Source organism: Haliotis asinina, chromosome 5 (assembly GCF_037392515.1).
Source record: "Haliotis asinina isolate JCU_RB_2024 chromosome 5, JCU_Hal_asi_v2, whole genome shotgun sequence".
Taxonomy (NCBI): Eukaryota; Metazoa; Mollusca; class Gastropoda; order Lepetellida; family Haliotidae; genus Haliotis; species Haliotis asinina.
The window spans coordinates 8,503,704-8,605,363 of NC_090284.1; the positions used below are offsets into that span (position 1 = coordinate 8,503,704).

The 101,660-nt window shown below is 40.1% G+C and overlaps 3 protein-coding genes across 4 annotated transcripts; 2 read left to right on the plus strand and 1 right to left on the minus strand.

The window, feature by feature from the left end:
• The first annotated feature begins 7,398 nt into the window (after window positions 1–7,398).
• LOC137284599 (uncharacterized) lies at window positions 7,399–38,702 on the plus strand. The gene is made up of 4 exons (XM_067816481.1): window positions 7,399–8,013; window positions 22,041–22,160; window positions 30,504–30,641; window positions 32,983–38,702. Exons 1-4 carry the CDS (start codon window positions 7,719–7,721, stop codon window positions 33,213–33,215), a joined length of 786 nt encoding a protein of 261 aa, XP_067672582.1. The 5' UTR covers window positions 7,399–7,718; the 3' UTR covers window positions 33,216–38,702.
• A 4,206-nt stretch (window positions 38,703–42,908) lies between these two features.
• On the plus strand, window positions 42,909–48,549 carry LOC137284136 (uncharacterized). The gene is made up of 4 exons (XM_067815821.1): window positions 42,909–43,462; window positions 46,308–46,421; window positions 47,171–47,308; window positions 47,731–48,549. The coding sequence occupies exons 1-4, from the start codon at window positions 42,994–42,996 to the stop codon at window positions 48,084–48,086; spliced, it is 1,077 nt and encodes a 358-aa protein (XP_067671922.1). The 5' UTR covers window positions 42,909–42,993; the 3' UTR covers window positions 48,087–48,549.
• Window positions 48,550–48,847: 298 nt separating this feature from the next.
• LOC137283666 (A disintegrin and metalloproteinase with thrombospondin motifs 3-like) lies at window positions 48,848–96,068 on the minus strand. Of its 2 annotated transcripts, XM_067815300.1 has the most exons (24): window positions 95,850–96,027; window positions 92,672–92,702; window positions 83,817–84,139; window positions 79,063–79,207; window positions 76,356–76,513; window positions 75,798–75,881; window positions 73,604–73,745; window positions 64,396–64,501; window positions 63,865–64,008; window positions 63,324–63,459; window positions 62,018–62,029; window positions 61,359–61,469; window positions 60,270–60,412; window positions 59,691–59,754; window positions 58,519–58,624; window positions 57,207–57,340; window positions 56,216–56,336; window positions 55,939–56,025; window positions 55,308–55,471; window positions 53,587–53,725; window positions 52,345–52,477; window positions 51,675–51,894; window positions 51,334–51,466; window positions 48,848–50,760 (listed from the first exon to the last, which is right to left on the minus strand). In XM_067815300.1, exons 1-24 carry the CDS (start codon window positions 95,922–95,924, stop codon window positions 50,528–50,530), a joined length of 3,144 nt encoding a protein of 1,047 aa, XP_067671401.1. In that variant the 5' UTR covers window positions 95,925–96,027; the 3' UTR covers window positions 48,848–50,527. The 2 variants fall into 2 exon arrangements, with proteins under 2 accessions (XP_067671401.1, XP_067671402.1); XM_067815301.1 differs by lacking the exon at window positions 62,018–62,029 and having other exon boundaries at window positions 61,359–61,483; window positions 63,320–63,459; window positions 95,850–96,068.
• Window positions 96,069–101,660: the final 5,592 nt, after the last annotated feature.

Below are 101,660 nucleotides of genomic sequence, written 5' to 3' on the forward strand. Positions count from 1 at the left end.
AAAACATGACAACATACCACATGACAACATTCCACTTGACAGCATCCCACATGACTACATACCACAACAATAACCTTATCATGTAATCGTCATGTAACAGTTCCTGTTATTCTGCCAATACGCGTCCTTCCCCTTCACATTTCTCATGACGAGCTGAGTCGCCGACAGCGCGCGCCGGTTTGACAGATATATGTGGTTTTCATGGGGAAACGACGATAACAACTAACTAATACCTGGTAAGCATCCGACTTGCCAACTGAATGCAATATAATCCGCTACTGGGATATAAATAGATCAAAATCAGAGATATAACCTTCCAAGAGAAGACAGGACAGTTAGGCCAATAACGTAAGCGGACGGAAAGCCGAAACACGGCTGCCTAACAAAAAAGACAGTCTGTACATGTCTACACACGAGTGTAGTGGGGTGTAACATGGCGTTCAAGAATTATTTCATGCGACATGCACGCACCTGTGTGTGGCCGCTTGGGTAGTTGTATGCCAGTTGCATAGTGTTGAGATATCACGCAGTTTAACACGGACGACCCACTAACTGTAGCTGAGATCTAATTAAAGAAGATAACAAAACTGCCCATCATGTACTTGAGAAACATTATGTGTAGGATTATGTGTTGAAAATCACCAACATTTTCCGCCTAAAAGTTACAAAACTGTGAAGTGCTAATATTCACCCCCAAAATATAAACCTTAAGTGTTCTTCTCACTAATTTGTTAGGTCATCTCTTGTTTTCCCAGAATAACCACATTTGAGTTTTATGTTTTGGAGGGACAGTTTTTACTTTCCGCTAGTAAGATCGCTTCCCAGGTTTAACTTTTCCTAACTTTATGCGAACATCAACATTCAGATGATAAATGTGTGTTTGAAATGAACTGAAAAATAGTGTTCAAGATTAAATTCACAACATAAAAAACATTATGTTCTCTCCAGCGGGATTAGAACCGCAAGTCTCAGATCCTTAGGCAGACGGTCTACCACAGGACCACCGGGTTGACGAAGGTTGTAAGGGTTTTCCCTCCGCCTCCGGTTTTACATTGTCTCCGGAAACCTCGGAGGCGTGTTTTCTCCTATACATAACAATTACTCAAAATTGTTTTTTACATCTGTAGCTGAAAACATATCTAGTTTCTACGTTCATGAAAAATGTGTGAAGCAAAGTTACATGTAAATTATCCGTGTTAACAAATAGTTCATATAGTTCACAGTCTATGTTGGCCACGCGTCTTATGTGTCTCGAGCGAATGAGCGGATCTAGTTTAACGCCGCTCTGAGCATTGTCCTATCTATACAAAAACAGAAATATGATCCGATTCCTTGACTTGACGAGGTACACTCCAACCGCCAGATAATTCCTGCGGAACTTAATACAGCTGTTTCAAGATATATATATTACCCGTGCATTTGTCATTTCCGAAAACTCCACTTTAGTATATTTGAAACCAGTTCAACGTGTACCAGTACCAGGCCTGACTATCTTCAGAAACAGATTGCATTTAGGGTGGAAAAATAACAGTGATATATGAATTGATCACTGCAAATCAGTGATGAAACCAGGTGTTCGCCAAAGGCTAAGCAACACTTACCCCTACCTGACTGAAATCTACAATCCGATTTCCAGTCTCCACTGTGACAGGACACCATGAGCTACTTACAGTCCACTATAAAATATACACTATATATATACGCCAGGTTCGTTGTCGGTGGAATCCTTGGGTCTCTTGACCAGATTCACTGATGACAGGCAGACACACGGTTTTATTCCATATAAGGGCCACTGGTCCAAAATACATATATTTGTCACTGAATAATTAAAGAGCGCATAAAATATGTAATCGGTTAGTATAGGTTTTCTTGATTCCTACTGTGAGCACGTGTACTGTGACCAGGTCAGCTAGGACAGCTGTGACCAAATCAAAGCTATAATACGTATAGGTTATTTACCACAACAAAAACCCGACTAACACAATTTACCACAATGTGTATCTGTGAATATTGTGCCAACTTGATGAAGAGCATTTTCAACATGGTGTTAACCCCAACATGGCGTTACCCCCAACATGGTGTTACCCCCAACATGGTGTTACCTCCAACATTGTGTTAGCCCCAACATGGTGTTGGGACAATGTTAACCTTTACATCCGCTCTGTGGCAATTGCTGCGTGCCAGGATGCGGATACAGGCTGTATCTGAAACTTTACACTCCCCTATGACTACCTCCCGTTTCAAAACTGATGAAACATCCTGGCGTCTTGATAGTACTGACGACCTCTAATGTATTGTGTTGCGGAACAGTACTTGACCCACTGCAATGCAGAGGTGATAGGCCTAGAGAAGAGATGGACTTAAAGAGAGTTCCAATTCCACATTCGACTTAAGTCCTCGAGTCCTCCTGGTATGTTCCCTGCTGTAAAGGTACACGTGATGGTGTAATATACCGATTGGGTGAAGCCTAAGGCCATTGCCACAAATGGCATGACTGCATGTAGAGAATCATTGCGCGAAAACCCCCATCAAACATTGTCACCTGTATGAGAATTCCGTAACTGTGACTGTGTCTAAATGCATATTTTCAGAGCGCTTCTCCTGCAAGTTGATGTCCTTTATAATTTGCCTCGTGCTGAATCGATTTCCCTGGCTGCTACTTGTACACGTAACTTGTCAAGGTTCTCCCACACAGCCCTGGGCATCGTTACATAATGGAAACGATATTGACAAATGGGAAAACGGCATGTTTGTGAAGAAGCACCGACAAAACCATGTACATCCTCCTCAGTATTCCAATACTCAGATTGTTCTGCGAAATGCGAAGGTAGATCCACAAGATATTCACTTAAGCGTTATAACCAAAGGCTAAACCATCATAGTCAGACTCATATTCCGATCATTGCCATTATCAGATTGTTGAATTTAGGTGCACATCTAGATTTTTAATGCACATATGTTCATTTTACAAACTGGATGATACTATATGAAAATACAATGGAAGCTGTCTAAACCTGCGCTCACTGGGACTGAAGAAATTATCGACTTTGGACATGTGTCGGATTATAGAGCTGATGATCTATGTACAAACCATGGATGGGACTGAGATTATATGCCAGTGTTGGCAACTTGCCGGATTGGACAGATGCCGGTTTTGATAGCTTCCACTGTAGTAGAATTTATTTAGTTAATCGTTTGTTAACTACTTGTCAATGACCTCAGAAATGTGTGCTGCTTGATCATTTAATATTATGTATGAACACACCTGTTAAAGTGTGATATGTTTTTATTGGGAGATGACAAATATTTTATGTCATTTTGTGTCCTTAGATTATAAATTTATGTCCCTTAAAGCATCAGATATATATTTCTATTAAACCATAAACAACTGACAGGTATCACGATATAATAATCATGCAACTTCATGGACAATATTTTTTTGTTTATTGCACAGGGCGAAGTTCTATTGATTTTAGCCTGAAACCAGTGTAGGAACCTACACAGAAAGTGTTCTGAGCAATAAACAGGAAGTTGTTAACAATAAAGTTGTATGTTTTATTATTGACTCCCCAACTTCTAGAATGTCGATCAAACATTTATCTTATTGTAGTTTCTATACAAGAGAAACAAGCAACAGAGCAGTCGTAAAGCGTCTGCCTACCAAGCGGGAGGATCAGGTTCGATCCCCGGTGGGGGCACCTAGGCTCTGTTTCCGAGGTGGTCACATTGGCGTAGTCCCTTGGACAAGACACTTCGAGCCACATTGTCTCAATGGACAAAGCTGAGGATATGCTGACGTTGATTAATTAAAGTGTTTCGTTAATTGTGCCTAACAGGCAGCATGGTTGTATGTTCCCCAGGGAGTTGAAAAGTATCGGAATGTACGGTGGTGTCCTATGAACGGAGGTACATACCTGAGCAGGAAATGGGCCTGGATATGGGCTCAATACAGCGGACTATTACTAATACTATTAAAGGAAAATAGTTAAAAAGATATGGGTAAAATGGTGACGAATCATAATATAATGCATCATCAGACAATGAAAACATTCACTCCTCTCACACAGCTTGTCATCGATGTCAAGAGACAGTAAGCGCAGTAACAGCGGTACAACTGTGGTGATGTGTATGACGATGACGCGGTACAGCGATGGTACATCCCACTGTTTCAGCATTGACTGTCGCTACCTGCCGTGGCCATAGACACTGGAAAACACGCTTACATAACCATCTGATGACCTTGTACATTTACCGTTATATATGCTACACATCACGACTGTTTATTGACGTAATCGAAGATACTTTCAAGTTGGTACGACCTGTATGATAAATTGGTTCGCGTGCTTGGCAAGATGTATCCGCACACCGAGGCCGGGAACCTTAGGGAGATAGTAAATGTTAATTAACTGCTGTCCAAGGATTATGACATGCACATAAATATTTTTAGTGTATGTTTTATATAGTGTCCAAGCTGCCAACTCAGTAGTGAGGCTGTCTAATTCATGGATAAATTTAGAACCAGCAGTTTAGATGCCTTGCCCCTGCATGTGTTTTGAGAACGTGTGGCACCATCACTATTCGATAATGAATCACAGATACATGCTGACGTCAGAATGTAAGCAGAGACGTCTTATGTTTAGTTGATTCGGCTTTTACTTGTTTAACGCTGCATGGCTGCACTCGGAAATATTCCAGATATATGGCATCGGTCTGTAAATGATCCAATCTCAGTCAGACAGTCCAGTGATCAACAGTATGAACATCGAAATACGTAAATGAGATCTATGACATATGTCAACCAGATCAGAGAGCCTGTTACTCGTTTCGGCTCTCACGACCAGCATGGGTCACAGAAGATCAGATCCGGCCGGATCTCGCACAGGTCAGTTTCTTACGAATAATCTTAAAATTCTTCCACCATTAATCAATTGTTCAATTCATGCAATAACAACTATTGTATAATAAACTCAGCAAAAATAAAAAAAACTTGACAGTCATTATTTTTCAAATAGTGTTTTGAAACGTTTCTTAAAAGAGCTCTTGTTGTGATTATGGTTAAATGCATTGTCAAGGGCATTACGTCACATATTCATTCTACTGGTCGGGCCTACGTAGCAAGGGGAGAGCATTGCACGCTAAAATCACGTTTCCACGAGGAACAAGGCATGTGACCTATTGATACACGTGCAGTTGATCTCACGATAGGGGAGTAGAGTGTCATCTCAGAAAAACACGGTTTTATGGTTAATTATTCGTGACTGCCCAAACCATTCGTAGTGCGCTCTGTTCGTCTTCATGCACGGCGACCATATCGTGAATCAATTCTAACCCGTTCCCATCGACGCCAACGTCTTCTCTGGGCACGACGGCACCTGAGATGGACCAAACGAGATTGGAATAGGGTTGTGTTTAGTGATGAATCAACGTTCACATTAACCTTTGCTGATGGAAGGGTTAGAGTTTGGAGAAGACGAGGAGAACCAGTGTTGCGTACAGAAAGTGGATCGATTTGGAGGCGTAGCGTTATGGTTTGGGGTGCTATCAACGGTCATGCTCGATCCCGACTCATTGTCATCCAGGGAAACCTTAATGTGGCAGCATACAGGGATCAGGTGCTCGTGTCAGAGCTTTTGCCATTCATGCCAGCTCATGGCCCAGGTCTGACCTTCCAACAGGATAACGCCAGACCTCATACGGCCAATTTAAGAATGAATTTCCTCAGGAACGCTGGCATCAATATCATGGAGTGGCCTTCAAGATCTCCCGACCTCAAGAGCATTTGTGGGGTTGTGTTAGGCAGGCGGTTCCGTCACGTAGGGAACCCTCCACAGAACTTGCAGGAGCTTGGTGCCATGTTGGTACAAATATGGCGGCGCATTCCCCAAGTTGTGTTCAGACGCATCATCCAATCCGTGAGGAGACATGGATTGTGTATCGCATTTGTGAACGCCTATGGAGGACACACCCGATATTGACATGATTTCATTAAGTTTCATTCAGTTTTTGACCATGGCCATTGTAGTCGCATTTCCGGTGGAAGCGATTCCATGACAAACATGATCTGTGTGCTATAGCATCTTTAATGACAATAGTATTGAATACAACCGTTATTGCAAACCCATTTTCCAAAATGTTCAAATTATTGACTTTGAAACGAGTGTAAAATTTTTATTTTTGTTGAGTTTATATCGGCTTACATTTTCCTCTCACTAGAGATAGAGCGCTAATAATACATGGATCGTGGTTCTATTAACTGAAACTGATCGCTCGATTTCAAAACAACATCCCTACTTAATTACTTGATATCCTTGAAGTCGTTCAAACGCGTGCCATGAAAACCGGATATCCTGTGTTACAGTTTGTTGGTGGGTCACGTGATCATCTTCTGCGTCATCACTTAATTATTTGAAAGTTATATAGTTGGGGATTGAGCTCATTGGACCTCAATATTGTTTATACACTAGTTATAAACTACAATGGAAGTCATATCAACATTGTTGTATTCAAGATAATAATTCACCGCAATCAATGCATCGTGCCTGAAGTTAATCAGTGACTGTCCTTCATCAAAGACAAAGGTGACCTTGCCATGACAGCAAAGTAATGGATGCAGTTCCTAATGGTAGATAGATGTGAATAAGATCCGCTGATAACCATATAAACAGATTAAAGAGTCAAAGGTCAAGGACTTCTAACTATATTTGTTTGTCCCTTTCGTCGGAGAGGGACCAGCCTATTAGATATTCACCTCCATTTCATAACGAAGAGGTTGGTATCCTTAAACGATGTACTAACGCAGACTTCTCATTAAAAACATCATTTTCCAGTTTCAAATACTGTAGGGATATTGTTTTCTGTATTCGTGTTTAGGAAGGTGCCATAAAAACCACAGGTCTGAGAAGTTCTGCCGAACCAAGCATTGAAGTCGAATCTGCAATTCGAACCGACGCTTGTAAGACTTTGGATCTCCTAAGGGTGGCCCAAAAACTCCTTCCGCGACTGGGTGCTTTATCCCCAGCTGGTGACATAAAAATCATTCAGATGATTCAAACGCCATTTAATAAATGGCAACATCATATTTAGCACCAGTAAATTTAGTCAGAGGGTCCTGTTCATCAACTATCTCTCCTACCCACAGGGACCGACCAACACTCAGACTGTTTCACACACACGGAAGACTGCTGTCCTTGCAGTTCCCGGCAGCCAACGCACGTCGTGCCAAATTAAAGACAAAATGCCACAACGCAGCCAGGTAGAAACAATCGATGCCTGTTTGATGAAAGGTATGCTTTGCCGGCTCTTGCTGCCATAGAAACATGCCCGATATAACGCGGCGACAAGCCACTTCGCAATAGTGTTATACGCCCGGGATCGTTGTTGTGAACAGATTGTCTCCAACAGGACGGGACGAGTCGTGGAGGTTGTTGGACGTTGTCGGTGTTTGAGACACCTATAGATGTGGGAATCACCAGACTGGAAACAGTACGAGAGGGGACTTTCATTCTCTCTCCCGGGTGCTCTCTCCAGCATGACGTGGAACTACTGGATAAATATTTAACCATTCATAACCGACTTGAACTCTCTCACGTAAAGGGTCGCTCGTGACACGAATAATAAGTGTTGTAGGCACGGCCTAGGGACTATCGGGAAGACGGGAAGCTAGTATCACGATACTCTTGGACACCGCTACAGTCTGGTGACTCGTACGATGCTATACGATGATGGCTTCGCCGTTGATAATTCTCATGGCGAATGCCCTCTTCTTTGGAGCCCTGTCCGCCATGATGATTATGATAGCGGTGTCCGTGGACGCCTGGCAGAGCTACAAGTTTGACCAAACCGTCTTGAAGTCTCTGAACGCTAGTCTGGATACTTACACTATCCTCCAGTTGACCAACACAACGCCAATATACAAGGTTTTAGTTCAGAAGGATCCTCAGTCTAATGCCACAAAAGACTATTACCTCCATGGCTCTTACACGGGCCTGTGGCGACTTTGTGACGACATGACAGGTAGGTCGTTCGCCATTCGTAAACGGGACAATGTTCCTAAAATCGCTCACAATTGTAGCATTCATGTTTCAAGACCCCATATGTCTAGAAGACATTAAGGAATCTAGTATCCATATACCAAACCGTTCAACGTTTCGAAGAACATCCTTACTCCATTCACCTGGGGTAAGGAGTAAGGATATACCCCTAAACGTTGTGTTCTTCAAAACAAAGAAACTGACATCCATAAATCTATTTTCTGTTTGTGTATGACTTCCATGTGCCAAGGGGCTAACCAATTCCCCATAGCATTTTCAAACTTGGTGGATATTTGTTGTTGAATATTCAAGTTACATTGTGTACCAGTGCAAAGTTAAATGTCACGCGCATAGACACACACACACACACACACACACACACACACACACACACACACACACAAACACAAACAAACACAAACACAGAGTGAGAGGGACACAGATTGACACACACACGCACTTAAATAGTATATACCAAGTGGCTGCTTGACAAATCGTTATTACTATTTGTTTTTCCAAGTCTATTCTATTAGGACAACGCTTAGATCGCTACACATTTTAAACCTGTTGTAGGAATAATTGCCTGTACACGACTTAGGAAACATTACATAACAGTACGACACCTGACAGATGGAATCCCCAGAGGTATTATCTAACGTAACGTCATTTGACGTCAGGGCGGCACACGAATTGTCAACTCATTTGTTCTATCATTTCCGAAGGCCTTGCCTAAAGCATACATCACGTCCCGTCAATTCCCCATCGGTTAATTACGTTGCTGCTATTGATGCTGCTGAAGCTAGCTTTGCATTTACATTCCTGTGACGTAGTAATGGAGATTTGAAGTAAAATGTCACCGTACCTTGTTCACTTATTCACGCCTTATTTTAGTGTTAAAAAGGGAATATTTCAGTTTACCACGTATCTGTAAATATATTGTCAACACAGACATCATGCATAGTTGCCTTGAACATATTTTATACAATGATCCTAGTTTGGATTCAATCTTAAGTTAAATTCCTCCCACCCTCAAAATACTGAAATGTATACTTTAACAAAAAGAGGAAAGATGACGTTTCTGATTGTAACACGATGTGTTCGGTTTGTACTGGCAGTACTGTACATGTGTACGATCCTTATAGAAACTATAGATTCACCTTTTGAACAGGATTTACTTCTAGTTACTTCTATATTGTGAAAGTGATTACAACCCTGGAAAAAATATGAAGTTAAGGATTCACTTGAAGGATGTCAGGTAACTGTCAGAATACACACTATAATTAATCTTTGACACGATGCTGTCCGTAACTGTGTTCTATCCTGGGAATTCGAAGCATTTATTGATTCTCTGAATATTAATAATAATATTATTATAAATTAGTTTGATTCCACTTATTTTGATTTTGTGAACATCTGGTATTAGACGGTGATTCATAAACCAAATGCATTCGATATTTTCGGAATAGCACAGCTGCCTCTGCTTTGAGTACAGATTTATTGTGACTGTGGAAAAGGATTTTGTTGCTTAAACTAGTATTTTTACAAACACTGTCGATATTTTGTCACCATAGCATTTGTGACTCTTTTAGTTATGTATAGTGCTGTTATTTTATTAGATGTAAAATAGTTTTCATGACTTGATTTGATGGAATATTCCATTACCTGAAAGTATTGTTTCATGTTTCGATTCGATACCAATTGTATGAATAAGGTCGGCGTTGTAGCTAGCTGAATCTGGAGCTGAAAGGTATGTAAAATATTATTGATATCTCTACATGTTTGGCCATAAGATATCGTCTTGTCTGTCAACAAAAGCAGTGACTACACTATTGTAGCAGTGGATTGTCTGATCAACAGGGGGTTGCTATACAGTCAAACGAAAACCTTTGTGTTCATTGTGAATGATGATGAATGATGTTACCAGAAAGACCTTTTTCTTACACCTTTTGCAAACATATCTGAACTGACCACATAGTATTGATTGGTCAAGTTACGCTGTGCTAGAAACACCATCATATGAAAATCTATCTGTTTAGAAAAGGACAGTTAGTACAAGGGACTGACCTTATGGTGTGGATTCTTTTCTTTGTGGAATCAAACTATGTAGCCTTTTAACCAACTTTACAGTGAGCACATGGAGGGCAATTCAGTGACACAAATGATGCCTCATGCATATTTGTAAGATTGACTTGAACCGTATAATCCTGTTTCTTGCAAGTAAGTCACTGCCATGCCTTTGTGACGCATGCCACGAGGACCGGATACGTACGTCACCTTTTCGCGAACACCTGGTGTTATGTATTTATAGTTCTTACTCAAATGCCCATGATACAGTCAAAATCACACAATGCTTTCATAAGAGATGCTGGATGGTTAAGGAAATATTTTTGCTGCTTTCATTTCTAGACTTATATACCATATAGCCATACTGTTGCGTTATATAGCCCTAACAGATATAACCTTCGCTATAAAAATAGTTATGATTTATGGTTTGACGTATTTTTCTCTTTCGCTTAAATGCTTAATTAAACGGGATTAAATAAGATTTTACCAAAATAACAATTGTTGTCTAAAAGGTATTAGATAGTAAAAAAGCGAAACATTCCAACCCTCGATACAAAACGTCATCGTCAAAACCTACTTGTTTGTTAGCCAGTATCAGACATGGCTGTAGTCTCTTTCGCTTGATAATGTAAGTGACATTTGCAATTAGTAGTGAAATATGCAATACCATGTTCGAATGAGTGAATGGCTATGGTTCTACGCCGCTTTCAAGCAACACCCCAAGAATGTCTCGGCGGGATAAACCAAAAATGGGCATCACATATTGTAGCCAGTATCTGACTTGATAATGATAATACGTTTGCCAGCACCATACCTCGCTCGTGCGTCTTATCAAAGTGGAAAACATCTAAGAAATACAATACTCCGGGACACTCTCCCACTTTATACTGACATGCCTTCATAACCGCACTTGAAGGTCCTGGTTAGAATAGCGATCATTTACAGATATATAGTTGCAATATTGCTGAGTGCGGCGTAACATAAGCCCACTCACCCGTAAACGTGCGTGAAATAAACCAATTCTCTCACGGATACTCTCAAGGTCCAGCCACGGAAAGTTAGGATCGTGTGTTCAAAATGAGAGTCGACTAATACCACTATCGATAACGATTCGTGAAACCGTCTCTATCAGCACCTCTTGTCATATCATATCCAGTGGTGTTAACGGTAAATTCTTGCATCTGCCAGATTGGTTTCCACTGTTTTGCCAAACAAATGTTGTGATGCACATTTGCATAAGTTCGTTGCCATCCAGAGATGAAACATCACTCCCACGTCATGACTGTTGTTCACGTTGCGAACGCGAGTATGTTGGACTTTTTCAATTATTTTGAAAGTATTGCGGTGTAGCTGAAAAATATGAAAAATGTATAGTATATCCAGTTTGAGACCCGCGAACATCAGGGTTAGAATTGATCTTCAGTAACCCATGCTAGTCTTGAAAAGCGACTAAATGGATCGGGTGGTCAGGCTTGATGGCTTGGTTGACACTTGTCATCGTTTCCCAATTGCGTAGATCGATGTTCATGTTGATTACTGATTTTCTGGTCTAGACTCGATTATTTACAGTTCGCCACCATATAGCTGGAATATCGCTGAGTGTGACGCTGAACAGCAAACTATGAAGGACAATAATGGATTTGGACCGGCAACACAGTCGACTGCCGTTTCTGCATGCATCAGAGTGACCATGTACTGCGTTGACGAAAGTGGACAAACCCAACCATGTTCAGTGATCAAGTAATCTCAACTCAAAGGGCTAACCCCATGTGAACCTAGAGCCGTCTAGTAGAGAACGATGACTCCATTTCGTTTCGTTGATTCAGACTCTGCAGGACAAGGAGCACAACAATGATTCAATTATCGCTGAAAGCAATATTAACATCTGGCTGTGGCCATCTGACTGGAGAAGAAAAGAACGTGTCTCGTCAGTCTGATAGGTTATGCCTTTTGACTTTCACATTAAGTGACAAAACCCTTCCGACATCAAGTTTTGACTACAAGAAGAACATGGGTTCTTTAATCACTGTACATGACCATGACACCTGTCAATCCTAGACGTTGATAACCATTGGGATGGTAAGACCGTTAGAGACAATTATTTCGTTATAACCTAACAGATTATTTCCCTCGCAGGATAATATGCCTGTTCAAAATGGATGCAGCGTTCTGAACGAACTGTCTAGCAAACATTATGAAAATCATAATGGTCTCTTTTGTTTCCTGTAAATGATACTGTAATCCGCGAGGATTAAACATCTTTACTAGAGGGTTCCAGATAATCCGGAATGTTCTGCAGAAAATGTGTGGATTTCGGAGTGAATTATGCATGCGATATCAGGCAACAAATACAGTTATTGTCAGCCATTGTCATTCTGTTTCATGTCCCTCGTGGACGGTATATATTATACTCAGTACGCGATTTAAAAGTTTCTATGCTTTTATGCCGGATCTCCAGTAACAGAATATATGCATGTCACGTTCTGTGTACTGCATTCATTACTGAACTGCCAAAACATCAGTGCCGTCATTGCCTTTGATCAGTGGCATGATTGATAGTACGTGTGTACTGACATGTAAGAAAACATGATATGTAGAACATGTGTCACAATGTGTTGCAGCAATTAATGCAAAATTAAATTGGAACTGAATTTGAGCATGAAAAGTGGAATGGTTCGTTCATCGACAGGCTGTTGCATTCAGTAAACGTCAATTGTAACAACAACTAGTAGTCCGATGGGGTTTAATATAGTGAGTCTGGACAACAATACGTTTCATAATAATTGTACAAAAAATCCGTTATCCGTCTACATGTATAGATGTTTATACATCAACACAGATCTGTATATATCTCAATATTTTGCGATATAATAATAATTTTACTGACCAGAAAAAGAAAGTATCGAAAAAATGAAATTTCATAAAAGTAAGCTTTCACGTTTATGTCCTCTGTTTAAAACCTTGACAAAAAGCCAGAGTTGCGGTTCTTTTGCTGTTCAGCATATATTGCGCACGACAAGTCTTTAAATGTGTCTGTTCTATAGTGATAAACAATGTTTGATCTTAACTTACAAATTCTGCAGAGGTGTCTTGTCTGCAAGCTCTCCAGTATATCGACATATTGACTGTTCGTGTCAAAGAATAATTCACATTCACAGAGATGTCTTTAGTGTAAGCTGATGTCCACGCTTCAAATAAGATAAAGTTATTCCCTTGTTGCTGGTGGTACCACCTTGATACAATACCACGTGATATTTCTAAGGTTCTTGGTGCTGTAAATTGGACAAACTAAATCGTACGACTATTTACTGTGTAGAACTAATTAGGGTTAGAGCTGATCTTCTGTAACCCATTCTTCAGACTTTTTTGGATCACTGGATCACTGGATCACCGGATTGACTGGTCCATACTCGATTACTAGTATTAACTGACCGCCGCCATATAGCTGGATTATTGCAGAGTGCGACGTTAAACAACAAACAGGCTGATATACTAAACATAATATGTCTTCTTAAATTCCGACGAGAGCGTTGTCAGATTCACTAGCAAGTAATGATGATAGCATGCGTTCTCCAAACGCTAGGCGTACCTGTCCCAATGGTGTCTCACGCAGGGGCAAATCAACAACCGTTCTGCAGTTTAGACATGAATGATATAGTATGACTACTGAGTTGGGAGTTTGGACACTTTCCAAGACATCCATTGAACGAAACATTATATATTTATTTGTATGACATGATCCGTTAGCGGCGGTTAATTAAAATTTGATATAAGAGAGATCTATGGTTAAACAAGTAACACCTATTTGTTGAATGATGTGGATCCCTGTAATCGATAACAGCATCAGTATTTGTACAAAACATGGTGCACTACTATATATGTGTTCCCTCTAATACCCACATCTTGCAATTGGTAAGACAGCCTATCGTGTAATATATTATTGAGTTATTTGTTATTATGCAAGGAAGCAGATTCTACTGCAGAAGCCCTTTGTTTGTGATATTGAACGCTTTCTAACAAAGTAAATACAGACATAATGGCCCTGGGTTCCTTTCATAAACCAAACTGAGACATATCAAGACAATATGGCGTAATCACACAATTTAGTGTAGTGTAGTGCAGTGCAGTGCAGTGCAGTGCAGTGCAGTGCAGTGCAGTGCAGTGCAGTGTAGTGTAGTGTAGTTTGAGCAGCAGAACTTTTAAAAATCTTTTAATAAAGTAGGTTAAAGCGAAACCGTTACAATTTCAAGGACCAGATTTCTCCCTTTTCCGCCCAGAGACTGAACAAACCTCACACGATATATATTGATTTTCTTTTCACGTGATTAAAAATAATACATGAGGAAAAATGGGATGTTTTCCATGAATAATATGTTCAATTGTTACCAGATCCGGGCCAAGAAATCTGTCTCTAAATTGTTATTCCAATTCCCTGCCTGTTAAACTATCCTACTAAACCGCATTATCGTTAATTATCCTGCTTCGTCTTTCACAGTACTAGGATTTGGACAAATCTGAAAGTATTGTCGCTAATATCTAAAGAAACATACCAGTGCCATGAGCATATACTAGTTATGTGCGCTATATAATATCCTGATCCTTTATCTGAGCGTGCAGAACCACATTTTACAGAAATAGTATATCGCCCACTCGCTTCCGTTGTTTTTCTTGAAAGAAAGTAATTGAGTCAATGAGTCAACCGTGACCGCTCCGTATGTTGTTGTCTCCACAGCGACGGATAAGAAGCTAAAATAAGTAGGAGGGTCAATGATCTGGTTCAGAGACTGATTGCAAGGTGGCGTGTCACAATAGCAGTTTCTGTGCAGCTGTGAATTTACTTCAGAACGTTACAGCATTACGGCAACGGCGTCAATGTCGTCTTAGACAGTTGGACGTTCTTTACCAGAGTCGGAATTCTTTGATTGCGTGTTCGAGTCTATATTCGAGTTTGTACTGCACTTGTTATCCCATTACAATATTCACGGTTTTCAGGAAGGGGATTAAGATCTTCGAACTGAGTTGAACTTCTTCCTTGATCAGATGGATAGACAATCTGCCAGGCAACCAAAGGTCGACGTTTGATCGGCATCTGCGTCATACCCAAAGCCACGAAAAATGGCACTTGTTATCACTCCTACAAGCGGGTACAAGGGTACAAGCAGGAGACAAGCACTGGCCGACCTGTTGTATACAGTCTCTGAATGTGGTTCCATGTTTTTATTGCGGTATGGTATTTTAGTGGACTGTCACTATAAACCCACCATTCGTCCAAACTGGTTACTGTGCGATAGGGCCGGTTGGGTAGCCTAGTGGTTAAGCGTTCGTTCGTCACGCCGAAGACCCGGCTAGTACGGCCAGTACGTCAATAGCTAAGTCACAGTAAGTAAGATAGCATCTAAAGTGTGCAAAATATTTTTCGATTGGAAATATCATTTAAGTTCCCAATCTTTTTTCATTTTCTTTCCAAAAACATTTTAAACTTTCCTTTGGTCCTGTGGATTAGATCAGGAAACAGACAAACGTATGAAAAGGAAATGAAAGTGAAACGGGCCATGTTGTCAATCGTTTCTAGGATAAACTGAAAGAAATAATGTGTTTATTTTCGTTTTCTCTATGTACAAAGGCACTTAGTGATAAATCCATATTATATGAAATCGAAATATACTTACAACTCATAAATTGAACACGTGTTCTTCTTTAAGTTTGAGATGTGTCAAAATGCTCATTATTATCTACAAGCACGTCTTAAATATCTAACATGACCTTCATAGCCAAAGAAAGTTTATTTTGTCAATACCGAGCCTTGTCAAAATAGCCAGGCATGTGAAGACGGGTTCTTCAGAGAAGATAATCACAGGGCTATCAAATCGATGCCTCATTTACTATAAGGTATCATCGATTTTGTGTGTTATAGTGGGGATATTATTGATTTGTGGTTTATTAGGGAGATAAGTACGGTGTATGACGGACATAGATCTCAGTGTGACACTAAGTTCATGTGTTCACTCATTACCAGTTGTTTCAAAACCTTGTGTCATCGCTGGTTCTCAGAGATCCTTTGACTGCTTGCGAGCATTATGGAATGGGCTAACAATCGATAGAGATTATTCTCTGGCATTGACGTCTTATTATATTGATTAGACTCCTTAATTCCCCCTGAAATATAGGCCGATGTACAAATGAGCTGACAGCCACACTGACCATCGCTTATAGCGAACCTGGGACTCAAACCGAAGATCATAAGAGACTTGCACGACTGAAAATCTCACAAATAATTGCAGCAATTTAGACTCCAGTGCCAACATTATCATTTATCTGCTTTTAGTATAGAGAATATTTACCGAAGATGGTATATATGTTTATAAAGTACAGCTGTTTCTGAAGTCACATAATACGTATGTATGAATACCTAGTACTACCAGTGCCTCGTGACGAATTGTCAGGTTTACGAATGTTGTTGAACTCCGCAATCAACAGTGGTTTAGTGGTTCTTGAAATTATGTTGACTAAACCAGACAAACTATTACCGCACAGCCACACCCGACATTCTGACACCGAACTTTGACTAGCACTTTGTCTCTGAAAAGAATAAATGGTTCCATTTAAACTGAAAAAGATCCATACGGAGTAGGATACTGGGATGAAGGTGAAAATGCAGTTCGAGAAGTGTGACAAAGATGGAACTTTCCAAAGCATGTTGATGCCACTTCGAGGACTGGGACTATTACAAATTAGAAACATTAAGAGATAAACACGCCACATGCATTCCGCCTTTACATTGTTCTGGTATCCATAGACATACTGATTCCATAAACTATCCACAGTAGAAATCTCTGTAGGGATTCCAGTAACGGAACACGTCTGATTTACAGTATGATACTAGGGGCACGTAACTCAGTCATCATCGTGCTCGAACCTCTAAATCGACACGACTAAGGATATTATAAACACAGTGCATGATATTACTATTAATCGTCATGGACAGAACATGACTGACGATTCCCACGTTTCTGACATGTGTGCACCGTACCCTTTTAATCAGCTCCATCTGTCTTAAACCTTTTGTAAGCATTAGTTCATCTTACTACCAGAGTCTAGACAAACGGTCAAAAGAGACTAGACAAACGGTCTCAGAAAGGGAAGCCGGCTTCTGTTTGTTTGCTTACAAAGACATCTTACGTACGCAGATAAAGGCCAAACATGATCATACTCGGCTAATACGATACGCCAGCTATGCAAGAATGTTAAGACACTGAATCATTACAACGGCGTTCGTCCGTCGGGGCAAGGCACTGTCGACAAGTCTCTAGTCGCCATGGCTGCAGTGCACGGTCATGATCTCAAGAACATCCTCCATAACTTGGCATCGTCACTTCCTCTTCCCAAATGGGGGCGACGGGTTAATGCGTTCGCTTGTCACGCCGAAGACCCGGGTTCGAATCCCCAATGGGTACAATGTGTGAAGCCCATTTCCCGCCGTGATATTGCTGGAATATTGCCAAAAGAGACAATACTCACACACTCTTCCAAAATTTGATTGAAATGCCATTAAGCATTATACAAATGGAAAGAATAGACGATCAGATATGGAGGAAATGTCACACCGATACAAGTGAGTTGAAGACAACACAGTATCGTTCGAAATTCTGAGTCCATAATAGTTAGCCACAAAATGTTTCAGCCACTCCTTGCCTACTACGTCCTGGTAAGACCTAGAAACCTCTAACGCCTGATAATCCCATGCCGTGTGAAGGAAGTATTTCGGTCTGCTGCAACGGTTCCACATCGACTTTACCATTGATTTTCTTCAATACCTTAGCCAGGTAGTTATCACGAGAGAGCGCATTCCAAGTTAGTAAATAGTAATTTGATTTGAGGAGGCAATGAATAATAGTTTTGCTTTATCATGGTTCATCGGGTTTATATCTGAAATGGTGCCTTTGATACATATTTGCTGACGAGCTTGGTTATGGTGAAGGCTCATACGTATTTGCTGACGAGCTTGGTTTTGGTGAACGCTCACTGATAGGACGTATAATAAGTGGTACTAGTATTTGGGATGCGAAATCATGAACAGAAATGCGATTGAGGTATCTGGTGATGAAGACAACGTTTGCACCTATTAGTTTCCTACATCATCGAACTGAAAGTAATCAACCTCGCATATCCTGAACAGTAATATTTTCCCTTCTGGCAAGTCCTGACATTGTTGCTCTTGCTCTACATGAGACAGGTGCAGACTATGTTTAACCGTCTTGCGACAGGAGGAGAATACACCGGCATTGCAGATGACGTCGATGAACAGGGGCCTGCATTTAAGCAAACGGTCAACACTCTCGCTAATGAGGAACTTTGTCTCGGTGCCATGTTGCTTGTTACTGTACCTTACCCGTTAAGATCCCGATTACAACTGATCCTCAGCAAAACAAACTTGTGTAAGAGATAAATGACGGAATTGGGTGGTTACCCTCGCCGATTTGGTTGACAAATTTCATCGTATCACTATTGCATAAATCGATGCTGATGTTGTACATTACTGAATTTCCTGGTTATATACAGCCATACAGGTGGAATGTTGCAGACTGCGCTGTTAAACAACAAACAAACAAAATGTAACTGTAACTGCGAAAATATATTTGCCAGGTGATTTATTCATTAACATTTTATGAACTGTTTTCTTTGGACTGCATATTTCACAAAACACTATGCCGTTCAAGGCGTCAATGCAAATGTGGTATTTGGACCTATCTGACAGCACACAGGCTCTGCTTTATGAGGTGTACCAAATAAAGCATTTTTCCTTCAGCTTCAATGTTAAATGCGAGCTGCGGTCTAGCCAGTGGTTGAAGTGTTCGCCAAAGACTCGAGTTCGATTCCTCATATTTCATTTCTTGTGTTACCCGACTTGATATTGCTGGGCTATTACCACACACGGCGTAAAGCCATACTCACTCGCTCGCTCACTTACTCTATCTTCAGCTGAGATATACATGCAGACAGGTTTGAAAGGAATTTAAATGGATGTTGAGAAGAATCTGTCCCAAAGCATCCACATCCCAATACTACCACACATTGTTAAAAAAAACCCTTATTCTCGAAACGTTCGTAGCCCTAAGAATTCGTAACTTTGGTCGTAGCCACTGTGTTAAGAATAGCCTTAAGAACTTCGTAGGGCTACGAACGTATCGAGAATAGCCAGCTTCTTATCTCCCTTGTTTAGGAAATCGGATAGCCTAGGGCATGCACGGAACAGAAACAACAGATAACGATCCTAATCACCTCCTTGTGTTTTTTTCCTGTAATGTCACTTTTAGGTCTAACTGAATAGTCCAGGAACTAGAGCACTATCTTTAAACAGCGAACAATAGACTCTATCTCTCTCTCTCTCATTCTCTCTCTCTCTCTCTCTCTCTCTCTCTCTCTCTCTGTGTGTGTGTGTGTGTGTGTGCGTGTGCGTATTCTTCAGCTTTATCCTCACTGTGCAGGTAGAGGAGTATGATTAGTGATGTTGTTGTTATTAAAGGGGTGGTCTAAAATCATAATCTTGGGAGAGATTCCAAACTGATAAAATACCAGACTGATAACTAATATCACACTGAGGGTGCTAAGCAAGCCTGGCAGGAAATGCTTCGCAAAACTGGCCGCAACCATCCCAATGTATATAGCTTTGTTCATGTTATCCGGAGCTGAACTGAGCCACATTTAGGTGACAACAATTCAGATTCTACATGGTGATAAGAAAACCCATAAGAAAAAACTGATTTTTAAAAAATGTTTGACACAAACTAATCCGTGCTGAATCCCAGCTTGTGGGGTAACGGGTGCCGACGACAAGGCGTTTCAGAAAAAGCTACATTCAAAAAAAGAAAAACGTTACTTGTACGTTTGTGGTGGATCGCTAAAACGCGTCATACAGGAAATGCACACGCATCATGAAATTTTGTATCTCCCTGAGCTGAAGCCTATGACTGTAGGCTTTAAAGGCCACATCAGTGATATTCAATATGAATTGTTTTAATCTACTATAGATGACAAGACGAAAAGACTGACTCTCATATGTGCTTGTGATATGATAGGACAGAAGTTTTATATAAAAATGTAGTTCAGCAGATATAAATGTACTACATGGACGATTATGTTAATGTATTTTGTTAATAACCGTGCCTTAATATAACTTCTATTACTAAGTGATTGTTTATATGCATTACTCATTAATGGGCTGAACCCTTACAGACAGGGGTAATTAGTATGCCAAAATGTGTGTAGTCAACCTGAAATGTGTTTGCTGTGAAAGTTTTGAGATGTGGCAGTTTGGGGAGGATACCGTTGAGAACGTTAAAATATCTTGAACCATAACGTTTCAAAATACAATGGTGAACGGAGGATGAAGGGGAAGGGGGTAAATGATGAAAGACGATACATCATCAATGATGCACACTTCATCTCGAATGCCTCAGCACCTCCTCCAGTTTACAGCCCCATATTTCATTGATTGGCATTACCTATATTCATTGGACACTCTGCACCACTCCTTTGGGGTAATAAAATTCTTACACGAAAACAGGAAATTAGAGTCTTGCTAAAACCTATATCGGCATTCTCTACAAGGATCCCTTTCACACAACGGCAACTACAACGTCTTCACTGGCGCCCCGACGTTGCAATGACGTCATTGACGGAGGTATCGATCGAAATGCCGCCGGAACATACCAAGCCGGTCTTATGAATCCCGCAAAACATTAATATGCCCCAGTGACGTAGTGTCCCGAGGATATCCGACTGAGTTAGAAGGAAAGCTACGAGGGAGGTAATTGAGCGAACAGGGAGTTTCAAGACAGCAAAAAAACGGAAACAATTATATGTCGGAAATCAATACCTTTGATAGCTTAATTATTGTCGTTCTTTTAAGACATAATAGGTACTTCCAATGATGATGTATTAGGACTGTACGTAAAAGGAAGGTTTGTGTACGTTGCCTGATTATTGTTCAGATTCGATATATTTTGCCCCTTATTATAAGGCTGTGGTTTGTACCTTGCATTGTATCGACACGGTTGCTAATACAACATGCCGAAATGTATTTGTTCTTGTTTCCAAGGGAGTATTTTCCACTCATTATAGACTTTTACTGCCTGCCTTCAGCTCAGAGGGGATTCCATAATGGATGAATTGCCATGGTAACCACAAACATAATATGGGAATAACGGTTTACGTTTTCTTCTAAAATGGCACTGCAGCTGAGAGACCGTATGACCTTTAGACTTGGGTATGTAGAACAGTAGGGCAAAGAATATAATAATAATTTCCTTTTTGTTTCGTTTTACCCCGACTCAAATAAGGTGTTGATATTTATCGTTAACCGACATTTGGCCGTCCGTTTTGTCAACTATCATATAAAGAATTGGTATCTACAACAGTTTAGTATGAGTCTTAGGTATGGTCTTTTGAACAGACTAGAGAATTCTTATCACATGTCTACAGTAACAAATATTTCTCACTGCGTTTTTTCGGGTTTTGTTTCAAAAGTGTCAGTGAATAAAGTCAATTACAGTCATTGAAATATATGTATTTTCTTGTGTTTTTTTCCTGTAATGTCCCTTTTAGGTCTAACTGAATAGTCCAGGAACTAGAGCACTATCTTTTAACAGCGAACAATAGACTCTATCTCTCTCTCTCTCTCTCTCTGTCTCTCTCTCTCTCTCTCTCTCTCTCTCTCTGTGTGTGTGTGTGCGTGCGTGTGCGTATTCTTCAGATTTATCCTCACTGTGCAGGTAGAGGATTAAAGTTATTAAAGTTCATTGAAAGTAGTAAACGCGTGTTTCAATCGTCAGTGTTCGAGATTGGTGTTCGCCTTAAACCAAAATCGTCTCTCTTTCTCTTACAATTTCCAATATTTGAAACCACAGTTTTACACCTATAGCACCACATATTCTTGTGTTCTTTCAGACGAAGACCGGACCATGATACCAGAATCTTATCGTTTTAACCCAACCAAATGTTTCACTTTCGTCACCGACTACAACGAGGACTCTAGCGTATTCACCAAGCCCGCCATGCAGATTGCACGTGAGTCACGAGACAATGTTCATTTCAGCGCCGATTATTGACAGCTGTCAGTTGTGTTTCGCAGCTGTCATCGATTCATATGGCTTCGTCAATGTTGACAATAGAAAACTAGTTATTATACCATGCTCGTCTGTAAATGACACTGATGACGTAGTACATGTCAAATATATATGGTCTTGTTGACAATATGTTTCGTGACATCTGACATCAGTGTATGAAATAACGCCATAATGAAACTTATTCTCAGCGATGACCTTCCATCTATATGCGGTTAACAATCCAGGTTCATTCCCCAATACTAATTTTATAAGTCACCTGTCTTAGTTCTTATAGCCTTAACGACAGACGCAGTATGGCTATTTCGTACATTTGCGATCAATGTTAATTTTTGTCTTATGCTACAGTGGCCAGTAGTCCAGGTTTGTCGTGAATGTCTGTGTTGATATCAGCCAATCCAGTCCCCGAACGTCCTGAGAACAACGACATGCATTCTTCCATGATGGAGTTAAAAATGTGATATTCCTTCGTCACCTTAGGCCCCGTCTTCTGTGACAACAATAGTGTGGGGATACAATATTGTAAATAAGTTTTCAGGAAAATACTGTTATCAATGTAGGATTTCACATGTTCCCTGGACACAGACAATGCTAAACTGAACCTGAAACTTAACGCGTGGTGCTATTTGTGTAACTGTAAACCAGACAATTCGTTATAATATATATACAAACAAATCTTGTTTGCACCCAGGTAACAAGACCATCGCTCCCTGTAGCATTGTGTTGATTGCAGTCGTTAAGATATTATCCCCAACTGAATACCCTCTTCGGCGTTTCAAAAAAGTTAGATACTCAGTTAAGGACAAAACTTGTGGATCTGAAACTAAATACCATTTATCAGTCTGTTCTCCGTTGATCGGTAAATATTACAACATTCATACGTTGCTTATATTGTTTATGTTACATTAACCGATTATTTGTCTTTTAACAGCGCCAACACGATCTCTGTGTAGTTATTAATATCGTTTCAACACATTCATTGTATTATACAATTTTAACCTTCTACTGATAATATAATATCAACATTTGCCTTATAATGAAGTCGTCCTGTGAATAAATATCATGTTCATCGTATTGTCGATAATATACAATTAACACTTCCCTTGGGCATAGCGACTGCATTGTGCATAGAATTCTAATGCCAGTGTATTTTGGTACTCTGTCCCACTTGGCATACATCACTAGTAATCTAGACTTACATGGTAAAAAGGGATGGACCAGGTATACGGCCATGCACGGATACCCCGCATTATATATTCATTCTGTTTTGATAAATGACCAGAGGCAAGTTACCAATAAAAGCTTCGTGTAGGAAATGACATCAACATCTCCATCACCGATTGTCGTCTCGAACTAAACGTATGTTTTCTCGCCCATGCAACCGACAACCAATCAGATGGACTCTTTTAAACAAGAGATGCAAAACTGCAACGTCGTACAGACGAGGGACTCGATACGTGTCAGTAGCAACTTATAATGCTATTCCAGGGGGAAAAATGTCACCTGAACATCAAGAGTAGACAAGTCAAGGGAAGTCTTAGTGTGCGCTTAGCTATGTTCCTGGGTGTACTTGAGGTGCATCACTCACGCCACTATAGTCACGTTTTCTTCAAACATGGAAGAATGACTTTGATTGAATGATTGACTCGGCGGTAACTGTCAAGGGCAGCACACAAATGTCCAAATGTATTCATTCATTTACAAAATATACGACTGTTACAGAAAATTAAACCAGTAGTCGAGCAATGATCACATATACGTAAAGAACTATATCTTCATATAAAGAATAGAGGACCGCCAGGAGGTCAGATTACAGTGTCAGAAATAATGTATATTTCCTCATTGATAACCCATGGCGATTAATATGACGTTACTCTCAAAATGAATTAAAATAATAACTGTGGACACTTATGTTGTTTCCTGCACGGGGTGGTAGAGTCTCATTCTAATCAGTTTAGGACCTCTCGGAATTTCAATTCATGCCGTCTTGTAAATGACAGGAACTGTATTTCTTCTATGACAAGCATATGGAACTTCCTCAGGTTCCGCAAATGTGTCCATTTTCCAATCTTGGTCTATATGTCTGAAATGACGCCTGTAAAAGTCACCTATTTTCCAAAGATCAGAGACCCATGGTTGTACTAATATGACTGCAAACAATTGTTCAATTTACCAAATCCGCTGTTGCTATACCTCTATGACGTCGTGTATTACGACGTCATTCTATGCGTTGGAACGTATGCTTCAGTTTTCTGCTGGTGTATTCTGCTGCTGGAATCAACAGTTCTAAGCTGGGGTATTGTTGACGTTAGCCATAACACAACGACAAACAACTTTCAGTCTTTCCAGTGGACAAACATTTTAATTCCTCCAATATTAATGCATGTGGAGTTAGGTGATAGGATGCAAGCATCCTGTCTTCAGCAACCTATTCTTGTGGTATAACATCTTGTCGCTCGCTAACTTGGTTGATGTCATCGTGTCCCCGTTGCTTAGAACAATGATCATGGTGTCTATCACTGGATTGACTTGTCCAGACATGAATATCTTCTAACTGTCGCTCACACGTCAACCAACAACTAACCCCTTCCCCAAATAGCTTGAATATTGCTGAGTGTGACGTTAAACAATAAATATTTATGAGAATCAAGGAACACGGATGAAGCTACCTCCAGTCAACCATTTGTAGTTACATAGCCAAAGCATGATAGTTATTGCAATAAGAAAGAATTTCTTTCTGAGAAGTATTATATAATAGATAACATGTTGTACGTTTATTATACCAGGGGACTCGTGCATGAGGTTACAGTTTTCAAGTCGTAGTGAATTGGTTTAGTGTGGATTGGCGAGTTCCCATTGTCACAGTATGAATCCAGGTTTGGTGCTTTTAGCTAATGAATAACATTTAAGACACCTGGACGCATCACCGACTGATCAGCCTGTGATCAGATATTCAGATTTTCAAAACCAATGGGTTTCCATTGACATCCCACACGGTTGGTGGGATATTCACAGAAAAGGTTTCAAACTTCGAAGTGGAATACTGTCATTGTGATCATTTTCTTAATTTTATCTCATCTTTTTACCATTTACGACAGAGAGTTACAATCACTACCATGACGTTACATTGTTGTTTTTGTTGTTGTTGCTGCTGCTGCTGTTGCACATAGCTAGAGCCAGGATTTCCTTAGGACAATCGGAAGGTGCAGATTAACAAGGAAGTGTCTACTTAGCACAGTCATTCCAAAGCAAGTATCTCTCAGTTATACTTTGCTTTCAGAAATGACTCGACTCGGTTGATTCCAGCAGCAGAATAAACAGTATGGACTGATTTCTCCCTTAGTTATATACATCACGACATCAATCAAGATCAATTTCATTGGCACAGTGGTTGCTAGGATACGATATTTGTATTCCTGATTAGCACTCTACTGAGACGAATATCATAGTCCAGACTTCGCAACCTGGTTCTACAAACGTGTGGGAGCATGTTCTGGTCGTGACAGTCTACCGTAATATACATATCGTATTATATATCGTGTTCACACCAAAACTTCTCTTCCATCCTTGACACAGGCGATACTGACGTACATCAGCTATTCTGTGGGCAAGGCCACAGCTTTAAACCCACACCAGTTAAGACACTAGTGACATGCGTTATTATCGCTTCTAACATGTGATCCCCCGTTTTTAAACTTCACAGAGATCTAATCGATCCCATAATTCCCCGGAAATTAGTGAAAGTACAAATACTCAAGTGAAGGGTACCCGTGATTCATTAGGTCATATGTAGTAATGCCATGACGAAACACTAGAGAAACAGTAGTGGATGTACTTGTCGTTACGGCCATGGCAGCCTCGGGTATATGTTCCTCATGAGTGCAGACATATTTGATATCAATGTTACTGCATTATTTCAACGACTAAAGCTACAACATGCACTCGTTCGATGATAGCCATATCTGTCACTTGACCATACTGAACCCTTCTTATCATCATATTCATGAAAGCTGATGCAATGTGTGCGAAAGGGCCGATTATAATATTTTTTACATTCGGAATCAGCAGATTCTCACGATTTCTCTCTTACAGAATGGTGAGTAAATATGAAACGAAGATGGCGTCAACATGAAACATGAAAGCAGTCACACTGTCTTGTGGAAATATCAGTATAATACCATTGGGATAAAGGAACAACCTACAATCTAGCGCTATAAGCGCAATGACAAAACGGCGATCTAAGGTGTCGCAAGAGCTTGGATCTGTTGTTACTTCTAGCTCTAGATCCATCCCAGACATGCTTAAACAAAGCGTCTTCCCGGAGACTGGAAGTTCGCTTGTTCCATCACCGACAGTCTCTTAACAAAAGACTTTAAAAGATGCATGATCCTGAATGCACTTTCCTGCACACTATACGAGATAAAACAAGCACAGAGTCAGTTTGTTCTGTCCCAGGGGTATCCATGTCATCGCGGTTGGCTAGCACTAAGTTTGGACACGTATGGACTAGTACAAACAGCCAAGGATGTCATACGTGGTTTGTTCATGACAGCCATTGAAGATCCGGATTAGAATTGATTTTCAGTAACCCATGCTTGTCGTAGGAGACGACTAACGGGATCGGGTGGTCAGGTTCGCAGATTTGATTGACACATACCATCGTATCCCAGTTTCGTAGATCCATGTACATGCTGTTGATTACTGGATTGTTTGGTCCAGACTCGATTATTTACAGACCGGTGTCATATAGCTGGAATATTGCCGAGTGCGGCGTTAAATTATATTCACTCACTGTTCATGACACAGTCATGAAGCTGGAATGCTTTGAAAACCTGTTATAAGCAATAAGTAGATTCACTCAGACAAAATGACATGTATGCCTGGTATTTCATTAGTAATGTGACCACAATTGTAGATGCAAAGGACGACAGCATTCATTTTGTATAATTTCAGATATTTTACACAAATACTATTAGTTTTGATTTGTCAAAGTCACAGTAAACAGTCGGCGTGTACTATTTAACATGGGAATATTCATGACCCTCTCAGATTACCTTAAATGCATAGGGGTTGGTTCCGTTTTAACGTCGCGTTGACCTGTTTAGTTACAACGATGACATATGGACTGACAGCAACAAGTATCGACTAGTTACAAGTGTTTTGTTGAGGTCTTGTGTAATTACTTTCTTTATTACAACATACGTATACATTGCGTTGTTCCACACTTTAGCAATGGGGATGGTCTTAGTGAAGATCATATTTAGTTAAAGGATTTGAGTGATAAAGAAAGATAACATTGTAAACAATAACCTCACAGTATTGACATACAGTAACAGCTAAAGTTTCAGCATAAAGTAAAAACTTCAGGACACGATTTCTTACGGATGACAACTTCTTTGATTATACAATATGGCGATGTTTGAATGTGAAGTACTGTCAAAACAAAACTGACTGATCGTTCGATCGCTCAGCTTACAGTTTATTGTATGGTGTGGACGCGAATGTCAAGTATTGTTGAATTACATGAGTGTCATGGTGCACTTACGGATGTGTATGTTATGTGACCGACCTTTGTTACTAGGTGACCGTGGAATTAACCTGTTTGGCACTCTGTGCTTAAATATCTACCGCGTCTTGTAGAGGAAGTACATCGCACATCTGTCTGCACTGTTGCCATCGGCGAAGGGTAAATCAAGATTTCTTATTGCATTATGGTTTCCAATCATTATGTGTGTATTATACTAACGTAACAATATATATGCTTCACAAATTGGGAACAAAGGGTGCATGGTTATAGTAACCTTATGAAGGTAACCAGAAACTTATGTAAAAAAATTCTTAAATCCGCATGAACGGAGCAAATAATTAATTCACGAAATTCGTCATCTATGTGTAGGTTACAAAAACGACAGAATTAGCGTATTTGGGGATAGGTCTTAGTCTAAAATATTCTGAGGACATAACATTTTATATTCTACACATTTGAGTGATACACATGATGTCAGTTCTTCTTCTAGTTTTAGATCACTCAGCTCAATGATTTAGGATTATTGCTCCTATGTAATGTACTCCTAATGCTCCTGTTCTAGCAGAGTTACGGTAAAACTATATGGAGATTAAACTTAGCTGATCCCATGACAAACGTTTAATCTCATTGATCATGCTATAGAATTAATGCATCAACATCCTGCTAAGACGCCGTTCTATTAATGTCGGAGACGACCTTGCTGTGGTCTCGTTTTCCGGTAATGCCACGCCCAGACCTCATTGCAACCCAACCTGTTTGACGGTCTTTGTCGTTTGTCCGCCATTTTGTCTATTCACCGGGATACCGTCTCGTATGACTCTGAGTTCGTCATCGATGCGCACCCTTTGGCTTGTGTGTTCACTTGCGTCACGTGATATTCATCCATGAAGTCAAATTTCATTGTGTTTTGATGTAGCGTTCAAAAACAACATCACTGTATTACAAATGTACATATTGCATAGCTACAATGGAATCAATGCCTAATCGTCTGTGGGTAGTATTTTTTCCTGTTATAAGACAGGTCAGTAAACCTAATGGTGGAAGCGTTTACCTGTCAAATCACCATCTCAAGTTCGATTCTGCATGGGGCAATAATACGAGAAATATAAAGACAAATATGGCAAACTCCTGTAGCTGTGTCAGATCACGATACCATGTCCAGCAGAACATTTCTATTAGCATAAGTGTTCAGCCAAGCGCGATCTCGCGAGATAGCGCTTGAACTCGTAACAAGATCAGAAACTCTCGCGGGAGCCGGAGTTGTATAATGAACACCGTATTAAACCTTAACGTCTCTCTAGAGAGCACACACTTGTCATTGTGACACCATGAATAATATATGCATGTAAATGTTTACGATTGTTAGAAAAAGTATCAAATAAATACACAACACTAGGCTGAATATGGACAATGCAATTACTAATATCCCACGGCGCAACATACACAACAAAAAATTGAGAAATCGATACACGCTGCAAGTATATCCTGCACAGCCACAAATCGATATGAATGTATGTATTGTGTAATTAAAGGTCGGGCCCTTATTCTCGAAACGTTCGTAGCCCTAAGAATTCTTAACTTTGATCGTAGCCAATGTGTTAAGAATGGGCTTAAGATGTTCGTACAGCTACGAACGTTTCGAGAATAGCTAGCCAGCTTCGTAATGTGTTAGAGATTACGCAGCACTATGCCATGTACGACTGAAACGTCCGCCATCTGAAAATGTTTGTTAGCAACTAAATACGATAAAGTGAATATTTCTGGAACATTGTGCATCAAAGCAATGTCACCCCGACCCGAAATACCAAATATACCAGCAGTGATCACAGACAGGAATACATGTTTGAAAACATTCACATTTTGGAAGAATAATAGCGAATCAAGTTGGATGTCTACTTATGTCATTTGAAAATGTTTCTTACGAACCACTTACACATTACTACGGGTACTTCTACCTCGCTGTGTACCAAGCCACAGTTACCCTGGACATAAATGCAAAATTATAAGGGGAGATCAACTCTGGAATCTGTACACATTTTAAATACATAGCCAGATATGTTTTCAGACAAGGCAAGCCGCCATAATATCAATAAATAATTTAAACCCGAAACAATGTTTGCCCACATCGAAGACAGCTACAACACGAATGCCTGCGTTCTTGTGTGATTGTGGTCTGTGGTACTTACCGTGTCATGATCTACTACGGTTACTGCTGGTTTTCTGTGAGATAATAGGTGGAAAAGCTATGTTGGCGACTTATTCTCAGAGTGAATGACGTACTATAAAATCCACTTGACAAATTGGAGGCCCGGATTCGATTACTCTTGGGTACAATGGTTGCAGAACATGTTTATGACATGACCTATGAACAGAGAAACCAATGGTCATTTTAGCGCCATCTGGTCAAGTTCATTCATAAAATTCTGTTGTAATTCCTACTTGGATCCTGACTTCTACAATAGGAATGCTTCTTTTTAGAGCATCGTTTTCAACTGGCGGCAATCGCTGGTTATACTTTTAATTAATGTTGTTCCGTGTCCAGATTCGATTATTTACACACTTGGTATATAACATGCTGAAGGCGACACTATTCACCCGTTCCCTAAAGGTTCTTATTTCAGCTGTATAGAATACGTGTGAATGCGTGCTAAGAATGGTATATGATACTGATCAAAATATTGCTGTTGTGTTCCTAATTGCAACAATCACACCGCTAATGATGCACACTGGTAATTATGTAATCTTGTGAATACATTACAGGTCTACAGAATTCGGCTGCTTCCTGCTACATCGTTGTTCTCATCGACCTGGTGACGGCAGGTGTCGTTGGCCTCATCGGCATCAGCCAGAAGCAGGTTGCCAGCTGCATGGTAACGGGGGTGTTGTACTGCATGGCTGGTGAGTCAATCACGTCACTGATGTGAGGAATGACAAAGAACTCTCTCGAGTTGTATTCATATTGATCATATTATACTATGATTCTTATGTTATCAACAATTATCATCATATCATCATATCTTAGCTGCATCATATGTTCATCATATCATTACACCTTAACTGTATCATATGTTCATCATATCATTACACCTAACTGTATCATATGTTCATCATATCATTAACCTTAACTGTATCATATGTTCATCATATCATTACACCTTAACTGTATCATATGTTCATCATATCATTACACCTTAACTGTATCATATGTTCATCATATCATTACACCTTAACTGTATCATATGTTCATCATATCATTACAACTTAACTGTATCACATTTTCATCATATCATTACACCTTAACTGTATCATATGTTCATCATATCATTACACCTCAACTGTATCATATGTTCATCATATCATTACACCTTAACTGTATCATATGTTCATCATATCATCACATCTTAACTGTATCATATGTTCATCATATCATTACACCTTAACTGTATCATATGTTCATCATATCATTACACCTTAACTGTATCACATTTTCATCATATCATTACACCTTAACTGTATCATATGTTCATCATATCATTACACCTCAACTGTATCATATGTTCATCATATCATTACACCTTAACTGTATCATATGTTCATCATATCATTACACCTTAACTGTATCATATGTTCATCATATCATTACACCTTAACTGTATCATATGTTCATCACATCATTACACCTCAACTGTATCATGTTCATCATATCATTACACCTTAACTGTATCATATGTTCATCATATCATTACACCTTAACTGTATCATATTTTCATCATTTCATCACATCTTAACTGTATCATATGTTCATCATATCATCACATCTTAACTGTATCATATGTTCATCATATCATCACATCTTAACTGTATATCATATGTTCATCATATCATCACATCTTAACTGTATCATATGTTCATCATATCATTACACCTAACTGTATCATATGTTCATCATATCATTACACCTCAACTGTATCATGTTCATCATATCATCACATTTTAACTGTGTATCATATTTTCATCATTTCATCACATCTTAACTGTATCATATGTTCATCATATCATCACATCTTAACTGTATCAAATGTTCATCATATCATCACATCTTAAGTGTATATCATATGTTCATCATATCATCACACCTTAACTGTATCATATGCTCATCATATCATTACACCTTAACTGTATCATATGTTCATGATATCATTACACCTCAACTGTATCATATGTTCATCATATCATCGCATCTTAACTGTATCATATGTTCATCATATCATTAACCTTAACTGTATCATATGTTCATCATATCATTACACCTCAACTGTATCATATGTTCATCATATCATCACATCTTAACTGTATCATATGTTCATCATATCATCACATCTTAACTGTATCATATGTTTGTTATATCACATCTTAACTGTATCATATGTTCATCATATCATCACATCTTAACTGTATCATATGTTCATGATATCATCACATCTTAACTGTATCATATGTTCATCATATCATCACATCTTAACTATATCATATGTTCATCATATCATCACATCTTTATCACATGTTCATCATATCATCACATCTTAACTGTATATCATATGTTCATCATATCATCACATCTTATCTGTATCATATGTTCATCATATCATCACATGTTCTTTATCGCATCATCGCGTCACTGGGTTCATGCAAGGGCAAGCTGTTTACGAGTTCGTCATACTAACGCTCTGGCTGTACATATTTCAGTGTCCTTAAAAATATAATCGATAATAATAATTCCATTACTGCAGTTGCATATTTTTCGTTTAAACATTAAATATTTTATTGTATTCAACTGAATGGTGACGTCTATGTTGGAATCATAAGTATTGATTTTCTTTCATTAAGATGAAAAAACTAAGCTAGCCTACAGAACGACAAACGAATGTATATATCAATATGTCGTGGTCTGTAAAGCTGGAATATATGCTGAACAGCAAAAGAAACGCAACTCTGCGTCACGTTTGTAAACAGACGACATAAACATGAACGCCTACTTTAATGAGATTTCATTTTTTCGCAACTAACGTTTCTTTCGCTGTTTGGTATATAAGGTGTGGTTATTCGATGGTAATGTATTTGTCAATGTCAAATTAAATGTGCAATGTATTCTGTCTGTTGCGTGTCAGGTAAAACTTATTCTGAAACAACATCAACACTTTTTTCCTCTATGCTGATATTATGTCACTCTGACTTGCAGCATTATTCGGTGTGTTCGGATTGTCCATGTTCCACACGAAGAATTACTACGAGACATTCCAGTGTTACGCCATGGACGAAATCCCAGAGCCTCTGTGCCCTTCCCGGCACGTGGACGTTCTGTGGGCGATCCCTCTTGCCTGGCTTGGCGTGGTGTTCTGTATCATTGCCTGCATACTGTGGCTGATTGTCGCAAGGGCGTTACGGGTCATTAAGGCGAAGACGATGTTGTGAAGCCGTGGACGTCGTCCTTACATTGACACGCTGTTGAGACCAATCAGAAGGTGTAAGACCAATTAAGACCAGGGTCTGTTTGTATGTGTCTTTAGGCATCTCATAGAACTGGATTTAAGGGGAAAACACGGGTAGCATACTGATTATTCGTTATTCCGTCACCGTCATGTCCCTAGTTCGAATCCAGCATGTGTTTAGTATGGGGAACCAATTCGGAAGACAATCACTCATACATGGTATATCCCCGCTATGGCTGTCTTTGAAACATAGCCCCAAAACATACCCCATTTAATATCTTTGAAGAATAACTCTCAAGTTGTGGCGTTAGATTTCACCCTACTCCGACCCCGTCACATGTGTCCATACATACGCTCGCCATATGTTTGATAAACCCATCTGAACAACGTAGGTTAAATTTAAGAAAAAGTGACCGTCCCTGTTATATGAGAATTTACTTGTTATACAGACAACATCCATCCTCGATAATGATAAAAGTAGTGACATAATTACTTAAAGTTTTACGAACATCAGCTTGCAGTTATAAAAAGGTATAACTATTGTAAAAAAGAAGATGAGCATGGGATTTTACATTGAATAGGGATAAATAATGCCTTGGTAAGACATCATGTACTTTGAGAACCTTTTGCATCAAACACATAAATAGTCAGTTTAGCAGGACATACACATCAATGAATATTCATGAGGTTCCGTCCCCCAAGTCCGTCCGTGTAGAAAATGTACCCATTGCTATTAGGACGCTCACTCAGCACCAGCTTATGTGTTCTGTTCGTGACGTAACCATGAAGTGACATCATTGGTTGAATATTGTCACGATGTTTTATGGTGATGTGAACACATCATTTGCCTTACCACGTTCAGCACACAATCATAATGATAACACCCACATTGGTTTCATTAACTAATTAATGGTTACAATTTTACTCAATTTACCACCGTTTCTAGACTGGTGCTAGTCTTTGTATTATGACGATACATCCATTGCTACGCTGGAACAAGCGGGAGTGCCCGCTCGGACTAATATTGTTTTGTCAGTGTCAGGCTCGTAGGATGGGTGAAGCCGAAAATCATGCAGATCTTTCGCAGGCGTGTTTGGTCAAAGGAAAAATAGTTAACGGCAAGTATTTTACTCATATGTAAACCACTCTGTGCAAAGGCCTCTGTTCACCTTAACAGAAAGTCGGTTCAGATGAATCCATTCGTTACCAACTCGTGTTATTCCGGAGAAGCCGAATGGCGACTCGTGCCCTCTCGAAGGATTTCATACTGGCGTGGGAACATCAGAACTACTTCTAACAGGAACGATGTTTCTTCGATTCCAATGGTACTTAATATCCCCGGAGTGCTCGTACATTGTATTGCTGTTTTTGCTTTTGGTTATTTATTTTTAAAATGGACCGCCTTGACACAACTAAGAAAAGAGAGAAACATGTTTCTTTAAGACATAATCCTGACGTAATTACTACCAGATGTTCACCATATATTTCCAATTATATATCTAGATAGGGTTTAATAATTACAAATGGGAATTGTTTTATTGAATATGGAAATGAAAATTATTTTTTTAAAACATAAGCTACATGAAATCCCAAAGCAGAAACTCCAAAATGACTTCAAAATATTTCTCAAACTGAACATTTGTGTAACCTTGCTGTCACATCCCAAGTGGAATTTTAACTGAATTCTCGGAAAATATATGAATGAAAGTCAGACTAAAAACGTCAGACTAAAATATTCCCAGAGATGTGAAATATATGCCCAGATCACAGTTGATTAGTTATACAGACATAATAGTGTTATTTTGAAAATCCTAGCGATTTAAAACTACATTTCCTAAAACTGTTTGAAGCGCACGTACACTCACCTCAACAAGCTAAATTGCAAGATCGTCAGACCATACTCTTAGATGGAGCCGAGAGAGATGTTATGTCAACACACGCACGTGCGTGTATTTGAATCTCGCGTGATTTTTATCAAAACTTTCACATCAGCCAGCACAATTCTGTAGTACTTTCAATATCACGATATACATATTTTTCATGATTTTAAACAGTAACACACTGCCTAAAAACGATTCAAGTAGGCGGGACTATTTTAACCAAAACACCGTATCCATTGCGCGCGTTCTGACAGAATGGTTTGTCGTATTTTCGCATATAAGAAGCATGGAGTGGGGCACGAGTCTTCATAGAGGTTACGGAAAAGGGCGAACCTTCTGGTCATCCAATCACCGCAAAGCTTACAAAATCTCAAAGAATTCAGATAAAAAATCTGATTTCTGTGCCTCGAACTTAAACGACCTCTCCCGAATGTACAAAATGACGATATTGTGCTTCATATTTTACACACACGTGGTCGAACATATTTGCCTATTAGCTTCATGTTATCTACACTCGGACGGGAGTACCCGTCAAAGCGCGTATACGTCTGTCCTGCAAGTGTTTCCTTTTGAATGAAATCAATCCTTCCGAATCGATGGGTTACAGGAGGCAGTCAAATCTCTTTTGAAAGCCTACATCTGATGGGCTCAAAACCTAGGCCTCCTTTATTTAGACTTGAGGTCAAAGATCACTGAGAATTCATCTGACTCGGCTTCTTAATTTAAGGTCATCAAATCGTAGCACAGAGAGATATTATTTTGGAGTGAAATACAACGAAAGTTGTTTACGTGTCAGACCGACCATTCGACACAATTATAGCAAAACTAGTTTCCCCATCCTAATGTCGTATTTCAGCAAACTATGCTTGTAACGAACAAGCGAATATCACGAAGTATTGCTGGTCCTGGCCATTTGCTGTATATGTAACTAGGAAAGCGCTGTTCATTGTAACCGTCGCGTACTGAATATTCCAGCTGTAATTAGCTTTGGGTTCGTGTTTAAAACAGATTTGAAAAAATGTTAATGCAGCGGCAAATTGTCTATTTTCTTGTAAATCGTTGAAAATATTATAGCTTTCCTTTAACGCTTAGCACGAGTTCTATTACTCCATGGTATCGATATTGTTTCAGAAAACAGGCTTCCACGCGTCCTCATTACAGTAATTCATCTATGATTTTGATTTTAAATTTTTAAAATGATTGATTCTTCATTGTTCCATGTTGATATATTTTGTCTTTACCACTTTTATACCGAAATGGTCAATAATTGTTTTGAGGATGTATTTGATGAGAGATCGGTTACTTACAAGACCTCACTGTACATCTGTCCACAGCATGACTAGATACATATGAACTCCTTTCTATACTTCATTAGGGAACCACACAGAAGGAAACTGGTTGTGAAAACTGTTTATTATCGTTATAGTATAACATATACACTGGTATATTATGTCCAGGCACAAATCATTACCACACTGACATGTCTCTCGTGACGTCACTTGTAAGAGAATCTTCCGACGTAGCAGTTTAAGGTCATATTCATAATTTAGCCTCAAACTCGTCATAATAACGCTTAGCAACCTATATCAATTCTAACTGTATAAACAAATAATGTTCAGATTTATTTCTTTCTTTGGTGAATGAGAGATTACGGTTCCCGGTCGGTGAACAGAATGTGTTTGTAAACTGAGTTCCGAGCAAGAGAAATATGTCCACGTGAATTGCACAACCACAAACAGTTGCACAGACCACGGGCATCCATGATGCTTTTAAAGGGAGATAACTGCTATGCAGTAATTCCCCTTGACGAATCGCCATCTCAGTAAACTTAGTCTCGGCGTTGTTCGTTACACGTCACCACTGAGTCTAACAAACCCCAGTAGAAGGTCGCGTCAGGTAATCCTTGTGCGACCTGTGACCGTCCAAACAGATTTAACCAATCAAACAACAGCTAATATTTAAGGATCTGAGTTATTTACCAAATATTCAGGTCACTCACACAGATCTCCGCATATAACACAGTTATATGACCTGCACTTTGGGGTTTCTGTTGACACGGTTAGTGAGCGTACGCTAAATAGCATTCGGAATCGTTCGGGTACGACGAACCTTTCGAGATAAAAAGCTCAAAAGGCATATGCGAATGTCCACTTTCGCGATTTGGTAAGCTGTGATCTGATTGGTCAGTCTCAAAGGTTACCTGACGCGACCTCCCATAAGGTTTTGTTAGACTCAGTAGTGAGGCTAATTTACTTAGACAGCGCCGTATCTGTTTGTGCATTACGAGCGTGTATTTCTGTATCTGTCTTGTAATGCTCAGTATGGGATTACCTGAATGCAAGGTTATCGACAAGGCAGGTGGCTGTCTTCCGGAGGTTTTAAACACTCTTGTTTTACTTGTGAAATGCAGTCCTCATCACGTTTGTACTTACTGTTACTACTACTACCACCACCACCACCGACACCACCACCACCACCACCACCACCACCACCACCACCACCACCACCACCACCACCACTACTACTACTACTACTACTACTACTACTACTACTACTACTACTACTACTACTACTACTACTACCACCACCACCACCACTGCTACTACTACTACTACTACCACCACTATTACTACTACTATTACTACTACTACTACTACCACCACCACCACCACCACTACTTCTACCACTACTACTACCACTACTGCTGCTAATACTAATACTACCACTACTGCCACTTCTACTACAACAACTACTACTACAACAGCCGCAACTGCGAGTGCTACTACCACACCTGCTACTAGAACTACTACGACCGCTATTACTGCTCCCCTTTACAATATTATTTCATACATTTCATAAATGTAAATAGCATCGCCTGCGCTGTACATACTTCAATGTCTCGTAAAAGTCAGTCAGTCTGTCAAACAATGTGTCCTCACAATTAAATAACCCCGTGTTTATCAAAATAGATTGGCAATAGATTCCATCTCAGCACTGACCCAGCGTGTTAGGTTGAACTAGTTTGCAAAATGTATTTTGCAGCAAGTTATTATGCGAGTGAGAAAGGTGTGACGAGGTGTGCTTTCCCCTTTTTTGTTGGTGCACATACGTTACGTCACTACCGGTTTTTCGTTTGTTCAAAATAAAATGACTATAGCACATCTTGTGAAGCATGTACACACGTTTGACCTTTCAACCACCTGCAGGTGTTGTTCTATTTTTAGGATATTGATAAAAAACACATGTGTTTTCTTTCTGAAATTAACCCATGATTATTTCGTGTTTATAATTCAGTTACTGAATATTTATCAAAACATTTTTACAACAGAATGTTTCGCAATTTTGCAATACACTTTCAAGCAATACTATTGTGTTAAAATGTTCAATTTATTATACATTTACCTAGATTCCATCCAATTTACCACTGCTCTTTATAAAACTATAACAATAATAATATCTTTTAATGCCAATATTTTGAATCGCTTGTTGCTTGTTTATATGCCATAATGTTGTTACAGCCGAGTTATCTTTGTTGTTTAATTTGCCTGTTCTGTTATGTAAATTCATTGACAATAAAGATTTTACGAGAACGATGTCTATTGATGCGTTAAATGCACACAGTGTTTAAAGACAAGATGTGTTCAAATGGAAGTGATGACTTCCTAGTTGTTGCAGCGCCCGCTAGTCATGCCGGGTTTTTCTTCTGGGGACTCCAGCGGGAATATTGCTTTGATATTGCTAAAAGCGGAATAAAGCGCACTTATTCACTCACTCACTCACTCACTCCGTAGGGTCACAGACGATCACGAACGGAGGGAGACTGATCTAACACAGAGATGCCAAATCACGAAGCAGAAGTGATACATGCAGCCTCTCCTTAGGCAAGCAGATTTGTTAAAAAAACTGCCTCTGTTCACCCAGCACTGGATGGGTTCCCGGTGGGATAAGTAATAGGCAGTTTGGAGTAACGGAGTAATAATGCCTTAGCACTTTGAGCATGCACACTAGAGCTTTGTATGTCCATTATTAAAGTGTGATGTGCTAATTCGTGCATTAGTGTGTAAAATGCTCTTTTGACCTTTCAGTGACATGAGAGCTTGACGAGTGGGGAAAGCAACAAGAATCTACAAGTACTCTTTACTTATGTTTGTGAAACTCATGAACAGACACGAGCCGCTAATTAATGCCATAAATCAGGCAGTGCATGGGACACGACTCTGTCTGTATAGGCCGTTACATCGTCACACCACTCACAATGCAAATAAATTATTTCCCTTGAAGTGAATTATTAAATATATCCTATTGTAATGTGCACCCGTGTAGAGGCATTGTTGTTCATGTATGTTACACAACAAACTGTTGTAATTAGTGGGAATACGTTTTGTTATACACAGGGCAAAAGACGAACAATGGGAGTCAATGAACCGACAAGGCCAGAGTTGTTTTGAAAGTCAGTATACGAATCATCCGACTCAAGGGAAAGTGAAACGTGAAAAAAATGAAAAGAAGTGGTTCTGTTTTATAAATGCAACATAAACAGAAAACCTTAATATGCATTATGTATGAAAAATGCTTTCTCCGGATACACAAGTTTAAAAGTCTGAAACCAAACGCACTCATTCATTAGAGAAAATAACAAAATTGTATGCCAAATTTGAATACACGACAAAGAATCTTGACACATCGACCTGCCATCAACCACAGTTTCAAACTCCAATAAACTTTGGGCACACACGTATTTGCGTTTTGGTTGGTTGTTTAATATCAGTAATATCCAGGCTATATAGATCGAGGTCGTCTGTAAATAATCGAGAGAAGACAATCCAATGATCAACAACATGAACACCGATCTACGCAGTTGGCATACAACAACATGTGTCCCCCAAGTCAGACGAACCTGACCACCCAGTCAAGTTAGTCGCTACTTACGACATGCATGGGTTGCTGAAGATCAATTGCAAATCTGATCGTCACCACTTGAGACATGGATATACACTAACGAGGCTGCAAATGTGTGGAACCCATATCTGGTGTCCCGTGTCATGACATTGCTGGAGTATGATTGGAAGTCGCAGTGGCTGAGCGTGCTAGACGGCTGACTTTGTGTGCTGGCGATGAGGTGCCTCACTCTGAGGGTGCGGGTTCCAATCCCGGATGAGACAACCAAACCAGTACTAGAATTTGTACTAAGAATGTGAAATCCCAAATGTGATATATGTTGCATTGCTGGAGTGAGTAAAACTCACTCATATCTGAAACAGTATCGATATATTTTCAAATGTCATATCTATTCATACACTTGAGGAGTGTTTTTTTAAGATACAGTCACGTCTTCTAAGTGGTATATTCGTAGTTTAATGTCACCACACACCGTTCGAGGTACAAAGTTGTATGGTGGTATTTTATGTACGCTTCGACGCTTCCATATTATCCCTGACAATTGGCGGGGCAAAACGTGGTGACTGGGTCATCCGAAGTACTAAACCAAGAAGCTGGCAAACTGAGAACTCAAAAATACGAAAAGAAACCATATTGTACATGAGAACCTGCATCGAGGGGTTTCCTTCTTTTAGTCATAATTACCCTCACAATTAATTATAATTGGGCACCTGATTGTTGGAAAGTGAAAACACTTTCTCTCTTGGAATGTGTGCAATTAAACATTGGTAAAGAGCTGTCGCTGATGATTCCGTTGTGTTAAGAACCAAGCAAACACACAAAAAATGTTACGCTGTTCGGTTGTACTCATGTTCTATCTTTGTTAGTGCGAATGGTTTCTGCTCTGCTACAGTTCGTTCTTGTGTTTTTAGCTCGCCACTGTTTTGCTTGCTACGAAATGTAGAAATTATTCACAGTACGTCTAGATATGTATTCTTGTAGTTTACTAGCGCCAAAGGCCCTGCGTCTTTACGGGGATTAAAGATTATAAACGATATTTTTAGATAACCCTGACTCGAAATGATTCGCAGAACAATAAACCATAAAATTAGTGTACTGTGAGGCATTTCGAGTCGGGGATCATATCAGTTTTCCTTTAACATTTTAAACACAAACTCTTTATTCGACAAGGTTTCATTAGATGACAAGCTGTCCGAGGATTTCTTGTCCCAGTGGATCTATTGTCTGCCCAAAAGAGTTAACCACACCCCTTTCCTTTGGATGTGTAGCTATTATCCACAGTACGTCTAGTTCCCTGCAGTATGTAGGTATTTCTCTATAATAAAGACAATCAAATAGCAGCGATCAAACAATCATTCATTCAAAATTAGTTAGCGAAGTCATTTCTTGACAAATAAGCGTGCCACCTCTCAAAACAAGGAGTGCCGGTTCAAGAAGTATTCAGAAAAAAGTGCTAAACAAATTTTCTTCCGGTTGGTTTTAACCTAATAGTAATGCATATTATCAAAGACTGTCTCTGAAATCTGAAAATCTACTTGGCTGAATTTGACCTGCGTCTTTGACATTCTTCATTGGACGTGACTGACAAAAAGCATATTACACAGTCATCGCCAACGGCACCACCTTGAAATATGTTTGGATGTCGCTGTTTCTTGAGCTGAAGAGAGACTGTCACTGCGCGACAAGTTAAACAGCTGATTTTGTGTGTGACAATTAAAAAAGCCGTCAATGAGTTTTCATTACACTCTTTTATTCTGTAAACCCCCAGTGCAATCGTAGTTAAAGGATCAGTAAGTCAGTTTGCCCGACTGAGTAACGATGATGGCAGGGGATGTTTTGCAAAACAGCTGCGTGCATATTGCACGTATGTTGCTTTTCGAAAACAAAACTTGACAAAGACCAATTGTTAGTTTGGTTGCGTTTTTACACTGTACTTGGAAACATTACAGCTATATGACCCCAGCCTGTAAATGGTCTTGACCACCCGATCCAGTGATTCACAACAATAACATGGCTCCCAACAAATGGGATACGGTATCATTCGGCAGGTCGCCCTGACCCTGTCTGTAACTGACACTGCCTCCTTGGGTAATCCTTAACGGCGTTCTTGGTATTCCTCTAAAATGTGAGTAAACAAATAAACACAGAAATCGGCCATGACTTACAGTTGACCCATATCTAAGCCTTGAGCGTTGTGAACAACGATTCGAGTAAATGACGTTTCCAGGGATAACGTTTCTGTTTCAGTTGTTCCACCTCACTAGGGAAAAGTTCTCCTTCCTTCAGTGATGCGGATCTTCTTACTTAAAAACACTCAACAATCCTTATTCAAACGTGCATCGATTTCAAGATGGCGGCGTTTAACGTCTGCTTGTCACTTGTCATTGCGCGGCACCTGACAAAGAGGCGAACGCAGGTGGACTGGAACGAGCCGGATTAATTATTGATGAGTTTATAGGCGGAAAACTTTATGGTTTAGTTTGATTGGGTTTCTGAATCTAATTCCAAGTGGCCACAGGGGCCACTGTTTGTTGGGAGACATGATACAGGGATCAACAGACACCTGACAGCTATGTCGTACGTGGGTAAGGTCTCAACACGTTCATGTTGTCGGATTCAGCGACAATTACAAGAGAAGAGAAGAGAAAACAAGACGGTCTGATGAATCGAGGAGTGATTAGTTCGAGGTACACATGTATCAGTTTTACCACTGGTGCCAATACTTGTATGTTACAAATATAATCTTTGGATCATATAAATGTGATTTGGTTTCAATGGATATGTGTACATCTGCATATTCAACAAGAAGTCATTAGACATTTTAAAAAAAGACTTAAGTGAACATTTGGAAGGCAGACTGAAGATGATGCTTGAAAAGTGCCTTTTGGAGAGTTGCTTTGGGAATCTTCCTGCTCTTTTCACAGAATTTAATGTGGGAGACACCATCGACGCGACTGTAGGACAAGTGATACCTCTCAATGCATGTTTGTACCAATAGCTGTGGACTGTTCCTCGTCTACTCGACGTAACTCTGCAACACTACCAATGCCGAATTGTTGTTCACCGACGATGGTGAAAATCTGCAACTACTCCACCCTCATCCTCTCAGGCAACATAGTCGTGTTGCTGACCGTTGCCGTTACGACAGACTATTGGCAATACAGGGGCTTCAACATTGACAACATCACCAACTACCTAAAACCCCTGGAAGGTGTTGACGTCAACACCCCAGATGGCTCATCTCCGTACAAACTGATCACGACGATGATGTCTATGCCGGAGAAGAACTCGTCACAGGCAGGACATGTGGCGGTGCATTACCATTCGCCCATGTACGTACGGGTCTTTGACAACGGCAGCGTTGACGGCAGGGGTCACGTCAAAGACGTTATCCAAGTCTATCTGTTCTCGCAATACGGGAATCTGTTCAGGGATTGTGACAACCTGACTGGTAAGTGCTAATATAGATACTGATAGATTTGCCATTTCCTTCTATAAGCATTGTGATAACGGGTAGTCTGCCCTAGGTCAGTGGTACACGATAATACTGTGTAGAGTTGCTTCCCTTAAACTGGAATCAGAATCTGCTCACCTATATATTTTTTTTATTTATTTTAATTCAAAATTCGTTGTAACTGTGATCGTCGGTGCTGAGGTAGAGGGAAGTATAGATGCTACGTGCTACATTCCTGGACAGTCTTAAAGATACCTGAAGACCTAAATGTATTTGTTGTAGTGGAGAGTGTCGCATGGAAACCTTTTCCAAACGCAACTAAGCCGCTCACATACCTGCATAGATCCTTGAAAGCTGGATATCATTGTGGATACGGATGGACCAATTTGGAAAAAGTATTCGTGTATACTACGAAAAGTTTTGTTGACGTTAACACTTGACTGGAATGGTGGTCGCCCTGAGGCGGGATTTAATTTTTGGATGGTGTTGCGAAAGTTTCAATGAATACAGTCTTGTGCAAAACAAATTCACCCAAACACATATCACACTGTGGCACATATGGAAAGTACTCGTGGCAAGTACAATCATACGCTGCGACGATAAAGAACTGACTATGTCTTAACCTGCACAGTAAAGTTCTCTCTCGCACGCGCACATACACACAAAGACCCACTGTCCCATTCTCTCACAGAGACAGGCAGACGCGCACACACAAACACTCACACGCTCGCGCTTAGGACACACATCCGGCTAGACGTTACCCGTCTACTTAACGTGCCCAGCTTCCCGTCTCTGCCTTACGTTTCTGTTGACATCACTGTGATATCAAACTCTAAAGCCAGTGCACTTGAACCAAATACTTTAACGTGAAGAATCAATTGTATTTGTATCGATTCGAATGAAATATTAAATTCGTTAAACCGTGTTGTCGGTGGTGTTTTGTTTGCCTAGGTAACGAAAAATCAGTAGTAATTATTCATGAAAGGTGTTCAGCTGAAGTACTTGTCTGTTTGAACTGAATTAAAGTCATTTCTGAAGTTCACTGCAACATTTATATCTACCAGCGCATTTCACAACAGTACGTCTAAAACTTTCTGTGTCAGAAGTTGTTCGATCCCCGGGAGAGTCGTATCTAACACATGAGCTTCCAGATCAATGACGGTGATAGGCGAGGTAGGGTCGGGCGGTCAAGTGGTTGGTAGTGAACACATTCCATGTCAGGTTACGAAGTCTGACGACCAGCTGCTAAAACTTTGGAACCACTAAATTTAGGCTCTTACAACCATTACAACATCATCAGCCCATTCAGAAGCTAATGAAATCATGTAAATACACGATCCTGTTCCATTTAGCCCTTGTACCTTTAACTGTCAAAATAATGTAAACTATAGAACCATTGTAACCTCTCTACGCCATGTCACGCCTCAACCTCATCGATGTCTCCTGGCTAATTGTCATTGTTTCACCAAATCAATGCATCGATTCGAAATTTTAAACAAGTAGGCACTTTTCTTTTTAGCAAAGCGTCTGGAACAGCTAGTTGAATCAATAGATCCTAGAGAATGCTGTTGTTTTCCTTGTGTATGTATTATAGGTTGTGCAACATCACAAGGACACATTGCATGAGAGAACAAGGAATCGATTGATAGGTATGGTAAGAAGGGTCATGGTGGAGGGTGGTGGTGAGGAGGATGTTGATGATTATGATGGTGAGGATGGGGATGATGATCGTTATCATGATGTTTATTGTTATACTAACGTGATTGCTGTGCTGACGGGCCTGATTTTTGGGATGATGATCAATTTATGATGATTTTTACGTTGATGGTTCTAACGTTCGGCAACCCATGCTTATCGTAAGAGGCAGTTAACAGAATCGGATGGTCAGACTCGCTTACTTGGTTGACACATGTCATCGGTGCCCAAATGATCGATGCTCATGCATTTGATGACTGGATTGTCTTGTCCAGACTCGAATATTTACAGACCGCTGCCACATGTCTGGAATAAAACTGAGCGCGGCGTTAAACTGAACTCACTCACTCACTTAAACTTATGGTGACTATTGATCTGGATTGCAAAAGTAAGTAGCCACTTGAAAGCAAACGTTTAAAGACGGTTAGATATATTCATTTTACTCTCTGTTATTTCATTCACAGGGAAGCCTATAGTCGATAAAATGTTCGCCCGCCACCTGGTTTGAATGGAATATTGTTGAAAGCGGCGTAAAAGCACTCATTCATTCGCAGTAGCCATTACTCTAGTACTGGTATGCTCCAATATCGACCCACTAACTTATCTACTGTATGAACCTATGCTACGTCCCGTCTAGGACTCCCTTGCCCCTTTCACGTCTAAAGAGGTCGGTTTCTGGTGGAGATCGATTATTCTCTATCGTGACGTATAATATTTCTTTGTGTTCCCTATTATGCCACACGCCTGCATATCACAGTAATCCCTGGTACTGATCAAGTAAACAATCACATCCGGACAGACAATGCAGTGGTTGATACAATGAGCAATAATTTATGCCCACTGGATTACATTGATGTATAAGCAACCAGACCTGACCATTCGATCCATAAGTCGTCTTTTGTGATCAACATTGATTTCTCCGGTTTAGTTTTATATTGTAACCCGGATTTACCATAGGTTACTTACAAATTGAATACTGTGTGTTCTTTTTCCTTGTTGATATTTATAGTTCTTAACTGCGTATCATTGATGATTAATGATATATTTACAAGTTTACGAGAAAATGGACTTTTCATACTTCTTGTGACACTTTGTGGAGTGTCTGAATAAAGCGATGCATGTATTAGATAAATGTTCCACATTTCAGATGGTGTACGGGAACAATTGAAGATCAAGTCAGTCCGGCCAGAGAAGTGTGTTATGTTTATGTCCAGTCAACCCGTCCCAACAGACTCCACAATTCACATGCCGGACGCAGTCAGTAAGTAATCGTACATCAGCTTATCTTGATTTCTATTTTCATCCGTGTTTTGTTAACATTGGCCGCACCAATTGTACACTTGCCGTCGCATACTTTGGTGTGTCTTCACGGGCATGCCTCAAGTTACGAACTATCGAGTTCAGTCGGTCGTTTCAAACACTCACAACAATTACACGTTATTGTTTTAGAAAACTGCCGATAAGCATAGATCAAACACTTGTGCCATATTAACTATTAGTATCGTATTGTTATCCAAACAACCGTTGCCAGCTCAAGTTCATAAACGATGTAATGCTTCTGTTGATTTAATCAAATTATGTCATTCTTATTCATTACTTCAAACGCCGATTTTATTTGCTGTTTTCGTTTTGTATGCTTCATATTTTAAATGGAATACCCGTCTTTCTATAGTTGTGTCTGTGGCCTAACACAAAACCATACGAGGCAGAGAAATAATCTTATTCTCAATCTCTTTCACACAGCCGTTTTGTAATTCAATCCAAATGACCTTCATAATTTTCACAAGGAGTCGCAATGATGGTGAAATATTCAATTTCCATTATCACAAACTGATGACCTATGATTACCCTCCTTACATGTCAGTGACGTCTGTAATTCCGGCGTCCTTGACATAGGCTTAACTTAAATATGATGTCCAGATAAACGGCTGCAGGTTGCTGACGTTGACATTTTCCTGTGATGAGTTCATACGAGTAGATTTCTCTGATGGTTGTGTGTGCTGTCTTCAGAGGTTGAAGTAGCGGCCTTTTGTTCGGCTGTCTTGTCCATCCTGTGCATCATCACCAGTTTGGCAGCGGGTAGTCTCGGATCGTTGTCCAAAAGTCACAGATACATGACCATCGCTTCCGGTCTGGCCCTGATAGCAGGTCGGTGTGTGTGTAAATAGAACAACTCTCATGCAAAGAATACGACTGATATTACTAATTACTAAGTGATTGTTTCATCATTTGTTTTACGCCACTTTTTGCAATAATCCAAGAACATTACAGCGGAGACACAATAAATGGCCTTCCCACATGTGGAGAATCGGACTCGGATCTTCGGCCTGGCGAGCGATCCCATTAACCCCTAGGCTACCCCATCGTCACAGAATACTAGTATTCGAAGGTTATCGAAGGGGCGTCATAAAATAAGCATAACTTGTAGAAATTCGGCATGATAATTAATGCTATGAGACGAACATATGTGTTCATACTCTTGACTTCTTAAATACACCTTTATTTATACAAGCTACGTCTCTATGCAAACATATTGAGATATTTAAGGCAATGTTGTTTTTACTCGGCAGCAATCATTCTCATCACTACAATTGCCCTCTTTAATGGCAAAACTAACCTACAGTGGAGAGGAGAATTATTACCAGGTTTGAAGTTCCCGCATAAAGAACTTATTTTAGAAAACAAGATTCATTCCTACGGATGGTCCTTCTTCCTCGCCTGGATCTGTGTCGCCCTGATGTTTACGTCGTCTTTCTCCTGGCTCTACAAGGCTCAGTATTTACTGTTACCTGAAGGGGACGAGTTTACTCAGCTGTACCAGGTGCTCCGGCAGAATGAGGACTTGGGCATGTCTAGGGTCAATGCCCACTATGTATTTGACGAGGAGGAGGAATACACCACAACTCATATTGAATGTACAGTGTGATTGACGTTGTGAATGTAAACGACAAACTCACTTTCCATATTAACACGAGACCTCTGCACAGGGCTGAGTCGGCGATAGGACTTTGATTGTATCGTGAGTATGTGTTTATGAATCACTGTAGAATTTGTGCGACAGAACGTAACTGAAAATTGGAATAACAGAAAGTGAACATATACGAGTGTCTTACTAGTGGCACCTGCCAGCAACGTATGGAAGTGTTAGTCAGGGCTGTACAAACGTATTTTTGTTCCCAGGGACATGCTATTTCGGACACATGTCGATCTGTATTCAACACCATCTTTTGTCTCCGTGGTTGTGAACATTTCGATAAAGCAAACGCGTTTTTAAGACATATATGGTCTTTTGTTGTTAAGACCATACAATATCACATAGATTATACGCAAACACGTATCATTACATTGTCATGTCACGCAAACATGTTCTACAATAAAATATTGAGACGCATTGGATTGTGCTTTGTTTGAGTGAAAGTGCCATTAAGCTTCCTTATAATGATTACGTCCTTGTGAAACAAATTACATGACTTGTTAAATAACTGCAAACTGGTCCCCAGACATACATATGTTCTGCCTTGAAAGAGAGGCACATTTATTTCATCTTCATTTCTGCAGCTTAAGCCCCGGGGAATGTGTTTTGACAGATGACGGAGTCTGGTAATTTTCTGACGTGTTGTTTTGAAAGAAATACTACTACCAGCAACGTTATTCACAAAATACGTAATCCGAAAATAACAAAGGACGTTTCTCTTCAAAACAATTTAATAAATGGTACGTAAACTACCTGAAAACGACACATTAAATCAAAAGAACTAAACTGGGAATTTTAGAAAACTGTCAACGTTAATTCAGGCAAGCTTTAAGTGTAACAAGAGAGTAATGAGCTGTTTTCTTTCTGGTGTAAGAGTATCAGTTTACAAGTCTGAAATACTGACATGCCTCCACCATCACACCAAGTATCAGCTGTGACAATATCTGATGTCAATATGATAATGATTATGTTCACAGCATGCTCTATTTACTGCCGTTTACAATTATCAGCAAATAGCAAGATGTAGTTCCCTTAAACTGGTACCTTGTCTCACATATGCAAAACATTTCTACAAAGGCCAATGCTTCACATCAAACGTACATGTGTGTACAGTGTACACGTGTTTCGGATATAGGGACTCTTGAAGACACTTAACCCTGGTCTGGAAACATCATGTAATGAGTTCGACTGTCAACACAGTACCAGGGCATGTATAAAGTTGTATTAGAAACATCATTGACAAAACTCTACAGGGCAAAACGTCAGTGCTAAATGGGAAAGTGCCATTTGACAATATCACATAACAATGCAAAAACATGCAGAACACTATAAACACAAACGTTCAACGTTATAAGTAACAACATAAACAATTTGACAATCAAAACATTTTGACCAATATGTTTGAAAACAGCGTGAACACTGTATTATATATATCATATGTTTTTATGTTACATATTCATTTCACTGAAATGTGCGCTTAGACGAGAGCCGATCTCACCAGTCTAGAAAGACAAACACGTGTACATATTAATGTGCATAATGTACATTATATAATAATATTACATACAGGTTCATGTCCCTCAAGACAGATCACCGAACATGCGTGTATCAATGAGAAGACTATGATTGCAGCACCTTGTAAACCATATAACCGGTATAATTCACACTATAATTCACACGTTAATACATTTGAGCACCAGTATAGGCAAATCATGACTAACACTTGGGGTATTCCCTACAAAATGTTATGAAGGAAGTAACTTTTTCAGGCATCAGGAACCTTTTCCTCTACTCATTATAATATTGTTTAAAGGTGATTGTTTTTACTCTTGTAAAAAATATCGAAAAGGAAATATTTCAAAAGTAATCGGTTAAATAATCACAATTGTCTGAATTAAGTAAGCATAATTTCAAGCTCGTTACAAAATAGTTTCACAATGTTGATTCATATTGGGTAAGCTCGAGTTGTTCAGCAAGCCATTGCCAATCACATCAACTGTGTAAATGTCCTCAAACACAACTGAACCAGCACCAATGTCATTGTGTTTATCTTTGGCATGCTTTTTTGTAAATCCCCTGATTCGAAAAAAGATGACTCGTATTGTCAAATATAACTTTTGTTAGAATACAAAATCTACGAACAAGCATCTCATGTGTAAGTGGGGCGTGTGCATTTGACAATATGTTGCTGCACGTTTACAATGTATAGATACTAGCACCAGTTATCAGCACGTGGAATACCACATAATGACGAAGCATATTTGAGCTTGGAGCTTCATCAACTGCACTGTTCTAAAGCTTATCGGATGTTAATAAGCCAAATCACAGCTTTCTTTGAACATACATATACGTAATTCAAATATATTATTTTCATTACACGAATACGTATATTTCTAGTTGTATTTTAAAATATGATTTTCACGGCGTTTTGCCTTCAATCTCCTTTTAATCCTAAGCTTTCTCCTCTGCCTGACCATGCGGGTGTGGCGTCTGTACGCGGCCCCTGTGCCCTTGAAACAAGACAAGCAGCACATTTTCCTGAAGCCAGCAAACCGGCATTTCTTCACCGATGCGTACTTGCAGAATGAGTATTTATCCTTCTTACATGACGGCGGTGGCTCAGGAACTGAAAAGATAGTAGGACCAGCTTAAGTGATTCAAAGAAAAAATAATTTGCGTTTCAATATAGATAAGTGATTACGTAAAGAAGACATGGAGATACGTCGGTATATGTTGTGAGGTACATGCAAACGAAACTCTCCAGACATCCTTCATGCGAGCAATGTTCTGATGTTACAACGAATATGATACTGTTCTGACATTGGATGGCACCATATATGTTCTGTGGTGTTAACAAACAGGAGCATAAATGCCTCTTGTTTTCTTTAAAGATTCACGTAGTTCGTGATGACGCCCGACGGTGATCGAGTTACATTCATGGGCCAGTTTGTTCTTCCGAAGAGTAGTTGCGGTTTTTTCTTTAAGTAGGTGTTGTGTCCACTTTGTACTTACCGTACAAATAAGACCCACTAGTGTAAGAGATAAAATATGAATGCTGTATGCGTAATTGTATTCACTCAACGTCATCGAATGCAGCAGGACTTGAGTTCGAGTTTCAGATCCTGGCTAACCAACTGACAACCAATATTCTACATGTATTTCATCCTGTTGTCTATCTATTCCTTCCTTCCCGACTCACAGCATGGGCCTTTGCTACATATCTTCTCTGCAGTAGGTATATCCTCGTCACAAACGTCGTCCTCACTCCAGTCGTAGAGGTCTCCGCACCACACCTCTCGCTGCTGCATCCCCATCCCGCAGGTCTTGGAACACTATGGTGGAAAACAAGCCATGTAGTAATGCCCTTACACTCTACTGACTTGAATTGAGACGTTCAACACCAACACAGCACATTGATAGTCACAACAATTCGGACTGTTCGAGATACGATGGGTTTTCTATTTAAAAGCACCTGGGGAAAGTCAGAATGTCTGTTAGTAACAACCACTGTGTTAGTAATTATCTATGGTAATGTCGTACTTCACTCCACTCTCCGACACTCCAGTTTAGTATGCACGGGAATCGGTTACACTCCACCGTCTCGTTAGGCGGCGCCACCTTCTCGCAAAAGTGATGTGGGACGTATTCAGTTGTAGCATTTGGGTAATTCCTCTCACAGCCGTACATCTGTAATTTGTAGCCACGGTCTCCGCACGAGGCAGAGCAGTCGGAGAAGTTGTTGAACATCGCCCAGATGTACCTGGTGTGGGACACTAATACAGCTTATTACCATGTGGAGGGAGTTGTTTCAGAAAACCTACTTTTGATTTCCATCTATCTACTTAAGGACTTTACATGTGGTAGTGTCATTCATAATATTTTATTATGGATACAAACAGGTCGCTCTAAATGTATTTTCTATAAACCAGGGTTATTCAAGCATACAACTCGCTTTTCTACGATATGATGACTGAGAGTCATGAGGTGAAAATATACACATTCCAACGAGGAGAAAAACACTGTTTATTACCACATTTTGCTGACAGATGTGCTCGGTATATCATCATATTTAGCACTACTTTCAAGTGGACATCGAGCATCCCTTTGCAAGGTATAGACCAAACATGACCAACATGTAATGACGTCAAACAAACGACACAAATACCATTGCTCGGTGATGGCGATGAAGTCGTTAAGGTGATGAAGTTACCGTATTTGGTCACATGACTCCCTGTGGCACGTGGCCTGGTCTTGTCGTGGTAAATCTAGGAAGCTGCACATTTCGTCATTCAGTCTCTCGTCCGTGTTCTTGTCGAAGCAGCCGTGCATGATGGTCTGCACCCCTGCCATCATCCACACATATGATATACAACTCACAAAATATAAACTCGTCAACTTTTAACTACGACATTAACCATATATAAATAAATGTAACTACATGAGTAGAAACAATGAGTGTATATATTTCGTTACATTTACCATCTACGTCGGTCATCTTGCTGGAGTAAAGTGATACAGGACTAACAAACAGATGCATCTCCCTATCGGCTCAACTGTGTACGACCCGTAAAGGTCCGGGGTAGAAAATATCTTCAGCAACCCATGCTTGCTGTAAAAGGCGACTCAGCTTGTCGTAAAAGCGACTAACGGGATCGGGTTTGGGTTCACCATCTTGGTTGGCACATGTCATCGGTTCCCAATCGCTCAGATCGATGTTCATGTTGTTGATCACTGGATTTTCTGGTCCAGATTCAATTATTTACAGACCGCCGCTATATAGTTGGCAAAGTGCGACGTAACACTAAACTCACTCAGTCACTCAACTGTGTAGAAGGATGAACACCAAATCAAAATCAGGTTGAACTCAAGAAATATCAATATAATAGCATCTGTTTCAACATTCCTCAAAGAATTTTGAAATTAGACGTTATGATATGTAAGATATATTTCCACGTGACTATGCAATGTGAAGAAACCAACAACTGTACTACAGGTCATATAGTTTGAAATACTGAATAAACTTCTACCTGATACGCGTCTAAAATGTGTATCACTTCGGCAGCGTGTGACGGAAAACCATGGTTATAATTATTATAGTATTATCGTTATCCTTACTGCAACGGATATTTCCTGTTGATATTGCGTCGTACTGAACATTAGTGAACCTTTCCCGGACAAACTAGCATGTTTGAAACCGATGTCCAACAACATATATATTTAAATGCAAGGATTATATAATTTAAGTATCACTTGCAGCGTGTCATACCCTTAACGTTATTGTATATCTAGGAAGGATATTTTTCCCTTGTCCTTCTGTTGTGAGATCATTCTACGACAGACACACATAAACTATGAAAGAATTCAATATTGACATTTACTTCACGTGTATATTTTACTCTTTTAATTTATATACGAGTATAAAACTGAACGTGAGAATATAAATATACTGTACCTGTGCCACAGGTTACAGAACACTCCGACCATTTCGTAAATTTCCATTTATACTTAGTTTTCTCCAACGTGTGATCGTCTTTATTGACTGTGTAAGCGTAGGTGACGGAGGCAGGTGCGAGGTGTCCGGCTGGAAACAGCTGCAACCACACTGCTACATTACATAGATAATGGCTTCAGTGAAGAACAAACGTGGCCGCCTTTAGGAAGTTCTCTACGATATGCCTAAATATTTACCGTAAAGTCAACTGGAGCAATGGCATTAGTGCAGAAGATTAACATCTTTTAATGGTCTTCTTTATGTGAGCATGAAGCATTGTGTAAATATGTAGCACATAAGTTTCAGCTTTTCATATGAACTGTAAAAATCATAAGAATGTTCCATTTATTCGTTACTGGTGTAATTCAAAGTAACATTTCCTTGTTTCTCATCACCTGAGACATACAGTGTGTGTTTCTTGATAAGTGTGCTAAATACAAAAGCTATTTGAGTTTTCGAATAATTTTGATCTTGGCGCACGTGTTATTTAGTCTCTATTTGATCAAAGAGAACGGTGAAGTATCACTGGAGAAGGCCTACCAGCCAATATGACCAAAGGGATGAGAAACAAGAAAACACTTTCATTACCAAAATTGACTCATTATACGCAGGAAAGCGCATAAGAAATAATATACTGTCAATATAGACATGCATATGTATTCTATTGCTATTGGTTTACGCTAATTAAATAGAGCAAAGGATCGATGGTACGGTTAGATACCGTAGATATGCAGGAGACAGCAAGAGTATATAGATATACTAGTGACAGAACCTAAATAACTACATGTGAGACCTTTCATCAAAGGTACCCATGTTACCAAGGAACAAGACCAGGCACCAAGCAGAGAACCAGAGTTAGCAAGAGAGTGAGCATATGTGTAGTATATTAACGTACGCTGAAGAAATGGTAACTTGAGAGAGTAAGGCAGATCTTGAAGACATAAGGAGACGTTACGATAGATACATTGCCTCAGCATAATGGAGCATAATGCGAGCCATGACCGAATACTGACTAGAAGCCTCTATTGGCATAAGAAAGCTGCAGACAAGACGAATGTTAAGCCAAAAGAGAATCTACAGCAACTACTACGTGACATAAGAATGTTTTCCAGATATTTAGGGGTCAAATTGAGAAAAACCTGGTGACGCTAGCCTCCCTATCATAACTGAAATTACTCATCAAAATAGGACTGCTACCCTTGTGATGAATTGGTTACCACCTTTTCGATGAACGCCATACACCGGAACTCTTCACTGGGTCTGAACCATCTGTACAGTTCTACATTGTCTACATTCAGAATACCCTATCATATGATAAGCTATATCCATTAATCTCCTTGGACGTATTCTACTTATGATTATACAAGTCACCTCTACGACAGTAATATTCCACCGTACATATGTTAGACATTATCATCTTAAAATGTGAATTTGTATGATCAACAACCTTGCTTATCGAGAACAACATATCACCTATTGCCTTAATCCCTGGAACATATCATATGACAAACATTATGCACACGTAGCCTTAACATCTCCCTTGTTCCTTCCTCATCCACAAGATGGCTTCCATGAGTGCCTGCTTCATTCATCTCTCAAACATTAACCGACAGACCTAACCGAAAGACGTATCCATCTGTATGACGAATCTCCTATTTCCGAAAACATGGCAACCAACTGACCATAATCTCCAAGTTTTTCTTCAAAGGCCCTCTGGAAACCAGACTTTCGTATGTTTGTCCCCTTGCGTATGTGAAGAACGCTCCCTCAGCCACGAGCTGTTTGGAGCCCTCCTGCTTCCCGTTGCCGTTCATGTAGTAGTCGCCCCGTGATGGGTCCTTCATTGCTGCAACAGCAGATGATGAACTAAGGGAAAATATTCGGCTAGCATTACACTTTTCAAACTCAGAACCAATCAGCATTCATAGGTGTAATGGCTTCAAACTTAACCTGTTTCCAAAAAAGGTTGTAATATCTTATGATATAACTTAAATGACATTAGGCCAAAATGGGTGATAAAATACTGAGCTGGTGCATGTGATTAAGAGCGACAAAAACGTGATATTTGTGGAATGCATACAACTTCATACGTGAGGATGAAGACTTTCATGGATAGACAACTTCTTTAATGCATTGGATGCGACGTTTCGGTGTAGATTCTTAAACCGCTATCGAGCAAAAGATGCAAAACATATGCACAAGGAGAAACAACTTCATACGGGGATTGTCACTTTAGTAGGCGTTCAAAACGTTTATTGTCGATGGCCATAAGGTGCGTTGGTGCAATCAGATTACAATATGATGGTTGATTACCCAGGAAATGCGGCGACTCTTCTGTCTTGGTTATTTCCACATTGCGGGCTCCGTGGGGAAGGAATACGACTTGTTCATATTCATCTTCTGAAAGTCCATATATATTTGACATGTGTAAGTAGCAGTATTATGGATCAAAGCAGCCAGTACCAAAGTACCATGGCACGTTGTGGGTTCTGTATTTCCTTTCCCGAGAAGGTAAGTGTGTTATGGTTGATTTATTCACACGCTTTACATTCGAGTTCTCTAAATTGAACGCTAGGTAATGCAGTGTCACCTTTAGAAGGTCTTCTGAGGAACTCTCCTGTCACGGTTTTACAGAAGGAGTTATCTCCACCACAAACACCGCAGCTGTCACTCTTCTTGGTTGAATTCATCACACCGTCACACCCTACATCCTGTGTTGGAATGTAAATAACACAGATGATCCTAATTACATACGTATCAGTGTTCGCGGTAGGTTTTGTAAGAGTGTGTGAAGAAATGGAATTATATAATATTATGTATTTTTATTTCAATCCGGAATCATTTAAAATGTCTTGTTTTTAAGGTAGTTTTGAAATTAAGCACACCAGAATCTATGCGTCCAAAACACAAACACAAAAACAAAAATGATTTTGCGTGTTATTATTAATTTCGTCGCGTGAAAAATGCAGATTTCTGCGTTAACGCGAACACTGCGTATGTGAATTTACACACATCATAATGAGTTTGAGACTGAACTTTCACTACTCTAAGTCAATCAATCGTTGTGATCAAAGTTCTTGAATTTCTTTGAAAGGTATTTAGTGGTAGCTAGGATAGCTGGCCACGTAGGCGGCTCGGGTTTCATTCTCAAATTTATAAAATCTAGTTAAGATCTGCCATGATGGTGAATAATGCCCACCGAACACTCATTCTGACAGTATTTTTAAACCTTCTTTCTTTAGACTAATGCTGCTCAAGCAGAGTTTTACGACTTAACCAACGTCACATAAACCCCTTTCACCCACTCCCTCAGCCACAGTGACGACAGGGCAGATCTACTTTCATCAACGTGTGTGTCCACTTACACATGTATGGCTTTATATCCACAACGGATGACGTGAAAATATTAAAATATGAAAATGTTAACTATTGCCTTCATACTTTCTTTTAATGTCTGGAAAGCTTTAGTATAGAGTACATATTGACGTGTTTTGACAAAATATATTTTCAAAGGGCATGTTGTTACGCTGATCTCGCGTAACGTGTGGCCACAACCATTGAGTACAAAAGGTAATACTCACAAAACATTTTCCCTGTATGCAGATACTGAAGTCGTTGTCGTATGTACATGGAGTACCGTCTTCGGTGTCGATGTCGATGGTGACGACCTCTCCAGTCCTGTCCGACTTACACGTTTGTCTACACCAGTCCTCCTCTGGAAGTGGACCACATGTGAACTTTTCCGTCAATCAGAGAGGCAACAAATCATTTCATAAAAATTATTTACTGAACTTCAAACTTATCTGATCCAAGTGCACATCTCCTATGGGTTGTTTTCTGATCCAGTTCAACATATTAAGCCTTAACACCTCTGTTAGCCATATAAACATTCAGACAGTGTTTTCTTCTCGTTTCAGCTAGCATTGGACAGTTGCAAATGCCTAAGCTTGTGAATACTCAGTTCTGTACATTCCCGTAGAAGTCTGCACCTGTGGTACACGAGTTGTAAGAGCATATGGACATGTAGTTCAATCAGCTGATGAAACTATCTGTCAGGGGAATAAATAAATACATATAAATACATATCCTTACGGCACGTGTTTTTAGCGAAAACAGTAATATTGTGATTTATTGTTAAACTTGCCGGTTCATGCAAATTACTTCAGCTGAGTGATAGCATTGATGTAGCTAACACGACACCTACACATATCTGTCTTACCTAATAAGTACTCTCACACGAAAGCACAACATTTCAGTGATGTTAGGTCGCTTGTTGCACACGGTACCAGAAATCAAGGCCCTTCATATTCTATAAATATAATTTAATATGCTACATTATCTAGCATTACTATGATCCTCATAATATATTACTATGAGTAACTGTTGTGGGTGACGCACTACGTGTGTATAGTCTTCCCCAATATTCTTTCCCCAGACGACATACGTCCATGTGAAGAACTACAGGAAACCACATGCTGTACATAGAATCCGATTTTTGTCCACTGTGTGTTTGTGTAGCGGTCGTAGAGTGGTTTACAATCATCACCAGATTTTATTATTATAGTGTGAGTTCCTGAAATACATAACATATGTTGTAATTCAACAATTACAAATGCTGTGGAAATTTAGACCTGATCTCAGCATTTCACAATTTCTCGTGTGTTGCAGTATATAGCCTTATAAGTAGTCCTCGTGATGTCAGTGATCATGTTTCTATGTTCGCTAGATGTATCATCGGAATTGTTTGAGTGTAAAAAGCAAATATGTAATTTGAGTTAGGAATATGACGATGGTTTCATGTTTGAGGAATGTATCCCAAAAGAAGGAGGCAGATCCAGGAGAGAACGCTTCCATTACACAGAAGCAGGAGGACACAAGACTGTCCTGACGTACTGTTTTTGGCTGGGAAGGGCTTCCAGGTGTGTCTTCCGGGCCTTATGTTCATCTCCTCCCATACTTCACATTCTCCAGCTCGGATGTCGGTGTACGTGGAACACTTCTGTCAAAACAATTTTGCCAGTTATCTCATGGCGTGCAGTTACAGGGCCCTAGACCATACCCTGGAGATTTGTTTCATCACATGAAAAAACACCTTGTGCATGTATTTCATGAATATGATAAGTCACTTTATCATCTCATTTGAAATATGTCCTCGCAGCACAACGATCTACTATCGTAATATTCAATATTAAATATATTCTATTGCACGCTCTCCAGTTTTCTTTTATGGACGTTTTTAACCACCACCGTCACGCGAGGTCTTACATTTCAAGTTAATTGCATTATGTTAATAAACAAATCCTCCCTGTAACTTTCACCAACCGCAGTCCGAGGATCTCACAGGATGGGGACATAAAATATATCTTAAAATCTCAGTAGGTAATCAATACAAGGATAAATGCCTCAACTCTTGTTGTGAACAAGTTGAATAGATATTCAGTTACGTCACAGCTTGTCAACCAATGGACAAGATGACTTACACCGATACTTCAGTGGGAGAAAGCAACATGGACAGATCATAATTTTGTCGAGTTTTGCGGTATGGTCCATCCGTGGCTCCTTTGCTTTTTGGGTTTGGTTCGGCTTCTTGTTTAGCACCGCATTCAACAATATTCCAGCTATATGGCGGCGGTCAGTAAATATTCGAGTCTGGACCAGACAATCTAGTGATCAACTTCATGAGCATCGATCTACGCTGTTGGGATACAATGACATGTGTCAACCAAGTCAGCGAGTCTGACCATCCGATGCCGATAGTCACCTCTAACGACAAGCCTAGTTTACGGAAGAGCAGTTTTAACCCGTTCTTCATGGGTGTCTCGTTTATCTTCATTCCATACAAACATCGGGTGTATAGTATATCGGACATGAACACATACATCCTAATATAAATGCATGTCGTGGTCACCGAATCTAATACACTAGATTACATTATTTTCAAAGCATACACGTGCCCGCACGGTTATGACAGGACAAGACGAGCCTTGATGAAAGATTGTTGATATGTGAACAGTGAACGATGCAGTCATTCAGCTCTGCTAAGTGGGAAGGCCTTGGCATTCTACCTCATTTAAGCATGTCCCCATTTCGTCCTTTCCGCCCTCACAGTCCCGACCTCCATATTTAGGTCTGCAAACATATATGTACACAACTGTACATTACTGACAACACACACCAACAGTGGGATCACTGGTAAACAGGCACATAACTAATACCTATATGTGCAAATACCTATTAACATAATCAAGGCATGTGATTAGCCGATTTGTTTCCGAAGGATTGCCTAAAGCAGAAATACACAAAGCCCGGAAACAACCATTTAGGAATATGATGACAAACAAGATATGGTTCATATAAAAATATGAGTGTGTGAATATATCCGGTTTAAAGTCCCCTTGAAATGTATTTCAGCAAGATCACTGCTTCAACTTGGTATAAGCGGAAACCCAGAAGTCATGAAGGTCTTTGGAAGTGTAACATTTTGGCTAAATCCACAACAAATGATTGGTTCTGACAAACCCCGATACACAATCTGAGTAAATGAAGTTTCAGACAAAGCGCACGAAAGCGCCTCACAAACCTAAGTCATCCGTGTTAATGATTAAAAACTTAACAGATTACGCCGTGGGTAGTGCTGTTCTCACCTTGGGTTGTCACATGTCCGACTACGGTACCGAAGTCCCACGCCACATTCTGCAGAACACGGCGTCCACGACGACCAGTATCCCCACCGACCATGCACTGGAGACTGGTTGCCAACGTACTCACACCGACCGTTCAAACATTGCTGTGGTCATAGCAAATAGATTATTATACACACAATATATACACCGACCGTTCACCCATTGCTGCGGTCAAGCCGGTAGGTCATTATATTGACAATATATGCTCACGCATTAGAAAGTCAAGATTTTTATCGAAACAGGAAACAAACTCGGAACCCTTAGTTGAGTATTTTGACATATAGCGAAGCCCGCTGGTGTTATCAATATTTTCTGTTGCGATTTGGAAGGCCAGAGTAAAATCACATCAACAGAAGAAACGCACCATACCAAACCACATACAGGTATCATGCACACACTTCTCGTGAAATCGAACATGAACGAATAGTCTCCATCAGCTGGGTCTATCACTCCTTGTTCAACAATGCAACGTTTAACTCAACTTGAAAAAAATACGCGTCCCTCCAAAACGTGGCTCGTCATTTCGACGTAAACTTGACCGCGGTTTTCAGCATCAACACAACGCTAAAACAGGCCGATGGCTTTCCTGCTCGCCCTAGTGTCACCAGCCCTCGATAAGATCGGCGCATTTCCGGTCAACACCAGTTAAATGCTTTCTTGTATTTCCTCTATTTAATTTTGAAAAATGGCATATTATTTACACTTGACGTGAGTTACTTTTGCGTGTGAGTATATTATGACGGTTGTAACGACAAGGTATTATGCAATATGTACACCTGGCATAGTGAAACATTCAATTGTTCCCTAGTACATAAATAGGATATAGAATTCACGTTCCCGTACAAATAAGTCTAGACATAGTATATAATGCTTATTGTTAAGAGCCAGTTACAAAACTTGACTGTTTGGGTGTTTTTGCCATCGTCTCACGACATTGTCCCTCGTGATCAGCATGAACGGTTTGTTGCAAATATATTTTACCAAAGCTCAAATGATGTAGGTACAACATATCTAGAACATTTACTTGTCACAAAAACACCTATCACGTACCTTGTCCCTCCCGCAGGGCGTTCCCGGAGCTGGCGGTCCCCTCTTTGTCCGGCACAGATGAGGTCGGCGGTAGTCGCCGCACCAGAGCATGTTGCAAGAGTCAGAGTAAAACTGCAGAAAATCCACTAAGGGTAAGGCAAGTGCCATACCCCACACACGGACATGGTTAAAGTCAGTAAAAACAAAGATAGGGGTTATCACACAAAAGAGACAATTCACAAGAGTTCAATGGAAATTTACGTACGTTTACAGACACTGGGGTGTAAATATACGATGCAAGCGTTTATTATAACAAACAACAAAACACACACATGTGTGACCTTTTATTGAGTATATAATACAATCACTGAACAATTAGAATGTGTAACAATGTTGAGGAAGGGAGTCAGGCAACGTTGCAAAGAAGGAGCAGAAAAAGATAAGAAGAGAGAAAGAGCTTTTCGCACTAGATATATTTAAGACAAGGAAGATTTCTAACTTAGATTCTTTGTCGTTTAAGAACTTGTTGCTGTGTCTTTAAAGTTATATGAATAATTATATTTATGTGTATATTTTAAGTTTCATTTGCCATGCAGGGATAAAGCAAGAACAGTGAACACTTGCACCACATTCAAAACGTGAGTAACAAGGTGACAAGGGAGAACAGGTAAAGAACATACCGAATTATATTCCTGTAGAAGAAAAGAAGACAGATATTGAGAAATACAGGAATGAAAGTACAGCAGAATGTTAGTCATTGCAAATACACGCTGCAAATCTGCCACAACATCAATAGAACTGCTCTCCAAACATCAGGCTGCACTGCATAGTTAGAGAATAGTTAACATCTAGTCAAGAGCCAGTCTCTGTCTTCATCATTTCACAACTAGAAACACAAAGCCATTTCTTGTCTATGATGTCTTAATGATTGACGTACTTTTTTGCAATAGTAGCTAGTAGTATTCGTAAGAAATTCGAAGATCAGATTTAATTATTATCAATTAAATGCATATTTCATATTAATAATTATACCGATTAGAGTGACGTTCAAAGACATGTGGGCTTAGACGACTCACATATTTGCTGCTTTCAGATTAGTGGCTGGAAGAAATTGATATTTCAAGAAAACATAAAGCACATAATCTAAAATGATTATCATATCAGAAGTTGGTGAGTAACAGTACATGCACGATATCTTAGTGACGACATGTTAATTAGGATGAGACGTTTCAGTAATAGAAACGTTTTAAGAAAGAGTGACATTAATCTGAGCACCCCTTAAGGAAAGAAATGTTTTGCTAGAATTTCAACAAACACATAGGTCATTTCTAGTGACTGAACACTATATGGCTTGAATAACAGGCTAAACTGATGAAGACAGAGATTGACACACACCTCGCGTTAAGGTTTCGCCTCCGATGATAAGTATCAAAGACACAAAGGTTTGTATACCAGAGTAGGGAGTAGCACCGGAGAAGCCACAAACAATACCCTCTTATGCAGTCCAAGGTGACCCATATTGCAAAGACAATATGCACATGCGCAGTTTGTTAGAGAAAGGGACCTTCATGACAGTTGGTGTTTACCTTATTCATTTTAGCAACCGTTACATTTTGGCACACATTATGTGTAAAAATGGATTGGACTTAGTCTGTGAGTTGTCGAGAGCAAGCAGTATTCATGTTTTGTTTGGTAATATTAGTCAACTCGACATTAACCATTTACAACATTTTAGGGATTCAACTTTTCAAAGATTGCATAAGACATAAATAGTCACAGCATCAACCCTGAAGGCATGCTTTCGAGTGGGGACAGAAACAGAAAATACCACATTCCACACAATTTCAAATGTTATTGATTCATAGTAAAGTAACGATTAAACAGAGAACATGGATGTTTCACAAATGAACATGATCTGAGACGTTTAACAAGGGTCACAAAAGGTGTTACATTTGATTTCGATGAACGCCAAAGACATTTACTTACAGCTCGACAAACTGAAAACTGTTCTCCGAACTCCAGAATGCACTGTTCATTTAGCGACCAGTTCTTTCCTATAGCTGCAGGTAATTCTGGCAGACCTTCCAGTTCATAGGGATCATCAAATAGGCAGTAAAGAGAGCTGACAGATAAAAGCATAAGTTCATAGCACCATCAGCATCTGGTTAGGCAGGGGTATATTAATGAATTCCCTTACAACCATGCGAGATTGAATTCCTTAAGTTAAATTAAGCGTTTCCAAATTTTACCGTCGTCGCTGGCTGACTTGACACTGTTGATTCTAGATACACAAAACACATGTGGGTGTCTTGAAGCGTGGATGACACACATTGTCTGAACTCTGCCTTAAAGTACACATTCGCTTTTTCATGATACCTCTATACAACCATACAAGTTATTGCCGTAAATTTACATATAGCTAATAGACACAAAGACACGTGCATTAACCATCTGAACGTTTCTGAATGAACTGTGGTAGGGGTGCAATACTATCATTTGGTCAGTTGAGACTTGTCTCAATGCTTACTTAACTAGTGACTTCATCCTTTCTTGGCTGCAGATTGACCACCAATAGTGGTTCAGCTTGGACTCCACAAGAGTCGCCATTATGGCTGTTCGGTACTCGCGCCCATGGCAACGGTTGCCATGGCCATCATGGAATAAACCAAACCTAGAAGTAGTTTCAATGAAGTCATTCATATTTCATTTAGAAACATGTTTCTCTTTGTTATAAGCACCTTCAAATACACGGTTTCTGGTCCATACTGTTGAGCTCGTAAAGATGTTAAAATCATCAGACCAAATACAAAAAAGTAGCGCTTTAGATACGATGTTTAAAATGACAATTCTATGCACAAATACGTCTTAATAATTATGTTCTGAAAATGTAACCAAACTGTGGAAATAAAAACATATATACAAGAATACAAAAAGTGCACATTGCCATACAAACATGTTGTCCTGAAAATATTTCAAATACCACAACAACTATATGTTTACTTAAAATAGTACAGAAGTTTACAGTGTAGAAGGACAACACCAGTATATCATTACTCACACGTGTGCCATCTCATGGGCTATGATAAATGCCGAAGTAAATCCTTCATCCTTAATAGCAGCACAACTACGTATCGGGTTACAGAGACCGGTGATAGGAGCGTAACCTGAAACAAGAATTCAACAGTTTTAACAATATGAATACCAATATTTACTAGAACGTCTAGATCCCAAACTGATTATCATGTATAAAACATGAGCGGACAATGTTCACAGCCAGCATCCGAGAAACTGATGTGGTGGTGTAGTTTATAGTTTGCTATTTTAAACATGATGTGCTACAAGTGTACAGAAGCTATAACATCTTTCAAAGATGAGATGACCAACACCATTTATATGTATCAATATCGACTGAAGGAACATAAGAGATGATTAAGCAAAACTAGTACTATTGAGTCTAGACTCGGACAATGCTGAGCTGCTGGATCTGAACGAACTGCTGCATGATGCTGAGTTTCGTGTCTGGGCCAAGTCATTCTTTGTTGGTTGGTTGGTTGTTTTATAAAGGCGTTGTCTGACATATTTCAGATACAAGAAATCGAGTCTGGACCAAGCAATCCAGTGACTGACATCATAAACCTCGATGTACACAAATGGGATTCGGCGACATGATTCATCCAAGTCAGTGATCCTGTTATTCGCCTCTTACGGCAAGCATGGCTTGAACACCAGGCTCTTCACAGGCTACAACTCATGTACATCTTGATCTTTTCAGGGCGTAACCAGTATGGTGATCCCGAACACTCTATTCTGTTCATTCAATATTAATTGCTTCTTCCGACAAGCATTGTCAACTGGTGACTGAAGACTAATGTTACAAAGGATTTTTATGGATGTGCATATTATTCACAATAATCAATTATACATTTTGCATAATTCCATTTGAGGGATTTCTCTTTATTTTGCATTCATTGCGTCCATACAGCATTTAGCAACAGGGACCAGTGCAGTTTATTTGCAGCCTTCATTAATTCAAAATATTAAAATTCGAATTTCTTCAGAAAGGTAAAGAAAGAAGGTATGTGATCCTATATTCAGCTGTAGTTCTTTCTAAAGAATGATTCCACACTTTTTTACATTTGATTTTAATAAGCATGAAAGGTAAGCACACAGGTGTTATACCAGTGCGGATTCAAGACCAGATTGTTTTCAGTTTATGAGAGACAAGCAGACAGACTGGGTCATCTGGCTGGGTTTATAGCGTGTCATCGTATCAAAACAACACGGGTCGGTGCTCCGGGTCGGCCGCGAATTTTCTCATGATATCAACCACTGGATCATGTCCAGATATGATTATTAGAAGTCACCTTGACATTGCTGGAGTACTGTGGAGTGGGTTGTGAAACACCCAACCTAATAATATGTATGTCAGAATAACCTGACACGTGTTTCCACCTCTTCATAACAGATGTTGCACTCCCGGTAGGTGTAGGATGTCTGAGCGCGCAGTGCACATACCTGTCTGGGTCTCGTCTAGGTCTTCTAACAACCCACTTAAAAGGAAAGGATGCACTGTATAACTGATAAAACTTACCGAATCGTACTGTTAAATGTAGTTGAGTTAAGTTGTATACATCAAAATAAGCCGTTGGTATAATAAGGCCACATGTCCTTAGGAGCACAGCCTTAGGAGAACGGGAAGCAGTACTGAGTCTACACTGTGCCGCATGTGGTCTCACCTTAGGCTAGCGAATTTGTTGCTGTCCACCCAGCATTAAAGCTGGGTACCTGGTATGATACGATGGGAGTCTGAATTTGAACCTCGAGTGCCAGACAGGCGACCAGTTGTATTTTTTACAGGGACAGTTCTGTACTTGTTGACCAGGGGTAGTATGTCAGAGGTTTGAGCGTGTATAAATGGACTATCATTATTATACAAGACTTCGGTTATGAACACACTGGAGCTGAACTTCTATCATATATGGATGTGCTTTACATTCATATTAATCTTTTGACAGTTGCATTGCTGCTCACTCTGTGATACTAGTGAAATGTTTCACTGGCATGTACATGAAAGAATTGGCGAATTCTAAAAGCACGACTGGGATCCTAACAAACTAAGAATAACAATCAGGTGAGAGGATCCTGGATAGATACTCAATACGTCACACCAGGCTTACACAACAGGGCCACCAAAGTTTCTCTCTTTTGATATATATACTCAAATCCGGAGTAATTAATCCCAATGGGTGATCTATACTAGCCACACCAGTGTATGTCACTAATGTCCCAGGTTGTCTAAATAATATCCAGAATCAGCATCAACAGTGACCACCTGGCCACTCTACACGTATGAAATAGACAAAGCACAGGTTACCAACATAGCCTTCTAATCAGTTGGAATGTACATAAACCTAATGCGCTTTGGACGCGGGCTTCCCACACTGGTACAAGGAACGCCGAACGAAGCTTTAAGGTCATGGTAAAATCATAAACCACACTCACAAACCCATTGGTGAAACTATTGCTGACGTGGGGAAAACAACATATATGACATAACAATCACGTTAATGTGCACTACATGACGCTAAACAAGGGTTTCCTTCAGTATGTCAATAGCTCTGTTTGTGTATACAGGCGTTTAAAATAAATCTTTTGTTGTAGTAAACAAACTAACATCAGTGTGTCAGTATGTTCGTTCTTGCAAGTAACGCTTTTGTTCTTGTAAGTGGCTTCCGTATCTTCTTTACGGTTTCGAATGAGGATAACAACTCCTATCAAAACTACTTTACGATCTCACAATGATCATGTGTACCTACTTGTCCCCATGCTTACCTGAACATACGATACAGTCAAGACAACTGTGGGCATCAGTTAGTTGGTTTATTACCCGTTCGTTGTAAATAGCAGTGTTGAATAACAACGAACTGGTATTAAACAGTGTTTGATACCAAGGGCGGTGTACTGCGAAAACTAGTTTCGCGAACAAATACGGAAAGCTCTCCACATCCCTGTGCCTGTCTAATGATACATCATGTAGAGATGATAAATCACCATGAGGAGCTCATGCACACTTGATGACCCCCGTAACATTCTTGCTAGGCTGATGTCAAATGACATTGTTTTCGTCGTGTTTCTTGCTACAGCGTTTTGCAAATTGCATACAACTTTGTGATAAGGGCTTTCCATCAAAGGTGACAGCGCAACGTGAGTCCTAGGTTAATGCTCTAAGGTACATGTATATAAGTTTAGACAAACTTAGAAGAGGTTTCCCGTAATTACTAAAGATTGACCGTTGTATGGTATTAAATTCAAGCTTATATTGTGTTTGAAATATACATCTGTAAAACGCAACTGGTTTATACACGAGAATGAAATTTCAAAGTCATAAACGGTTAGTAGTGAAATAAAATACTAAAGTTGCTCCGTAATACCTATTTTATGAAAAGATCAGTAGTTCGTGTAGCTGACGAGCATACTGAATCCGAGTAAAAAGCTATTTCTGTTTTAAATTATTCGTCTAGCTGAAGACACTGCTTACATATCCTTGTTAAAAGGGGATATCAACACAGCATGAATTAATTTTTCATCTGACTTTTGATATTGAGGTAATGAGCTTCTATTTTTTATCGAATACAAAACAAAATGCAGCATTAAAATTCAAAGAGAGTCCGTCATGGGCGCGCGCATCTTGCTGAATCAAAAGTACATTGTCAAGGAGCAAGGTGTTTCCTACACACATGCCGATGCCCACTAGTTAATTGATAACCCTCCTCCAATTGTCCAAATATAGGTTAGGACGCCAGATACTAGTATTCTAAGACATCTCAAATGATACACCATCTGATTGCTAGTTACTCTGCGACACAATAACCGACTCTGTCGTCTGTGATTACATCAAGAGGTGTCGGCCAAAGCGGGCTCCTGCTGTGTCAGTACAGAAGATGACGGTCCACCTTGTGACCTACCTGGATACCAGTGTCACAGCGTTCGAGACTAGCGATCCACTTTCAGTACTCTGTGTGGTAAATCCATGCGCTGGTTGTGGCTAATTTGTCGTATCTACAGCTACACTGATGGAATGTGATGCTACTTCATACTTGCTTAATATCATGGTGAGAAAATTATCAGTCATGTTCTTCCGTGACACGGGTATCACTACTTCTTTTGTGGAAAGATACTATTCATTTAGAAACATCACACGTCCGTCATCATGTAAGTCCTTAACACAATATACGCCTATAGCCAAGGAAAAAGGATCAGTGCAGTTCATATGAAAACGCTTCTTGGACTAAAAACATCGCACAATTCTTTAACAAACAAGGGGCATAAGGATTCAGATGAAGTCAAGCAGATGTGGTGACCCCTTCGAGCTACTATATATCGCACCCATGTCACCTCGGGTAAAAGGTTGGTATATATAATCTAAACTCATCATCTAATTTCATTGGTCATTGCATTCACACCATGGAAGATTCTCGCTGAGAGAACATCGCTGAGGTGGGTATGCCAAAGGTTGCCTGGGGTGGTTATGATAAGTGCCCTTGATTCGTTTTCAAAAGACCCTGACACATCTGTTTCCAGCTGGCATTTCAAACCTTTAGCAGAGAATTTGTAATGGTATACCTCGGCGTTTCCTTGACATGAAGAAAATAAAGATTGTAGATTTTTTTCAAGACGTTATTTATAGAAAAAAAACTGCCTGGAAAAAGAAAGAGAAAACTTGAATGATGGATTTGAAAAAACAGAGGATTTCAAAATGTCAGGCTAACAAGAGACGCTGCAAACCAAAGCTTCGAAATATAACTGTGTCTCGGAAAAAGGAATACCGTCCAAAAACATGTATTTGTTTCTTTCACCTAGCCAAAATCAAATGAGACAAATTTAGTTCTCAACATCTTCTGAATATATCTTTTTCACCAATACTATTTAATATAGAAAGTGATTATTATGTCTACATGTAAGCCTGTACAAAACCCAAAGTAATGTCTTAGATTCTTACATGTTGTTCAACAGTGATATCAACACAATATTTACATGAACACCCTTGACGTTGCATTCATTTTACACGATGCAGTTTGGATAAGTTTGCCTCCTGCTGATAGCTCGTTTTTAGCTGAGATTAGCTCCTTTCAACTACTGGAAAGCTGAAACTAACTGTAATAGGGCGCATCGTCGTTTAAGAAATACTCTTTAAGTTATCCTTAGTTACCTTGTCATCTTACCCAAGTCTTGGTTGGATTATCACCAAGCCTCAAATATCCTATTATCTACTTTACAAAAAGTTGAATACAGATGTGTCAAATATGTAAATGTATTCAGTCGTACAGTAACTAGCAACAGTAAATCAGATAGAGAGGTCGTTTTTAATTACTTGGTTTGCGGATTTGCCGACCCGAAATGTGACGAAAGTGGGAAAACATATTACAGTGCCATAATATGCATATGCTGACGACATGATTGGAAAAGAAAGGGAAAAAACCCCAGAAAATATACCTTTCGAATATTTCCCGAAACTATTGTACGTGCGGAACGGAGAGAAAAGTAATACCACAGGCAGCTGGCATGCTGCACTTGACATACATGTGTATATGATATATTCATCGAACTAGTATTGTTTTTTTTCACTCATCTCTCAACTAAGCAAATCAAAAAGGTCTAATCTGCAATTATTATATGCCAGCGTTTTGTGGTAAAGGACAGCATGAGTATGTTACAGAGAAAAATCATATAACTTTCGTGGAAAATACGAGGAATGACAATGACATTTTTTTCAGTTAAAACAAATTTGAAATTATGTTTTTGAATTTAGAACGCAGTTGTTCACATGACTCCTGGTCCTTCACTTCTTTCTATCCTTGTTTCAAGCATATCCCTGAGTAAAGTAACCTAGAATGCGTCAAGGTCGTCAACTTAAGGTTGATGATTCAAGAAGAAATCAGACTGTGAGTTTGCCTGTGTATCAACATGGCATTTGACAATAAAACTGCTACCTCATTCAAGGAAAATAAGAAAATGTTGCATGATGAATACTGAATGAAACGTTGTAAATGTGTTATGAATGTGTTAGGCGTCATCAGCCATTACACATCCATAACATGTTTGTGCTCTGTTCCATAATTCATCTGCCTCACAAGGTTACTACGGCTGCAAGGTATTACCGGTAAACCGTTATATCGCAATACGCTTTTAAACGATACGTATTGCAATATTATTTCCGAGAACCGGTGCAGTGGGTAAAGAACATATAAAGTTTTTTGTGTGATTATCTTTATGTTTCGAATTAATTTTCATTCACAATAAATGTTTCCTTTGTTATTCAACGACAAAACGGCGTTCTATAACACTATGAAAGTATGTATAGTAAAGAAAAAAGAAAAGAAAATTCCTAACTATGCAACTTCATTTTGATCTTGCTGTTATCAAAACCAAAACATGTGTAGGGACTTGTAATGCAGAAAATAGGATCGACATGTATAATTTGTGGTACTTCCTGTCAAACACTTCAGTTCCCAATACGTGTCGCAATACGGGTGCTTGAATCGCAATATCTTGCAATAAGATTTATTTGCCAATAAACACCCCTAGCGACAAGGACTTATCTTTCATATATCTTTCGTCGAAAACACGAGGAGTAAAGTAACCTAGAATGCGTCAAGGTCGTCAACCTAAGGCTGATGCTTCAAGAAGAAATTGAACTTTGAGCTTGAGTGAAACGTTGTAATTGTGTAATGAATGTGCTATGCTTCATCAACCATTACACAGCATGTTTGTGCTCTGTTCCATAATTCACCTGCGTCACCTGCATCTGTACCTACCTGCTGGGCCGATATCTTCTCTTGTCAGCAACACTGCGATGTCGTGGGTCTGTGGGTCTGACGGCCTATACAGGTACATTGCCCATTCGCAGAAATTCCGGACTGTTTGATACCTGCATCTGTACCTACCTGCTGGGCCGATATCTTCTCTTGTCAGCAACACTGCGATGTCGTGGGTCTGTGGGTCTGACGGCCTATACAGGTACATTGCCCATTCGCAGAAATTCCGGACTGTTTGATACCTGCATCTGTACCTACCTGCTGGGCCGATATCTTCTCTTGTCAGCAACACTGCGATGTCGTGGGTCTGTGGGTCTGACGGCCTATACAGGTACATTGCCCATTCGCAGAAATTCCGGACTGTTTGATACCTGCATCTGTACCTACCTGCTGGGCCGATATCTTCTCTTGTCAGCAACACTGCGACGTCGTGGGTCTGTGGGTCTGACGGCCTATACAGGTACATTGCCCATTCGCAGAAATTCCGGACTGTTTGATACCTGCATCTGTACCTACCTGCTGGGCCGATATCTTCTCTTGTCAGCAACACTGCGATGTCGTGGGTCTGTGGGTCTGACGGCCTATACAGGTACATTGCCCATTCGCAGAAATTCCGGACTGTTTGATACCTGCATCTGTACCTACCTGCTGGGCCGATATCTTCTCTTGTCAGCAACACTGCGATGTCGTGGGTCTGTGGGTCTGACGGCCTATACAGGTACATTGCCCATTCGCAGAAATTCCGGACTGTTTGATACCTGCATCTGTACCTACCTGCTGGGCCGATATCTTCTCTTGTCAGCAACACTGCGATGTCGTGGGTCTGTGGGTCTGACGGCCTATACAGGTACATTGCCCATTCGCAGAAATTCCGGACTGTTTGATACCTGCATCTGTACCTACCTGCTGGGCCGATATCTTCTCTTGTCAGCAACACTGCGATGTCGTGGGTCTGTGGGTCTGACGGCCTATACAGGTACATTGCCCATTCGCAGAAATTCCGGACTGTTTGATACCTGCATCTGTACCTACCTGCTGGGCCGATATCTTCTCTTGTCAGCAACACTGCGATGTCGTGGGTCTGTGGGTCTGACGGCCTATACAGGTACATTGCCCATTCGCAGAAATTCCGGACTGTTTGATACCTGCATCTGTACCTACCTGCTGGGCCGATATCTTCTCTTGTCAGCAACACTGCGATGTCGTGGGTCTGTGGGTCTGACGGCCTATACAGGTACATTGCCCATTCGCAGAAATTCCGGACTGTTTGATACCTGCATCTGTACCTACCTGCTGGACCGATATCTTCTCTTGTCAGCAACACTGCGATGTCGTGGGTCTGTGGGTCTGACGGCCTATACAGGTACATTGCCCATTCGCAGAAATTCCGGACTGTTTGATACCTGCATCTGTACCTACCAGCTGGGCCGATATCTTCTCTTGTCAGCAACACTGCGATGTCGTGGGTCTGTGGGTCTGACGGCCTATACAGGTACATTGCCCATTCGCAGAAATTCCGGACTGTTTGATACCTGCATCTGTACCTACCTGCTGGGCCGATATCTTCTCTTGTCAGCAACACTGCGATGTCGTGGGTCTGTGGGTCTGACGGCCTATACAGGTACATTGCCCATTCGCAGAAATTCCGGACTGTTTGATACCTGCATCTGTACCTACCTGCTGGGCCGATATCTTCTCTTGTCAGCAACACTGCGATGTCGTGGGTCTGTGGGTCTGACGGCCTATACAGGTACATTGCCCATTCGCAGAAATTCCGGACTGTTTGATACCTGCATCTGTACCTACCTGCTGGGCCGATATCTTCTCTTGTCAGCAACACTGCGATGTCGTGGGTCTGTGGGTCTGACGGCCTATACAGGTACATTGCCCATTCGCAGAAATTCCGGACTGTTTGATACCTGCATCTGTACCTACCTGCTGGGCCGATATCTTCTCTTGTCAGCAACACTGCGATGTCGTGGGTCTGTGGGTCTGACGGCCTATACAGGTACATTGCCCATTCGCAGAAATTCCGGACTGTTTGATACCTGCATCTGTACCTACCTGCTGGGCCGATATCTTCTCTTGTCAGCAACACTGCGATGTCGTGGGTCTGTGGGTCTGACGGCCTATACAGGTACATTGCCCATTCGCAGAAATTCCGGACTGTTTGATACCTGCATCTGTACCTACCTGCTGGGCCGATATCTTCTCTTGTCAGCAACACTGCGATGTCGTGGGTCTGTGGGTCTGACGGCCTATACAGGTACATTGCCCATTCGCAGAAATTCCGGACTGTTTGATACCTGCATCTGTACCTACCTGCTGGGCCGATATCTTCTCTTGTCAGCAACACTGCGATGTCGTGGGTCTGTGGGTCTGACGGCCTATACAGGTACATTGCCCATTCGCAGAAATTCCGGACTGTTTGATACCTGCATCTGTACCTACCTGCTGGGCCGATATCTTCTCTTGTCAGCAACACTGCGATGTCGTGGGTCTGTGGGTCTGACGGCCTATACAGGTACATTGCCCATTCGCAGAAATTCCGGACTGTTTGATAAGCATTCCGCCTAACTGTCACTCTGTCGGCCTGAATAGAAATGAATATTCGCTGTTAATTAAGAACCATAGCTCTCCAGTCATCTACGCTTACAAACAAATTGCAGTCACTAACATTTTCTATTTTCTACCGCCGACACGATTCAAAAAAGGTATTATCACCATAGATATGGGGTATTACCCGGAGAGTAATTGGAATTTGAGAAAACGTCCGTGTGGGATATTGTCTGGATTCTGAGTCAAAAAGAGCTTACACCAAGTATGTGCAGAAACAGATGTTTTAGCAATAGGTTATTTTGATACGAGGGAATAACAAAAAGTAGTGAGACTAATTATATTCTTGATGTCCAGTGATTGCAAAGGGATCATCAGCAAAACCATATCAAAAGTTTCACATATGTGGGTAATGTGGGGGGTAGGGGGAACCAAGGTAAAAAGGCTGGAACACTGCAAACCAGTTTGCTTGAGGTTGGCAGATATTATGATTGTAAAACTAAAACAACCAGCTGCATTATATCATTGTCGTAGTGAGGCTCACTACTTTTTGACATCCATCCCCTCGTACCATGCAATCACTTGAACATTATGAACTACAACTGTTGGAAAGGTTATCACGTCGAGCGACAAACGATACCTTAAAGACATAATTACCGAGATAGTGTCTTCTCGGGAGTTGATGACTTACACTACGGCGGGCGATCCGTTACAGCAGGTCAAAAATGTGTAATTCAATTTCGAGTCAGTGACACATTAACACTTTTCTGAACATGTATTTTTAGCATACAAAATAGGAGAATACACTGCTCAAAATATCTAACACTTCATCCATTGTAAGCCAAACCACTAAGCCCTATTATTGTTGCCCATCTCTTTGTAGCTTGTTTAAACGTTCATAACGAACCATGTGATGTATTACAAAATCTCACTGTATGTTTAGGGGTCTTTTTCAAATTAAAAGTAATATTTGTCCGAACCTTCAGCAATGATTCAAATGGAATAATTCATGTCATTGATGGCGCGACTGCTGAGGTCAACAGAACGAACCCATTTGATTTTAGTAGGATGAGATGTATGATGAACTGTACACAAATCGAACTGATCAACTACCTACCAATATATATATATATGTTAGCCTATCCGAAGACCAAACTATGCCAATACACCGATTATATTACTCATTATGACGACTTGATAGTGTATCAGTGTACAAGGGGAGAACTACAGTTACACACTGAACTTTGGATTGAAAATAGCGCTTAATTAATTTTATGAGTTTTTTGTTCGCGTTTGGTGCCGAGCAGTGTCGAAACTCCACACGCCAGACATTGCAATCAATTACAGAGCAATAACAAAACAAGTAACCTTAGCCAAACTCGGGCATAAAAACGCTGTGTCAACATCCTAAGTCAACGTTTTGCCAAATCCTAAAGAAGGCGTGTAGCTGCATAATGCGTGCATGTGATTAGTACCCAAAGACTCTCTGTTATATTATGTTACACACTGATGGACTGGTACGGTCATTTCTTCAGTAAACCAGGGACCTGCACTGAAACTTCATTACAGTCACGTGTGTGGGTAAATGACATTATATCTAACACCAGCAGTATCATGTAGCTTTGTATATCACGGCAACCTGTTGTGTATTATAGTACTCAGGTGCACTGAAGCAAGGTGCACTGACCACATCTACGCTGAAATAGGATGGTGCCCGTCTCACATGCTGTTACAGGACCAATGCTGGCTGGCTGGCCATTCGCAAATCACACCGGAACCTATTCAATTCACTTTATCAATATAACGATGAAACCATTTTTTATTGTCACTTATACTACCGTGAAAGGAACGATAAAAACATTGAACCTTGGCATGTACCGGGTTCTAAACGTTCATAGTGATTTATAAACACTTGCTTATGACTTTGAAGGAATCATAAAACCAGGGTCTGCTCCTTGTAGATATTTCTAATGACCGTAACTCTCGAAGACGATACTAGGATCATTAAAATACATCATCTGGAAATAGCGTTCTAATAGTTCTAACTAAAGGTCCACAAGGATGTAGTAACGGTTCTCCAGTCACTTACCGTTCTATCATTGAGTAAGTTTAACCTTACTAGAGACACACGTATATCCACATCGAGACTGGAATGTTGGTATATTGAGTTAACCTGCAAGTGAAGAGAGCACATGCGTAATTGTAGCCTGTTTGTTCACGTTCAAATGATATTATTTGTCAGTTCATCACTTGGGCATCTTAAGTCTTGTTTGAAATATTATTTTAAAGCATTGTTTTTGTTTGGGTTTTTTTTGTTTGTTTGTTTGTTTGGTTGTTTTCTTCGGCATTTCCATGTCTCAAATGCACAGTCATGTATTTTATTTAAAGTTTAACATCCTAAAGAAGGCCTGTTACTTAGTCAGAAAACAAAACTGATATGAGAACATGCCAGCACTAGTGTGTTTCACAAATCAACAGTGATAATTTCAACAAGATTTCAAAACACATACGTTCAGTTTCAATGGGCAATACATGTATATCCAAATACATATGCATTATCAACAAAGCATTGTAATTTTAGACCTCAAATAAGGCCCACAAGAACGCAATTTTGGACCATCAAATGGAAAGAAATAAAGACACTCACTATATTCATTAACGTCATGACATAGGCCTTGACCTTCTTCCTTCCAACGACTTGAACGGTAGATGGCGCTACTGCCATAAACACTTCAAGGTGCTTCGTTCTCCCCCTTGCCGCTCTCTTCTTCCTCCAGTGGGCATCCATCTGTCCGTCATTGTAATCTGAAACATATTCACTGATTGTCACATGTCCTATTCAGCATATATCCATGTTTGGAGACATTACGTGTATACTTTGTCGCATATACTATGGTGACTATAATGATTATTTTCATAAGTTTGATCAGAAACTAAGCAAAGAAGAGCGTTTCCATATACAGTCGTTATTGCCATGAAACTGGATAAGGGTCCGTTTCGATGAAACTAGAAATTGTTGTCGATGAAATACACACTTATAATACCAAACGTCTTGATTTAATTTCATAGGTACTGACTTAAGGCATTATTGAATAGTTGTGTTTAATCACAATGCGTAATCGCAACGAGGTAATCTTACTTAGTTAATCGCAGTAGCCAAATAATGTGACCCGACAAATAATCACATAAGCAACATGAATGCTGTGCAACTAAAGTAAAAGCAAAAAATGTGACCAAGAGTTGTTTAAAGCTTACACTGGTTACGATTAGGAAATACCAAGCCAAAAAAGTATTAGCTGCGCTCATTAATGTGCCCCGACCTTGAGTCCCAACTTCATGTGAACAACGATACTAACTACACTTTGGCAAACTTCAGAGACAAGTTACTGAGCCCCTCAGTGTATTGGGAAATGTGTGCCTGCTAAATAATATATGATTAAAATAATTGTCTGTCTTGGTGAATCACGAGATGATTACTCGCAACAACGCAGGAACGATTCCAATTAGCAGCCACTTGGGAACCGCTATGGCATAAGTCATTTGGGTATGATAAGCATAAAAGCAAATAAGTAAGCTGAAATATTCAGATTCCGAGTTAGACTGCAATTCATCGATCCACTTTTGGAGCGAAACGGACTGTAGTGTGTGAGTGAGTTTTAGTTTTACGCTGCTTTAAGCAATATTCCAGCAGTATCACGGCGGGAGACCAGAAATGAGCATACTCATATTGTGCCCCTGTGTGAATCGAAACATTCATTAGTCATGAAGACCTTTCACAAAAGCTTCAATTCGGAACTGTCAATGGTGACAGGCAAAAGGGTTTACAAAGGAAAGCATTTAAACATTTAAGTATATAATTAACACAATTACAGATAACGTCAAAACTGAAATCAAAATATTTTCTCGAGTGTCATCCTGCCCCAAATTCAGACATATCATCTTGACTATGTATCTCTAACAGTTGGTTTCAAAACATCAGACCTACTTCACCCAATATAACTTAAGTCACGTCTTAACACTGTATGGACGATAGTGTTACTGGAACCATTCCTAAACAACTATGAATCCAGACACATGCCTGAAGCCCTTCTCTACTACATACCTCTTGTATTATACATACATCCAAGCATCATCTCATTATGGTAACTAACTTCAGTTTCATCTGCCTACATAACTAGAGCCATCACTATATATGTCTTCATTAGACCTACAAAAGAAAACATCTTACACCGGCACAAACCGGTTTCGTTATCCTTAGTGAATTTCGAAAGCCAAGGAGATTTGCAAGATTAGGTTCAGTGTACCAAGGGGTGCATTTCGCGGTTGGTTTATTTGGATCATGAGCTAGTCAGATATCTCGTGGTGACTCAGACTTTCTCGGATTTAATGCGTCCTTAATCCAAACAACTGTGACAAGTTGTCACAGACATGGTCAGCTGTGCCAGGTGTAGCAAATGAGATACACAGTGACAAACAGGCACCCCTAAACACAACGCGACAGATAGATCTGTCCTGCTATGTATAGGGGTCCTTGTTTGTCAGACGTACGTATAGGCAGACGTCCGAAATGTAGTTGAAGCGGGTCTGGGTTTTAAGGCAGGAAATCATGAAACGCAATGTCGTCGAATAGGTTCGAATCCAACGTTCGAAATAGTCACCGGCCCGTAGTCCCCACGCCGGTTGTTATTGTATCGCGCCGGCAGTTTCAAACAGCTACAAGAAATTGATGCTTTCGGTAAATTATGTGACAATTTTTTCTTCAACTGGAACCTCTCCAATAAGTTCTTTTCTTCGATAACGTTCAGGAATCATCCATGATCCATCATGTTGCGATAGCTTACAGTTTCACCTCCTCGTAGTTCAGCGCTTTGCGCATGTCAAATATTCTCTCTGCTTCGCTAATTGATTTTGCTGCTTAACAAAGTGAGCCTGCAGCTTTCGTTCATGGCCTGCTGATTTTAAAGCCTGCAGGTGCGAGCTGGCCCTGATGGACAAATGGCAGTTTAAAGTATTGCAAACACTGTTCGAATCTCGTTCGTGGTCATACGATACACTGCCAAAGTCGTTTTATTTTCATTCATTTCAAAGATCATTTTAGGTGTATTTCAGTATAAATATACTATTTTCGAACAACCATTTAACCAAACGTATCGTTAAATGCATCTGTCGGATTGAAATTGCTAAATCATTCATGCTGTCCCTCCATAAAACTGCTTGCAACACTTGAAGGTCATTTCTTATACAAGGAATCGTCATGTTGTTATTAGACTCGGTCTATGAGTATGCAGAGAGTGATGAGTGATTACTTCCAACATAGACCTTAAATGTTCAAATAACCTTAAATCCTCACTTACCTTTAGGCGCCCACTGGTGATTTTCATTGGCCGGCTCCCTATCTTCACATGTGTAAATCATGTGAGCTTGCAAAGAAGTGTCTCCCTGACGACTTGCTGCTGGTTCAATAAACAGGATCTCATCATCCGTCTGTATGTATCCAGCCTGCAAGATTGAAGTTGTTTTTAACACTGAAACCTGTCAGTCAACATATTATAAACAAACCAGGAGAAAAGGTAAAATGAGGTGAAAAGTCATAATAAAGTACAAAAGGAAAAGATGGTACATTGTTAAACTGGCCATGTGCATTATATACATTTCCAATGTACAGACATGTCATGCTAAATAGGTCGATAAGAACTTGTCCTAGCTTGTTCCATAGTATTACACAAATTGTCAAACAGAATCCTGCAGATGACAATTCTATCTCGAATTATTTGACAAGACTTTATGAATAAGTTTGATTTTCCTTTCTAAATGTACAGGAGCAGAGTTGTGAAAGGCGGACTAGGGCCATGATCAAGTGACCTTTGTCGGACATGTCTGAAATCAGAGACGAACTGTTGCAATGTATGTAAGTATCAACTACGAGACTGATACATGTATGGGCATCAATTGCTTCAACTTACTTGAATGTCCAATATGCTTCCTCTACAATGTGACCATACACTCACATATCAGGTTATTTTGTTGTAGCAACAGCATGTTTTACACATATGACTGCTTCTACTGTGACCAGAACGGCATTCACACACTCCTCCTATGCAAAGTATCTCCACAGACTTTTCGTAATATGCATTCTGTGAAAGGCGGCGTTTCGACATGCATCTGGTCATTTGTTTGACAACGACATTAGAATCTGTGTCGAAACGTCGCCATTGAATTCTCAGAACATAGAGATAACCTATCATCATTCATTTCACCTAAGCTTCGATAACCCAAATCAAAGAAGCACTCTTATCATGTTACCAAATGACTACACGATGCCATTTTAGAAAGTGGTCAAACGCAACATTTGTCATATTTGGGATTTCACTTTCTTAGGCGATTAGGTGCCTGACTCTGAGGGTGCGGGTTCGAATCCCGGATGGGACTCAACCCAAAAAGTACTAGAATTTGTACTTTACTAAGAAAGAGAAAATCCAAATATGACATATGTTGCATGTTACCAAATGTTCTGTTGGGGAGAAGGCAGGGTGACTTCAGATATTAGGAGAGGCCTAGAGTTGCATAAAAGAGTTGTCAATATTCCAATGTCGGGATGTAACTATTTCTATCTTTCAGCATATGGCACAACATACCGTACATACACATTTCCATATTTGAAAGCCGTGGTTAATACGACTCCCAGGCCACACACGTCAATACCATTTTGGTCAAACATTTACAATGATATTTTGTATCATTGTTCTATTTTGTATTTACATTTGACATTGCGAATCAACACCTTTCTGCTCCACATATCTACTTTCAGGTTGGTTTTCCGCTTTCAAACAACCAGGCAAATCCCCTGACACCAAATCCGTTTTCGACTTCGTACGTGTGGGCTACTAACTAGACCTTGGAATACAGGAAGGCCCTCAACGGAAATTGTCAGGATAAGGACAGCTGAGCAAAGTAAGAAAATAATGACGACCTCAACCTGCCGTATCACTAACACTGTAGAGAATAAAAAAGCAGGAAGACGATAATTGGCACTAAAAGATTATGCATTATCATTACGTCAAGCAGACTGAAGCTAGCGGGGCAAATTACAATAGTGGATATTGTGGTTGAGGCGGTTTGACTTCTAGTGGCATGACAGCTCTACTTGGCAGCAGATAACGCCTGCCTTTGACGTACTTCAGAAACTGGTGAAATGAATGGCGCGCGGATTTCTCGACACCGTCAGGAGTCTGTGGTGTATTTGTCAGTCGGGTATTTTATTACACGGTTGAAGCGTGAAGGGATCTGTGTCGAGGCGGTCCGACACTGAATGAAACACTGTTTATCGAGTGGAATCAAATCATGAACAGTACAGTAAATGCGTCCACATTTGATCTTTCCACTTGATACATTTCTGTCGCAAGGATGTTGCTATGTTTGCGTATGTTTGGGCTGATGGCTGTTCATGCAACGAGGGTTGTGTGGTGATACAATCAAGCCAAACAGCCTTTAGGGTGAACATATCTGCCCCTATGCACTTCACTTACATGTTCTGAGAGCATTACATGGCAAACATGGTCAGGAAATACCGTTTGGAATAACTTGAAATATACATACTGCTGCGTTCAGACACGGAAACATGATCTCAAATAAGCATTTTTTGTTTATTTAAACAAAACATGCATAGATACCTTGACAGAAAATATACTGAATAGTTAGTAGCAATTTACAAAACATACGGCTACGTGGCATTACCCACTGATCAACCCCCCAACAACAACTTGTAGAGGAAAACAAACCACCATTATCTAAATTCGTTAATGCTTCTGTAACAAGGAAAGTAGTCTCAGCCTAAGACATCTGAAACTGCTCCACATTTATATTGGCGAACAAGCATAAGAAAACATTGCCATGCAGTTTTTATAAGGAACACGTAATTGCTTAGCAACATTTGAGTCATTAATGCCCGTCCCCATCCCAATCGAACACTCAGTTCATTACCAGGAAGAAGTGTAACAGATGCTGTAAGTGCTCCAAGAATAATTGATGAACGATGGTAATGCTTGGGTTCTAAACAATCTGGTACGTGGTTATATCGATAGTCGCATAGAAGCCTTGAGTTGTAAGTGAGCTTGTAAAGTAATCACACACTAAACGTACTTCATCATCAGACCCAAATACTGAGTCATTACACCAAGATATCAGATGCTGGGTACATTCGGGTTTCCCTAAGCAATCGTAAGGCATGAACTAGGTGTACTGGTGCTTAAGATGGACGTCATGTAACCCCGTACTATAAGTACACAATAGCAGTTATAACGTACATGGACAAGAGCACATGTATTTTTAATGCAGCATGCTGGCTGAAGAGATATCCGTAAGTGTGTGTGGTTTCACGTCGCTATTTTCAATCCGTCTGCTATATGGCGACGAGGCACATGAAATGGACTTAACGCATTATACGAATGTCGGGATTGGAACCCGGGTCTTCGACGTGACGAGCGAACGCTTCAACCACTAGGCTACCCTCATGTCCCTTAGGTCTAACGAAATGCAATGGGGATGAAATTTCAATAACAGTTCCAACACAATTTTTGATTTGTGTAAAATATAGTTAGGCTTACTGTGTGACATCGGCTTGGTATTACTTAGTCTTTAACCATTAATTCATTGTCTAGACCGTTGCATAAATACATAAAACGTCAGTCTCAGAGAGTCAGTTATCTGGCGAAACAGATTCACTCCGTAGGGCGTAAAGGTCAAAATAGCTGTAAAACCTCAAAATGGGTATTACGTGATCCTCCAATCAAGAAAGTTCTATTTCAGCTCAACATTAACACAAAACTCAGTTCCCTGTTCACTAACCAAGAAGGTCTGTCATAAGCGTATTTTTAAAAAGACGAGGTAAATTAATTTTGAGCATGGTGCCAAAATGTGCAAAAACTAGACGTGATGAATATATGAAAGAAGGAATTTGTCTGTGTCTTACGCTGAAATAATGACAACAGTATTTGACTGAGTATTTTGAATTGTCTTTTGAAAGGTTAGACAAAGTTTCAAGGGAGTCTACTGGATCGTTCTCTGTGCTAGAGAGTGTACATAAACAAGAGCGCCGTGTGCCTGCATCTCGTTTGCTGTTTCAGCATTTGGTAAAATTTACGGTTTGGACAATCAGCAATCAGCAACACACAATGTAAGCACGAGACTGGGTAAACGGCCGCGGACGAGTATTGTCCTGGCAAATGTTCGTTCATACGGAAAGACTTGTACACAAAACTATATTTCTACAGCTAGTTTTTACTTTTATGGAGAGGCTGATTTATGAAAGGCAAATAATGATGTCATATTAATGTTGAAAGCTTTTTTTGTATTTTGTTTGTTTGCTTTTTTGTATACAAGTCTTTCCACATCTATGTATAAAACACTCCGTTTCTGGTAAATTACAAATTAGTGGTATATAACTTTAGTTTGTGTTTTGTTTATGAACCAGATATTATGCTCGGATTGACTTGAATACTACGTGAATTTTTTATCAACGGTAAACGAGCAATTCCATTCGTGTCACTAAACTCAAAGAACCGCGGTTTCGGTTATTTGTTCAGGTGAACATCTGACTTGCCATTGTATATTTTCAGCAATAGGTGGGTAACTAAATGAGAATACGGCCTTGCAACAAACATTTCCAAATTCTATGTATTCTTGATTGAAGGACAAAAACAATAGCTGATTGTTATCCTTGTAATCTGTTGGGAGCATGTCTCCATCGCTTCCTTTCGTCCAGCCCACTGACCCAGTCTTACATACTTACCAATCTTCTTAACCTTTGTAAGGTAGCCTAGTGAAGACACGGGTTTGATACCCGACATGAATACAGCGTGTGAAGATCATTTCTGCTGGCAACGGTCTTGGTATTATTCGAATATTGCTAAAAGCGGCGTAAAACCAAACTCACTCAATTGTAACCTTTGTAGACATGGATACATGCACTATAAAAATGAATCAGTTTTGCAAGCACACACACAATTATGACACATCCGTTCCTGCTCTTTGTGTCAGAACTAAATGCTAACCTTTACATGTGACAAAGAGGATTACCTATTTGAATTTCAGAACCAACAATTCAACTTACCACTCCACTGCACGTGGACACAGCCGTGTAGGATGACCTGTGACCTTTGACATAACCGTGATAGAAACACTTATCGTCGATGTCTTCAGCCAAGGTTTCGTTACCTTCGTCCCACTCGGCGACGGCCCTCGGTGTTGAGATCTGTGACTGATAGAGAGCCAACTGAATCTTTTGTTTTCGCCATGACACCTCCAAGAAAAAGAATTGGGGTAGATCAGTGCTACCGGGGATTTCTGATTTATAGTGCTTGCCGTGATTGTCTATGACGTGAGGGAACGCAATCTCCGTTCTCTGGACGGCGCATGGGGGCTTGAAGGGCAGACCTGAAACAAGAACGATATTCAGGCGTTTATACATGGACAGTATGTTGAAAAGTGGGGTGGGGGATGGGGGCAAGTCAGATGTGCTTGGCCCATCCACCCCTGGAGAAAGTTTTCCAACTGATATCGAAATACACGCCCCTGAATCTCTGAGTGTGTGTTCGGTCTTGGAGTGGACATGCCCTTCAATACAATGGGGTTATAAGGATAGGTAAAATAATGAAACAGTAAGTACAATTAGATTATGGATCGGGAAAACATTTATAGTTTGCTTTACCAGCAAAGCAAAATATGATTATATAGACTCAGAAAGACCGCTCACAATTCCTAGCTATATTTTGTTTGAACAATATCCCTACGTTCTGAACGTACGGACGACCCCTATAATCTGAACGCTAAAGTTAAAACCAGCTCCATAAATAACTGAGCTGACACGATGCACCCATGTTCTTAATCAGACCCGGGCCTCAGGACTGGACGTTTTATCAATAACCCAGTTCTCTCCCACTGCATGAGTGACTTTAGATTTACGCCACACTCAGCAACTTTCCACCTGTAAGGTCTGTAAATATTCTGGACCATACAATCCCGTGATCAACAGCATGAGCATCAGGGATGCGATGACATGTGTCAACGCAGCCAGCGAGCGTGACCCCCATCTCGTCCGTCACCTCTTACGACGAGCATGGGCTAATGAAGATCAATTCTAAACCGGATCCGGATCTTCACGGGTCGCTCTCTTCCAAACTGAATGCTTCCCGAAACTTAATCTCATTAAAAACACCCGATTTTATCGCCTCGTCACGTGCGATTATTTCATGACTAGAATTAATCTCTAATTACATGACAGATTATCTATGGTAATATAAAACCATCGTTCAACAAACGCATGCACATTTATAGTAGATCCACGTCTACTTGAAGAGAAGATTTCTGTTACGAAAAGCAATATTTCAAGATTCAAATTTGGGCGACAGTTTGACAATTTGGAGGATAGAGCCTGTCATACAAAAAGTACGCGGTGATGTCAGTTTGCCTGTTTTGCCTAAACGTGAAAAAATTTGAACTAAGGTCCTGTAACGCAAATTTCATGTCAGACTTGAAGCATTAATCATACTCTGATTACACTAGCAAGAAACCTTCATCACCGATATCGTTACATAGGCTTGTCATATTGATATGTCACGTTGCTCCGATAACCATTTGTGAAAGAATGAAGGTTTCACAAATCTCAGCAGTTCATCAGGCTCATAAAAACCATACGGTTCGTTTTGCTGTCTAAGCGAGTAGAAAACCTTTCCCATATAACTATCATCTCCCACACGTCTGAGTGTCTATACACTTGGGTGTGTGGATAATGTAATAAGCAGCCAGAATTCAGAAGGAATATATACACTACAAACGATGTAAATGTCATGCTCCATTTGGGCGTCCTCCTTGTCATTCTGACCAGACAAACCCCTGGTGTTCGGGTCCATCCATGCGAACAAATTCTTCTGAATAACCCTTTCAGCTTGGTCATTCACTACACTGTGGAAGGTTTCTATACAATTTACATCATGAAACTGCGGGTATTCTCAGACCGAGACTTTGCTTAGGTTATCATAACATTTGCATTCACACCATGACCTAAAGACGAAAGCGTGAGACTCGCAAAAATCAAAAACTCTTGGAAAGTTTGTTTGTTTAGAGCTTAACTTAAGGAGCTATCAGTTTGACGATGAATTGTTTCCACGGCATTCCAGTTAAAATGTAAATCGCATTTAAATATATATGCGAAGAGATTATACAAATAGGCATTTCATGATTCGTTGGGCGACATCTCTTCGATGATTCTAAAGGAAAGAGGTCTGGACGTTGATTTTCACTGTGGAGTAATATTACGGTTACTGAGTTTCAAGGCTTAACACAAAAGCTGTTTGTTTTGACTGTGGCAGGTCCTGAAGCGTGGGTTTTAGAGGGTTACATGAATAACGCAGTGGTAGGTATTCACTGATGCAGATGATAAGGCGTTACAAACTTGGGCAACACTTAAATACTCATAAGATACTGCCATTATAACAGTTCTACAACGACATGACAATTACTTTACCTTTGATAGAAAACGTGTAGGTAACCAGGAATTGCAGTGGCAATACTGAGTCCCTCAAACATGTAAGAATAATTTTAAATAACCATCATGACGACGTTTGAATATATAATAACTATTTTACAAGTTTCCAGCTTCAGCGACAAAAAGATATTTCAGCACCCATGACAAACCTATTATCTCTGGCATTTTTTTAAACTTAGCTATTACTGTTCTACAACTTGGGCTGGAATATTTGCATACAAAACCGAAAGGAGTTCATTCAGAACAAGTTGGCTTGATTATCTGTTACTAAAGTGAAAGAAGTCAGATTCAGTCAGTGCAATCCAATATTGAATGCTTGTCTTATTGTAGTCACCACCTAACAAACATGTGCGTTCACGGTTCAGTTTATGGTGCATATGTAACGAACACACTGCTGTGATCTGAAACACATACAGATATATCCACACGCACAGGGCGCCAGACTAGCACCATCATTTGGATAGCCACATCACTATATAATATAGGTCAGAGATCCGTACGTAAGCTCTCTATTGTCATACAGAAGATTATCGCTGTATAATGTCTGGTACATCTGAATCTAACGCTGGTGACTACCTGTGAATGGCGCCATTTCCCACCACCATGAACATCATAAACGTGAAATGGTGTAACTCATAACTATCTTTTCATGTCCAGATTTCAAAATAATTTACGCTAACTTCTTTGAACCCTGAAAAGAATCTGTTTCCACCTACGTTATTCGAAGGATATTTTAGAAACAGTATCCTGTCAATCTGTACTATGAACTCGAAACTGTTTCATTTCCTAATGCAATTGTCAATGTCGATCTATTCGAGTATCCTAGACTTGGTGGTGGGGTAGCCTGGTTAAAGCCTGCGCTCGGCTTGCTGGAGTTCTGTAACTAACAAGGGTACAATGTATGAAGGCCATTTCCGGTGTCTCCCTGCGTGATATTGCTGGAATATTGCTAAAAGCGGTACAAAACTAAAGTCACTCACTCACTTAGAGATACTGCCAAACTGAAAACGAACTCAAAACTGTTAATTCCTTACGTACTTGTCAGTTTTATATGTTTCCTAATCCCGGCACACTCTCAGGCGTGCCATAGATGTACTACGGCGGTTTCCCAAGGCAGGACAGAACACCCCCCACCCCCACCCCCACCCTCAACCCCTCCAGCTGCTGGACTATCGATTGCCAATGTGCAGAAAGTTACCCACATGCCCTGCTAGTCTATGTACATACAGCGATATGCAGGCTTGACAGGAAACATGGCTTCCTCGTAAATAATTGACTATGTATTTTTCTTTTTTCTATATGTGAAAGAAGAAATGTTTAACCTCAAGTAAAACATTATCCAGATTTGATAACAGGAAGTGTGCAAGACATTCACTTAGACCATATTTAAGGCTACCTTGTCAACCACACAGACACGCGCATACAGACGCACACGCACGTGCACACACGAGATTGAGGAATAGGGTTTCACACAACAGCTACATTGATACGTGACTCATTGACATATTGACAGGTACATTGTAAACAGATTCATCAGATGGCAGCATGACACATATGCATGTCCAGCGTTGTATTCTTAAGGAAACAACTGCGTGGATCTCTACGTATTTTTCACCTTGTCTCAAACAATGGTGTATTTTAATATTTCAGAATCAAGGTCAAAGACATGATTCAGGAAAGCAACTACCAAAGTATAACTCGTACTATATATTACGCCCTGGGCGAAGTTATCGTTCGTAAGTAGTGAATAGTTAGCTGGATATTAACTACTAATATATTCAAAGAGATAATATATACAAAAAATTAAATAACATATTTATGAAATGGATAAGAGATCGGTCTACGTACATGGATAAACTAGTACTAGGTCCCTGAGTTTAATCACACGGCAACGCGTGACACTTTCGTTATAAAGAATGCTCTGGGGACAGGAAACGGAGATGGCATTTTAACTATTTTATCGTCGAAGCAAATCCAATAAAGTTACGATGTAAAACATGTGGTTTAGGAATTTCCATCACAGAACAGAAAGAGAAAATTGAACTATCCGCCCGTGAACGTTACAATTGCACAGCGTGAAGATAACGTTTGTCTGTTACCCATTGTTAGACTAGACCTTCAGACATATCAGTACTCTTCTGATACATGTATTGGGGAAAATGCGGTCTCGTTTTCCTTTCGCTTGTCACACCGAAGACCCGGGTTGGATTTGAGACATTGCAACGTGTGTAAACCGTTTCTGGTGTCCTCCATCCTACAATTTGCTGAAAGCGGCATAAAGCTACACTAACTCACTTTAAAACAAGGAGAGAAAACTCAGAAGTAACTTCAAACATTCACAATTATTCAAGTGAAAGATGAATTTAATTCCTGTACAACCGAAGTGGGAATCAGGACGATATATATAAGCTGAAGGATTCTGGACAAGTGGTACATTTGTAAAACAGATTTCAGTTCAACATACTTTGTACTTGGCATGTTTGGCACATATTATGTTGTTGGGCTAAACCAGTCTAAATAATTGGATATAACAGCTCCCTATTACTTGAGCGAGCCACATACGTCACAGTAAGTTGAATTTTCTTTTAAAACATTTATTACCGATTCCTTAATTTGCAAATCACGATATGTTTGCTCATGACTCTAGGTCTTCTAAAACTTCTGTGTTAAAACAGTAACGGTATAATTTCAATTAGCTATAGTCTCTTTCTTGTATTGATCCTTTTCTTAATACCCATGTTAGATCCCATGAAAGTATAGGCCATTGTCGATTGTGTGAAAAATATATATTTCAGTATTGAGATCATAATTGTGATTTATCGTTTATATATTATTATAATCTTAGAACTAAGTCCATTCTCGATTGTTTAAAATGTGCTAACGTCTAAGATTAACTGGTATAGGCATGGCATTCTAGACTTGAAATTTCTAGCCCAATTCCAGACTCGGTACTCTCTACTGTACACAGTAACAGACTGAGTGTTGTTGTTAGTTATCTTTGTTGATGCGTCGGTATATAAATCGCTATAGATCACAGCATGTACAACGGAGAACGTCTGATGTAGCGGGGGCGACGATTTGGACTCATGAAAGATTACTAACATCAGCAGTTCTATGCCGTTTGCATGTCCATAGCCAGAATTGCTTACATAATCAGTGAGCATAGTAGATTGCAATGTGCTGTTTCAAGCTGGAAATTGAAACTACATCGCTTCATTTCAAGATAATTGCATGTGTAAGTTACGGCGTGTTGAGTCGTGTAACGGCATTCCTGCAACTGGCAAATGTGTCAAGGAATAACGTGAGAGCACCAACCGAAAGAGACCCTCGCAAGGCAAAAATGCTCTGAAATGCATCTCTCGTTTAAGGGATGTTTGTACAGCGTTAACTTGAATTTGTACTTTTTTGTTATGCTGCCGTTCACGGGTTTTGTACAATATGGTAAACATATGAGCAGGTTTAAGAGTTTTACCACTGATTTTGAACACTTGGAATTCCTAAATAAAACACAAATCACTGTTTTATGACGCTTCCGACAACGATAAACCCACTATTTAAACCAGGAAATGTTTATGCAGTCATTGCAACGACATAACAGGGGGATACGCCTTAAAATTCTTCACAAAAAGCACTACGTGATGAATTATTTCATGTTGAAGATATAACGAAGTATTCAGTCCCTGATATGTACAGTTTAATGGTAAAACAAATTTATATTTCGGGAGAAGGAAACAAGAAAATGTATCATCCAAAACTGTGTTCCACAGGAGATATCGCTTGTGTGAGACAAGGCGATATCGATATCGCCTAAGAGATATCGTTTAGACAGTAGATTTTGCAGACTGCCTTGACAATGGTATGACGTCATGAAATTGGTAACTCGTGTTGATATAGTTGATATCAGTAGACACTTGGGTGAGATTCTTTATATACTGTTCCAAAAACTAACTGATATGATAAATCATTTCCAAAGAAATCAAGATCCCAAACACCACTGTGACTGCCATGAAGCACGTGACCTAGGACAGCACGTGTAAGAGGTGGTGTACCAGATGAAGCATTGTCACTCAGATTCGGTCTTGAGCCGACTCATAATGATTATTTCTTTAAACTAAACGTTCAAGGATGTTACAGACTGAGTATTGATCATGAGGTATTCACAGCGTGCTGAACATTCAGGCATGCCGCTACTGGACACTCGTGAGAATTTTGTTGACCACATGTATTAAATTGTCACACAGTAACGGTACAGGCGATGACGATACAGCCGATGTGGATGCTATCGGCCGACGACCCCAGCCAAGAACACGTTCTTCAGAAGGATGGCATACAGGCACTCAGATACGGGACCGATTATATGGCAGCCTTTGTAACCGTGCATGCCCAGAACGTGGCTCTCCGTCTGCAGGATGGCAGAGGAGTACACAACACAGGCGAGCTATCTCACAACTTACTGCACGTCATTTGAATGAGAAACGTCAACAGTGCAGCGAATGTCAGCGCTGCGACCATCGTAGTTACACTAATGTCATGTTTTCTGACGATAACAAATGGAATCGTGTTTGGAGTATACGACAGAAGTGCGGGTACAAATGTCACCGCATGTTCATACAAAATGTTGCCACGGTAGTATTGCCCAGTGACTCGTCCGTGAATAACAAGTAAAAGGGTTCTTGCAGTCACTGTAATCCCAGCCCTGGTGAGAACACCCCTAAAACCGTTCTTCTGTCTCGCGTCAAAACCGTCATTCCGTCTACACCACACACTGTTGTGGCTGTCAACGACGTCCAAAGTAAACCCCGATTCATCCGAAAACAGACACTTACACAACGGCATTTGGTCCAGCGTTGCCGCTCTTAACATCAATGAGTCGATTTTGGTCTACATGGCATGAATTTAATCAAATTGGTTATTGTGACCTTTTTTCCTGTGACTTTTCTCACCCCAAATTGTGACTTTCTTCCGATCACCAGTGGAATATCTCCAACCATTTCTTACACTATAATATTGTCTGTGGGTGGTTATTGTACAACACAACCAAAGGTCCATGTCACTGGATGGTGGGCAATCAGAAAAGTTAGGCGAAAGTTCGTAGCATGAAGAGGAGCAAAATGTACCAAGTACTCCGAAACATACTACACTTTGCTACGACGGCAGTCAGCCGATCCCCCCTTCAGATTCCACGAGTTCCGCTGAACATATTTTGTTGGGAAGCGCAAAGCACTAAGACGAACAACAAAAACTACCGTTTCACTTTAAGTGTACAGGATTACATACCTAAATCATGCAATGGGTTTAGTCATATGGGGATTTTTCACAGCGATTTCAAATTAATTAAAAGATAATTATGCTTGTGTACACAGCACATGTTTTTTTTACAGAACATGCACCTGCAACAGTCTCTGAACTACATATACAACTAGTATCTCTTGAAGCGGGTATGAAAGGACATTATATGTATTTAATGCACATATTTTATGTTGATTTTCATGACGGGATAGCATAATCTGTTAAAATGAACCCAAGCGGACATGTGTGTAATCAGGCACGTGAAATGGGTGCTTGTACCCAGGGCATTTAATTGTAATGTATGAGAGTCTTAGTAGCTGTAGTTCTTACCATGATTTATGGACAAACTGCGGATCAAACGCTGGCAATATTACACGAGAATATTTGTAATAGACGTCCTTCTTTTGAACAGTATAACTGGTGTTGAAATAGGATTAAATGATACCCTGACTCTGTTTAAGATGTGCAACGGTGCAGAAACGTTTTCCCACTAACAGTTGCTCGATGCATGACCTCTGCCAGTCGCTGCAAGCCTGTACGCCTTAACGCTGACTCAGCTATTCTCAACGAATCTTGCAGAGTGTAGCACCTGAAGATTGTTTATAACCAACGCGTGTCTTTTGCCGTTACACTCCGTTCATGTGCACACATAGGCATGTGAGAAACACGAAGTTGTGAATGAAATGTCCTCGAGGGTAATCCCAATACATGTTGCTGTTCTTAAATGAATGTAGGAGTGCGTATGGCTTAACACGGCTCTGAAAACTATTTTAGTTCCACTTGATACCACAATGTGTCCGTTCTAGAGGAAAAAAAGTAACCCGAACTTTTCAGTTGTACAACTTTCGTCAACGCAGCGAGTCCGAGATGCCCGAAAACAGTATAAACACTTCAGAGTTTAATTCAACGACCATAGATATCTAGCACCCCAAATGGTCATTGTGTGAATGAACAATACACTAATGACAGAATGTCAGCAATTCTACTCCACAATTTTTAGCTAGCATAACGTGACAGGCAGCACATTGAAATCAGGATTAACTGACCATTGGGCTTGCCTTAACAGTTTACGATGTCGAAAAGAACCTTCAAATATCGTTATTAACCAAATCTGTCACGAATGAAATACTTACGTGTTCCATCGGACTCCTCCTCGGCACAGACCTGAAGACAAAAGATACGATTACGTTATGAAAGCTAATGAAAGGAACTGAGATATTGTTTACATCGTTCATAACGCCTTTTCACAACCAAGAGTTATGGAATATTTATTGCATTCCACAATGGCAAGTATTTCGCTGACATGATTAGGAAAGACGTTGTATTGGAGAAGAAATATTGTTTGGTAGAAATAGGCCAAGAATGGAGACCCATTTCAACATAACGACCAAGACGACGCGGCACAGTGTACAGAGTTAGGATAATCGGAATCTTATTTGAGTTCGACAGAGCCAAAGGAACGCCTTGCAAATAGATGAATTGGGGATCTCGCTAGACTCGTTGAACATTTCCATACTCTCGCATGAGTGTGAAGAAGTCGCTTTCAGTGTACGTGTGTGGGGGTAAACACCGAAGTCAGCAGTATTTGAGCTGTATCACAGCGACATTGACAACCGAATGTTCAATAGAGTAAGACTCATTATCCAATTCAACGCGCTTGAATACCATGACATTTGAATGATCACGTCGACACAATATGTGACCCAACTTACAGGGTCATCGTAACCCTACGGAGTGTAGGGTTCTTCATTCTATTAACTAAATGCTCTACCTGAATCGAGAGAGTGCAGGGTGTCGTAACAGAACGGTAATATGTCTGGCTGCAATGTATTGGGCACTCACTCTCTCAGCCACTCGTTCCGTATTCGGTATAACACCTATACATGCATGCCCTCAGGAAAGAGGAAGGGTCCCTTGTTTACACATGAAAACAATTCTATTTTCACCGCAGGCCTAAATGCTTACAGCTGTCTGTCTGTCTGGACTTTTTTTTATCTTCAAACCAAACTGTAGTTTGTCGTAGAATAACAACAGTTGACTACAGGGTCAAAAATGTTTGCGTTTTGAGACGTGATTTAAATTTCAAAGGTGAAAACCACATGTAAAATACGCCCAACTTATACATGTATACTGATCACTGAGTTACGATTCGCGATAACAGACTTAACATATGCAACACATTACTCTGTTTGTTGAGGTACAATCAGCTTCTAGCCTGTTAGTGACTGGCACTGAGGAGGTAATTACTTTGTCTAACGCCATGACTTATACGTGCATGGTTATGCAATGTTATTTAATCAAAGGTTGCTCACATATGCAGGTACGAGGATGCACCAAAGACTATCCTGTTTCTGATCACTGTATAAATAAGCGCCTAAAAATGAAAAATTATGCCTACATGTATATAATCCTGTGTTCGCGTATCCAGTCCGCTGGAACAAGTTGGCTAGACTATTCCAGCTATTCAGTACTCACGAGCAGTGATATACACACATTACAAACTGAAAATAAGTAAAAAGAATGTGCAATCCGGAAGAGCGGTGGTTCGATCTCCGACCGCGTCATACCAACAGACAGTAAAATATGGTACTTTTTGTTTCCGTGCCTGGTCGTGATATACGTGATATACAAAGCCAGTAAACTTTGTCTGAGAGCTGCATTCTAGTTAAACGAATGTATGGTTTTTAATGGGCCAGGACTATTAAACCACTAACATAACTCATCTGATCTTGGTGTCATTGTGTGGTGAGTAAGGTCAGCAAGTATGGTCACACTGGTTAAACCTACAAGAACGTTTACGGTGCTGATAAACTAAAGATCATACTTGAAGCGACATTGACAGCCGTGCAGATAAAACAATATCGAAACTGGGTTTTCACACACGCAACATACTTCAAGTGCACCCCTTTGAAATAGCAAATGACCACTCAAGTCAGGGAATATACCAAAATGCACGCTCCACTTGACCCTGTTCAGACCCTGTTCAATGAATACAGTGTCAGGCCATACTAAATGTTATGGCTCATATTCTGTAGACTGGTAATGGGCCTTTGATATTCCCAGACATGGTAACTGACCAGAACGTTTAATGGCCAATGTTAACGGACATAATGGTGTTCGCAGTTTCGGCTAGACCCACCAGTCAAGTATTTCATGTGACCTGTCCAGAATCAAAGAGACCGTTGTACCTGGCCAGTCAAACCACTCAGCAAATACTTGTAAACATCTGCATCATCTGTATAAACAAACGTCTTTCCTATGACCCTTAGCATATCATAAGATCTTTTGCCCTATCCTGGGGTATTGACCTGGTGCATACACAAGTGATTGTTTCCTCAGCTAAACACATTTACACGCACATGTAAAGGGCTGACCCTTCTTGTGTCTGTGAGAAGCATGCTAAACAGAAATATCCTTTACATAAAAGCTGCTCTAAATACATGTATTACTCTCTAATCTTATGCTACTTTTTCGTATAAATCATTCGTTTCTGTGTCTGACTCTTGAAACACCGACGGTTTTATCTGACCTTTACAGAAGCTCGGAATCTCTCGACTGAGAAAGTACATTGTATACATTAGGACTAAATATTAATAACCAACAATATAAAACTATGCTCTACATTACCATCTTAGTTGTAGACATCCCATGTATACACATCACAGTGCATCTTACCGTGAACTCGAGTCAGTCTGAACAGTGTTATTACCTGGTTGCATGCTGTTCTGTCTGTAATGACAGTCATGTTTCAGATGCACCATAATGTAACAGTGGGCGCTTGTGTGCAAAGTATATATTAACCAAATAAGCTATTCAGGGCATGTCTCAGGTCCTGACAGCATTAAATAAACGTAAGTGATGACAAGATCAAATTAACCACCACAAAGATGCATATCACCAGGCAATCATGTTAAACATTTACCCAAGCATGTCGCAGCTAATAAACCGATTCTACCCCTACACTAGAAAACCTATGACAAATACGGTCTTGCTATGTCAGATCATTTTCTAAACTACGAAGTAAGTATTAGTCGATGGTAAGAGAAGCGACAATTTTATGATATATGATAAGTATGTGAAGGATACCTATGTGTAAATGACAGTGTTTATCAACATAGATACATTCAACTGAATCTGTAGTAAATGAAAAATAAAGAGCGGACATTATTATACTTAACGCCAACGAAGAAAGCTGCTGTAAATATTTTCCTGACTTGCAATATGTGCTTGTTCCTGTTTTCAGCAGCTTCCTCAAAAAGCTGAATAAGTGGTTTTCACTGCTTTCACTCAAACAATGTCTAAACTACTCACCGCAACCACAAGAACGCATAGGAAACAGAAGCACCGAACTGATCTGAAAGCATTCATCGCTAGAGTTGCTTTCATCAGCCAGTTTCTCAACTCTTCCTTTGCACTTGTCTGTCTGCTCGCCCTGTTCGCCTATCTACCCCCGAGGTGTGCTCGACGGTCGAACGCGGGGAGTGTTTGGCGCGAGGGTCCCCTTAGTACACCCCTTCGTTCCTGGAGAATGAGGCCTGTACGCGTGGCACGGGCTTGAAACTAGAGACTATTCTCGTTTGGGAACTCTATCTCATATGGTTAATATGCCGTCTCACATATCCAATGGTGACACTGCTCACGCGGGCGTAACGCCGAGGTGGTTGCAGACCCATGTAATCTCGATGACTGATGCACCACGTAGGGGGAGGTTCCGCTTCACAGGTCGGGGAATTAGGCACGGACACGCCAGTCCGTCCCACCCACCGTCGCTCACACACATACACACTGGGCGATATGTGACGCCGACAGGGTTCACTGTTGTCGCTTTTATGCATAGAATGTATCATCCGGCTATTTTATCATTCACTCGATTCAGCAGTCATTATCGGACATTGTCGTATCACTTCTCCCCGGCGGTCTGTGACAAATGTCAGTTTGTATAGTTCTACACTGGACCAATTTTACGATCATATAAATCAACGTCTAGCCTACAATACATATACACACGTTCGTGAACTTGGTGTGATGTTTTGTACTCCCCCCCCCCCCCCCACTCCTCCCATGTTTCATGCCTCGTGTTTGTTTATTTATATTTGCGCTTAATAAAGTATACATATAATACACCTCCACATACCTTACCTTGAAATCTGGTTAATATGTATGAGGGAATGTCGTTTCATATCGCAATCAGCAGTGTTTGGCCGATATGTTATTGAGCATAGGTTGTAGAAGCAACTACCCATGTACCCCGTTGTCCTGTAAGGATGCCCCACAAAAGACCGTCTCAAACACTTTCACAAATCGATTCCCGTCTAGGACGCCTCTTCCAAAATGCATGAGCCACCTTGAGCTTTGCCCATGGTGCCGAAAGGGAACTGTTTCACAATCCATCTAATGGTAATTCCTTGTACCGCTTACTATAGATCTAAGAAATTCATCGTTTGGCTGAACATTAACTAGAACGCTTAGCCTCATATCAACATACACTTCTGCATCGGTGTTATTGTCAACTCGAAAATAAGAATGATAGTTTCCACCATATAGAAATAGTCACCTCTGTACAGCGCTCCGATAGTTACATCCATACTGCTAATTTTAGGGAAAATCGAGACGTCCGAAAAAAAAATGATCAAATCAGTCTATCAAGAGCATGTAACGATTTTTTTATTCAGAAGATCCCCTCAGAGCGAAAACAAATACCCCTTCACCTTATATAGTTTCTGTTTTATTGTCTAGACAATAAGGATTTATGAAACACTGTACATGTATCGTAAATGGTGGGATAATCAATTTGGCCACGATCACATGATGAAATTCAAAACAATATTGACAGGGTAACATTTATCACTCTTTTGACGGATGGCTCCTCTTTTCGAACACAAGCAGACCTGTCGTCTATGTATGGAAATGGCTCCACTTCATTTAAGCCGAGTTGCGACCCTTATGCGTGCCAGAAGCCTATCGCCGCCGGTGGAGTTACCTAAGTATGTGAGATGTGCTTCTGATCCTTCCTTCCACATCGAGCTCAGAATATCTCTCTCAATTCCATAACTGAAGCAATATCCACTTACCGGCATGTTTCTCTGATAAGGAGTTGTGCTGTACTCATATATACTATCATATTAAGGACGCAACAAAAGTCGGGAACGGTTTTCAAAATTACGGTGTATTACAAAAGTATGTTCCAAGAGAGCGCTAAAAACTGTACAAGACTGTCGGAATTTTGAAAGCATACAATAAAACGTTGGATTTTTTTATAAGACAAAGGCACAACTAATTTAAGATCGAAACAACTCTCGTCATACCCGTAACAAAGTATCGACTACACACGGTGTCATTTTAGTCACCAGAACTAAAACGTTCTTTTGTCGCTGTTTTATATCAAAGACCCATATCTCACCAGTATACCCACGCTGACTACAGACTTGAAGGTAAGGAAGGATGTGATAGAGAAAATAATGTTTATAGGCAACCATTCATCTGAGATTATCACGGAAATAACGATCTCAAGCCTCAAAGAAAGGGTTGGGACTAGAAGTTGTAGGCGACACCCATTTATATAGATGGTCTACTGTTACATCGCCAGGGGTCGGTCTAACAAGAACCATTGACGCTACCCGTGTCCTGATTAGCATTGATTATTGTCAGGGCTAAAAAAAAGATGCTACATTAGATATAGTCCAGCTAAACCTGCGTGTCGAAAAGGTGTCGTGTTGGATATGCGGCCTTATGATGGTGGCGGGGTTGGAATGTGGAGATGTGGGTTACAACGGCTACAGTAATAACCAAATCGTTGTGGGACGGGGTCCTCCCGCTGGTAAACGGTAGGTGAGATACAAGATCTATCTAGTGAAAGATGAATCTACTCACATCATTACAACATAGCTTTTGTCCTGATTTGGACGGGGTTATGCTAAAAATCACGCTCTGAACTAAATGACATAACCAAGCGGACTGGCTGCTTGTAGAACAGGTGTTATTTCAGTTAATTGGAAGCTGTATGTCTACACGTGGTTTTATGTCTCTGTGAAAACCCTGAGAGATGAGAAACGCCCATCATAAAATCTTTGAGACAATAGCGTCAGCCAGAGGCGAGAAAACCCTACTAACTTTCATTAAGGCTCATTTGCCTAAATATTACTGTCCTTTCACGGTTAAACCTTTATGCAACATTTTTGGACCTTTTATAATAATTTTCTTGTGCTGGAAAAACTGTAACTATTTCGATTGTATAGCGCCATAGCCACAGCTGTACAATCAAACGTACAGCGGTATAGCAAAGGTAAACGTAGCCTTTCTCAGTTGTATGAACGAACACAGCACAAGTATTACTTACATTGCTTAAACAATGTACTGTTCCATGTCCTCGCATCCCAGTTGCGTAGATTGCGATGTTCATGATGTCAATCACTGGACTGTCTTGACCAGACACGGTATCGTGCAGCGGTAAAAAAACACATAAAAAATGGATATTCAGAAGATGACTTATTAAGACTGAGTTGAGATACTACGTCGTTCTCATGCAAAAACCTGAAACAGATAATTATTTCGTTGTCCCTATTTCCAAGGTCAAACTTCCAGGAAACGCTCAGAACCGACAAACTCAGTGCACTTGCTTCAATAAAGTCTTTTTACCTTGGGCGTTAGCATCATGATTGTGATGTAGTTCAGAAAAATCACATGATTCATGACAAAAATACAATGAGAAAAATGCCCCTGCTTTACAATGGTTTCTGGAGGTTTTCTGTGGGTCTGTTTAGTTCAGAACATTGTCCTCAAGCCAAATGTGATGACTAACTAAACTTTCCAGCAAAGTCGTCATATTATAGGGACGGCCTTGGGTCATTCCTGTGCCAGCTGAACACCAACACGTGTGCATTGCACACAGCCATGTGATTAACCCTCTACTACAACGCTATGCTCCACACATGTTGCGTGAACGCTGTCAAAATATGGGGAAACACTGACACAATTCTGCAGTTGTGTTTCCAATTTTACACAGATGAGATTAATGGGTATACTATGCACCGTACTCTACTGGCTAGGAAAACAATATGTACAATCTGGTTACTGTTTCTGAATCATTACGGCATACATTTCTAAATCTGATTATTCGAATTTCATTTATTACCAGATATACAAACAATGGAAGTATTTGTTAATGTTATCAAGGTGACACACTCCAGTGCAAAGATAGAACAATGTTTTGTTTTCATTTTGACAAAGTAGTTCTAGGTCAAAAGTTTCACCTCTCAATTTTTTAACGTTTTCAAAAAGGACACCCTCTTTTTAAGAGAGCTAACGTGTTCTCATTTCCACCGACTGTAACTATATAGACTCATAAGGACTCTTCTTGACAAATAAATATGAAAATGTTTATGAGAAAGTGGTTGTGTGTATTTCACTGCGGTCACCAGTAGTGAGTCTGTATCATAGCTGACCCGTGACGGTCTAGGTTTGAATTGATATTCAGAAACACATGCTTACAGTAAGAGGCGACTAACCGGGTGGTCAAGCTCGCTGACTTGGTTGATACATGTCATCGAATTTCCATCGGGTAGTCTATGCCAATGTTGTTGGTCAATGGACTGTCTGGTCCAAAATCGATTATTTACAAACCACCGCCTTACAGCTGGACCATTGCTGAATGCGACGTGAAACAACAAACAGGCATATCTAACTTGACCTGTTGGTCTAAGGGTCAGCTGCGTAACTAAAGACCTACTGCTGAATGATGATGCAGCCAGGTACCTAACCGAACGACTACCAAGTCGCTCTTCACGCAACAGCTGCTCTCTCCGTAACAAACAAATATACAGTTATACAGACTTTGGACTCCACGTACTATCACTTTCTGTCGTGATATATTTATGTGTGAGCTTTCTTGCGTTGCCCATACAAGATTTAGCAACATCCAGAGGTGTACAGACGCCGTACATTGTCTTCTGGAATATTTCCAGTATTGGGCTGATGTAATCATTGCGTGAAAAATACAAAAATAGACTGATGAGGAAAAGAAAACAAAAGAAAACACATTTCCATATTCGAATAAGCTCAGTTGACGTTCGATTTGGACGTAGTTGAAGTACCTGCTATTATGAGTTCAGAAAATATGATCGACAATCATCAAATTAACTTTTAACTTAAAAAAATGGATACAAAACAACTAATATTGTGACTTGTGACGCGGTGAAAAGGGCAGATTCAGAAACGCCAGCTCTATTTGTTGAGTGTGCAGTGTGTATGGATTTTATGAAACTTCGATTTGAAGATCTGATTTTATTCACACAAGAGGCTGAAAATAGTCAAAACGAAGTGAGTGAGTTCAGCCACACTCAGCAATATTCCAGCTATATAGTGGCAGTCTGTAAATAATCGAGTCTGGACCTGGCAAACCAGTGATCAACAGCTTAGCCATCGATCTGCGCAATTGGGAACCGATAACATGTGTCAATCAAGTCAGCGAGTCTTGACCACCCGATCCCGTTAGTCGCCTCTTACGACAAGCATAGCTGCCTTTTATGGCAAGCATGGATTGCTGTAGGCCAATTCTACCCCGGACCTTCGCGGGTCGTCAAAAAGGAAAAATATTTACAAATGTCCGTACCCCAGTGTCCCCACTTTGCCTTTGTCAGAAGGTGGTGTTCTCTTCGGCGTTCAATCAACATGGAGACACAGAAAATATGAAGTTTGAAATCCGTAGATAGTCGACCATACTATGTAAACCGGGAACAATTCCTGGTGAATTTGACACTGCATGAAAGTGATTTGTTTTGAGTTTCCAGCTGTGGTGCAGCTCTTAAGAACACATCATAGCCGTCCTATGTAGGAATAAACATTGTGTGATCAAGTTGGTCTTCGCAGCACCCAAGCCCCCTCCCTCACCCCATCTCTCTCATGAGTCAAAGCAGTACAATGAGTTGGTCATCATGAGTATGATACAGATTTTACCACCGCTTCAAACAACTATTACTCGGCGATTTCAGACATTCTTTTTCTGACGTGTTTACACTTTGTGTCATTTGGTTTGTTAAATAACAAATGATCCATTAAAATCAAACTTAAATTTATTCAAACTGGACGTAAATGAAGCAATAATTGCAGCACACTAACCCAATGTAA

Bases quoted from the DNA above. Each gene is read 5' to 3' on its own strand.
- LOC137284599 (XM_067816481.1), top strand. From the start codon at position 7,719: ATGATGGCTTCGCCGTTGATAATTCTCATGGCGAATGCCCTCTTCTTT. The intron at 8,014-22,040 runs GTAGGTCGTTCG...GTGTTCTTTCAG, and splicing joins ACTTTGTGACGACATGACAG to ACGAAGACCGGACCATGATA. The intron at 22,161-30,503 runs GTGAGTCACGAG...AATACATTACAG, and splicing joins GCCCGCCATGCAGATTGCAC to GTCTACAGAATTCGGCTGCT.
- LOC137284136 (XM_067815821.1), top strand. From the start codon at position 42,994: ATGTTTGTACCAATAGCTGTGGACTGTTCCTCGTCTACTCGACGTAAC. The intron at 46,422-47,170 runs GTAAGTAATCGT...TGCTGTCTTCAG, and splicing joins TCACATGCCGGACGCAGTCA to AGGTTGAAGTAGCGGCCTTT. The intron at 47,309-47,730 runs GTCGGTGTGTGT...TTTACTCGGCAG, and splicing joins CGGTCTGGCCCTGATAGCAG to CAATCATTCTCATCACTACA.
- LOC137283666 (XM_067815301.1), bottom strand. From the start codon at position 95,924: ATGAAAGCAACTCTAGCGATGAATGCTTTCAGATCAGTTCGGTGCTTC. The intron at 59,755-60,269 runs GTGAGAACAGCA...ATATGTTTGCAG, and splicing joins CGGACATGTGACAACCCAAG to ACCTAAATATGGAGGTCGGG. The intron at 56,337-57,206 runs GTGAGTATTACC...ATTCCAACACAG, and splicing joins GCATACAGGGAAAATGTTTT to GATGTAGGGTGTGACGGTGT.